The sequence below is a fragment of the Lathamus discolor genome, chromosome 6 (genome assembly GCF_037157495.1).
Source record: "Lathamus discolor isolate bLatDis1 chromosome 6, bLatDis1.hap1, whole genome shotgun sequence".
In the NCBI taxonomy this organism is placed as follows: Eukaryota; Metazoa; Chordata; class Aves; order Psittaciformes; family Psittacidae; genus Lathamus; species Lathamus discolor.
The window spans coordinates 38355989-38489448 of NC_088889.1; the positions used below are offsets into that span (position 1 = coordinate 38355989).

Consider the following 133460-nt stretch of genomic DNA (forward strand, 5'->3'; position numbering starts at 1 on the left):
CTTGTTTGTTTTTGGTTTTCATTTTATTTCATTGAATGCGTGAGAATCCCTCATCTCTGCTCTCCAGAGCATGAAACTTGACTGTAGGAGGGAGGTGTTACTGCATGAATGTGTTCATTTTTAGACATAATTTGTTATAACTTTTTTTGCAGTAAAACAAAACAGCTGTAGCTGAAGTTCACCCAGAATTCCTGATCAGTCTTTTCCAGCTACCCTTCTGCAGGGATGGCGTGCTGCAAAGTGTGTTGAGGCATGGGCAATTGCACACAGGGTTGGAAGCGGGGAGTGAGGCCGACAGCCAAGCCCCTCAGCCTGGGTATAAAGCTGCAGTGAATTCAGATGAAGGAAGCAGGGCTCTTGCACCATACGAGGGATGGAGAACTGGAATTGGCCTGAGGCTGCTCCAGAATGCTCTCTGAGGCACACGAAAGCCAGAGTGGGTTCAGATGGTTTTGGGGGGAGTGACTGCAGTGGCCAAAACCAAATCCATCTCCTAGAGGCAATTCTCCGTTAAGCTGTGAGAAGTGTGTTGGCCCATACGCACCCCTTCATTTTAGGATTTATGTTGACATAATTCTGAAGGCCTGTAAACTCATGCAGTTTTCTGAGTAATCTTTAGAAATCTCAGCTCTTAATAGAAGGAGCAGCTGCTTAGGGCTGTCTTGTGCTTCAGTAGCTGAAGTGTGAGGTTGCCTCAAGATGAGATAGTGCTGCTTACGGCAGGGGGTGAAGAAACACAAGGAAATACAGTTCTCTGCAGTCTTGTTGGAAGATAATGAAACCAGCTCTGGGGGTTTCACATTTGTCTGGAGAAGCAGTTTGCTGCGTAGAGGCTAGCTCAGATCTGCAGAGGCCTTTATTCCTGGTGTGGAACAGACTCAGGCTCCTACTGAGGGAAAACTGGCAGCCCTTTTCCTTGCTGTGACTAGAGCAGTCAGCAGCAGTATGCAGCCTTGCCTCTCCTAGGTCTTTTTATACAGGGAACAACACAAAATAGACTGGTAGTGATTGTAATCATTGCTGAAACTAAAAATTACAGTGCAAAAATGTCACCTAGGTATCTTCTAGTAAGACACTGAACTATTGTCTTTGAGCTGTGTGTCCTCACCCGTTAAGAGCATCTTGCCAACTGCAATCTCTTAGGCTGATCAGTGTTGCCTTGTTTCCCTCTGCTTGCTCCCTTCTTGTTCATCTTCTGTTCTTAATCTCATTCCCATCCCAAAGAGCAGACAGTCTCTCTGTGTCTGGATGTTGTATAGCTCCTTGCACGATGGGGCCCTGTTTCAAGATGGGGGGGCTCTTAGTGTTACACAGTATTGCTATTAAAATTGAGGGCCTAGTTGTTAATAGCCATAAGGCTGTCAAGTTGGAGGGACTCAGCAGATGCTGGCTGTTCTGGTAATCATGGATCATAGAATAGTTTGGGTTAGAAGGGACCTTAAAGGGACCTATCTAGTTCCAACCCCCTGCCACAAGCAGGGACACCTTCCAGCAGACCAGGTTGTTCCAAGCCCTGTCCAACCTGACCTTGAGCACTGCCAGGGATGGGGTATCCACAGCTTCTCAAGGCAACGTGTTCCACTGTTTAAAGCCATTCCCCCTTGTACTATCGCTACCTGCCCTTGTAAAAATCTTTCTTTGCAATGAATCTTTTCTTTTTTAGAAGACTTTCATGGCATCTGCCCTGGTGCCCAGGTCTGCCTTGCTCATAGACAGCTCCGTGCCTGAAGCCGTGCGGTCCTTCAGTCCTCGGAGCAGAGCCGTGCTGCCCGGGCTTAGGGATGCTCGGGGTGTAGGGGCAGGCAGCAGTGCAAGAGCTCCTGTTGTGCCGACCGACGGTGACTGCGGCTGGTTGGCCACGAGAGGGGGGCCTATAGTCGAGCTGCTCAGGTTTAAGAATGGCTCTCTGGGAACCCTGCAGTTTGGGCCACTGATGTCTGCGTCTTGCGGTTTCTTGTTTGCTTCGTTCAGCAGGCCCCTTAGTCTAGCAGACGAGTTGGCTGGCAGATTCCCTTCCTGTGCTTTTAATTCCCAAACCGGAGCATACGAGAAGTGAGCATCCAGGGATCATACCCTGGTTCTGCACAAGTCCCTGTTGCGCGGCTCCTGCTTGCCCTTTTGTTTTTCAACAGGCAACACATTTAAAATGCATGAGAGGAAGTTGGGTTTACCAATGTATGATTAACCTGCAGCACTCTTTCTCGGGAGACTGAGGACAAATAGCTTAGTAAGAATAATGTGCTTAATATGAACAAACAACAGCATTAACACTAACCAGATTAGATGTGTACCCTCAGGCTTTGAGCCACAGATTAGTCATCGGTCTGTGAGGGGAAAGGGAGTTTTAAAGCATGGACCAAGAAAGCAGAATTGAGCTGATGTGCAGAGGGAACTGATGTTCTATCTTTAATGCTTATTATAACAAAATGGACTCCTTTTATTAACTGCAGACACCACTGGCCTTTCCATAGGTCCTGGAGGGATAGAAATTGGCATGAGTTTGGATGAGTTGCAGTAGGTGACTGGAGCAGTGCAGTGGTTCCAGGGTCAGGAGGGCAAAAGGACTATGTTGCCACCCTTAGGGGGAAACTGTCCTGAAGTGGTCCCTGCACAGGTGGTGCCTGCCTTGGATGCTGTCTTTATCAGGTTGTTTTTGAGTAGAGGTGGCAGCTGGCAGTGTCAGTAGCCTATTGGAAGTGTCTTTGAAAGGTGCCCTGGGAATGTCTTTCTAGGAGCTGGTTTTACTGTCCCTCAGCCCCTCTGGTTCCTATTCCTGAGCCAGGGCAGAGCTGCGATTTAAGTGCAAAGTGGCAGTGTTTCAGAGGAGCCACATACCAAACACATTAGTGAGGTGTAATGCACTTGGTGCTGCTGAGCCAGCTCAGGCCTGAGACTCTGACCTTGACAGATCTGCTCCACAGCAGTGCAGGGAGCAGAGGGGAAGGCATCAGGTCAAACACCAACAGCAGAGGGGAGGAGGGTGGTAAAGAGTCATGGGGCTTGTGGTGGTGGACCCAAAAGGCATCTTGAGATTCTAGTGCAGAAATGCTCATGGATCAGAAGGCATTTCTCAGAAGGATTCCCACTCCTGAAGTGCTTGGTTCTGTGCTGGAGTTTCAGGGTTGTGTGACGAGGTCGCCTATGGAGACAGATAGAGGATCAGAGTCTGATAAGAGTTTGTGATGTTGAAGTAGAAGTTTATAAAAGGCTGAAGGGTGCTGAGGAAACACACAGCTCCTCCTGATCCCTTTGTCTTGTTGAACAAGGTCAAAGTGACAGGCAGCTGGGATTGAAAGGCAACAGGCACGTGGCTAATCAAAGCTGTCTGCTCTGCAGATGGACTGAGGAAAGCAAGAGCTTTTCTCCTTGTCCTCCTAAGGGTACATAAGAGTGTGACATGGATGTGAATAATGAAAACATCCATGGTTAAATAAGATTTAAAGCAAACAAACCTTCCTGCTTCAGGGCCAAATCCTGCCTCTGACAGACAGAGTGAGAAAGGAGCTTGCTTGCTGCTTCTCTTGAAGCTAGCCACTGTCCTGTGCAGGATGCTGACCTGGAGGAGTGTTTGGCAGCTGGTGGCCCTAGGCAGGAAGAGGAATGCTGAATCTGCTTTAAACCTGTCATAGATGTCATGCCAATTAGGGATGAGCTTATTTAATACTAGAATAGGAAGCAGACAGATCCTTCACCGAACTGGGTGTTAACAGCTTTTCTAGAAGCCCTCTCCCATTTAGGAGAGGGTCACCCTCAGCATCCTGCTGGGCCTGTAAGAGGTGCACAGAGAAGGGGCTCTCTCTTGTGCCCCGTGGTTCCAGTGCAGCACCTACCATGTTCCCCATGGGTGTACCACTGGGTATAGAGCCCTGCCAAATATGGGAGAAATCTTTCATGTGTTTCCAGAACTTCTAGGTGTCTGCTATTAGCCAAATTCTGGTAGTGTTGTTTTGTTCCCTGGGTAGCTTATTTTCTTTGTTCTCTGAGCTGTTGGATGGATGTGAGGTGATGACAAAGCCTGAGCCTGGAAGGGAGCTGTGTTGTAGTGCTGGGTCAGGGAGCCCCATATCTGTGTTCTTACATGTCCTACAGCCGGCAGGCTCATGGCAGGGAGTGTGTGCTGCTCTGCCCTGCCCTGCCCTGCCAACATCTGCCCCATGCCCTTTTCAAACATAAACCTTGCTTTTAGATACAAGAACACCTTTTTCCCCTCTGTGGCCTCAGCATAGCACAGGTTCAGAGGAGGAAGAGAAGGGTTGTATCCCGAAGCCCATCTTTGGTGAGCCCCATGGAGAGGTGGATGCAGCTGTGGTTTCTTTTCTGCCTTCTCACCTTCATCCCTCTCCCTGCATCTCATCCCCTGCCCTGTTCTCTTCCACTATCACTCAGTTTGTCCATGTGGCAGTGGAAAAGACAAAGTGCTCTGGTGCACTCTGGCCTGGCCTTCTCCCTTCATGAGAAACCTTCACAAGGAGAGCTCCCTCCTCAGTTTTCTCTGGCTGCCTTTTGCCTTTCTAATCAGTCACGGTAATTTACCCTGGCACTGTTTGGCAGGGGCCGTACCTTGGCATCATGAGCAGCCAGGGTCAGCTGTCAGCCTCCGAGCCATGAGCCTAATGCAAGAGAACAGATGTAGGTATTTTTTCCAAGTTTTCCCTGGGCAGCAGGATTAAAGTCTCTGTTCTCAGCTGGGGTCCCCGGTGTAGTCACTTCCCTCTGTGTTACACAACACCCTATTAAGAAGAACAGCACAAACATGTTCATTGGGATCCCTTCCCCCAACCCTGGAAGGCCAAGGAACAAAGGCAAGGGAGGTTTCCAAAACCTGAAGAGCTTATTTGGTCTTGGAGCTCTGGGATACTCCTGCCTGGGTTTTCCCCTGTGAAAGGACCCTGCTGTTCTCCATCCTTGTGGTGCCAGGGTTAAGAGGGAACAGGGAGGGGAGGTGGATAAAAGAGCAGTGGGGTCATGTTCATACATCCCTCTGGCTGTGTGCAAACCTGAGTGAGTACCAATGGGGGAAGAAACCATGTGTGCAAGCATACAAACGAAAGGGAGTGAGGAGACACCCCATGGGGTTTCTCGGTGCCGTGAAGGGAGGCAGATGTGGTTAGGGTGCAGTCCGTGGTTCAGACAAACTTTCTTGCTTGAATTCAAAGGAGTTATGCCCTGAGAAGACCCTGGTGTCTTGTGTTGGCCACAGAGGTACTGGGGGAGCTTGCTGGAAACGAGGAGGCAGCATTCTCTGTAGGCGATCCTGGAGCAGCTGGCTGCAGTGGGGGACTGAAGGGCTTCCCCAGTACACCAAAGGAGCAGTCAGGTCCATGTGAATACACATCAGGACCTGCTGCTTCTGTGCACCAGTTACTTGCTTTAGTGACAAGAGACCATAAATGAGCAAGGGAGTTAATTAGGTGTGCAGCAGTCTGGGTTGGAGGCCTGCAGGGCTGAGAAGTCTGGAGCTGGTTCAAAGGGGCAGGGGCAGGAAGAGGCCCCAGAGCTCTGTGTAGCAAAGGTGCTGCTGGTTCTCCCCCTCGGGGAGAGCTGTGAAAACCCTCTCTGACCAGAAAGATGGTCCCAGGAGCGGGAGAGACCAGCTCCTGGCAGCATCTGTTCGTTCAGGCGTCCGATGACGGACTTCAGCAGCTTGTTAATTCTCTCCTTTGCCCAGCTGCAGACCCTTGGTCATTGCATGCAAGCCTCCAGCGCGGCATGTGGAGTTGTGAGCCAGCTCCTGCGGCCCTGGTACTCTCTGTGTGCTGGATGATCCATGAGCCGTCAGCAGGGCTGAGGGGCATGTTGCAGCTGTCTGGCCATCTCTAGTAAAATGCTTGCAGCAGGTCCTTTCCATCTGCTCTGGCCCAAGAGTGACCCTTGCAGATCTCCTCTCCCTTGCAGTCGCCTCAGCAGATGGTGGGAAGGCACATGAGAAAATCTCCAAAGCTGTAGCAATAGAAACCCCATGGTACCCCTCACTGCAGCACCCAAACGTACTGGGTTCTTCCACTGCTACCCTAACCCTAAGCCTTGGCTTCCATGTCTCTGCTCCCACCGCTTGGAGAACCTCCTGCTCCCTTCTCTGGACCTTGGTGGACGCTCTGGATGGCAGCCAGTTGGAAGAGAGCCTGCCCAGCTCTGCAAGCAAAGTAGGAAGGGGCACCCATGTTGTGAGAGGAGCTCACAGCACAGCTCTAGATGTTGTGCTGTTGGGGTCTTGGGGCCTATGAGTTTGGGGGTGGGAGGGTGTCTGTTGTGGTGAATCACTGCAAACCACTTTTGGGCTCTCTGGACTCCACCTCCACTTGCACTGTGGGTGCATAAAGTCTGCTTTGGGAGGGGGGCAGAGGGTCCTTCACTCACCTGTAACTTTACCAGACTTCAGGAATTTGACACGCTTGGCCCACACTGGAGTAAGTTTCAGCTCAGCAAGGGTGGCTGGGATAGCTGAGCTGTGCATCGCCTGCAAGGCTGTACCAGCTGCTCTGGAGTCAGGACTCAAACCATGACCAGACTTGGTCCCTGTTCCAGACATTTCCTTCACCTCATTTGTTAGCAGCTTCGGATGCAGATTTGGTGGCCGGTATGCAGAGGCCTGGCTGGCTTGTAGGGCTCCTGTCCAGCTGCCCTCATTGGAGCCTCCTACCCAGCAGGCCCGCTTGGATGCAAGCACTGCAAAGGTCTCGGAGGGAATGGGTGAGGTATCCAGGTTATAGCACTGTCACCCTTCCCCTTCAGGTGACAGCAGTGGTTGATTTGGGCAAAGGACAGGCCCAAGCAAAACAGATGTGTCCAAGTACAGCACAGAGGTGCAAGGTTTGCCTTGCAGAGGTGGTTCACCCTGTCTTGCGTTAGGTATGGTGCAGATGGCTTATGAGAGATGACCTTTCCTCCTGCAAAACAGCAGTGTGGGCAAAGAGCAAGAAGCAGCCTGAAATGAAATAGGAGGATGGTGAAGAGAAGCTTGGAAAGGTCGCCAGGCCTGCAAATGCAAAGATGTCTAGGGGCCATGTAGAGGGGCTCCCCTGTAATGTTTGGTGCTATGCCCAGCCTGAAGCTCTAGCACTATTTAGTAGGCTGGACCAGCCTTGGCCTCAGTTGTGTTTGGCTAGATGGAAGCAGTTGTCATCGTGTCCCAACTACAGTATTATTGTCACTCTTTAATTCCTCCAATGAGGTGTTGTGAACAGATATACATGTGTTATAGCTGTACTTTGGATTCGGATTGCCTCGTGGGACAGGCAGCGATAAGTGTTAAGAGCTGTTTAGATCCCAAACTGTTGTGTTTCTGAACTGGTTTCTATCAAGAGCAGAAGACAGGAGGCTAGGGAAGAGGCTGCTTTCCCTGCCAGAAGCATCCCGCTGGCCTGGGGAGGGACCCTGAGCTGCTGATGCCCTCCCTGCAGCTGGGGTTAATGACCAGGCTAAGGTTATTGGGGGTGTTACCTTACAACTGCTAATTTGGTTTGCCCTTGTTCAGTGCCTGCCCCTGGGACTTCCCCTGGCAGCTGCAGGGGCAGGTCTGGGTCTGTGGAGGCAGGTCCCTCGTGGAAAGAGGCTGCTGTGATTAATGATCAGTGATGAATGAGAGGAAAAGGGATAGGAGGAACAAGCTGCCAAGGCTTTAACCCTGGTGGGTGCAGAGATGCAGTCTGGTTCAGATCTGCTGGCAGGTGGGGAAGTGTCCTTGGCCAGCCAGGGTGTTAACAAGCCAGAGGTGAGCATGGGTGACCAGGACAGCCACGGCTGTGTTGCATAAATCAGATTTAACACACCAGAAAAAGCCTCCAGGGAGACGAAATGTCTCAGAGTCATCAGCTCTGCAGAGATAATGAGAACCAGAAAAGCACTGGGAGGTAAAACAGCGCAGATCTGTGAAAACAGGCTTGTGGGTCCAGGATCCTCATGGATCCACGCTGACTGCGCAGTTTTGGGGGGCGGGGGGTGGCTATGGGGGAGCCTGGTGTTTATGGAGGGTCTGCAGGGTTAATCCTCCTCAATCTCAGAAGCAATAGACTCAGAGAAGAAAGCCTTCCTGCCAAATGATGCTCCCCACCTTCCCCCCATACTTCTTCAGTTGTCTTAAACAGAAAGCAAGAAATGGATGGAAATTGTGAAGGCTGGATCCACTACTGGTGTGTTTGCATGGTCAATGTGAGTGAGAGGGACACCCCACTTTTGTTCCAGGCTTAGCTTCTGGAACATGGCCCTGTAACATGGGGTTGAGAGCCTCCCCTTGGGGACTGGAGCCAGGGAGCACAGCCAAGAATGTTTTGCAGGTCCACAGTTGTCATGTCCCCAAGAGAGACAGCCCCACCTCCTCTGGTAGTGACCAAACACATTGCACCAAAGGTGGCTGTTGGCCACCTGTGCTAGAGGCACGATCAGCATGAATGATGATGGAGCAGGCTGCTCAGGGAGGCTGTGGAGCCTCCATCCTCAGAGGGGTTCAAACACCCAACCGGCAGCAGCATCAGGCATCCTGGCCTGAGCAGGGGTCTGGACGGGACCATCTCCAGAGGTCCCATCCCACCTCAGCCAGTCTGCGATGTGTGGGAGAGCACCAGCGGATGCTCTTCGCTGCCAGTGCCACCTGCTTGCTTCGTCGTAGCCAGGAGGCTCATGGCTCTCTGAGACAAGGACAATAGGAGCCTGCTTCCTCCTCACATCCAGCGCAAAACCAGAGTGATGGGGTCCTTCACTGTTCCCCTTCCCACACCACTCCTTGCAGGGCTGTGACTGAGCCCTGCAGAGTGCCTCCTGGGAACAGCAGAATGCTGTTGGAAGCCATCTGAGCTGCTGCCTCTGCACACTGTGGTGGTGAAGCTGGTTTGCTTCCACTGCACCCTAAAGGAGGCAGAGCTGTAAATGGAAGTTAGGCACCACCAGCCACTTGGCCGATTTTGGCATTAAGCCTGAACTAGAGCGGACAAGGCAGGGGTATTTCACAAAACAGGGATGAAGTATGTAGTGGGGGTTTGTTTTCCTAGCTGCCTCCTTGCTGGTGCCCCAAGGCTTGTGGCGAAGGGCACGAGTTTGGTCTTTCCCCTTGTACCTGTGCCCCAGGCGCGCTCCTCATCTGCCTGCAAAAGGCTGTGTTCCCAGCCTCGGGAGCAGCTCTGTGCCGGCTGTGAGATCTCAGCCTGGATTAAGTGGCAAAGGCAAATCCTCAGCTTTGAGAAGAGTACACTTGACCTTTGCCTCTGTGGAGTTACGTGCTCCCTCGGGAGGAAGTGTTGGCTCAGCCGCTGAACAAAGCACTGGCTGTCATGAGCAGGACCTGCCTGCCTCGGGGAGGGAAGGCCTGGGGTGGGGGTCAGATTTATGTGCCAGGGGGAGGAAGAGACAGCAGACCCGGTGACCTAGAAACTCAGAGGTGACCAGCTCAATTTACGGAGAAATGCAAAGCTACGTTGCCTCCTCTGTCAGTAAAAATACACCATCTGGGGTGGCCGGGGCAGATGGTCCCCTGGCACATCCAAATGCAAGAGGGGACTTTGCTTGATCCAAATGAAGTTGTGAATCTCCTTTCCTTACTTTCCAACCTGTTTTCCTTTGCCATGTCTTGCAGTGCCTCTCACCCTGAATTGCTGCTGACATCTTTGCAGGTTCTCCAGATCCCATAGAATAGGTATCCCGTAGCAAACTTGGCCCTGGCACTTCAGACAATATGTACGTGCTCAGTGATATTGGGTTCAGCTACACATGTTTGTTTTCCCTAAGCAGCAGCGTGTGTACAGCCCTCAGATCAATTCAGGTATTTTCTCCTACAGCACATTCTCTGTTCCATGCAATGTGGCTCACTCTAGTGCCAGAGGGCCCAGCAAGGGATATGGGCAAACACAGAGTGAGTGAGTGGAGAGGTCTCTTTTCCACTTTGTAATTGAAAGCTGAAGATAGATGGCTCATCTGAGATCACAGAAGCTTGTGCTAGGTCTGAACTGGGGTTCCAGCATCAGCACTGTGAAGCAATGCCCTGGTTCTGTTGCCCTGGGCTCTGTTTACAAGTTGTCAGGTGTCTCTGTGCTGATGCTCTTCCCTGTGTTCACCTAGGTCAGGTTGCTCTTCGAGGATGTTTTGGGGATCTCTGCAGCACCAGCACCACAGTTTTGAAACAGATACATAAGGGTGAAGAATCTGGCCAAGTGCAAAGTGCTATAGAAACGCATTTGCATCTCCATCACTGCAGGTACAGTGTTTGAAGGTTTGGTGTTACCCCAGGCCTCCATATCTTCCTCTCTCCCCAGCCTCCTCCACTGATATACTCTAAGCTTAGAACCACTTCGAATTAGTGTGAATTAGTGTCTCTAAAGAGGTAGCTCAGTATTCCTGAGAACACATGGATTAGATAGGGAAGAGATTGACCCAGGTGGAACTGATGAAAAATCCAGGTGTGCCCAAGCCTCCAAAGGGCTGTAAAATAAGTATAAATACTTTTATAGCTTACTGCATTGCAGAGAAATGAAGAGATTGATCCGTCTTGAGAGCAAATTGTCTCCTTTTGTGCCTCCTTTGCTGTAGATACGCGTGCAGTGCCCAGCCACTTGGTTAGAGTGGTTTCTCCTTCAGTGGTTTTGGCTGGGATAGAGTTGTTTTTCTTTCTAGTAGCTGGTACAGTGCTGTATTTTGTCTTTAGGGTGATGAGAGCATAGCATGGCAGTCAGTACTGCAGGACAGGAGCACTGCCTTCCCCTCTAGGTGGACGAGCAAAATGGGAGGAGTGAAAGGAGACTCTGCCAGCTGCCAGCCAGGCTGTTGCAGGGTAAGAATGAGAGGAGGAGCAGTTTAGAGAGCACATCTGTATTTAGCACTGCTTTGTCTGACTATCAGGAGGATTGTGAATCAGCTGCTCTGAATTTAGACCTAGACCATCTGAAGATCTTGTGGGAAGCAGCCACCTCCATGTTACCAAAGCTCTCCTGCACACTGGAGGCAAAGTTACCTCCTGCTCCATCAGCTTTATAGGTCTTCTGCATCTGTGCCAATCACACCCATAAGGATCAGCTGTGTTTCTGTTGGTGGGGGATGGCTGGGAAGAGACCAAAATCAGAGTATGTTACTGAAGGGTTACGTGGGAGGTCTGTTGTTAGCACGGGTGTGAGAGCTGCACATCTGAGAAACTAATACGATGAGAAGGGCTGCGCACGTGAAACAACTCAGGGCAGCAAGCCATGTTCCTCCTTTAGATCTGCTTGGTGCTGACAAATCCATTAGAGGCAGCTTGATGCTGCTGCTGATCAGGACTTTGCTGAGAGCGAAAGCCCTGGAGGCTGCTGGCGGCCGAGCTCTGCACAGGACCAAGCTGATGGAGTCAGTTATTCCCTCTCAGCACATATGGAGCAGATTCCCAACCGATTTTGTGAGCAGGCGGTGTTTCTGGAGATGTTTGGCTGAAGCGTAGGCTTGGTGCAGCTGTGTCAGCGGGTTCTGGGGTGGGAAGGGCACCGCATTTCATTTCCACATTTCCCTCCTAGAGCCTTGCTGACACAGCTTCCTGGACCACTAGTGTCAGGAAGAGGCAGTTCAGGTTCTGGGGTGTGCGCGTGTGTGTGGGGCTCAGCCCAGCCCGCACGGGGCGTGAGAAGGGCACCAAACTGGCCTTCCAGGCCAGCTGTTTCCTCCACTAAAGCATCGAGACAGAGCCTCTGCCGTACCCAGACTGCTTGGAAACATGTTGATAAACTTCCAAATGTCTATTTTACAATCCAGATGTGCTAGCCTTGGCCGTAAACCCTCATCTGAAGAACAGGTGTGCTGTAATGCTTCTAGCAGCAGCCCCAAAGCCAGCTGGAGGCTTGAGCTGAGCAGGGGCCAAGGGGCTGGTGCCATATAGGATATGGATACTGGGGCAGGGACAGGTGAGGCAGGGAGCTGTAGGTCAGCTGTAGTTCACTGCAACACAGAGTCAGACTGCAAGGGAGGAAAGGGGCAAGCCAGAACATCCCTCAGCCCCCAGCCTCTGCTTAGCAGCACTGGAGGCTGTCCTGGTTATATGGGGTGCTCATCAGCTTTGGTTGGATCTGTCCTGGTGAGGAAGCACAGGGCTAGAGCTGGCCACCAGCCTCTGCAGTGTTTCCTATAGCTGCCTTTGACCTTCCCAGCAGCTCTGTGGTCTGGGAGGCACTGTAGGTCAGAGCAACTCCCCACCGGCATTGCCAGGGGAACGGAAATGGGGCAGCTGCTTCCTTGAGCCAAACGCCTTTGGCGCAAGGAAGCAGCTGCACCCCCTGCCCCAGGCTGGGGAAGGTATCCTGCTGCTGGGCCTGCATCTGGCTCCCCAAGGCTGTGCTGGGGAGAAACGCAGGCCTGGTGGGAGGACTGGTGGCAGCTATGGGCTGCCAGAGAGGCAGGCACCAGCCCTCCAGTGCAGGGAGGACAGACAACCCTGGATGCAGGCTGGCAAGAAGCCTGGGGATGAGGCAGGACACAAGGTGCTGGTACCACACTGCCTTAGCAGTGCCTGCAGGATCAGAGTTGAGCTCCATGCTGGTGGTCTATCTTCCTATCCCCCTGAAACTTGATATCATATAGAATCTAAGCTCCAGTGGTACCACTGGATGATTTGTGCACCCTAAAAGCTTTGTTGGTGATGTTTATACCCTCCAGAACCCCCACAGAGCTGGACAAGCTTCGAGGAAAGCAGGGTCTGACTGAGAGCAACAAGATAGACAAGACATGCCATTGGGGCAGCTGCCTTTGCTGAAAGTGGGCAGCAACACAGGGGTAACTCAGGCCAGGGACAGCACAAAGGGTAGCCAAGGGCCCTAACGCTGCCATCCCCTCACAGGGAAGAAGACCAAAGCGATATTGAGAGGAGTCCCCAATCAGGGGCCACTTTCTCCTGCATCTGGGGTGGCCCTGGCCGTGTATTCAGCATCCCCTTGTCCCTTCTTGTGGGTGTAAGGCAAGCTGGTGCTGTTGCTTCATTTTCATGTGCTCCCAGATTGCACTCCTGGCTGTGCAAGTACCCTTCCTGGCACATACCCCGTCTGCCTGCCTTCCTCCTGCTCATCTGTGGCAGGAGCTGCCTGTAGACCAGCACAGCCTCAGAGCGGGTAGTTGTGGCCTAATGTTGCTGCTCCTGTGGGGATATTCCCCAGGGACAATGGGAGATCCCCACTTCCTTCAGCCCTGCCACCCTCCAGGACATGCTTCCCTTGGCTCAGGGATGCACAGGACCAGGCCCTGGGAAGGAGGGAGGAAGGAGAGGGTCTCCATGGTGCCAGCTGCCTTCTCAGCCACCGCCCCTGCTGTGAGGGCTCATCAGCCCCAGCAGAACACGTGCAGCCACTTGGGCTGTTGGCACTGCTGTGCAATTGGGCTGTGTGAGGCTGCCTTGCCTGCTCAGCCGGGCTGAGAGAGGGGAAGGGGAGAAGGAGAGAAGGCAGAGGCATGGCCTGAAAGCGCATGCCAGGGCTCAGCATGGAGGCAGAGGTAATCACTGCAAAGAGGGAAGGCTTACATCGTCCTTACTGCCGCTCTGAGCTCCAAACCTGGATCTGGGAGAGGGAGGAACATCATGAGTGCTATCTCTATAATCCTGTTCTGGATTCCTGTTCTGCACCTGGCATGGCCCCTGTCCAGGCAGGAAGTGTATGTTTCCCCATCCCAAGCTCCTTGCTCCTCTCAGAAGATGATGACCTGATGTGGTGAGGCAAGGAAAGGGGCTTTGCTCATCTCCTCTGCAGTTGCCTTGTGTTTATGTCCTCGTTAAGCTCTCATTTCTTGTTATTCTTGCTTCCTGTAAGAGTCCGAGCCCTCTCTTAAGGCTGTGTGCCACACCTATGTGTAGAGTGGGTGACAGCAGAGTCAATGTGGCAACTGCTGAGGGAGACTGCTGGAGCTGTGATGTCACTAGAGAGCTGCATTCCCAGCCTATGAAGTCATAGGTGGGAAATTGGGTACTCAGCCTGATCCCAATAATTACCCAATGGGACTGTAAAGTGTCGATGAACTAGTCTATTGCTTGATGACTACTTTAGCACTAATACACGCCACCTAGTAATAGCCACTTTTTTGCAGTTCCCTACGATTCACTTTTATTAATAAGCTATTAAACATCCACTTGAAATCACTGCATTGTAATGAGCTGAGGTCATTGCTCACACAGCCATTCCAGGGCCAAAAGTGGTATGAAAACACCTAAAATCCTGTGATGGGGAGTGGGCCTGCAATTTCAGGATGGCAGAATAACCAAACTAAAATACAGATGTAACATCAACCCCACCGATCACTCCCAGCCAGGATCTATGTGGCCATCATCAGTTTTCCTCTGACATGCAAAGCTGACTGATTGATAGGCTGAAGGACTTCCAGTTCAAATTCCCCATGCCCCAGGCAGCCAATGTGAGGGTCTTAAGGAAGCAACAGCAGCTTGAAGGAAATGACAGTTGTTGCTTTTTAGGAAGACTGCTTTGGAATCAGAAGTAGGAATTCAATTGCTTTAATCCCAAACACTCCGCAGAATTCAGAGTTTGATCCAGGGTTGTTTTTTCTGGTCTTTTTGTTGTTTAAGAAAAGGCAAAGGAAAGGGGGAGCTTTTGAGAAGTTCAGTGTGGGAGGGATTCCTCGGGAAAAGCTGCTTTGGCAGTCCTGGTTTCTTCTGTCCTTGCTGTTGGGTCATCGTGCCTAGATTTTTCTCTTCTGCAGGTTATGGGGTCCTTGGGAAGTGCTGCCTGTGAAGTGGTACCAGACACCAGGAGAGGAGACCTTCCACTGAGGAGAGCGCCTCCACTCCATCTGTATCCTCAGGCTCCTGCTTCCCTTCCAGGCTCTAACAAGCTGATGTTCAATGGCCACTTCGGGGAAAAGCCTCCTGGCGTCAAGATGCCAGTGGAAAAGGGAATAGAAGGTTATGGAAATTCACACTATCAGGGCCCTTTCTACACTCCTCTCAACAGTACCCCAACCACGTGGGGGAGTGTTCCCTCTTTGGGGGTCATTGCCCTTAAAAATGGCAAGAGGCTGTGCTTCCTTCTTTCCTTTCCTCCCCTAGCGAGGACAGCTGACTAATGAGTGCCTCAGTTGAAGCCCCCCCATCAAGTTTAGGCCCTGGGCAGGCTTGCTTCTACAGGGAATGTGTGATGGAATAGGTTTCCTGGTCAGGGCAGCTTTTGTGCTCCTCAGGGACGCTCGAGCTTTCCTGGTTTCCAGGCCCATCTCCCCGCCACGTGCAGTTCCAGCCGCAGGTATCAAAGCAGCAGCAAGGCCAGCCCAGCCTCCTGGGGAGAGGGGAGATTGCAGTCGGATCCGTGCAAACAGGACTTCATTAATTACAAATGGACAGGTTCCCCTGAGCTGCTGGAGCTCTGTATGAGCCACATTCTAGCTGAGGTTTTTTGTTCTGTTTTGTTTTCCTCCTGAAGAGTTGCTGAAGGGGCTTGAAATAATGTGATGGATAAATAAGGAACCAGCTGTGCTCTGCAGCCAGCCCCACCAGAGCCTCTCTGCAGCAGTAGCCCACAGCAGTCTCCTCTCTGCCTCACTCTGCACTCTCATCCCTTGGGTTCTGACATCTGGTCTTGTTCTCCAGGTTTCTTCTTCCTAGCGGCATGTTTTCGTCTCCTGTTGAAACCTCTTTTCCAGCGTGTGGTCTCAGCCCTTGGTGGTGCACGGACATATGCTTAGAGAACAGCACGACCAAGGAGTCCAACTGTGGGACACCCACTTGGATATTCTGTGCCTCCCTCCTCCATCTTAGAGATGGTCCTGGTTAAATGGAAGCAGAAGGAACAATAAAACCAGCAAACCTTGGCTTTGGACTAGGAGCTGCTGGACAGTTTCTGTTCTGTTTTCTGACAACAATTCGTCACTTTTCCATGGCTCTTGGCTGCCTGCTGCTGGCCTCCTCACAGGGAGGGCCAGGATGGACCCCAGGGCTCGGAGGGACACACCAAGAGTGGGTGGAGGTGGCTGGAGGGCCAGGCTCTGCGTCTGTCTGGAGCAGCTCATCTGTCCAGTGGGAACATCTGCTTCCCTGGGTGCTATGAGTGTGCCGAGCTGCGTGTATCTCATGGCAAAGGCTGGGGGTGGGAATGCTGTCCATGGGGGATTTGTTAGCTGTGTTAACAAATTCAGAAACTGCTTTTCCTTACAGAGGTCCTCTCCAGAGGTTTCTCTGCACTGTTCCTCCGAGTTGCTTCTCCATCCAGACCCCCAGGGCTGCTGTGTCCTCCCGCCTGGTGCAAGATGGCTGTTTTCTGGGAAGCTGTGGCTTGTACCTCTGAACGGCTGGTTCCACACCCTGATTCTGTAAGTCAGTGGGGCTGGCCAGCCTACTCTTGCCCTTCAGCCCCAAGCAGGGGGAGAGAGCTCCTTCTTCCTCTGCGGGAGCTGTAGGCAGCTTCTGAATCTATGGAATGTGTCCCATCTGCAGCGTGTTAGGGATCTGCTCACAGCAGAGGAAGAAGCACATGTGGGTTGTGAACCCTTCTGAAGAGGAAGAAAAGGGGCTAATTAATCTAAAGGATACAGTGCCAGCAGCCACATCTGCGGGCCAACTGGCCCTGGAAGTGTGGTTCCCAGGTGCTACCACCCCAAAGTGGTCTTATAGAGCTTGTGTGGACCCAACACATAGGAGAATGATGGCGTGAGAGGTCCTGGTGCAGAGGGACCTCCATCAGCGCAGTCCTGAAGAGCCCTTTCTCCCTGGCCTTTGAGAGGACTCAAAGAGAGATGACTTGTGATCATCCCTCCAGAGCAGAGCCCACCTTCAACCCTCTGTCTCTGGCCCCAGGGCTTCAGCCCTCAGCTGCCCAAGCACCCCTCCTTCTCTTCCGTAGTGGTGGCAGGTGAGAAGGACCACACCATCAGCACAGCCTACCCTTGCTCCTCTTCAGGGTCTGTCAAGTCCCTTGCTTTCTGTGCTGGCTCCCAAGCCTGCCTCACACACCTTGGTGCCCTGGCCCTGGCAAGCATGGACTGGGAGAGGTGCCGCAGCTGTGTCTGCCCTGTCTCTCCTCTGATACCATCGCTGCTGCCTGAAAGTTTGTGTGGTGAATTAAGGGGAAGTGAAGGCACCAAGGAGCACTTTGAGCTGCCCACCTGCAGTTCACTGCCTGGGAGGAGCCCTGTGCTCTCTGCTGATGGGGGCCAGGCTGTTGAACCCCACTTGCCAGCTTGCTGCCCCCTCCTCCCTCCACTGCTGATCCCTCTTTCCAGGTGCAGGTTTGCTCTTGGTGACAAGCAGCCTGACTGTGCTGTGCCTGTGTGAGATCCTGAGACTGAGATATTCCATGTTTTCCTGCTGAGCCCCACTGAGCAGCACGCTGAAACCCAACCTGTGCTATGACTCCCCATGCACCCCCTGCTTCTTTTCTGACAGGCCTGGTTTTGAGATGGGAGGCAGCGAGCCCTGGACCAAGAACCTGCGCATCACCCACCTGCACTGGGATGCAATCATTCCCGCAGCGGGATGCAGGCACTCTGCTCCCAGGTGCCTAACCCTGCAGCCCCTTGTGCCAGGCAGCCCTGAGGTGGCAAGGCTGGGGCTCCTACAGCCACTGCTCTTACATGGATCAAACGTTGCTGGCACCCCCCTGCAGACACAGAGGAGTGTTCGCATGTGTGAGCCTGGAAGGAGTTCGGTGTCCAGCTCCAGTGAACAAGTTGCAAAGCTGATTGGAGAGGAGATGCCAGCTCCCTGGGCCGGGCTCCAGAGCAGCCAGGGACGGCTGGAGAGGTACTGAAGGGCTGCCGATGGCGCTGTTGGGTTTGCACATCTCTCCCCAGCCCTGCGAGGGAGGCCCAGGCCCCTGCAGGCAGGCCCACAGCCGCTGGGGCTCGAGCACAGGCTGCTGTGGAGGTGCGGTCTCCTGGGGATGTCAAGATCATGCTTCTTCTCTGGGGTGACCCAGCACCTCAAGGGAAGAGGAATGCACTGTGCCCCAGGGTAGCCTGCTCTAGCTTTGAGCACTGCCCAGGCTCTCAGCTGCTTTGTTTATAGCTTTGTTTATGGCATTGCCAATTTTCTTGTGTCAGGTTTAGGCACAAGCGTTCTTTCCACTGCTGCATAAGAAAATAATTAGGTGAGGATGGAAAGGACATTCCTCTTTTTCAGAACAAAGGAATGAGCCATGGCTGTTATCGGGCACTGCTCACAGCATCCAGAGCCACGCTCCTGCCCAAGCAGTGGCTCTCCCTCAGTGAGGCAGGCAGGCAAGCTGGTGGTGTCGCAGGAAGTGCCAAAGCACCTGCTGGTGTTTCCTCTGACGCTGCTGCCCCATAAGCCAGCTGCCAGCGCCAAGGTCAAAGCCTGAAAGCACTCAGCCCCGGTGCTCCGGTAACACTTGCCCACCTGCCAGGTTACCTTCCCTCTCCCCTGCTTGCAGGACCCCAGCTGGAGGGGGTGTGCTGGGGTCCTGCTCCACTCCAGATCCAGTGTGCTTTAGGGAGATTAATTCCCTGTGCTTCTGCTGCTTTCCTGGCTTTTCTGCTCTCTGGAGGGTGAGTAGCAGGGCTTCCATCCCAAGGAGGGGGGAGCTGTGATCTGAGAGGCCTAAAAGTCAAGGGGCAGGAGCCACTGGTTTCAAATGGGAGAGACTTTAGGAGCGCAGAGACAAGGTACTGGGGGAGCTGGACTCCTCTGCCTCGAAGCTTTTGGGAGGCAGATGGTTTGCTGAGGGCCTGGGGACACAGCACCTGCAGTGGGAGAGGCTGCAGGAACAGGAACGTCAGTGGGACAGGGTGCTGCAAGGGCATAGGATGAGAGCTAGTGCTCTATGTAGGAGCCACCCCGTGCATCAAAAGGGACAAAGAAATTAGACAAATCCATGGGCTGATATGACAATTTGCCTTTTCAACCCAGCGGCTGAGCTGCAGCATCTGGCTGAAGGTGCCCCTACCCTGCGGGCTGCTGAAGACGTGAGGGCACACCCAAAGGGATCACTCTTTGTGCACACAGAGTTCCTCGTGTTCTCCCGCAGGCATCCAGGCACAGCACCCAGGGTTGGGATGTTGAGTGAGGTGCACCTTTCATCCGCCTGGGCTTGGCATGATGAAAACAGGTTGACAGATGTTACTGGCTGCAGGACCCACGGCAGGGACATATGCCAGTGAACATCTGCTTCCTGTGAGTACCTGCAGTGCTCTCCTCTGCGTCCTGGCCCGCAGAGGTGCAGTGAGAGGTCTTTAACCACTCACCAAGCTCATAGATGCTGGTGTAGGCCAGAAAGAACCCACCCCAGGTAGACCCTGTTTCTGGGCTGACGCAGAGCCTGCGCTCTTCTGGGAGGCTTTGCTCCCTGATGGAGATGGCCAAGGACAGCAGAGAGCAGATGTGGCAGAGCCAAGCTGATGTGTGTGGCTGAAATGGGATTTGTGCTCCCCACTCTCCCTTGCCCTATTCCTCCCTCAGAATTTCTCAGTGTGTATAGAGCAGTCATTCGAAGTCATCCCTCAACCTCCAGGTGCCCATGAAGAGACAGACAGGGGGAAGGATGAACATCCACTCTAAGCTGGTGGGATGTCTCATAAAAGATCTCTCTTAGCGGAAGGACCTGAAGCTTTTAGGTGGGTCCTTTTCTAGCCTGGACCCATACAAGGAAGAGTGTAAAGCCAGAGTTGGGTTTGAGAGCATCCGAGAGCTCTGTAGCCAGGATGGGATGGCAACTAAGGCTCTGCCCATTGCTGTGCCCTTCTCCTGTGAGATGCGAGCAAGAGCAGCGAGAGGGCTCAGCGGTGCTGACGGAGCTCCACAAGTCCCCAGATGCTGGGGGCGGCGGGGTACTGCTCCGGTATCCGCGTGTCCTCCTCCGTGCACCGCACACCCGGGGCTGCTCCACCTTCCCCGAGCGCTTCCAGCTGCGGCGGGAGCCGGCGGCAGGCCGGGCGGCAGGGAGGGCTCCGGGACCGCACGCCGGCAATTCGGGCAGGCGGCGGACGGGTCTCCCCGGCCAGGCAGGGGTTAAGGCTTCTCTGTTGTAGTTTGTTTCCCTTTGCCAAAGTGGGTGTTGCTGGAATGTCTCCTCTCCTAAGGAGGGGGGCCGAGCCGTGTCCTCTGGAGAGGGGGGATGTCAGCATCAAAAAGAAACAAAAGGGGGAGGTTTCCAAAAATAAAACCCTCCATCCCCTCCAGGCGCTGCCAGTGCCAGAGGCAGGCGCGAAGGTGCTCGGAGCTGCCTGCAGAGCGCGGGAGCTCTCTGGGAGCCCGGCAAGCGGGACCGGCTGCTTTCCTCTTCTTCCTCCTCCTCCGGTCCGCCCGGCAGCCCGCGCCCTTGCCTCGGCACCGCTGTCAGCGCCCCGGGCCCCGGTGGGCGGCAGCTCCCGGCTGAGCCCCGGCGCGGGATGGGGCGGTGAGCGGAGAGCCGGCGGTGCCCGCTGTCCCGCAGCCGCCGCACGATGCCGGTGGGGCGCTGAGCGCCCCGCGCAGCCCGTCTGCCCCCGCTCCCGGCTGACACCATGCGGGGCGCCGCCGCCAGCCTCCTCCCGCTCACCTTCGCCGTCCTCCTGGGCTTCGCCGAGTGCCGCCCGGACTCCGCGGCCGCGCTGGAGCCGGAGCGCGGGCGAGCGGCGCGGCCGCGGGGTCGCGGGGCTGCCGTAGGGACGGCGGGCGCGGCGCGCAGCCTGTCCCCGGCGCACGGAGCGCCCCCGCCGGCGCGGCCCCTCCCCGCCGCTCTCCACGTGGATCGCGGCTCCGCGGCCGCCGCGGGGAGCCCGAGCGGAGGTGACGGCCGGAGGCAGCGTCCCGACCGCTGGCTGCCCGCCTCCCTGGGCCGGGCGGGCGATGACGGGCTCGGTCCCGGCGCGGAGCAGAGGAACAGGCAGGACGCGTCCCGCCAGCGGCAGGGCGGGGGGCTGACAGCTCGGGTCGTGCCCCGCTCGAAGGAGCCGAGCGGCAGAGGGAGGATGCTGGGGTAAGTGCTGCGGGCGGGCCCTGCCAGGGGTGCGCGGCGTGAGCCGCGGCTCTCCCCGGCCGTCATCCCCCGTCCCATCCCCGCGGGCGCTGCGGGGCGGAGCGGAGCGGGACCCGCGCTCGTGCCGCGCGCCTGCCCCGCACGTGCGGCCGGCCGAGGGGGTGCGGGGCCGCAGGAGGTGGGAGAGGGCGGAGCGGCCTCGCCGGGCGCCGCGGGACGGAGCGCGGCCGCCTCCGCTCCGCTCCGCTCCGAGCAGGTACCTGGCCTCTGGGCGCTTTCCTCCCGTCGCGGGCCCCTCGTACGCGCTCCGTGCGGCCGCTTCCCGTGGCTGCAGCTGGCTCGGCCGGGGGAGGCTTCCTATGACTTGCCTGGCAGGACCGCTTCCAGCTCCAGCCTCTGTCTGTTGGAGGGGAGATCGTATGGCAAGGCCAGCTGCTGCGAGGGCAGCCTGCGAGAGGGATGTCTGGTGCAGTCTGACGCCCCATGTCCCCTCCTCTGGGGGTTAGTGCCCTCCCTGCTCTGCCCTGGGTGATGCCCCTTGTGATGAGCTCCTTTGACAGCTGGGAAGGGCCACCAAAGCCATGGTGCAGGCAGTTTGACCCACGCGTGTGTCAACGTGTGTCCACTCCCCCTGTGCACCCTGCCAGTGTGATAGCGAGGGTAGGCTCTGGGCTTGCTGCTCACTGATGCTGGCAGAAATGCCCTCTGCTAGCATTGGGTGGGGAGCTTCACTACGACACAAAATGCATCTCAGTTTCTCTCTTCCGTAATCACTTCATTGCAAAATTTCAAGATAAGAGATGTTCCCTGTGCCACTCTGTACTTCCTTCAACAAATCCACAGAAGCACCAAACTTGCTCTTCTTCCATTATGTTTGATACATGAAGTATTTATCATCAACAGATAACCAGTCGCAGGTAGCTCGTGAGCAGATTTGAGCTTACCCAGTCCATTCGCCTGGGTTTGTCAGCTGCCCAGAGCAAGAGTCTTGGGCTCAGAAGGGTTTTACCCTTTCTGCAGTCAGAGTGTTGTCAGCATTGCTTTGGGGTCACAAGGCGGTTCAGTTGGATTTGAGTTGTGTGTGATGTAGCCCGTTTCCTTCTATGACTACCCTGAATGGTCTCCACCAGGTTTTCAGGAGGCAGCTGCCTCCATTGTCAACAGCCACCCTGTACTGCTGTCAGAAGGGGCGGGCAGCCCCAAGGCTCACGCTATGTTCAGAAGAGCGTGAACCTCTTTGCAAGTAGCTTTCCTTCAGCCCTTAATCAAGGGTGTAATCAATGGCTGGTCTAGCTGTTGACCTGTTACCAAGATTCAGCTTCCTGGGGTATTGGAGGATGCTGTTGCCTCCAACCTTAGAGGCAGGAAGAGCTGTGCCTCAGTGCTGTGTTCCCCACACAGGCTGTGCTGCGCTCTGCCTCTGCTCTGCCCTGCCCTGCCCTAGAAGATGAGGGCTGGGGGGTATGGAGCTTGCTCCAGTCCCCATTAACTTGAACTCTGGAAAGTGCATATAATGGCTTGTCATCAGTGGCTTTCCATCTCTTCTGCAGTCCAAATCGGCACTTTTAAACTTTTCTGTGACCTACTGTCTTCGGAGTGTATGAGAAAACCTAGCTGCAATAATTGTCCGTGAGTAACCACATGGCGTTACTCCTCATGGAAAGCTAGCTGCTGCTGCCTCCTTCTATTCAGTGAGACTCCGTCCTTCCACCTCATCCATCTTCTTACGCCCCTTGCTGCACCGGACACATTTCCATCCAGGAAACTCAGGGCCCCTAAAATACTTCATTTCATGATGTTTCATTTTTCTGCCAGGTGGGATATTTTCTCTTCTGCTGTTTACGCTGAACTCCTACTACTCTCTAGGATGACAACCTTCATTTTCCCTTACTCAGGTAGCTTTGCAGGCTGCATTAAACCCTGCTGCTATTTATTTATACAGTAACTTTGGCTTAAAATCTCAACTCCTGTGTGGGTTGCCCTTCCTGATTCCCCAATCAGACCTCTCTGCTGGTACTTCCATGGGGCCTGCACCGTCCTGGGGATGAAAACCCCGTTTATCAGCACTACATCCTTTTCTGGATAAGTATTTTTTCTCTTTGTTTGATAGTGGCATACCCAAGACTGAGTTTCTTTCCTTGGGACTGTTTGAATGTGTCTGCCATCCTGCTCACATCTGACCTTGTTGCAGATGGGGCTTGCCTTGCACCTTTGCATATGTGCGTCCAGCCACAAGTCTTGTGAGAGATGGGTTTTAGTGTTTCCTCCTGGAGGCTCATTGTGAGGTGACTTCTGACACTATGCAAATACTGCAGAAAATTGCTGTCTTCTGAGTGAGGAAAACAATGCAGCCCCGGGAGCATCTCTGCTGTGTTCTGCTCTTCTTAACACACTTGTTTCTCAACACCTCACGACTAGAAAGGTTTCCTTCCATGTTTCCTGGGGTAGCGAGCTCCCATGCTCTAATGTGTGCCAGCTACTGTTGTAATTCTGTGCCAGATGCATCCCTAGTTCGGGCTGGCCAGTCCTGCTGGGAGAACACTGTACGCGTCTCCCTCCACCTCTGTGTTCCCTGGGATGTGACACCCTTGTTCCTCTGCCCTGTGGCTGGGAGCGTGGGTCCCGGTAGTGATCCTCAGGTGATGTACACAAAATCAGAGGAAGGTGGGTAACAGGGGAGCAATCTAGGGAAGCCTCTACTTCTGGTACCTGCCTGGGTAATTTTCAGGGGCATATGAGGCTGCCCAGGTAACACGATGGGAGTCGCACACTCTCTCTTTCTCCCTCCCACCTTCTTTTTGTGTATTCTGTCCCCCAGTTCTTGTTTAATTGCTGTTGTAGACACCATCTGTGGCTATTTAGTCCTGCTTTACCCAGGCGTTGTGGGATGTAGGTTCCTGCTGCAGTACGTGTACATTGCTGCTCAGGAGCAGAGGCAGTTAACGCTGTTGTGGACTTGGCAGAGGATTTTCAGTGGCTCATCAATGCCAGCAGCCTTTTGCTAATGTTCTTCATAGGGTCTGACTGCAAATGTTTTGTACACAGTTGGATAAAGTTCACTGTCCTGCAGTAGAAAGGCAGACCTGATGATCTAATGGTCCCCTGGCCTTCTGCTAGGATGCTGAAAATGACCTGAATGGAGCCAGCATATCTGGCAGCACAGAGTGCTGCATGAAGCTGGGAGATGCTGCATAGATTGCTGTTAAAATAAGTAGTGAAAGAAATAGTTCTACTGAATGGTTCAGAAACAGTATGTGATCATCTCTGAGGCTGCACACATGTTGAAACTATGTGAAGCCACAGTCTTACTACTGTTTTCTTGTTTTCCTTCCCCCTAGACTTGTTAAAGTTGTTTGGCTCTCGTTACAGATAACCCTGCAAGCTCCTGCAGGCTTTTCTCATCCTGGGTGCCACTTTGCATAGTGGGGGCCTGATCCTTATGGTATTGGCCTTTGGCCGCTGCAGCAAAGCCGGTGATGAAGGACTGGCTTGTTACAGCTCCTCTGCCCAAGCTGCAGGCTGTGCTAGGGCATGCAGTCAGGGCTGTGAATGGGACTTCTGGATGTAGGGAGAAGCTACATGGCTATAGCTGTGAGGGGTGTCAGGGAGATGTCTGTCCCAGAACAGGAGCAGGCAAGTGAGTAATGCCTGACACGCACCTCCTGTGCACCAAGCTCTCACAAGGTGCCAGGGACTATACCTGGGTGTGGATGGTACATCCTAGCAGCAGAGTGAGGAGCGCGCTTGGTCTGCAGTTGCTTACTGCTGCCTGTGCTGTTTGGAGACCTCAGGGTGTACCTGGCACTTGAGGCAGGGGCTGAAATGTGGATCCAGTGCCTCACCCTGCATTTTGCCAGAAAGGCAATACCAAAGACCCACGTCTCCACTAGTGAGCTGTACCTTAGGGCTTTCTCTGGCACAGTGGCTATTCAGCTGCCTGAGCTCTCCAAAAAGGGGAATCAGACTATTGGAAATGGTCTCTGTCTGCTCCAGTCTGAGCTGGGCTGGGAACTATTTTGGAAGGTGCTAAGTGGCCCTTGAGCCCTGTAGCGGCCCAGTGTTACAGGCAATCAAGCCCCAGTGCCTGGGAATGTCCCCAGCAACATTTTCTTTCCTAGGAAAGGCGTGAGCTAGCTGGCTTGGCCCTTAAGAAGGTAAATACAGTAATTAACCTATTCCACTGGTACAAGACAGGTAGGAAACACAGACAGTTTTCCCAAGGCTTGTTTTGGCACCAGCGGCAGGGCTGGGAATAAGGCATCCCTGCGGAGCGTGACCTAGTTGGATGTGTTCAGTGGTACTTCAGCTTAGGACACCTGTGTGAGGACATCTCTGCTCTTCTGCTCTGATATGGGGCTGTGTTGAGCTTCTTTCCACCTGGGAGAGTTGCTGACCCCTTTGTGTGCCCACCAATCCTCTCGTCATTCTGCATCCCAGGCAGCAGGGTGAGAGTCCTGCTCCTCTCACTGCTGCCGGGCTCCCAGTTTCACATGATGGGTAAGAAGGAGGCAGCCTGGGTGCTCAGCCTTGCACAGCTGCTGAGGGCTTCAGAGTTAGGAGCATGGCTTTGGCTCATGTCATTGTTAGGTCTGCCAGGGGCTTGGTGCATCATGGCGCCAGTGGGTCCCCTTGCTGGGCAGCTCCACCTGCTGCCTTGGAAGCCCCCATCCTCTGTGCAATGCAGAGTGATCAGGGGCTGCTGAGGGTGTACAGGTAGCTCCACAACAGCCACCCTTGGCACAGTGACACCAGACCTGGAGGGTCCCTGCCACTTGTTTTGCAATCCAGAAGCAGGGCTGGATGGAGGGACCCGGGGCTGGATGCACCCTGCATGTGGCTTACGCCTGATCCATGTCTTTACCCAAAGTGTTGGTGATGGCACGTGCAGCAAGACAAGCACATCTGGGGGCCATTACTCTCGAGCACCATCCTTCCACACTGTAAACACGCTGTGCTCCTTAAACCTCCCAGGATTCATTCTGAGTTCTTTGTAAGACAGTGAAAACCACATGGCTTTCAAGCCATGCAATTGTCAACTAAAAGCTTTAAATAGAACCAGACCTGCTCATGACTGGGTGCCATGGAGCAGAGGCCCCATAGCTATTTTCCTACTGCTGATGCTCTTGCTTTACCTGGGGCCCCATGCCCTGTGAGTTCCTGTGCACTGGGCTTTCATCGTGAAATAGTTGTGGTCCTTCTCTGCACTCCAGTACTACATGCTGCTCCTCCCAGGTGCTCACTTCCAGGCCTGGAGATCCTGCCTGCCTCTGTCTCTGATATCCTCTCATCCAGGAGGTTGTGGAAGGAAGGGACATTCCTGTCCAGGTACTCCCTCTGTCCCTGCCTCCGTGGGCATCCCTGCCTGGTTGCTCCCTTCTCCACATGCTGGGCTGTTCTCCCCCCAGGAGCATCACCCTGGTGCTTAGCATCTCCCTTCACCTCTGGTTGGCAATTCATGTCTGGAGTTGGCAGTAACACAGAGCAACTGCGTTAATGAGAGGTTTGTGCTGAGCCTAGCAGGGGTTTCATGCCATCAAGAGTGATCTTGTCTGCTCAAGCTTGGGCCCCTGTCTGTTTTAGTCGCATACCTTTCTTCCTACAACCTCTGGCGCACTGTTGGAGTTGATGAGCACCTAGCAGTATGCTCCCTCCAGCATACATGTGAGACATGCAGATAAAACTTGAACTTTAATCCCACAAAGGGATTAAAAGGGTGTGATTGAAGGCCAAAACAGCTTCTCTGGGGAAAGCAAAGATGTTTATGCTGCTGCTTGGAGTGGAGTCCCTCAGTAGACCTTAATTACCTAAAGATGAGCTCCAGCCCAGTACTTTTCTCTCTTTACTGATCTGGATGTCTTTAAAAAGTTTAAGGCCTTTCACTGGCTCTTACGCAGTAAGTAAAGGAAAGTTTGGTTTCCTTGGATACTTTCTGGGAATGCCTTAAAGACGAGACCCATGGATCTATTTGGGTTGATGGACAAAAAGCTGGAAATTGGTACTTTAGCCCAGCCAGAGCAGATGTGAGTGGATGCAGGAATTACTTTGGCTTATTCTGTTTGCAGGAAGTCACACCAAGGGAATCTAAGTGCTTTCTGCCTGTAAAAATGTACCCAGGTTGGTAAAACGTTGATCCGGAAGGGCTGGATAGCACTTTACAAGTGATGTGGCTTCTCAGACCACTTCCCCTTCCCCTTCTCTACAGGCAGCTTCGTTCATGAACACCAGAACAATCCTTGGCACACCTGCTACCCGCTGTCTTTGGCTCTCCTACAGCAGGAGCCCCACAGCTTGAGCTCTGGCACTTCTGGAGTCTCATCTCATGCCATGTGGTTGCAGCAGTCACAGGGATACCATTTCAGAGCAGGATCATCTTCTGACCCTGCTGTGTTCATGTTAAAGCCAATCCAGAAGACTAATGCACATGTTTCCGTGGTTTCTGTAAATTCTGTCAGCAGCCCTGACTGCCTTGTCCAGCATTAGAAATAAACCATACTCCTCACTTCGTTTCCAGAGGCTTTCCAGAGCTTTCAGCCTGCCTATTTCTAACTCTCTACCTTTTGATGACTATACTCTCCCATCTACCTAGGCATTGAAAAGCTACATATTCATAAAACCTTCCCTCAAAGGTGAGTAAATATGCTTGGAGACCACCCTGCAACTTGTTATTCCTTCTCATTATAGACATAAATACGAGGTGTGTCTAGAGGAAGCAAGATTAGCTGCCTGCTTGGGCATTGCAGAGCACCTCTTGGAGGCACAGCACTGCCTTTGATAGCTGTATGTTGGCAGTGATCACTACCTGAAAACACATAAGGGAAGAGGTGGGGAGGACATCATTTATGTAAAGGTAGTCAAAAAGTTGCTGCAGCAAAGTGCTGGAGTTAACAACCATGGGATGATCTGAGCATCCTGGAATTTGTGTAGCACTGTGCATGTCAGGTAGACACAAAGTTCATAGCACTGGAGAGTCCCCAGGCCCTGGGTCGTGGCACCAGAGGCAGATAACAAATGCAGGACTGGGGTGCAAGCAGGAAAGGGAGAGCAAGCCAGGAGTGGCTGGTGTGGCTGCTGGAGGGCTGTCCTTCTTGGGGTAATGAGCAATGAACAGCACCAGGCAGCAGCACTTAGGTGGAGAATGAAGCGTTGTCTTCGGCCAAAGCAGCTCCGGACATTTGCGGAGGCGAGATGCTATGACCAAAGTTGGAGTCAGGCCCAACTTACACCCCAGTGCCATGAAGTGCCATGAGATCTTTAATGATCCCAGGCTGCTGGCCTCCAATTGCTCTTGGGAGGAAAATGGTTCCTCTGAGCACTGTGCCAGAAGCCCAGCATAATGCCAGTTGGGCATTATACTCCTAGAGGGATCGCTCGTACTGCAGCATTCACATAGCCCTTGGGGGTTTCTTTTCCAGGCACTTAAACAACTCGGCCCTTGTCCCATTGGTTTTGATCTCAGCTGCTGGTCCATCTGGAAGGAAATATCACATGCTGCAGGAAATAATTTTACGGGTGACTCAGAGGTGCTGGCTGCAGAGAGACCTCAGCTTCCCCTTCTCCTAACCACGCTGCTTTGTCTCTCTGCTTAGGCCAAATGTCTGTGGCAGACAGTGTTGCCCAGGATGGACCACGGCTCTCGGAACAAACCGCTGCATCAAACGTGAGTATGACAGCCTCAGCTGGTGTGCATCTCCTGATGCACCCCTACCAAGCGCTCGGGTATGGCTGCAACCCTGAACATGCCTCCTGTGTTGTGCCAGGGCACGTGGATTGTGGGGTCCCTGCAGGCAGTGCTCCAGCCTCCCTATGGGGCTGCCAGGCTGTGGGTCAGCTCTCCCCACCTGCTGGCGAAGTCTGAGCATGCTGAGTAATTATAGCTTTACTTTATTATCATTATTAGTGTCCATCCCAAGCAGGGTCTTGTTGGGGCAGGGCATTGCAACGGCACGTTCATGGCTGACTTTCAGGCCTTGGGCTCTCATCTTCCTGTTTGGAGCAAAAGGCAGGTCTGTGAAAGTCCCAGCAGGTGGGAACCAGCAGTGTGGGGCTGTGCTCATGTGGGTGAGCAGTGCTGATGCTGAGGGGCAGATCAGGGCTGCAAATTACCTGGGTGCTATTAAGGAAAGCAGTTAATGGAGCTGGCACAAGGGATGGGCCGGGTAGGGCTGGAGGGTGGTGCAGCATGTGGATGTGTGAAATGGCAGGGAGTGCAGTGTGGGAACTGCCGGGGCAGGGCCCTCCTGCCTGCTCACAGAGGGGTTAATAAGGGCTCTGTTCCTCCGAGGACCCTGTCACAGCCCTGGGGCTGAGATCATTTTGGGCTGCCTGACACAGCACTGGAAGGGAAGGGGTTTGGGCAGGCACAAGTGCCGTGCATGCCAGGGGCAGCTGCACTGTCATCTCCATCCCCAATAGCTCTGCAACCGCAGCCCAGCCCCTGCTGGGATCCGTGTCCCTAACAATGGGCTTACACCATCCAGCGCACCCGTGGTCCTCCCCAGTGCACCTGCCGGACCCCAGGGAGGCGCGGGGCTGCATGCAGCGCCGGGGCAGCTCAGAGGACAGGCAGCACGCAGGCACGGGGCAGGCTTTCTAGATGGGAACGCCCTGCCCGGGATCCCGAAGAGCATCTGCGTTCACTCGGGTGGCAGCAGCTGCCCAGATGTTTAGCAGGGAAAGAAGCTCAGCTTTGTTTGCTGCGGGATCTCATGGAGCTTCGGCAGTGCTGGGATAATTGCATTAGCGATCGCTGCTCGGGAGCTAGGGGCCAAGGGCTGACTCACCTCCCTTCTCCCTCTCCCCCCTGCCGACAGAAGCCAAACGGTAGAGAGCGTGCTGTGCTGCCAGACAGCGTCTGTAAACAGAGCGCGGGGCCAGCAATGGCAGCATCTTTCTCTCATTAGGGATTTTCATAGGAGCGGTAGATCCGGGCTCACAGCCATGCAGGCTGTCTCGCAATCGCTCAGGTGCTGGGTCCTTGTCCCCAGGGATTCATTAAAAGGTCCCTGTCAACATGATTGGGCCTAACAGTGTCCCTCTGACAGGGGATGGTAAATCTCAGGCAGGATTTAGGGGGAGACTGGTGATGTGTAAACATCGTTTCATTCCCAGCTACCTCCCTCGCCAGGCTTTTCTGCTGGAGTTCAAGCTGCTGGAGGTGTTCGTCTGTTTTTAAAGCTGCCGGAGCATGCTGGACAGCCTGTCTCAGTTAGTTTCTGCACTGTGATGCTGTTTAGTGTCTGATCCCATGGTTTTTTATATGGGCATTTCAGGGAAGTTATCGGGGTAGAAATGCAGCCAGAGGGAACCTCTTAGTGTGATGGAGCAGGGAAGAAGTTGGCATTTGGGTCTTGGGCAGGACCTTGGTTTTCATAGATTTGAGCTTGGGTACAAGGAGATGATAGGCCAAAGTCTTATCTCCTTCCTATCATCTGCCAAGCATGGTGATTTCTTCCTTCTTCACCCATGCTTCTACAGGGACTTTCCTCTTGCCATATCTCTTGCATATGACTGAACTCAAGCCATGGGCAGGTGTGTCTAGCCTTTTGGCTTGTTCTAGCTTTGAGGACCAAAGTGCAGTGAGGACCTGGGGAGTTATCAGTGGCTGGGAGGATGAAAAAGAGAAATCTCTGTCTTTGGGACACCAGTATTTCTTGGGAAAGTGGAAGTGAGCTGAGAGGGTTTAGCAGGAAGGCCTCACCCGCTTGCAATGGACTTGCTTTCTACCCATGTGCTGCCAGCCCATCACATGAAACTGCATACAGGGCATCCCGCAGGAGGGGACATTAGGGATAATGAGCTACATTTGTATTTGGGTCCGAGGAGTTCATCCAACCTCCTGCCTGTTTAACTTAGAATCGTAGAATCAATTAGGTTGGAAAAGAGCTTTAAGATCATCAAATACAACTGTTACCCCAGGACTGCCAAGACCACCACTAATCCATGTCACTGAGGGCCTCATCTACACAGTTTCTGAACACTTAAATCCTGGGGTGAGACTCAGGCCTTTATGTCCTGGGTTTGGTGGAGAAGAAACCCGTACACACAAGCTGGCCAGAAGCCGCCTTGCACTGTTCATATTTCAGGGACTGCAGGGGCTGTGGTGTGCACTTGTCAATAACTTAGCTGCTGCCTATTAGCTCATCATCCTTCCCTTCTGCTTAAGAGCAAAGGAATCCTCTTGCTCAGCCTCCCGACGTTAGTTCATCAGCCTCTGCTTTCATCAACATTAGTCACTGAGGTTCTTTGTTACTTCTCAACACAGCAGCCTGGGCTGGTAATGTAGGGTGAGATATTTTCCTGACATGGATATTTTAAAGTTTAAAAGAAACAGTTTTAATCAGCATGTTGGGAAGGAATAAATCTATTAATGTGCTTGCTAATCTCATACAGATGGTCTTCTAGTTAAGATACTGGATGAAGGTGCAGAGACTCCAGAATGAGTCGCTAGCTCTACTGTGGTCTCGCAGTGTGTCTTCAGACAGTCACATTAGCATTTGGGGCTTTTACACATCTGCAGAATGAAGGTGACATTCACATGGTCTTTCCTGTTGGGTTTCTTCTGTACAGTGACTGTAAGGTCTTTTGAGCCCAGACTGGTTTTCACTGAAGTTCTGTTTTCCCTTTATTATTCCTTCATTGCTGTTGATATCTCTGCCTGTCAGCCGGCACAGATCTCACTTGTGTTAAATTATCCTCCCCTTCTGGGTGTGCTGACATGATCAGAGCTTTAAGTTAGACTGAGATTACATCTCACTCTGCATCAATAAGCAAGCTTTTCCATGAGAAAGCGGACTAAATCACCCCAGTGGTACAAGTCCTTCAGCATCTTCCCAGTTTTCCTGTGAATGCCTAGATGAATGGACAGGTTCCCCTGCATTTAAATGGGACTGAGCAGGAGCTGCTTACAGGGAAGATCTACACCACTCTCCTTGACCTAGAGCATGTGCAAAGCAACAGGGACACAGTAGTTTAATGTCACTTCGCAAAGTCATTGCTCAATCCTGGGCCAGGTGTGCCTGCAAGGTGACATAGACTGGACTTGGTGGCCTTCCTCTCTGAGGGTCCTGACTGCCTGGCCTAAGTGAGCCGTCAGAGACATGCCACAGTCATCCTTGCAGTGTGATCTTGCAGGGCTAGACAGCACCAGACTTGGTCTGTGAGGGCATTGCTAGATGCTCTTGAGCAAACTGGCATCGCTACTAATGCTAATTCAGCAGTGCTCCAAAACTTGCCCTTTTATTGAGAGTTTTGAGATGACTCTTTTTGCTTTCCCTAAAGCCACAGGTCCTGCAACAGGTGATTATGTGAGACTACAGTGAGAAGACATGAGTGGCTGTTATCTTAACAGAAACTGTTCATAGCCCCCACAGCTGGGGACTGACATCTCAGAGTAGCCCTTGGGCTCAGAAACCAGAAAGCAAAGAGAAAGATTCCAAACGAACTGTCTTGTTCCTTCTGTCATTGTTATGGTTTTGGGAATCTGACTCATGATTTTACACACTTGGCTTTGGCAGTACTTCCACTGAACAATCTGCTCTCCCTACATCGCAGAGCTGGACTGAGTGAAAACCAGTGACTTTTTAAAGCTCTTTCAAGTTCTGCCTGAGTCTGCAAAGGCAACTGGGAAGGGGATTAATCCTGGAGCTGGAATATTTCTCTTCTCTGTATCAGTTGCCTTAAGGGCTTTTTAGAGTGCCTGGTCACCTATCACCGCCATCCTGCTGAAGGGCATAGCCTAACACGACTATGAATGTTGTTAGTGGGAGAGGCTGTGAGAACTGCTGTGGTCCCAGGTCCTGGCATCGCGGCTCTGCAGTATTTCAGCACGTGAAGCAGTTGTTTTCAATGGCAGGTTTCCTGGGCTGGTGGCGTTTGTTAAAACAGGCATTTATTGCGAGATAATGGTGGGGACTGGCAGCCTATTTAAATCACAGCTGAGTTTTATATTATAAATTACATCAACTTTTGGAGTGCCAGACTTCCCAGAGACACGGTTAATTCCTGCCTGACTAGGACCCTGTCTCTGTTCCAGAGTCTGCAGTGGTGGCTGATTTATTTTACTGGGGGATTTCATCAAAACCTCTGGCTTTAACCTATACAGCTCTACGTGACTTGGGTTCTCCCTTGTCTTGAGATCTCTCTCTCTTCCTGAGTGTTAACAGGGTAATAACAGTCAAATGAAGTATTCCAGCCAACATATCCCTGATCTAGTTAGGAAAAGCTGATGGCTGTCCAGTTTTGGGGTGAGGGAAGGGTTGTGGTGGTGATACTGCTGTGAAAGGGCCTCAGAGTCTGCACAAGGACTTCCTTTGCTTGGTGACAGCAGGATGGCACATGAGGGTAGAGCTCTCTGTGTGTTTGTTGTCTAGAAGCAGTGTTTCTCACAGGTGTGCTTGGATCCCATGGGGATGGAGAGCGCAGCCAGAGAGGGAGGAATGTGCTAGGAAAGCCTAGCAGCCACATGCGAAGATGGTGGGATGTTGGATGCTCCTGCAGCCTCCTGGGGCTGTCCTGAGGAAGGGATCCTCAGCAGAAGCAGTGGATGCGTGTTTCAACCCATCCACAGGGCTCCCACGCAGCTGGAGTTTAATGTCCACCTTGTGTTCTCAGACAAGGTTTCATTACTCTTTGACCAGCCGGCCCTTTCCTTCTTTGAAGGATGACACTGTTTTACAGTGTTGCTCAGAGCAGCGAGCCTGGTCCTACCTGAGCAGGCTGTGGTCTCCTGGCTCTTGCCGTCTGGGCTATAAACAGGATTGGCATTTGTTGACTTGAGAAGTGTTAGGGTCCAGCACATAATTAATAGCACTTTCCTCCCGGGGTGCAAACTGAAGCTGATGTGCTGTAATTAGGAACACACACAGGCTCAGAGTGTGATTTGGGCAAGAAGTTAATGAACTGTAAGTCCCCATAGCTGTGGAGGAATTTGAGTGCAGTGACTCCAAAATCAGCTGTGGTGGGAGAGCAGGAAAGTTCTCAGAGGGGACAGGCCACGGAGGGGAGGAGGATCATGCAAATCAGATCCCGAAACAGAGGTAACCCCCAAAAAGGTAACACTCAATCCCTTACTTTGGGATTGATGTCCTGTCCTTGCCCAGAGTGTTATGGCCAGGGATAGGCCATACGTGCTCTACAGACCATGCTACTTATTCCTGAGCTTTCTGAAATGAGTATTGCTGGAGAAGAGCTCTGCAGAGGCCAGTGAAGAGAAGTGGGAGCAGAAGCAAGTCTCTGATGGAGGTGACCTTGTGTTAGGGACCCATGGCAGCAGTAAGACCGTGCCTTTGAAGGTCACCTGCCTTCAGAGAAGAGATGGAACCACCCTTGTGCTGCCCCAGATGGGTGCCACCACCATGGGGCTGAGCCCCATGACCACTAACTGCCTTTCTGTGTCTCCTCAGCTGTCTGTGACCCGCCGTGCCAGAACAAAGGCTCCTGCAGCCGGCCCCAGGTCTGTACCTGTCGCTCGGGCTTCCAGGGCTCCCGGTGTGAAGAAGTTGTTCCCGAGCAGGAGTACCACCCACCTGGTGCCGCTGCCGCCTTCCAGCCCCCCGTGAGCTCCCTGCGGAGGAGGACCAGCACGGCAGGGAGGGATACATCCCTGCAAGGGGCTCAGGCACCCGTCCCACGGCACGTCCCGACTGTGTAAGTTAAACCCAGTTCCTGGCAGGATGCTCCTCCAAGCCCACAGCAGATAGCGCCATGATCCGTCAGGCCACAGCCTCTGCTTTGTGAGACCAGGCACTTTGGCTCCTGGGGGAGGCTCCTTCCTAGCCTGTGGGAGCTGATGTAAGGGCATTGGGTCTTAATGTCCATCCAAGGGACTTGGTTTGTCCCCAGCACTGTGTTATGGTCCCCAGGCACATGCAGAAATGGGACAGGCTCATAATGGTCCCATGTGGAAAGAGTACTGTGAAGTTCAGCAACTTTCCCATGTCCAGTTGGTGAAGAGCCTCCGTTTGGTAGCAGCAGGGTGGATGAACGAGTGCGGGTTAAATCTCTTTCCCAAGAGGATGTGTTTAGAGTACCTGCAGAAGGGTACATAGATCTGAGGTGCTGTTAATCTGTGCTATAAGTACTGGTATGAACAAAGTGAAACTCAGAGATATCTCCTGGCAGACTCTAGCTGTTATTGAGCCATTCATTCCGTATTTCTGTGCCATATTTCAGTGCCACCTTGGCAGATGCCTGTTTATTGGGTACAAAAACAAAGATGCAGTTGATGGAGGTTGCAGAGGCCCATGCAGGAGGTCCGAGGTGTGTGTTAAGCTCAGGATGACAGTGGTGACATCGTCTGGTCATTTGGGTGAGGAAGAGCTTATGGTTTCAGCCCACCTGCCTCAGATCAGTGCTGAGGTGCTCTTGTACCCAAGCTGCAACTCCTCCATGCTTTGGGTTTTGTGGAGTCCTGCTGGAGCTGTGGGTGTTCTGCTGAGGAAGGCAGTAAAGGTGGGAAAGGTGCCTTTCCGTGCAAGCACTGCCAAGCACTGCTGCTTTGCTGACAGCTCAGTGGAGGTGGAGAGGTGGGAATGGTGCCTGCTGCTATACAACAACCCACACATGATGTTTGGTTTTGGCTTTGTTTCGGTTGGTTGGGTGGGTGGGGTTTTTTCTAAATCATCTCTGCTGTTCCGCTAGGGTCCATGGCTATGGGAGCAAAGTGTTAGGATGCACCACCGCTAAAGGCCCATGTCTTTCTTGCTGCTGCTTGCTCAGTTGCCGGGCCAGAATGACTGGTTTTGTTGGTAGCCACCACAGCAGAGAACTTACATGTGGCTTCCAGCAGAAATCCCTCAGCCATAGTCAAGAAAACATTACAGCAAATTCCAGGTGCCTAACCAGGAGGTAACCTCCGTTCTTCCTTCTCTGTTCTGAGCTGTTTTGACTTTCTCTGTCAGTGCCACTTAGAGCTGCCTGAGGAGAGAACATTTTGGCCTTTGTTTTCCTCTGTTCCTGAAGTTGATTTTAACATGCCTATTGCGCCTAAAGTAGCTGTTGCCCTTCTGTCTCTTCTGAAGCAGAGGCAATTCATGGGCTGGAGACATTTCTAGACACTTACTTTCAGCCATCTACAATTTTGGAGGGGCTCAAATGACTGATGGGGAATTGACTGACACGAGGTAGTTCAGTGAAACTGGCATATCTCAGTGCCCAAATGAAAGATAATCTGATGGGAACCAGATTCAGTCAAGGCAGAGGTGATGCTGGCGGGGAGAGATGGCCAGGCCCCTGTCATCACTGCCCTGAGAGGGGCTTGGTGCCCGAGCAAGCACGCAGCCCTAGCACATGCCTGCAATCCCGGCCATTGCTGACGAGTTTACCTACAGTGGTGACCTCCTCCTACCCCTGTGTGCCACGGTGTGTGGAGGGGCTGCAGGGGGCGGAGAGCAGTGCCCTTGGAGATAGAGCATCTGTTGAAGGCTTTCCCAGTAAGGAACATGACCTCAGGCTCTGCACAGAGGACAGCGGGCTGTGCACTGGCAGAACATTCCTGTCCGCACAGTCAGACGCAGTGTCTAGCAGTCACTGAGCTGGGATTGCTGAATGCCCAGCTGCCTGCGGTACCTTAAATCCTCTGGCGCTGTCCCAGGGAAATAGGACTCCATTAAGGACTGTGCCGTGCCTTTCCTCCTTCCCTCCCCATGGAAGCCGTAGAACATTGCCTTATCCCACACTTCAGCGAGGGCATTTGACGTCCACCCTTTGCGATGGCCTCAGGTAGGACCCTGGGACACGTCCACTGCTTGCTACTTTCTCGACCCATCCTCAAGGGTTTGTGGAGGCTGCTGTGCATGTCTCCAAGAGGGATTTCTCACTGCCCCTTTGGGTACTGTGCCTCAAGCTGCTGCCTTTCCTGCCTGGGCATTGTGTAGCAGCCTTGCTTTGCAGGCTGGTATGGGGCTACCTGTGCCCTGGCACTGATCAGCATTGAAATGCCTCGCTGCAGCCCCTGGGTATTTTTCCCATACAATTCAGTTGCTCTGGTTTTGTCTGTGGCCCATATAACATACTGCGTGCAACTAGCATGACCTAAAAGTCTTGCTGCTGTTAAATGGGCTCTTCTCAAATATTTCGAAGTGGTCCCTTCAGCCTGCCAACTTCTGGGTTAGCTGTGGAGCCTGTAAGAGTGAGCATCTGCAGCCAAAGTGCATTCTTGCTGTTAGTGCACCTAGCCATGCCCTCCCACTCCTTCCCGTGCACTGGCATTAGTCCTCATCTGGCCCTTGGGTGAGTTGTCTCAGTTCACACAGCAAAATTAAGGATAATTTTCTGCCACTCCATTGGGCTAAATTGGCTCACTGAAAAATCATGGGGACCAGGAGAATTTGGCAGAATTGCAAGGCCAGCAGTGGAGGGGAGGAGATGGGCAGACTGCCCTTCTGCAGGAAGCCACATATTAGATTGGTCATTTGTCTCATGAAAACATGCTCTTAGACTTGTCTGAACTTGGACCCTGCTTCTTGCAGTTACAACATGCAACCATAGGTAATAGAATAGTTTGGGTTGGAAAGGACATTAAGACCATCTAGTTCCAACCCCCTGCCATGAGCAGGGTTACCTCCCACTAGACCGTGTCATTCAAGGGCCTGTCCAGCCTGGCCTATCATCTGTCTAACATCATCTATTTCTGTGCCACCACTAAAGTACTTTCTATGCTTCTGCATCAGGCTTTCTCCAAACTGTTGAACTGTAGCAGCAAAAGCAAGAAGCATATTGGCCTTCCCAGAGCTAGGTAGATCTTACTCATACATGCTTGTATGAGGATAGATTCTTGGGCACTGCAAACTCAGGGTCACCTTCACTGGAGTGAAGTTCAGTGTCGAGTCTGAAGGGAACAGCTTCTGTTTTCCAGTCCTTGGTCTCCTGTATAAGGATGGGTTGTTCTGATGGGACACTGACTTTTTCTAGTCAGTTCAGCATGATCCCACAGCAGCTGGCTTGCTTCTATCATTTGTTGATAAGGAAGAGGCAAAAGAAGCTCTTGGGTGTCTTGGTGGATGGACGACACTGGTGGTTCCAAAAGACTGTGAGACCCAGGATGAGCAACCAGTCCCCAGCTTCCTTGCACGTTCACATTGCTGACAAGGAGTAATTGAACAAGAGTGGGAGCTTATAGACCTCTCAGCTTCATCTTGTTGCACCAAGGCAGGAGATGAATCCTCACATGGGTACCTTTGCTTTCTTGTTTTGCTTATTTATGTGTATATTGGCTTTATTTGTGTTTGTATGGAGCTAGCAATCAGAAGCTGTAATGCAGTAGAACAGCTGTATGAAAATGAAACAAAACCCATGAATCCTCCTCAGAGACCTGCTCTCTTAAGTAGAGATGGGGTTGGTTTTGGTTCAGTGTGTCCTGAAGTTTGTCTTCAGAAAGAGTCAGGAGAGCAGCCTCCTGGGTTATTCAGGAACTTCCTGGACCAAAATACTCCCCATTTGCCTGAGTGGTAGGTCTGCTTTAATATGTTTTCTCTTTCGCAGCTAGTACAACTTGCTGCTTATAATGACTCCCTCTTCACTATGGAGAGTAGCTTGATCTACAGGTAGGAAGTCTTTCGGTGTCTGGAGGAGCCTATAAAGCCTTGGTGAAAACCATGATTAAGCAGTGCCTGTCTCCATGGCCCTGTTTCTGCTACATACACTCAGGCTCTCCACAGCTCACTTATACCTGGAAGCAGAAGCCATGATACCTTCTGTGGCTTCTCTGCTGGGAGAGCCCAGGAAGTGTGACTGACAGCAGAAGATAAGTGACTGTCAGTCTTCTGCCCTCAGCCTTGGTGAGGAGTAGCAGCACTTTGACAGTAGGGTTGTACTTGTCATACACAACAGGTGTACCAGTTGAGATTGAGAGGTTTTTGAACCTGGCAGGTGTGGAGGTTAGAAAATGGGTATGTGGGCATCTGCAGTGTGGCTGTCATAGATCCATTTCTGGGCATGCTGGCAGTCCCTGGAGGATGTGGATGTGGGCATCAGCCAGAGCGTTGCCCAGCCAGAGCGTACAACAGCTGTGCTGAGCACAGGTGTCAGTGCTGCAGTGTTACACATAGCCATTAGTGCCTCTGGAGAGCTACTGGGGAAGAGTCGCTGCATCCTTGCCTTGCCCTTATGGTGCTCACTGTCTCTTCCTGAGACTGAAGAAGGCGGCATACCCAGCCTTACCTGAGGTCAGCATTGCCCAGGGCAAGACATGGCTTGGAGAAGGGTATCTCTGGGTTTACTTTGATGATAGCAGAGCTGATGATGCTCAGACTTATCCCTTGAAATACAGGCTAATGAGTACCACTTCCCAAGTTCCTTCAGCAGGCCATGGTTCAGCGGAGGTTTAGAGCTGGGTGTCTGAAGGAGCCTGTGGGGACTTGTTAGCTGCTGCAGAAGCCAAAGGCCCCTGCACTGTGCTGTTTGGGACAGGGAGTGCTCTGGAGAGTAAAATCCTGGGGGTGTTAGAGGCCCTTCCGGCATGGACTAGCTGCAAATCCTCCCTCCTCTTGATCTCAGCCTGAATCTCTGCCCGGAGAAGCAAAGCCCCGACGATGATTGTGCGGGTGGAGCTGCACCTCGGTCCAGAAGCCAAGCTAAATGGAAACAGCTTTGTTTTCCTAAGGCTGGAGTATCAGCAGAATTCCTGTTTATTTAGCAGGGAGTGGAAAAGGTTTGTGCCCCTGCTCCTCACCATCGGGACAGACAGCCACTGCCTCTGATTCCAGGCAGCGTGAGAGGAGGGTCCTGCCACTGCCACCGGACAAGAGCCACAAGAGCAGGAGTGCCACACATACATCTGTAACTGCCATGGAGACAAGGGAGCTGTGCTGCCCAGATGGGATTTGTGTCCTGGGAAGCAAGGCATCCTTCTTCTTCACAGAAAAGAAGCAGTGACTGGGACCTGCAAAGGATTTTCCTGGTAACCCAGGCAAGGGAAAAGGACATGGCTGTGGTATAAGGTGCTGAGACACTGCAGACAGCTTAATGCAGCTAAGCTCTTGAGGGCAGGCAGCTTCCTCTGAGAGGGCTGTTTAGGCAAGGCAGTTGCTGGGAGTTGCCTGGTGTTTTCAGGATGGAAGAGGAAGAGGCTGAGTTGCGACATGCCTGCCCCATTGACTCCTGATCTCAGAGACTCCTCTTCAGCGCCCTAGAAGAGACCTCCCTTCCTGATGAGAGGAAGGGCTATATACAGCCCTTGAGGAGTTGTGGCAAGAGCTCCTGGCCTGGAGACTCTAGGAACCACATGCCAGCAGGCAGGCTCTGCCAAAATGTCTATTCTCTCTCCTGGAAGTGAAGGATGAGAACAGCAGGGAGCAAGCAGAAGGTAGGATCTTGGGTGTGTGGCAGAGGTTGTTAGATGAAGAAAGTGTATTTCCCCCCTTTTGAATATGGTCTGAAGCCAGCGGCCGTTCTGGCGGCAGACAGATGGCTAGCACGGTCCTTTGCAGAGAAGAGTGGAGCCCATGAGTGAACCTAAAGGTCTCCACCCTGAGGTGGCCACCAAAAACATGACATTGAGCACTGTGTCTTGGCAGAATCACCTTGATCAGCTGGTCGCTGAGGACTAGTAGGTGAAATCAAAGTTCATTGCGAGATCACTTGATTTTTAAACATGCTGCTCCAAACAGATGGATTTGCCCTAATTGATAAAGCAGGATCTGGAGCCTCCTGTCTTGCCAGCTTTGAACTTTTCCGTATTCATGAGAGAAGGGGGAGATTTTTACTGCCTTACTTGGGTCACTGCTGAGTGTCCAGGACTATTTGTCCAGGGTGCGTATAGTACTAGGAGGGGGTCTATACTAGCCACATACCTACTGAACACACCTCCAGTTCTTCTGCTCACTTAAAACTGTTGCTCACTTTACTACCCAAATAGCCGAGGAAATAAAAGCTGAGCCTGGCTGAGAAGCACCCCCCAGCCTAAGTGCGTTCCCATGGCATAGACTGTGTCAGGTTTCCTACTGTGTTTGGGATAGAACCAGCACAGAAAATCCATAGCGTGTGATGTTAAATTCCTGGGGTAAACTGCTGGTGCCAGCCTTGCCTCTGCCACTGCAGGGTCTTTATGCTTGTTACCTGAATGACACATTTCCCCAGTGCAGATAAGCCCTAATTGCAGCATTCTAAGGTGCTTCCCTTTGGCAGTATAGTTTTCACAAGGTGGCCAAGCATTTGCATTCCTTGATCCAGAGCCAGCTTTCAGTAGATATGTGAGCCCTTGTTAAAAAGTTGAAACTAAAAATCTAGTGCCAGGCCATATGAGAATATGTGAGAAGAGATTCCACTCAGGGCAACGAGATCTCCATAAGCTCCAGATCCCAGCCCCTCTCCTGCTTTGACACAGTTGAAAGCCCTTGGCAAGCTGGCTGGGAAGCCTAAAGGAAAAACTCAAGCTACCCAAGAGGAGCGTAAATGTCATTTTTCTTATATAAAATACTTCTATTTTTAAATTACATGATAGACCTTCTCTAGCCTGGCACCGGATACAGTTGTTCTACTTTCTAGTGTTTTAAAGCTGTCAGCACCATTCTGGTTTATGTGTTTTATGTATTTACTTTCTAGGGGGTTGCGTACACTTCAGAGCAGCAAGAGGATAGCTGGCTTTTCAGGCTCCTTTTAAATTCCAAATATGGTCTTTACATTAGGCTTGGTTCTTCTGCACCTCCTTGGGAGCCATTCCTATAGCTCAATTCAGCCCCTAGTATCTGGGAGAAAACTTTCAAATGCACTATCCCTTCTAACTGAAAGAAAAATGCTACTGTTGGTGTAGTCTGATACTACCTGCAAGAGAGCAGGGTGCAGGGCGAATGCATTGTACATGTGGTAGGTTAGGTAGTACAGAAAATCCAGTTTATAGCCTATTTTATATACTATACATATATCATTTGAGACATTTATGACAATACAATTTATAAAGCAGTTGTGTAAAAAAGAATGATGTTAGAAGAGTGCTAAGGCCTCATGATCAAACGCTGGAGAGGTTTTCCCGCATGCCTGCATTAGGATTGTCATCCAGCCTGCTTTCAGCTCCCTTGTGCGTGTGGATAATGCTGTGGTTTCTCACACCTGACTGTGTGCTGCCTTATTTGGCTTAAGCTGGTACTAGAACAAAATCAAAGCTGTTCTCTTTGGTTTCGAGTGTTTCCCATAAATCACCAAGTGCTGGCAAGACAAAAGGGGTGAATTGAAGCTGATTTGAAGCGATTGAAATGGAGACGCAGAAGTCCCCATATAAGAGATGCTTTTTTTCCTCTCCTTTCTTCAGAAGCATCCTGAGAAATGCTGCCCTGAGTCCTTGGTGCTGGATGGGATTGGTACCCAGCTCTCCGCACCACCTCATTTTTGTCTCACTTGAGTGGAGACTCTCTTCAGGGACAAGCAGAAATTAAACATATAGGCAGGAATTAAGAAGAGGTTCAGGCTGGGAAAATATTATCTGTTACAGCTGAAGGGAAACAGTCCTCCATGGGAGGAAGAAATCTGGAAGAAGGAGAGGCTGAGATTTTGCAAAGTAGGAATGAACAACAAATTAGGCACCAGAGAGAAATGCGGCGCGGCTGCATTAGGACCTTCGAGGCAAAAGACCTCTGAGTCTCATGGGTTCTTTTTCCTCTGCACCCTAGGGTCCTGCACTGAGTCAAGGTATTCTTTATTGCCAGAAAAGATCTTGACAAATTGGAAGGAATTCTGAGAACTACAAAAAGAGGGAGGGAGGGAGCTGAGGGGAATGGTTAACAGACCCACATCTGCAAAACTGAGCCAAACGCTGGCCTTGAAGCATACTTGGAGGCTGAGGCTATCTGGAGGGGGCAGACAGGGTGTATTAGGTTGCCTGTAGCCTTGGCAGGGTGGCCATGCTAATTTTTCAGCTACGAGGCTTTCTACAACAGTGAAGTGCCAAACTCTTCCAGGGGTTTAATGACAGGTTGATAATGACACTGGAGCTCTGCCTTCTCCATTGCTTTGGAGCTGCACTGCTGAGGAGCTGGGGCCCAGGAGCTGCCAAGCCAGGCCCAGCCTTTCTGCCTGCTCCAGACCCCTTCCCATGGGGATGCCATGAAACCTGCTTCCTCCGTTGCTGATCCTCGGTGTGGATATTGGAGGTCACGTGGGAGAGGTGCGAGAGCAGATTCATGGTCATGGTACTCCTGGAGCACTGGCTTTGCTATCAAGCATCATGCATGTGTGGCCAGGAGCACTCCTGGTCCTTACCCAGGCTCTAGTCTTCTGGCTAGTGAGCAACTGGAGGGATGGAGGCAGTGCAGAACAGTAGAGCGTAGAAATCACAGGGATGCTCATTGATCCCCAGCAGGGCTGAGACTTCGAGAGTGGGAAGAAAAATGTCGCATCCCAACACAGCTCTCGTGGCTTGAGTGCTGGTGAGGGAATCCTGCATGTGGCTGGAGATGGAGAGATGTGACCTAGCTACATCAAGCCAATAGATCCAAAGGCCAAGTCCTGCTGGGTGTTCAACAATTCTTTTAGCTTAAGATATGTCTTAGATCCACAGTGTTCCCAGGGTGAGTGGGAGACCTCCCAGCACCTCCTGCTGTAGATGAAAGGCCTCCCCTTCTCCAGATGAGAGGACTACACACATCTCCTCTCCACCCTGTTGTTCTCCTGCCCTCTGTGTCTGCAGCCGCAAGCTCTTCACCTCATTCACACGCCCGGGATGAGAGGCTTGCCTGCCCTCTCTGTGTCCCATGTAAAGCGGGGGGCAGACAGCTGGCTCCCCTCACTCCCCAGGGTGCATGTGGGTGTGAGGATGAATAGGCTAAAGTGTTTTTTCAGGGCTTTGAAGCTGGCAGCCTGGTGGAGGGGGTGTTTCTAGTCAACAAGATGGGGATGAAACTCAAGAGTGCTTGTTTTCTCCCCGCTGTACAGGGCAGACGAGTGACCTCCCCACAGCTGGCAGGGAGGTTTTCACTGGCTGATGCCTCTGCAGCAGGTTTCATTAGACAGGGACCGGGTCCTCAGCTCACAGCTGTGTCTTGTGGAGACACAGGGCTCTTTGGGCTGGGGAGCTGGGTGTGCCTGTGGGCACAAGGGCAGGTTGATGTGCTGTCCTCATCTCTGCCTTTGCCCTAAATACAGGTCCTTCCCCTGCCAGGCAGGGTCCTGCTGCTCACTGTGCTGCGGAGCACAGGGAAGGGGAGAGGGGCAGCAGAGGCATTGCCATGCCTGGGGTTGGTGGCTGAAGACTCTGTGGGATGGTTACATTGCACAATGGACATCCCAGCTCTCCAGCTGTGCCAGCATCCTACACCTGGTTTTGTAACAGGGTAAAAACTGTGGCTGTGGGTTAAGATCTGCAGTAAGGTGGTGGCACTGATGGAGACCTTCGTGTGATGGCAGCTGTAAAGATACATCTGAATGGGTCTCTTCTCACCAAGGCATGAGCGCAGCTGTACGGCTGTGTCTGCCAGCAGTGCTGTGACTGCTGGTTGTGCTGCTGAACACCATCCCCTGCAAGCAGGCAGGGGAGCCAACCGGAGCAGCGTTCTCGCTGCTTCAGGCCGAAGGAGCATGCATCTGTGCTGGGGAGAGGAGGGCCACACAGCCACCCATCTCGCCTGCCACTCACTGCACACAACACGGACCAGCCTGGGTGGTTCTGCCAGGGGGTGGAAGCTCGCCTGGCCTCCCTCTAAATCCCTGTTTTAGCCCATGGAGTGTGCAGAGTTTGGCCCAGATGTGGCATTTGTAATTGAGTAGCCTGGCTTGGTTCCTCTGCTGGCTTCACTGGAATCTCAGAGGGGTTGTAGGCTACATTTTGATTTTCCTGGGAGGCACTGGCCTGCATTTGGGCTCTGGAGACAGGCGGATTGCAAACAGCTCTTCATCATGCTTGCCATTTGGAAATCACAGTTCTGGACAGTTTATGGGTCAGCACTAAGGTCTGATGGATCCAGCCAGGGGCATGATCTGCTGCTCCTGGGGACAGCCCGGTGTCATGGCCTTGCACAGGGCATGTTTCTGCAGCTTTGCTGGGCCAGGCAGGTGCTGTTCCCATGTTTGGAGAGCTGGACTTCTTCCAGGGAGTCAGTTGCTCACTCCCTAATACATGAAAGCAAAGAAGAGCACTCCCAGAGTGGCGGGTGGCATGAAGGGCATTTAATGTCAGCAAAGAGCTGTGTGGAGATGTGTGAGCACCACTTTGGCTAAGAAGCAAATTAGACCCCCAGAGAATGGTTGAAAAGAACCTGTTAGCTGTCTGTGTGCTTAGAGAGGGTCACTTATGCAGTGTCTGGCAACTCCTGAGTGGATAAAAATAGAGTTCACAGCCCATCTCCTTCTCCCTCTTTGTTCTGATGCGCTACATGGCAGGCTGGGAGCCAGCTCGGGTGTCCCTACAGCACCAGCACTGCGTTGGGGGCCAGCAGAAGAAAGATCGCAGGGTGGTGGTGGTGGTGGTGGTGGGACTGAGCTTGGTGGCATGGGGCAGACACTTGGTGACTTTACTGTGCCACAGACTTGCACTTCTGTTGCTGCGGCTTGTAGTGATAGATCCAGGGAAACCTTGGCCAGCCACTGGCATGTATGTCAGGTGGAGCAGGGAGAAGTTACCACTGCAAGATGGTATAGGAGAGAGCCCAAACCGAGAGCCGTGTGGGCTCTGTGACAAGCCGTGTGCTAGCTGTGGCAAGGAACAGTGGTGCTGGGCTGACATGGCTCCTGGGCACGTGCCAGCGGCACTGAGTGCACGTGTGGGGCAGGGAGCCAGACATGCTGTGTCCTGTCTGTGCAGCCCTGCTTTGGCTATGCTTTCTGTGCCCAAGGCAAGGGGTGTTGGCAGTGGCACCTCTGCCTGCAGGTGCTCCCCAGGTCTTGCAGTGAAGGAAGGATTTGCATGACTCCCTTCCTGCTTGCCCCATGACCTGACTGTGTGAGCTGTGCCTGTGGCACTGCGAGGTGAACGTGCAAAGGTACACCTTGGCAGATGAGCTCTGTTATGGTAAGCAGTAGGGTTGCCACTCGCCTTGACATCCCCGTGATGGTCCAGGTGTCTGGTGTCTCATTTGGCGTGAGATCTGGCTGCAGGTGAACTGGGCATGAAGGTACCCAATGGTCATTCCTGTGGCCTTTATGGTACACAGGTCCTGCTCGCCTCAGATGGGAAGGTCTCCTGCCTGGAAGAGGTAGGTGACCCCTTCTTCTGGGCAGGAGAGCTTCCCTTGCCTTCCACCAAACTCTGGAGAGCAGGGCTTTGGACTTTCTTGTGTCCCTGACATGCATGGAGGGTACCAGGGCTAAAGGCAGCCACAGGAGAGACAGTGAGAAGCCTGCAGCAGGCAGGTTTCAGACCTATGTCTGCTGCTCAAGGGGATGATAAACTGAGACAGGAATTATGGGCATATTGTGGGTGGGCTTCAGGTCAGGTGCCTTGTATGGTGCGGTTTCCCCCTTCCTTCCCGAGTCCTAACAGAGCTGTCATCCTTGTCAGCATGCTTGTGAGCTAATTGATAATAAACGTGAGTGCTGCCTAAGCTCTGCCTCTCTTGTGCTCCGGGGCCCGCAGGCTGAGCCATGAATCCTGTCTGCTTGCTGAGGAACCTGCGCAGCATCCAAGAAAGGGGAAGTTTCTGGTCTGCGGTCAATTTGCTGCTTCCAAGGCTGGCTGCTTCTCTCTCCCCCATAGACACAGACTCTGGTGTTGAGGCTGCCCATTCTTCTGTGATGCTTTAGTGGAAAATCAGCAACTGCCGAGCATTACAGAGGGGGAAGTGAATCACTGGTTTTGGTCCCAGTGGCCCCAAGTGGGGAGGGCTCCTAGCCAAAGGGACAGGCAGACGGACAAGACAGACACCGAGTGCATTGTTCGGTGTTTAAAAACCAGGGGAGAACCCGCCTGTTGTCCTGGCTGGTTATCAGGGCTGAGCATGACTCAGCCCCTGTCCTGGCTGAGCCCTCGCCTTGGAGCTGCGTGCGCAGGCGGAGGGCGGAGGAGCTGGGGTGGCCTTACCCGTGCTGCAGCAGCTCCCCTCCGTGGGACCCTGCTTCCAGCCCCGCTGCCTCTCCGGGTGGCTGGAAGCAGCACTTGCATCCCAGGCATCCCACTGGTTACGTTTGGAAAAATGGAGCTTGTCGAGCTCGGGCCTTGGGATGGAGGTGTCTGAACTCTGGGAAGATGGTTTCTTTTCTGAGGGCCGCTCATTTCAGCTTCCTTTTGGCCAGTGCTGTCTCACTCAGTTACTGACCTCATAGGAATTACTCCTTAGGTCTCTGTGGTCTCTCTCATCTCTTCCTCATGCTCAGCGGGGCACAGATTTGTTTCCAGCTGCAAAAGTTACTCTGCAATCCTCATCTGAGCAGCCCTTGCTTACCTAGGGTTAGCACCCCTCTCCGCTGACCACACTGTCCAGGACTCACTGCCTCCACAGTGCCTCGTGCCATCCACCCTGCTATGGTCAGTCAGGCTTTGGCTGGGGAGAGGGTGAGGCAGGCTGGATGAAAACCCAGAAATGCTCCTGTGGCACTTGGCTCTGCATTTCCTTCGCACAAACACAAAAAACGCCGTTTCCCAGCTCACTGGTGATCTGGCCAAAGTCAACAGTTGGATGAAGAGCGGTTCATAGAAGCTAAATCCAGGAAAGACTGAGGTGTTGCTGCTGAGGGAGTGAAGTGCTTTGAAGCGTTTGCCACCTTTGCCTCCAGCCACAAGGAGGGTACCTGGCCTTAGGTCACTAAGAGAAGCCACAGCTGTGTACCCACCTGGATTCCATGAGCTTTTGCTTACCCGGAGAGCTATAGATCATAGAAAGTGATCAGAAATTGAAAAAATGCTCTCTATATACAGTGGGTTAGAAAAACAGTACTGTTCTGTGTATCACATGTGACCTCTGTGATTTAGACTTGGTTACTGTCATTCTGTGTACCTAGTCCTGAAATTGCAGGCTTAAAAAAAACACGTGGTTGATTCAGAAAGCAGAGGTCCTCACGTTCGTCTGCGTGGTTGCTGGGAGCCTGCCAGCTTCGTCTGTTGCCTGCTGCCCTCAGCAGGGTAAGAGGTACCTCTCACCTCCTCTGGGCAAGGAACAGACACCTTGCAGGTTCAGCTGGGACTGGCCAGGAGAGCCGTCGTATCCAGGGAATACACCACCTTTGTACCTCCTCTGGCCTCCTGTCTCTAAAGTAAATATAGAGCAGAGTGCAACCTGTAACCAAACCAATTTAGAATAACGCGTTTGCACACACAGGCAGAGGTGCAGTGGCAGGTGTGGATATCCTTGCTAGATGTCATACAGGTGTCATTTGGATCCTGCAGGGGTGTATAGCACTAGAATGTAAGGGACCAGGTCTCCCTCGGTTCTCCTGGCATGTCTCCTTGGGGGCTTATGAGGAGTCCAGGTCCTTGACCCACACCTCAGAAGAGGGCAGCTACAGGTGCTTGTTGGGTAGACTGTTGGCTAGTAATCTACTGTTGCAGATGCGGGTCAGTCTGTCTGCACAGCTCCGTCTCACCTCGAATATCCGTTAATTCTGATTAGCAAGTCATATGTATCGGAGTGAAACTTTCCATGTGCTGGTGATGGAGGTCTCTCAGCCAGTGACCTTTCAGGCACCAGTCTGGTACAGATCCACAGGAGCACATACATCCATTCTCCTGGAAGGAGGATGCTGCTCCCTCCACCTGCTTGACCAGTGTTTTGTTTTTCCTGTGCCTGCTGCCGCTGTTAGCCTGACACCGCAGAGGTGAGTGCCCCAGCACAGCCCAGAAGCAGAGGTGTCCTAGGAGTCTGCATGCTGGTTTTGCCCCGCAGGCTGTGCTTGACATGGAGAAAGCTGTCAGCAGCTCTGACAGATGCCGAACAGAGAAACCAGCTGCTTGGCACGTGGTTGCTTTAGAGGAAGAGACCACTGGCTCTTTGCAGAGATCTGTGCTGCCATGTGCCTGGCTGAAAGAGTGGAAGTGAGTAATGCTGTGCTGAGGGACGCTAAGGCTGAGTGAATGTGAAGCCCTGGGACTTCAGCTCTCCTGGAATGTAGTGCTTGAGGTATCAACCTCCTCTGTCCCTTCAGTGCCTCTTTTTTGAGCAGTGGAGGTACAGAAAGTTCTCCAGTCTGCTCATTTGGAGCCACCACATCTATTTTCCATCCTCACTCTTACCCCTAGGACAACCACACCAGTGAGAGAGCTTGTGGCAAGGAAGATCCCTGGGAACTGGGCAAGCTCCAGCCAAACATATTAAGATCCACCAAATGGTTAGGGGTTCCTAGTGCCTTCTGGCCAGGTCCGTGCTGATGTGGTGAGCTCAGGTTCAACTTCTGAGACACCCCTAGCAAGCCAGTCCCCCTCTGCCCAGCGGAGACTAATGCTGAAGGCTTGGAAGGGAAAAGCTATGTTTTGTATTCCCTAACCGTGAGCCAGCTGCTTGGCGTGACTCGGGGATGGATTGGGGCTGGCAAACTGAGATGGAAAGATGCTTTTGCCATTGTGGCCTGGGGTAGGATGGTGTTACTCAACTCAGTCCACAAATCCCAGAGCTCATCTGCCTCAAATAGAACCAAATAAACAAATTAATTCAAAGCAAATCTGCCTCCCCCCACTGCGGCACACACTGGGATGCTTTGCCAACAGGATCCCAGTAGGATGGCTCTTCCTCAAGTGTTGCATGCCATGGAGTAATGTTCCTCCGCCGTTTTTCCTTTGTGAAGTTGGCACTGCCCCTCGCAGTAAGTGCATAGAATCCTTTCTAGGTATATATTTTTTTGGTAACTGAAATGCTAATTACTTTATTTAAAGTTCTTCATACATTGTTTTTTTCTGGTTTTTTTTTTTTTTTTTTACAAAATCTGATGATCCTGGGAATGACAGGAATTGTCCCTAAAGCCAAGTCATGGAATTCCTTCAGGCAGGCAATTGTTAGTGCCCAGCCAGGCCCTGTTACTTGCACGTAGCGTGTTCCCTTCCTCAAGGATAGATAGGATGTGGGTATTTTCAAGCACAGGAGCTGATATTTCTCTGTCTTATGCCACTGATCACCTTTACACGGCAACTCTTTGGAACTTGGGGCTGAAGTTGCCCTCAGGTGACCAGCACTAGGACAGTGAAAATTGCTGGACTAGGGAACTCTTAGTTCTTCTCCTTGGGGGCTTCTGTATATGCAGTAAAAGCTTTGAGCCCCAGCCACATTCACCCATAGGACTATGCTTGGGGTCTGTCGTCAGAGAACAAATGTGCCTGAGCTTCCAGGTCTCGGTAGCTCTTACCTAGCCTCCGTACAGCTCCATACAGCTTTTGCTTTGTCACTTACAAAACCAGGAGTAGCAAAACAGGTAAAAAAGCTGTAGGTAACAGGCACCAGAAGCCCCTTCGCTGGCAGCACGGCTGAGTTAGTAGCTCAGCAATGTGTGGGCAGGTCATGCCTGGCTCCTATGGCCATCAGGAGTAGGTGGTACTCTGCAGAATCTCAGGAGAGCTTCTGAAAGAGGCTGATAGGGACTAAGGTAGGGCTGATGTAAAATGCACTTCTCTGCAATCATTCTTTTTAGTTCTTGCTGGTCATTGAAAGACAAGGCTGTTTGCTCTCCTCATCCTAGTTTACATCTTGATTTTAACAAGACAACAAAGGTTTTTATCAGCAGGCAGTAATTTTGTGAACCATCTGTGTTCTTTGACCAATCCCACTTGCTGTGTCTGCATCCCTGAATGACCTGTAGCCAGGCTCCGGACAGCATATGAACCTTCAGCCTGCAAAGCTGGGTGTCTGTCTAGCAGCATGGGTTACCTGGGCAGCTTAGCTTCTTCTCAGGACTCTTGTTCATGCCTCCTCACAGCAGCTCAGCCCTCATTTTCAGGGTTTTCCTATGTTAGAAACAATTAGGTAATGAGTATCTGCACCAGGGACTTCTGTCTCTGCGATAAAACCGTTCGTTCTTGGGTTCATACAGACCAAAGCCAGAAACAATCAATAGATCAACAGATATCTAAAATCGCCTCCAGGACAGCACAGATTATGCATCTTTATTTAGTTACATTTGCACTATTGCAGTGATATCTCCCAGTGGCACATTTTCCTCTCCCGAAGCGATTGTATGGGGACTTGAGGAATGACTTTGGGTGACATTGCAGAAGGAAAACAGCTCTACTGCTGTGTGTGGGCACGATTTGTAGCAGGGAATCATGTGGCTTTGTTTTGCAGGTGTTGTTTCAGAGTTTGCTTTTCTTGGTTAGTTTACAAGGCTCTTTACACCTGGTATTTTGTTCCCGTGGAGAAACCTGTGCCCTGTAATCAGAGCACCTCTTCATCTTCTCTTCGCTAAATTGAAGAGATGGAGTACTTCAGGTTTCTTACAGAAAAGCATTTCACCACCCCTCCAATTATTTTGTCATGTTTTTTCCCATATCCTCTCTAGTTTTCAACATCCCTTAGAAGATGTGACATACTTCACATCAGAGCTAGATGGGATATTTTAGCATACATACACCCTGCTGGGATGAGGATGTGTAGGGAGGCAAAAATACCACCCTGCTCCTGGCCCTGATGTCAGGGCATTGAACTGACAGTTAATACTTGCTTGCTCATCATTACCCCAGAAATCTTCTCATAATTGCTGTTTTCCAGGATTGTCTCCTATCTGCAGCTGCCGCCTGCGTTCGTTCCTTCTTCATAGAAGTGTAATTCTGCATTTGGCTTCATTAAAACCTCATATTGCTTGGATGGATTTGCCCTCCACAGTGATCCAAGCTGCTCTGTGTGATTGCTCTGTTCTCATCACGATACACCACATTGCAGATCTGTGTGTCAGCAGCACACATTATCAATGTCGATCGTATGTTTATTTCGAAATAAAAATATTTATTTCCAGATGAAATCCTTGAATCCTGCCAGGCCTCGTACTGTTCATCCTGGAACCCATCTAATTCCCTCCCCAGTGACAACTGCGCCTTGTGTTCTGTCACACAGCCAGACTGTTATTCATTTCACATGTGCCTGATTGACATTGTACTGCCCTGTTTATTGTGTTTTATTGAGTAGCATGGGCTCTCAGGCTGTCAGTGTGCATGTAAGTAATTTCTATCAAGTTATGAAAATAGACTCCTTTGACAAGAGTGGTTCTGCATAAACCCCATTGATTTGACCTCACTCCTATACTCCTTTCCTTTAGTTCCCAAATTATTGACCTGTGCGTCATCTTTTCCGTTGTGTTGCTCAGGGCTGATTTCAGGCTCGCTGGCTGACAGTTACCTTGTGTATTGTGCTTGACCTGTTTGAATACCAGCACAGCACTAGCTCCCTTTCCATCTCCCCACATCTTATTGTTATTCCAAGCCAGGAATGTCAGTGAGCCAGAGCTGCTGTCAGCCAACTCTTGTTCGATCATCCAGACTTGTTGGGTTTAGAAATCTGTGTTCCCTGTAGACACAGTAACACCTCCCCTGTGCTGTCACAGGGAAGATGGTAAAAGCCATAAAATGGGATGGATGTCTCTGGTGGTTTGGACGTCCCTGATGGATGTTTGGTGAGGCAGAGCTAGCCTCTTTGCCCCAGCCATTTGGTCAGAGATGGAGGTGTTGGGTAGGGTATGCAGAAGACCTGGGACTTTCAAAGAAACTCAAGGGGCATATGGGCAGCCAACCTGTTTTGGCTCCTGGGGTACCAAGGCCTTTTTCTTTGCAGGTATTGCAGGTGAGAGTCAGGGAGGCATTTGCTGCTAAGCACAGAGCACCCTTTTGGAGGCTTAATGCTGCCATTTAGTAAAAGGGAATGGAAGCAAGGCCTTTAGAGCAAGATGTGCTATTTTCCTGGTTTAATGCAGAGAGCTCTGCCTAGCAGTCTACATAGTGTAAGAAGTGTGACCTGGATGGCTTCTCCATGCTTAGTCCCCAGGAAACACCAGAAGCCATAAATGCAGTTACTGCAGAAAGTTGTAACTGCACTTACGGGCTTGAGTTCTTGGTCAGTCTTTCTTGGTTATGACACTCACTGGCCAAGGTTTGTTTATTTGCTTGGTGTGACTTCTCTTCTGACTGCCTTGCTGGTTTTTCAGTGCTCCTTTTGGGACAGAGAAGGCAGACCCTGAGAAAGCTCCCACTATAAGAACAAGTGGATTTGGGGCTGCTTGTGTTTGCTGGGGGAGGGTTGTGGTGGGGCAAGGAGCAGCCCTTGGGCGTGATGGGCAGCCGAGGTCAGTGCAGTTACTCGTGAGGAGTACCGATTCACTTTTTCTCTTCCACAGGACTCAGAGCAGAATTGGCTCTCCTGTCTTCCCCCAGCATACAGGGCCATCACGGACTGTCCGGCGCTACCCAGCCAGCAGTGGCCAACTCACCTCTAATGCACTCCCCAATGGGAATGGACATGAGCAGGGCAGCTCTGGGCCACACGTGGTTTCCCAGGAGCACACTGTGTCTGCAAGGGGTAAGGCCTCCAGGGCTGTCACTGTTTCAGGGCTTCTTGTTGGGGTGTCATGGGGAAGGGCAATAGTGTGAGTGAGGAACCTCAAGAAACCATGGATTCCCCGGATTGTGCCATGGGGTGCGATGGAAAGGGAGTTGCTTCGATTGGTGAAGAGAGAGACCCTACCAAAGGACAGATCAGGGAAGCAAAATGCTGACAGCAGGGGAGAGGAGCCAGGGAGATGTGACAGATGCCTCCCAGGGGTGTTGAACATCTCCCTAGCATGCTGCCTCAGTCAGGGGGATTGCCTCAGCCTGCAGGAATGGTGTCTCCCAGATTAATCCTCAATCTGAGCAGCCCTCGAGGTCAGATTGTGCAACCAGCATCTAGTTCTTCCCTTTGGCTGCCCCCATGGTGCCTTCTGACATGAACAGGGATGAGGCCAGGCTGCTGCGACGTGCCGTTGCTGAGCCTCAGCACCTCCCCATCTAGGACAGATGCATGTTGTCTTCTGCAGCTTGGCTCCCCCTGAAGCTGTGATTCCCCAATGAGGCATCATGTGGCATCTTAGCCCTTCTGAGTCGGACAGTGAACCTAAATGAAGCTGTAATCTGGAAGTAGGAATTGGATGGGATGGCGGGGGTTGAACACAGCAAGGGGGGCACCCACAGAGATGGCTGTGTCGGTGGGCTGGGGTGGAGGGCTCTGGTGTTGAGCCAGCTGGTTCATGGTTAAACAATGATGCCTGTTTTCTGCAAGCCCCTGAGAGCTCTGAGTGTGATTTCCCTCCATATCTAATGATGTGAGGATCGTGAGGGTCCAGGAGGGGACCGCAGGTAACTGCAGGAAGCCAGGGGACACCTGCAGGGAGGCATTGGTTTTCTCAAGGCCTGTGCTCTACTCTATGGGTACCAGTGTGTCTGTTCATGTGGGAAATCTTCCAGTGGTTTAAGGGCAGCCAGTCTCCTGGCTACTGACATGGCTGTAGAAGGAATACTGCCTGAAGAGTAAAATACACTCTCCATGCTGGAGTTAGTCCATGTGTGTCCCTTCACAGGGAATTATGCCACTCCAGCTGGGCAGGCAGAGCATGCTATTTGCCATTTTTTGTGTATTCACAAACCCTTACTGACGCTGGAGCAGAGGGCAGGCTGGAGTGAGGAGGGGCATAGAGACACTGTCCTGCTGAGGAACACACACCCCTCCCTGCTCTGGGAATGCTTTGGAGCTCTAGCTGTGAATTACTGGTGCCATGGCCTCGAGATGCTCTTTCCACTTAGCACTGTCCTTTTCTTTCATAGGGGCCAACCTGACAGAGAAGATCAGGAAGATAAAAATTGTCTTCACACCCACCATCTGCAAACAGACGTGCCGGAGCGGGCGCTGCTACAACAGCTGTGAGAAAGGAGACACCACCACTCTCTATAGCCAAGGAGGGCATGACCACGATCCCAAGTCTGGCTTCCGCATCTGTGAGCACCCTGAGGCTCCAGCCCACCTTCTTTCCTGCTCCCCCACTCTCCCTCTTCTGCCTTTCCTGCCTTTACAGACAGAGGGCTTGGGCTGCTGTAGAGATGGGAAGAGATGGCCTCTCAGTGCCTTGGAAGATGTCTCCTGGGGTCCTTGGGGCTTACTCCATCTGTCTCCGGGGAAGGAAGACAGACCTTGCTTCACTGCTCTCTTTTCCTGGGCAAGCCACTTCTGTTTCCATGACACCCCAGGTAGAGGGGGTGCGTGTGTTTGAGTCAGGCCTGTGGCCAAGCCTCGCCACCCCCTCCTTCTCAGAGCCAGCTCGCTGCTTTTGTTGGCATCCAGTCTTGGGGCTGACTTTCATCACCTAATTTCCTCCTGTTCTCCCCTTTCACTCACGTGGCAGCCGGGAAAGCTGGCTGCAGGTTGCAAGCTGTTCTTATAAACAGGCTTGCTGAAACCTTTGCTCGCCTTTCAGGGCTGCTGGGATTGCTCATCAGGTCACTGGGATGCCCAGCTATGGGTTGGGCACATCCTCTTGGAGCCAGTTGGTGGGAGCAGCCTGCAGGCCCTGGTGGGACTTATATCATCTGAAAGCCTCTTTAACTCTCAAATTCATGTAACACTGAGAGAGTGTAAAGTCTGGCTGTTGTGGACACCAATTGATGTCAGAGGAATTTCTGCCTTCATCTGGGTCCAAAGATGTGTTTCCTCCCTGCAAAACTGGTTGCTGGGCTTGGGCAAATGAACTTAAGCAGGATGGGAGCTCATCCCCTGGGATGAACCTGACAAGCCATGCAGGGATGTGCAGCAGCAATGTTGCAGCTCATGCTGAAATGAGTCAGGATGATGTGTCAGGGAATCCCATGCCTTGCCTGAGTGTTACTCACACTGAGGGACGCTTTGGGTTGCTGCAGGCATCTGATGAGGCCAGAAAAGACATGACTTTGGTTTCATCTGTGGATGCGTTTCCTGAGGCTGTGCAGATGAATTGCTCCTGATTCTTTTGTCCCACTCCACAATTCTCCCACTTGAGCTGCTGGCAGGGCCAGGGCTGGCGGGGAGACAGGCTCTGAGGACGTGGCTCTCTGCCTGTTCTCTCCTTCTGCATCTCCCATCCCCGCTGAGCTCTCTTCTGGGCTGGGAGTACAAACCCTGCCAAGTGGGGAAGGGGCGATGCAGGAGAGAAGGAATTGTGCTGACTTGGCTTCGTGCAGCTGCCATAGCTCCTGCCCCACTCTGAGGAATCCTGCTGTGCCAGAAAGACGACCTTGGCTGCCCCGCAGGGTGCTGGTGACCCAGGCTGGCCGTGGTCCCGAAGCCCATCATCTTCAACCCATTACTCCATTCCTGAGCAGAGCTTGGGCAAGATGGTGGTATGCAGCAGGGACCCCAGGCTGCGTCCAGGCTGCAGTGCCAACCCCAGCCCGGTGCTGGACCTGCTCCTTGAGGACTGTGGGGCTAGTGCTGGCCTGGATGCAGCTGCCTGGCCTCCCTCAGCTGCCTCTTGGCTAGAGGCAATGTGTCAGTGTCTTGCTAAGCCGGCCTCTCTCCTCTCCTTACCTTGCAGACTTCTGCCAGATCCCCTGCCTGAATGGAGGGCGCTGTGTGGGCCGGGATGAGTGCTGGTGCCCCTCCAACTCCACCGGGAAGTTTTGCCATCTGCCCGTTCCCTCTCTGGAGAAGAAGCAAGGAGGGAGAGCCCCGAAGACCCTGGCTGGCAGCTCCATGAAGCACTCCACCTACACCCTGCCCTTGTCCAACCAGCTGGGTGAGCGTGGCTGGTGACTGCAGACCCTGCATTTGCCCTCTACTTTGGTGCTCCTCAGATCTTCATTCACAGGCGTGAGGAGGCCACTGTCTCCTATACTTGGCTTTTCAGGCCAGGTGGTCAGAAAAGTGGTTCCCCTGGTTTCCAAAGGGCTCGGGTTGCTGGGGGAAGTTTTTGGTAGGTTTGTCCAGGTTTTGGGCAGAGAAGTGTTTTCTCTTAGGTGCAGTCTTCCTTCACTAGAGTTCTCGTTGGGGTCATTCTACCTCTCCTCCCTTGTGACTGTTGATGACACGATGCTCTTTGGGTGCCAGATTGTCACAGCTGTCATATAAACTCATCTTCCAGCCTCCCTAAACCCTTCCCTGGTGAATGTCCACATCAACCACCCTCCAGAAGCCACCGTGCAGATTCACCAGGTGGCCAGGGTGCGGGGCGACGCAGAGGTGTCTGAGGAGAACAGCGTGGAGGCGGTCCTGGTGCCTCAGCTGGCTGCCGTGCCCTGGTACACCCATGCCCACGGGAACGGCAACAGCATTGCCACAGAGGGCATCCAGCAGCAGCAGAGAGCCCCAGGGCTGCTGGGGAGGTGCTTTCGGGAGGCTCTCCATGGGCAGGTAAGGGGTCACCCATCAAGCACTGGAGTCTGTGTAGATACGTTTCTTGTTTTGGGGTGTGGGTGCATTGGCTTATGGGGCAGGGAGGGTGGCCTTTCACTGTGTGAAGCATCAGCGTGGGCATCCCCCAGGTGCTGTGTGCACGGGCAGCAATGAGTTAGTACTTGGGAAGAAAATCCCTTGGTTTGGCCCAGCAGGGAGACCTCACTGCCATGCCCTGACCAGGCTGTGCCCTGGGGCAGCGCAGCCCAGACTTGATGGCTTTCACACACAGTCTCGTTTAAAAAGAGTGCCCTATTTATAGCAACATTTACAGCCACGCTCTGCGATTATTGTAGGAAACGTATAAAACATAGGAAAATTCCTTTCCCTCTCAGACGATAAATGAAAGTCTGATTTCCATGGAACGACGCCTTCCTGGGCAGCTCGGCTGGGGCTTGGGAAGCAAACGCACGTAAGGGGCTCTCTCACCCCTGTCCCTCAGTCATCGTAATTTCTTATTTTGTCTTGCCCCATATGTTTCTCTTGCGTCACTGGAAAAGCATTGGAGGTTTTTGGCACCCACAGGAACACCTGTGAGCTCCCCGGAGCAGCTCGTGCTCAGTGAGACCTCCCCGTGATGGGCAGCCTGGGACGCAGCCGCCTCCCTGCTTCACCCAGTCCTTTCTGGGGGGCTGCTCCCACTTCCCATCCTGTCCCTCAGCTGCTTCATCATCCCGCGGTTTCTAGCGGGATATCTTCTCAGCCATTCCCAACAGTAAATGAGATCAGCCCCTGGGGCAGAAAAACTCCTCTGTGGGGAGACAGCAGCTCTGTGCCCCTGGGAGCAGATGATGGTGCACAGAGATGCTCATGGATGTCCAGAGATGCTGCAGGAGATGCTCTGGGGGGAGCAAGGGGGTCGGCAGGGGGTACCCTTGCAGTGCTCACACCTCGCTCAGACGGGGTGATGCTGTGCCCGGGAGAGGGTGAGGAGCGCAGCGGGGAGTGCTTGCCTCTCCCCAGCTCTGCCGCAGCCGAGCCGATCGGTATGCGAGCACTGGGCAGGCGGCCACGCACGCCTGGACCGGGGCCAGCTCTGGCCTGTGGGCCACAGCAGCTCTACTCTAATGGGGAAGCCTGTAATCCAGAGGGCCTTGCCGGGGAGGGGGGTGTAAGGGAGGGGGGAAAGAGAGGGTTATTAAGCAGAGGAAAGTGCCTGACAGCAATCTCCCGCCGGGCTGGACTGGTGCACCCATTTTGCTGGCTAATCAGCCAGGCACGGGGCTGATCCCAGGGCTTTGCTGGGTGATATCATCTCTGGTTCATCTATTGCTCTGTTTGATGTCCCCTTCCCCTCTGAGGGGTGCATTTGAGGGAGTCTTGTGTTTTTCTGTCTGCACAACTGTTTACTGTCTTAATCCACATCCCCAGTCCTGCTGTGTCCCAGTGGGGAGCTGTGCAGAGAGGGCTGTGCCAGTCTCTGACCCCAAAGTGTCATTCCCCGTGCTGGCTCTGCTGCTGCCACACCAGCCGCCCGCAGCGGACGGGTGCACATCCCCTCCCTGTCCCACAAACCTCTGATCCTCTGCTCCTCTCTCCGCAGTGCACCAACCCCCTGCCAGGGCTGACCAAGCTGGAGGACTGCTGTGGCAGCGTAGGGCTCTTCTGGGGCACGGATCGGTGCCTTGCCTGTCCCCCCCGGCCAGGTGAGTACTGCCACAGCCCGGGACAGCGAGAGGGATGACCAGCACCACTGGCAAGCAAAAATGTCCCAGGCCGCCTAGTGTCAGCTGTGGGTCTCCTGCCTTGCGGCTGTCTGCTCTTGGGATGGGCAGTGTGTCCGAGGCAGTCTGCAGGGCCATGCTGGCTTCCATGCCAGCCCATGCACCCCAAAGCACCACTCTGGTTTGGGTGCTAGGGCCAGGATCAGTGCTATCTCTCTAAGCCACCCTTCCAGTGCAGTCAGCAGTTCCCACCATGCTAGCCCCACTCAGAGAGAGAAACAGGAAAAGAGCAGCCGTGGTTTTAGGAGGTGCAGTCCTAGATTGGTGGAGGAGGCTGCAGGCTCGGCCCTATAGAGTTACGGGCTTGCTCTGGGCCCGACACGGGCTTGGCAGGGGCTCTGGAAATAACACTACATCAAACAATTGGCAGGAGCGCACCCGTGGTCCGTTCCAGAGGCACGGGCGTCCAGCTCTGTTTCTGCTGTGCCTGGGAGCTGGACGGACTGATCACGCAGGAGATGGGGATTCCTCGTCTGCTTTGTTTGGGGCGCTCCGTGACAGGCACGGCCCCTCGAGCTGTGGCCCCATCCTGTGCTGTGGTAGAGAGGCTGTGTTGAAGGGCTCCTGGCTGGGGGGGAGGCAGCCCCATGGGCACAGTGGCTTCCACAGCCGGTGCTAACCAAGTCTAGTGCGGGACAGGGTGTGTGCATCCAGTGCAACACAGGCAGGGAGCTGCACACCTCTGTTGTGCCTGCTTGCCCCCTTTCATCACTGCCAGGCTGCTTGTTCACATGCCTTCACTGGATCAAAGGGCTAAAGCAGACAGACCCCATCGTCCGGGAGACCGAGAGTGGAGGTGTCCAAGGTGGCAGGTTTTGTGCAAGCAAGTATGGTGTTGCTGCCTTCTAGCTCTGCGCAGAGGCTGTCCCAACTGCTCACGCACACGCTTGCAAGAGCTGTTTGCATCTTCTTGTCCTCCCTCAGTGTGGTTCCTCCTCAGCCAGGGGTAGGGCTGTCTGGAGCCAAATTCCTCACAATCACAGACAAGGCTGTCAGCATCCTGGAACCCAGCGCAGATCTGAGGAACTCTGCTGTCGTCTTCAGGCTCTGCGTGGCTCTGCCATGGCCATGCTTCTGCTTGCCTGGCCTCGTGCATATGCCAACCCCAAGGGAGCTATGGGTACCTGTGGTATGGGGGTGAGCACAGGGTCTTCAGGTTCAGCACAAACAAGGAAATGCCCCAGATGGGCCTCAGCCTTCTCTTCTTTGTCCCTGACATTTGCATCCGCAGTCATGGCTTTCTCCTCCCCGTCCTGCACCAGTCTCCCCATTTCCTACCCTGTCTCTCTGTGATCCCCCCCATTAGGAAGCAGGAGGTGATGCTTAACACTTTGGTTAGTCTACAGATGGCTGCAAAATCTCTGCACCTCCTTTCCTTTTCTCCATGCCAGAATGCTAGGTATCGCTCAGCAGCCAGAGCTCCAGCAATAATTTGTTCTGCTGGACTTGGATCTTCAGGCTTCAAAATGTGTCTCTAATCAGAGGCTTCCAAGACATGAAAACAGGCACAAAATACCCCCATGTGCTCCATGTAGTCAGCCAGCCAGTAGAGAAGAAAAACCTCCTAGCTGCCAGCAGGTCCCGCTTTCACAGCTCAGCACATGCTCGTGTCCCAGCAGCAGCTGAAACTCAAGTGAGGTTGTCACTGATGACCTTCATTGAGTGGACAAATGCTTGTCTGGGTTTTTTTCCCAGATTAATTCCATGGGGATATTAAAAATGTATCCCATGGGTCTCCATCTTCCTGTGCCACAAGAAAATCCCATTCCCTGTCTCTCTGGCTTTGGGCAATAAAGTTCCTTCTTGGAGACCAAATAGCTCTTGTTGATTTTGGCAGGAATTCAGGCTAGCTGAAGAGGCTGGTTTCATCTATTTAATTGTGTGCAAGTATCTTCCTCCTTTGGCTACCTCTGATTGACTGCCCCGTAACCAGCCCCACATGCAGGAGGCCACACAGTGGAGTAAAGGGAGCCGTAAGGCAGACATTCGATGGAGGCAGCCTAAGGGAGACCGGCTGTGGAGTGAGAAGCCCAGATGGCTGGCATGCTTTCCTCTGGCACGCTGTGTTCACACAAGGTCTTGCCCCAGCATGGAGCAATGGAAACAGTCGTTTCTCCATGATCTATCTGCTCCAATGGAGCCATCGAGCACTGTGATCTCTCATTGCCCCTTACCTCCTCTGCCAGGGCTCCCAGATCCATGCCTGTCTAGTGTGAAGTCATCACTCCGCATCATTCCTGCCTGTAGACCACATCCCACAGTCACATTCCTTGTGTCTTCTAGTCTTGGTGGTTTGTGTTGTGCTCACTCAAAGTCACTGGGCTGTAGTTCAGTGACCTGGTGTCTCGTGCACAGAGATAACACATCCAGTGGATGTTTCCAGCTTTCTTCTTGGCACAGTGGTCTTCGGAGAGAACTTCTTGCACTCGTGTGTCCCGGGGAGGGGTGCACCAGATCAGACTTGACAGCGCTGGGAATTTAATTCCAGCAACCAGAGACAGAAATGGCAGAAGCTAGCTCAGTGTAAACACTCACAAATGTACAGAAGTGCAGCCAGGCAATAGCTAGACAAATGGAGAACTTGTTTGGATTGACTGTCTGCCCGAGACACTGATTGTTAGTAGAGGCTGGATACGTCCGGATGTCTCTGTCGACTGCTGCTTTCATGTTTGGTACGTGTTTGTGTGCGGAAAGACATCAGAGAAGGAGGAGAATCGGAGGCAGGCGTCTGTCCGAGCAAACCTGTCATGACCAGTCCCCACTATTTTGTGTGTTTTGTCCAGGATCAGGAAAGCCAAGGCACTTGAATGCTTTGTCTGCATCCTAAGGAGAATATGTTAAAAGCTGAGTTCAGAATTAAGGTAGGGGTGAGGTTGACCTGGGCAATACCCTCTCTGTAGTGGGTGTTACATTAGTCTCAGAGGTTTCCTTAGGCTCTGTTCAGGCCTTTGGCTGCCTGGTTTGCTGCTGGGAGAGTGTATATTGTTAGGCCACTTAAGACTGGTGGGCACAGAGGTGGTTATTCAGGCAGGCTATGGAAGTCACTGGGAGATTGCTTTTGTTCATGTAAGTGAGAACTGAAGATGGGACCCCCAAGATGCGTGAGAGACAGCCCTGGGAGAAGAGGGAGAGCTGAGAGCTTGCTCCGTGAGCTGTTGGGGCAAAAGCTGTCACCCAACCCATGAAAAAAAGAGATGAGCCAGAGGCAGAGCCAGAGGCAGAGCCATGGAGGGTGGCAGGACACCTGCGTGCTATCATGCGGCTGCAGTCCTTCAGCTCCAGCTGAAGATGGCTGGATGAAATGTGCTTGCACTGCAAGGTAGGATAAATCAGAGGGAGACATCCAATGACCCTCCTGGGTCTGTAGTACTCAGAGGAGGCAGAGAAGCACTGAAAAGCTAGAACAGAGAGGTAGAAACAGCTACCTGAAAGGTAAAACTTGGACAAGACTGATAGTAGCACAAGGGAATTGGAGGATGAGGAAGCAGCTGAAGTAGAGACACTTGGACATGGCTGGGAGGAATCTCAAGGACTGGCAGGGTGTTTGAGCAGTGCGGGTGAGAAAGCTGCACTGAAGCAATGTCCTGTCCCATGGCAAGCTCAGCATGTGAGGCTAGTAGCAGGCATACTGCTGGGAAGAGCTACTCCTGCTTCCCTGCCAGGCTATATGCTATTTCAGGGCATACAGTGATCTGTGGAGAAGAACATGCTGGTACAGGAGATGGTCCATGGGAGCTAAAACCAACAGGACCCAAGCTGCAGGTCGACACAGACCCCAGCGCAGGTGTGGGTTTGGACACCGATTCCCCTAAAGGCTTGGTCCTTCTCAGGCATGTGGGGATAAAGAAAACTGGTAGCAGAGAGTTCCCTCCCTGCTCTTCCACCTCCTCCCTGCCCCTCAGGCCACACACATCTGTGCCAGTGGTGCTCCAGGACAAGCCCATACTGGTGATGGGCACCATCTCTGGTGCTGCCCAGGAGCTACAAGTCTCACCTTTCTGTGTGGGTTTGGGGGACTTTCTGGGTGCAGCAGTAAACCTGCAGCTTCCAGGTCCTGTTTTTTCAGTGCCCCCTGACCCTTATTTCAGGCTGCAGTCAGCCGGAGCATGGGCTGGGCTGCGCACCCGCCGGCTGTGCTCACTGCAGATCTTCCTGGGCTGCTTTCTCTCCTCCTGCCTATGGGTTTTAACTGCATTAAGAAACAAGTCTTTGAAGGCTATTGTTTTGTTCTTATTCCCACTCCCCGTGTTTTTTCAAGGTTTTTTTTTGTCCTAGAGAAAAGTCTGAATTTCACTGGAAAGTTGGATCTTGTAATGTCTGGCTTGGCGTCCGCAGCTCTCCCCAAACAGACCTCCCACCGCGAGAGGGGTGGCAGCTCACCCATGGAGCCGTCATCATCAGAAACACTGAGCCGCTCCCCTGTGCTGTGCCTGCAGGCGCTGAAGCAGCCACAGGAAGCCCCTTGGAAATCAACTGCCTGGCCTGCTCTCGTGATCAGACTGGGGAGGATACAGGGAGAAAAGCCCTGGAAAGATGGGAAGGAGGCTACAGAGGGGGCTGGTGCTGCCACCGCTACACCACGTGCACTGGGAGTCTGTCTGGGGCAGTAAAGAAGGGCTGAAGCGGGGAAAGAAGCTGAAACCTCTGCAAGGTTGTGGCAAGACCACAGGGAGCAATGCTTAACTGGGGAAGCACAGCATTTTCAGGACTGCCTTGTTCTGCAGAGTGCTTGTTTTGCCCGTCATTCAAGTGTAGCATCATGGTCTCAGCACATAGCAGCAGTGTTGCAAAAGTGGGTTTTTTTTAGGTACAGGTAAGTGTTGTCCCAGATAAAAGCTACTGTGGGAGCAGGATGAGGTTCTCTCTGTTGAAACAACCCCAAACACAAGAGTCTTTTTCTTTGAAGCATCTTTTTCACCTTGAAGGTCGTTATTGACCATAAGTAGAGCAGAGGGCTTAGTTTTGTATTGCACATCGGCACTGGTGCATGCCCTCCCCACCCCTGCTACCACAGCATTTTTGGGGGCATCAGAGAAAGGCTTGCTGGAGCCTGCCTACCACAGACTACCTGGAGGAGAGCAGGCATAACAGATATGGACTGAAGGATTTGTGTCCTTTCCCTCTCGTCCATTCTGGCTCAGAACTCAGCTCATCCCCACAGCCACAGCCCTGCCTACTTCTTGGTTTGGTATCTCCAGTACTTCCTCTCTCAGGAGGCTGTTGTGGGGTCCAGGCTGCTCTGCTCTTCTGCCAGCGAGTTCAGCAGCTGAGATGCTCTCTGCAGCAGGGGCTGATCATCTCTGCTTCACACTAAACCAGTGTGAGGTTTGACTGGGCCCAGCACTCCACCCCTCCAGATGCCATGAGACCATGAACTCTGGCTCCTTTCGTCTCTGTAAAATCCAGGGCAAGAAGAGGCACCACAGCCACTCACTCTCCTGACTGTATGCTCTGTGCCCACTGCGGGCATGGGGAGATGCCTGGCATCCCTCCAGGGTGGTGTTTCTTCTATGGACCTGATGCAGGGTCTCCAGAAATGTCTGTGAATGTTGAAAGTGACAAAGGAATTCAGCAAGGCAGCGTTTCTCAGAGAGATAATGCCTTTTGTATGATAAATGGAAAGAGTTGAAAGAAACGGGCTAGCTTTCAGCAGCCAAGCATTTCCTCACTTTTCATCTGACCACAGGCTTGCCTCTTCCCCTTTTAACAGAGTGATTTTGGCTGGCCTAATGCAGTGTATTATCTCACCCTACAAACCTTGCCTCACTTGGGCCCTTGTGGCTACCACCACTAGAAGCGGTTTCTTTCCACTTTACCATCAGCCTGAGTGTTTTCATCCTGTCTTCAGTGTTTGGGGAATCATGGCCCTTAGGTAAAGCTTCTTCTCTTAGGAAGTGATGGAAAACTATCCTAGCTGCTTAAATCATCCTATTAGGCTGCAAAATCTCTCTGCCCAATTTCCATGCGTTCATTTCCCTTCTTATTCTGCTCTGCTCAAGTATTGCTCTAGCTGGGGACAGAGGTGCTGCTAGGAGTCCTGGGCTGTGGTTACTTCATGCTCACCTCCTTTCTGGGTCTGTGAGCTTACCACACGTGCATACTCCTTTGTGCTAGCTCTGCTCCTGCAGGGATGCCCAGTGCCTGTAGAGCTTGCAGAAAACAGCAGCAGAGAGTGGGATGAAGCAGGGCTGGAGGGAGCAATGAGGAGAGCCAAGGGTGAGTCCCACTGCACAGGTACCTGGTGAGCACATAGCTTTGGCCCAGTGCCTACAGGGCTAAAGTGCCCTCGAGGAGAGGCGCTGAAATCACACCCCTGGATCAAGAGCCAGAGCTCCCTTCCCTTGGCAAGCCTGAAATCCCTCTGCCCAACAGATGCAGCTCAGCTGCTCCATCCCCAGCCTCAGGCACTGGGACAACCCCTTCCTGAGGAGAGTGTAGACAGACAAACAGACACAGAAGGCTGGGACTTCTCTGGCTGTGGGTGCTGGCAGGTTTCTGCCCTCTCCGATAGGTTTTTTCCCTTTGCTGGGTTTCACAGGAATAGCCTCCAAAGCCATTCCCCCACTGCTAGCAGCTGCATGGGAGGGAGTGGATGCTGATCCCTTTGCAGGAAACTCGGAGGTCCTGGGCTGTTTTTTCAGAGGTTTTTGGCCATCTCCACTGTAGTTCGGCAACGTAAGAACTTGTGGAAGGAAATGGTCCTCTGCTCGAGTAACCAAGTACAAAGCTGTGAGTTAATAGCTTACATCCTCCTGCAGCCTCACACTGTCTTCCCTTGCGGCCAGGTCCTGGCAGAAAGAGAGCAGCCTCCATCCAGTACTTCAGAAACTGTCTTCGTTACCCTTGGTACAGAGAGGTCTGCTCACATTTCATTGCAGTTATTCTTTCCAGGGAACACAGGTTTCCTTGCAAAATTAAGGCATTTGTCCACAGCCTCACAAGCAATTTGCTGCAGTAAGAGGCTGCAGGTTTCTGCAGGCTGAGTGCTGAGGTGGCACAAGACCTGCACACTCACCCCCATCACTGGTATTTTTTGCCTTGCCCTCTCCCCAGCAGCATCTGGCAGAGGGATGGTGCAGGATCTGTTTCTCCACAAAGGCTTTTCAGAGAGGGAGTGGGGCTCTGACACATGTCATCGCTGTTTGATCTCTGGCATGCTTGGCTCCCCTTCGGAGGGCTCACACATAACGATGCTGCTTCATTTCAGCATCTGTTATCACATCGTGCTGAAGCTGACAGATGCTTCCAAGCACAGTTAATGCCTGTCAGCAGCCCTGAGCCCACAGGCTGTGGTGCGAGAGGACCTGGAATCCCACTGGGGCACTGAGCCTGGAGCCTGTGAGCCAGAGGTTGCTTTTCCCTTCCCAGGAGGTTGGAAATGTACCCAGCAATTTTCGGTATCACCAGCACACCCCTTGCCCCTAGCATCCAGATATCAGACTGGGGAGGAAACAGGAAAAAAGCCCTGGAAATACAGGAAGGAGGCTGCAGAAGGGGCTGATTCTGCCACTGCTACACCACGTGCGACTGGGAGTCTGTCTGGGGCAGTAAAGAAGGGCTGCCCGCAATTCATGACTGAGCTTTTGAAGGGTGTGAATAGACTTTTTTTGTCTCAGTCATTCACCCGGCTGCTAAGGATCTCTCTGCACCCAGAGGACTTTGTAGCTTCATTTAATATACCTGGGAAAAACAGGCTTTCTATTCTTCTAGGTATGGGCTGGTGAATGAGTTGTTTTCCTGTCTTTTATTTCCCAAACACATTTATCCTAGGAGTCTGGTCCCTAACTTTGCCTTTCAAGAAGTGTCCTAGAATGGCTCTAAGCTGTATTACAGGGTCAGAGGACCAGGACAAAGAGTCACAGATATGTGTGTTCTCTGCCCCCAGCATATTGTTTGTGTTTTTAACATTTGCAGCCTCTTTCTGACCATCTGCTGCTGCAAGGATGGTCTCAATTTGTCCCTGGTTCTCAAAAGCTGCAGTGTGTTAGGGTTCTGCCAGATCCTTACTATTGCTATTGCCATGGAGGGCTTTCCACGTATGACACTGGGGTGTGAGCTACTGATGCCAAACAGGAGGAATTGGAACGTTGGGAATAGAGCTGGACAGGAACTTAGCTGTTACACACACTTCTTGTTTCCAAATGTACAGTCCAGAAAATGAAAAAGAAACCCCACCCTGGGAAAATCCCATCTTTAGGCAAAGCATCTTTCTTCCTACCCCACCCTGCGCTTACTCACTTCCCAGCGCATCGCCTCCTGTGTTCCCTTTCCCTTGCTCCAGAGCACGGTGCCTAAATGTGACCTCCTTGGAATTTATGGGAAATATTTTACTTACCTTTAAAGAAGTGGGAGAGATTGAATTGTGAAGGTTATAGGCTACTTTGAAACCCACAAAACGATTTTAAGCAGAAACCTGAAATTGTCTCTTATGAGAATGATTGGAGCAGGAAATCACATGCAGTAAAAAACAGGGAAATGTAATAAACAGGCCCTGGGCTGTTACTTCAGCATCTTGTCGAGGACCCCTGTCATTGCTCTCACTCTGATGCCCTTTGCCGTATGCCACTTGGCTATCCAAGCTGGCCCAGGAGGAGCCAGGGTGACATAGTGATAGATATGGAAGACAGCATCTCTGGGTCGTGAGGCTGGCACTTGCCAACCAGCAGGAGACACTGCTTGGGAAATGTGTTTGCTCCCGTCTTTCCCCCTGCTGTGGGAGTCACAGAGGCCCATTCAAGGCAAACTACAACCCTTTCCCCTCTGCAAGGAGGGCAGGGAGAAGGTAGAATGCTGATGGCTGGCTCTACTGCTAACATCCCACACTGTCTGCTTTCTTTCCAGCGCACCCTGTGATAGAGAATGGGCAGGTGGAGTGTCCCCAGGGATACAAGAGGCTGAACCGGAGCCACTGCCAAGGTAAGGATGCTGTTTACGTGTCTCTCTGTCCTTCCCACATCCACTGTCAGAGTTGTAAGTATCTACACAAGTAGAACAGAATTATCTAGCTCCCTGATACAGATCTGCAAAGAACATGACTTAGAAAAACCTCTGTGCTTTCATCAAGGATGAAAGAAAAACAGGTAACACTGGGCTGTATGGCTCAGCTGTTAAGCATAGCGCATAGTGGGGCCAGCCCAAGAAAACTCACCTGTTAAATCCTACTAACCAGCTAAGGACATGCTGCTGCTCTGCTAAGTGTTGAGTGTAAAAACAGTTCTCCCACAGTCTGAAGCAACAGAAATTCGGTTGCCTAAAAACATTTAGGAAGGTTGTCAGCTTGTTCAGTTGTTCATTTACTAGTGGTAGAGTGCCATCAAAGCAATTCCTTCTGTTCTGACTGTGTCACTTGTCCATGCTGCCAGGCTGCCCTACCAGCTCCATGCTGATGGGGTCTGTCCATTTCTCACTCCCACGGTCCCTCAGTTCCACATAAGCTAGGTTCCATCTCTTCACTTTTCTCTCTGATTAGTGTGTTTGGGCATCTCTCGGACCTATAGTGCTGATGTTTTTTCTGGGCTCTGAAGTGGAACTTTATGGTTCTCTTCTTGTGATTCACGATAAGCTGAGAGGTGTCATCTTGAAGATACAGCAGGGAGCCTGGGCACCGGCCATGCACATCCAGGGCTGGCAATCCAATGACTCATCTCTTTTAGCTGGGACTTTCCACCATGCTTAATTAATTAATGATTCAGCCTCCCCACATCGTCCTGGGGGAGAACTTTCAACAACACAACAGCTTCTATTCTTGGTGCTTAGATCTCATCCCTTATGGGGCCACAGACAGTGCTATGGGTGTGAGCTACCCAGAGAACATCGAACAGGAGTCGGCAGAGCAGAGCAGCTGCAGGAACTCAGTGTCAGCAAGCAGAGACCTGCAGCATATGCTCTAGGTTTGTGTCCCCTCTGGAGCAGAGAGAAGCTCATAGGAGCAGAAGGATCTGGCAACATGGACTTGGCTAGGAAGGTGGTTTTGCACTGGAAAAAGCGTGAACCAGAGTTGTGCCTCTGTGTGCTCTTTCATAAGCTGGGCTAGTGAAGTACCATTCTGCAGATACTCTGCTGACTCAAGGTGATTTTCCCATCTCTGCTGTTGCAGCAGGATGTGTGTTAGGTAGCCCAGCACTGCACTTCAGGGTCCAGAGTGAGCACTTTGGCTGATAGACTATGGGAGAGGCTACATGGGGCCTTCTTTTGCCAGCCCAGGCAGGAGGAGAGCCAAGGGGCTGGACAAGGGCTGATGGTTCCTGAGACCATTGGCTGTAGGAGAGGAGCTGAGCTGGAAAGGAGCTGAGGTCTGGCTTTGCAGGCTGACATCAAAACACAGATGAATGACTGGAGAAGGGCCTTGGCAGAAGCCGACTTCGTTCTGTATGGACAGAAAGGGCTGCCTCTGGTGTCTTCCAGCAAAGAAACAAATGGCTCATTTCTGCCAGATCTCCTTTCCTTTCCTCGGCTGCATCCCATTGAGCAGTGAGTCTGAGTTGAGAGGAGTGCTTGGCAGACCCAGCCAGGGAACCTCCCAGTGCTGCTGGGACCAGCAAGAAGGATGGCACTGGAAGGGGTAATGTGCTTGCTAGATTTGAGGCAAAAACTGTCTTGGAGGCTCAGTGGTAGAGAGGTATGCAAGCAGTCACTGCACAGGACACACACCAGCACTGCAGTGTCTGTATATACTTGGTGTCTGCTGCTGACTGAGGTCCTTTCTGCTCACCGAGCACCAGGAACCAGCCTGCCCCTTTCCAGCACAGGCGCCTGTCCCAGCCTGGCTCTTTCTTTGGAGCACCAGCAGGCTTGCGTGGGGTGGAAAGAAGCAGCTGAGACAGAACATGGATCTTGGTTTGTGGGCCCTGAGGCCTCTTCTTGTGGGCTAGCCATCCCTGGCATGCTGCAGGAGGTAGGAGAGCATGGCCCTGAGCACACCTGCCTGCCCTGTGGGGATTTCCACTGCGTGAGTCCTCTGCTGCCAATGGAATAGATGAGTTGGACTGAGGCTGAGATGTACGTGGCCCAATTTTAAGTTAAGCTCACCAAGCCCAGCACTTGGTGCATGTTTGTTTTGTGCTCTCATTGCTCTAATGCCTTCAATCCCTTTGCTTATGTGGAGGCCAAACACTTGTCCAGTTGATGTGTTGGAATGAAACGGTGCCCTGACCATGGCAGGGAGTGACAGGGATGAGCCCTGAGGCTCCTCTGGAGAGACAAGCCTCTTCTCTGAGTGGGGTTCCCAGCACATTTGGGGTATGGCCATTGGTTGTTCTCTTGAGCTCTGTCCTGTGCTTGGTATGGAGCAGGAAGCCATTAAATTACTCAGCCAAATCCCACTGCTCCCTGGCTTGCTGTACATCCCTGTGGCGTTGGTAGTTCCAACTGGTTGAAAATCATGGCCTGGTCTTGATGGCCCCTATGTGTCTCTACCATTTGTGGGACAGCCAGTGGGGTGAACGGCAGGGTTTAAGAGCGCAGGACTGGGCAGGATCTCTCAGGTCACTGCATCTGAATTCCAGCTGTCATAGGTGGCTTTGTGACACCTTCACTTCCACCAAGCAGTAATGCTTCAGCTCTGAGGAATAAGGTAGTGCTGGGAAAGACATTCCTGAGCCTACATGCCCTCGGTCAGGCTCTTCCACTATCTCCATTCTTCTGAATGTTCCAGCAGCCCACCTCTGCACCCCTTTCTTACACCTTGAGACAGTCTCTATAACGCAGCTCGGTGCTTTCGGGACACCTGAGGTCTTACCAGTGCCTTGTGCACTGGCATTGGGACTGCCGTTGTCTTTGGAAAGTGCTTGGTGTGGTGCTGCATAACGTAACATTGACATTTCTTGGTCTTGGCAGCTCACAGGTGTCCTATGAGCACCAAGTGTGCCCACGTTCCTCTTGCTGCCTTCTTTCATCTCTTAGCTCATACCATATGTTCCTGTGATTTGTTCCAGGGTAGTGCTGAGGTTCATCCCACTCCTGCTGCTCCATGTTCCCATCCAGCTCTTCGTGCACTTCTTGTGCCTCCTGATAGAGAACCTTTTCAATAGCACACTGGCTTTTCTGGGCCAAGCTCTTTAGTGAGGATATAAAGCTACTTCAGTCCATGAGGAGGGCTTCCTCCTCACTCTCCATCACGAAAGCTGCCCTTAGCTCCCCGTTATGCATCTTTTGCCAATCCTTCTTGTCCATCTTAGCTCATGCATTCCTACATGGTGTTGTAGGAAAGGCTTTACTGCAAGCCTGATGGGTGAGCCTGATGGTGTTTCCCTGAGATAAGCCCAGCTCCCTACCCAAAGACTGGCTCTGATGCCTGCTGCATCAGGGGCAGTGCCAGAGCTTGAGGAAAGGCGATGTCCTGTTTGCTCAGCCTCTTCCTAGAAGAAGACACTACAGCACTGAGCCACAGCCTGGCCCACCACCCCTGTGTCTCTGGAGGGGATCAGTCACTGCCCTCCCTGTGTGCTGGCACTGAGTTTCTCAGTGAGGGTCCTCTCCAGATGATGGCTCCATGTGAGCAGGACCAGGGATCAGGTGGAAGGACAGCCGGGGTGGCTCACTATAGGGATCACAGCTGTGTTCCACAAGGACTGCAAAGCAGAGCAGTCATTCATGAGCTACCCCTGCAGCTGCAGCTAGCGAGCTCTCTGCTGCACATGTGGGACTGCTGTTGCCACGGAGGTCCCCACCATGCTGCTTGGTGCAGAGGCTGCCCCGGACACCAGCCTGGCTGAGACCCCTTCGGTCTATGGCACCTGAATAGGAGGCACAGGATACAGGGTGCAGTTCACCCCTAGCTTTCTCACATCTCACCACATCTCGCCATCTCTCCTCTGTCCACAGATATCAATGAGTGCTTGATGCAGGGCCTTTGCAAAGATGCCGAGTGTGTGAACACCCGTGGCAGCTTCCGCTGCACCTGCAAGCCTGGCACCATGCTGGACCCATCCCGTAGCCATTGCATCTGTAAGTGCTCCAGGGAAGCCCTTGGTTTGGGATGGGGCTTGAGCAGGAGCCCGTGGCTGAGTGGAGGCTGCAGCCTGCGTTCACGTCTCTTGCAAGTGCATCTCAGTTATACTGTCCTGCTTGTGTGCAAGATGGGTCCCCTTCATGCGTTGTTCTTCTCCATGGATATGGAAAAGAATGGCCCCTACGGAGCCTGGAGGGGACATGCCTGCAGTGTGGTGGCAGAAGACAGCCTCCTGGGTTGAGATTGCTCCCACAGTAGCTGGATTTGCTTGGGTCTGGCACTGGTGCGGCATGGCTCAAGTCTGGAAGAGGCTGGGACAGCCCCTGGGATGAGGCATCGCTCAGAACAGGCTGGGAGGCATGGGCAAAGAAGGGCATGAGGGGGAGAAACTGAGTGTCCCCCACTCTGTCTGGGGAGCACAGAGCTTGACCTTTGTCACTGGCCCTGCCATTGTGTTTCAGCGGACAAAGCTGTGTCCATGGAGCAAGGGCTGTGTTACCGCTCGGCATCTGGCGGCGTGTGCTCCTTCCCCCTGTCCCACCGCATCACCCAGCAGATCTGCTGCTGCAGCCGCGTTGGCAAGGGCTGGGGGAAGAACTGCGAGGAATGCCCTGTGCCTGGCTCAGGTGAGTGTTCCTACCTTGGCTTTGCCTCTTTGGTTAGAGTGGGGTTTGGGCTTGCCTGAACTTGCTGCCACTCAGATGGCTGCAGGGCCCAGAGCTGAGCGGTGCAAATGCTGGCCTGTGAGATGGGTACAACAGCCCAGGAAGCAGGCCTGGGTAATACTGGGAACATAGGGAAGCCCCTGATAGGAAACCACTCTCAACCATAGGAACAGCATAGCCACATCTGTGCCTGGCTTTACTTGACAACCATTTTGTCCCTTGTACATCTGCTGGGATGAAAGCCAAGTGAGGATGAGTTTGGCATATCTCAGCATGGTGTTGGGTAGGGGGGAAAGCACTGAAACCCTCAGGACTGGAAAAAATCTTCAGGTGGTTTGTGCAGAGCATCTTGAGTGATGTGCAAAGTGCTCAGTGCTGAAGTAGCAGGGACTCATTTTTATTTGCCCCCTTGCTCAGCTTAGACCTTTCTGTGGCATGATCCCTTCTAGCAACACTGACACAGGGAGGGATTTAGTTTTTGGTGTCTGGGAGTACCACCCAGTGCCTGCGGCAAACCCACCCTGCCCTATGAGCAGATTCATTCTGCAAAAAGCATCCACCCACTGCAGCCCAGATATGTTTCCATAAGGATTTAAACCTTAGAAATCTCCACAAAATAATAGGATGGGAGAAACTGGTACCTGCATTCACATACATGCCTGTCCATCTTCAGCTTCTTTCTTCCACTTGTCCCACCATCATGCCTGGGTGTGGTAAGCCAGGTGATCCCTGCAGCAGCCTCTTCCTAACCTCTGCCCTCTAAAGCTTTGATGTGATCATCCCTTACAGAAGCCTTCAAGGAGATTTGCCCAGCAGGACATGGCTACACCTACTCCAGCTCTGATATCCGTCTGTCGATGAGGAAGGCTGAGGCAGAAGAGCTGCCTCTCAGCTTGGAAGAGCAAGGGGAGAGCAGCAACTGGACATTGGACTGGGTGGCAAGGAGACAGCAACTGCAGGACAGCCTGCGTGGGAGCATCCTGGAGGCATTCCCCCACCCTGGCATCTCGGCAGGAGAGGGTAGTATGGGATCTACTCCTTAAAGCTGCTCCATATGGGCCCCTAGAAAGGGTGGGCAAATTCCCAGGTCCTGCATGCCCCCGTGGATGGACTTGTGGCTGTTAAAGGCCTACATCTGTATGAATATACAAGGTGTTCTTCAGCCCTACTAGAGTTCCTGGGGCATGAGACATCAATTCTTCAAGCCTTTGGAGAGGAGGTCAAGTGTTTCAGGCTCCTGCAACCGCATCTTTGCAGTTGGTGGTGGCTGTCCAGGCTACCCCTACTGGAAGCCCAGCTCTGTGTGGCAGCCCTGGCACTGCAGTCCTTGGGGTTCTGTCCTGAGGTCTGTGCAGTGCCCAGAGAGGGGTCTGGCTGTGTTGGCTTTGGGAACAAGCTCATTTGTTGTTGGAGGGGCGCTAGGGACTGAGCAGCGGTGCCTTAGAGGTGGGGTGAAGGGGGGGCAGCTGGGGTTTGGGGAGGGTGCCTGCTTGCCTTGTCTGTACTCACTGTGCACTGTTTCACTTTCCAGGTGAAGTTGCTGCTGCTGCACAGGTGAGAAAGGTTTGTCTGCTGCAACCATGGCAGCTAGATAGGCAGGAAGGGGGATATCGTACAAATAAGTGAGGTGTGAAATTTGGTAAGAGAAAGCACTAAAAAGAGCAAGTGGCTGCTGCCAGAGGCAACATCATATGAACTGCAAACCCTGTCACCCTGGCTGAGTTGTTGTGGCTGAAGGCCATGTGCGCGCTCAGCCCTTCCTAAGAGGCCACTAGCTCAAACAGCTGGAGCCGAGACCTCTGCTGCACTAGTTCATGGGGAACGTTGACTCCGGCTGGTGCTCGCTGGGCACAGGCAGCAGCCCTGGCTGAGGCTGGAGCTGGCTGAGGTGTGGGTGCTCCCTCCCTGCTGGCTGATGGGCAGCAGCAGGAGCAGCGGCTGTCCTCACCCCTCCAGAGCCGCCGGTGGCAGTGGCGGTATTTGCAGTGCCACCTTGCAGGGATGCCTGCCCGGTAGCAGTGCCTTGGGTCTCACCTTGCTGGTATGGCCCCTCTGTGGGTAGCCCCCTGGGCACAGCCAGGAGCTGTATTTTGCTCAGGCCAGCGTGCTCAGGGCAGAGTGGCTTTGGCAGCTTCTCCTCCCAGGACATTGTCTTGGGGAGTGAGAGGATCTAGGAGGTAGGCGGGAAAATGTCTCAGGGATGCTGCACCCCAGCTACAATCCTATGTTTTTGGCCCTCAGGGTGTTGCTGATGCCATTGCAGAGCCTGCCATGCGCAGAGGTGAGTGCCCAGCTGGCAGGAGGGCAGGGTGCTCGTGGGGAGGAGCACAGGGCAGTGAGGAGGGAGGAGAGCTGAGGCTGGGAGCTGCCTCTTCTGCACAATAGACCCCAGCACTGGGCAGGACAGGCTTCTGGCTGGGCTGGCTGCATGGGGGACCTCCATCGCACTGGGGTGGCTGATGTGTGGCTGTAGAGGTGTGTGGAGATGGTGGATCTCCAGCGATGTGAAGGAGGCTGTGTTAAATAACTAGATAATGAGGTTGCTGCAGCCACCCTGTGGCCCCTTCAAATGTGCTGTGTTGGGGCAGTGGTTGCAGGGACGCCCAGCACAGGTAGGCCTTGGGCAGGCATCTCTCTCTGGGATTGAAAGCTGGACCTCACCTCTCTACTTCTTCCTCAGCAGATGAAGACGAGTCCTGGCATGGTCCTCCCCAGCCTGGCCCCACCACCACCTGGGATGCTGCTGCTCCAACAGAGATGCCAGCACAGGGCTCAGGTGTGTATCCATTGCTCTCAGGGTCTTCCTTTCTCTCTCTGCCTGGGGGAATTATGCCCTAAGCTCTGCCCAGGGTTTCTCCCCTTTGCCCAGCCTGCTTCTCTTCCCATATGCCCCCCTTGACTTCCCAAAGAAAAGCTCCTGCCCTGACACCCTGAGGTGATGTCCCAGCCTGGTCGTGCCTGCTGCCAGCCAGGGAAAGCCTGCTGGCTGTGTGGAGGCACGAGTGCACTCCCGTACAGGAGCAAAGTGTTTGGTTTTCTGTGCCCTTCCCCGCCTGCAGCTCGTTTGTCCAGTGCAGCAGGGGCTGCGGAGCAAGGGGATCACGCGCTCGTTCCGGTGGCTTTGGCCCTGTTCCCCAGCAGTGCAAGCTGACTCATCGGGAAGGGGGAGCGCGAGGGGAGGCATGTGGCTCCCAGGGCGGCTTGTTTACTGTGCTGGAAACAAGGACTCTGTTGTTCCAGAGTTGCTTAAGTGTCTGGGAGTGCGGCCCCTGCCCTCCGCCGGGGGCTGGAGCACCTTGGGGAGCAGGCCTGGCGGAGGCACCTTGCTGAGGAATGCATCTTCCTCAGTAGCCTTTTGTTTGGGGTTGGGCTGTCCACACACATGCACACACCCCCCCGATCCAGCTCAGTGACAAGGGGTGTGTGGTGCCTCGCTGCCCGCCTTTGCCACCTGTGGGGCAGGGGTGGGGAGCCCTGCTGTCACCCCGAAACCAGCCCCCTACAGGCTCCGCTGCCAGCTCTCCTCCAAGGCATGCAGCTGGCAAGCTTCCTCACCACTTTCTTGTGGGTCCAGGGCACAAGTAAGCAATGCAGGGGACGTGGGCATCCCAGATTGGCTCAGCCCAAATGAGGTGGCAGGGTCTGTCATGTCCTCCCTGCAGCCCTTTCAGTGCAGGCTGCCTGAAGCTGTAGAGAGGAGCAGGCTCAGCATCACTCTCCAAGATGTTAAACAGCCTCCCCAGAGGCTGTCTGGGACAGAATGCAGACGCTAGAATCCATGCACCCTTCTCATGCTGCCACCAAGCCCATGCTCTCTCCTCCCAGAGACTGGCAGCTGTGCCTCTTCACCTCTGTCCTGTGGAGCCGGTGCTTGTGTGCTCACCCCAGAAGGATACAGATGCTTGTGCCACCCCGGCTACATGCTGGACCCCAGCCGCCACCACTGCACTGGTAGGTTGGCACCTCCTCTGCCTGCTGGGCCTTGATGGACTGTTCAGTCCTTCAGGCTCGCTTGGAAAGGTTTCCTTGCAGCCCTGCTGAGCCCCTGGCCACCTTCTGCACAGCAGAGCTGGCAGGGGGCTGGCAGGGGGCTGTGGGTGGTGAGTGTCTGTCTTCCATGCTTGCACATCCTTGGGTACAGATGAAGATGAATGCCTGAAAGATCCTTGTGCTGGAAAAGGTCACTGCATCAACAGCGTGGGATCCTATTTGTGCTTCTGCTACTCTGGGTACACCCGGGTTGTCTTGGAGGGCAAGCAGAGCTGTGAGGGTAAGTGGTGTCTGCTTGGCACAGGGCTGCCACCTCCCCAGGGTGTCCCCAGTCTTCTGCTGTTACCCTCTCTCATACATGTGCACACACACATGCACACACATGTGCACACCTGCACAACCTCCCTCCCTGCAGGCCTGCCCTCGGGCAGCCTGATCCATGGGGATCACTTTCTCATGCTCACTCAAGGACAGGACCTTGCCCATGATGATCTGGGCAGGAGCCTGTGATGCCAGCGCTGATCATTGCTTCAAGGGGATGCTAGGACCGATGGGGGATGGAGGAGAGCCCTGGCTTGGGTCCCCAGGGCAAAGCCTGCTGCAGGTGGAGCAGCACCTCTCCTGCATCCAGCCTTCCCAGCGCTGGAGTGGGAAGACTTCAGGACTGCCTCCCTGCCTGTTGCCAGATCGAGATGAATGTGAGCAGCCCTCTATCTGCCGAGGACAGCAGTGCATCAACACCCCCGGCTCCTACCGCTGCGAGTGCAAGGAGGGCTTTGCCATGGGACACAGAGGACAGTGTGAAGGTGAAGCTTGCTGCTACCTGTTCCCCTGCCCCTTCAACCCACCCTGTGCAGGGCTGAACACCTTCTTTCCACATAGGTCCTGTGTCTTATCCTGTGAGGGAGGAAGGATCCCCCATGTTTGTCAGCCCTGTGCCCTCCCTGAGGGCTGCCTTTCTTCTCCTCTGCCTTTAGAAGGGACAGGCTTTCTTGGGCACAGAGGGGTAGTTCTCCCAAGATTCTCTCCCATCTCCCCAGAGAGATCCCCCCACAACCAGCCCATGACAGCTTTCCATTCTGGGAGGAGATGCCCATCCATTTTCATGGCAACTTGACTCCGTGTCACCAGACCTTTTTGCTGGCAAGCAGACTGCAAGGAGAGCAGGCTGCCTCAGGCCACCTGGCCCCACAGAATCCCACTCAAATGGCATGACCTGAGCCTGATCATTCAACAGTGTGCCTGATCAAAGATTCCCCTTTCTCAGTAGCTCGTCTCCAACACACAGTGGGAGACTATTTTAGGAGGCAGTACGGGAAACAGGGCATGCACAGAATGGTGCTCCCCCTGCACGGCCTCCACAAAGCACTTGACTTAAGGACTTCCTGAACTGGAGGCTGCATCACAGTCATAGTTATGAAAGTCCCTGGTGAAACAGCCCTGCACAGATGTTCTCTGATCCCCCTCTCTGCCCGTGCACATTTCTGGTCTTGGCAACGTCCTGCAGCAGTGAGTTTTGCTCTGGATTATGTCAGCCCTTAGGTGTGGGGGTAGGATCCTGACTGATAAGTGGGACTACAAGAAATGTTACTCGAGCCCTGGGAAACTTGTCTCGCCTCCTCTTGAGCATCACTGTCCCCCAGAAGGAGACTGAGGACTCAGCTGGATGGAGCATCATGGGGAAGGCTGCACTGTTCGCCTTTGGGAGACTGAAAGGAGTGTATTTCTTGGCAGATGTCAACGAGTGCGTGGATCCCAGCCCTTGCCTCAGCGGGAAGTGTGTCAACACCCTGGGATCCTACAAGTGTGTCAGCTGTGGGGACGGCTACTGGGCCAGGAATGGGAGATGTATTGGTGAGGAGCTCGGGCTGTCTCTGGGCAGCACCCCATGGCAGTGCTCTCTGCAAGCCTCAGGAGGAGCAGGGGCACAGGCAGCACCCTTTCCCTGTGGGCAGCCAGCCTGCATGCCTGGGACACAGCACCCTTGTAGCTTGGGTAGTGGGGACAGCCCTGAGCACCCTCCCGTGCCATGTTGCCCTCTATTGTGTCACGCAGATGTGGACGAGTGCCTTGTGGAGGGGACTTGTGCTCACGGACGGTGTGTCAACCTGGATGGCTCCTTCCGCTGTTCCTGCTACCGGGGTTACGAGGTGGCACCTGACAAGAAGAGCTGCCAAGGTACTAGGGAGCCGTGGGTCCAGACTCTCTGAAGAGTCATGCACCCAGTCCACAGGTTTCCTTAGGCTCTTCCTGAGGGCTCTGCCAGGGTCCTAGCCACCATGTTGGCTGGTTCTCTCAACACATCTGCTACCAGACATGGTTACTCCACATGCTTCCCACTCATCCCGCTCTCCCTCATGTGCCTATGCAGACATCGATGAGTGCACATCCCAGGCTGCCTGTCCCTCTGGACTCTGCCTCAACACTGAGGGCTCCTACTCCTGCATGGCTTGTGACGCTGGCTACACCGTCTCCAGAGATGGCAGCACATGTGAAGGTATCCCTTTCCCAGGGATAGAGGAATGGGTGCTGGAGGAAAGAGACATTGCCATAGCTGGGTTGTGGTGGTGCTTGGGGACTTCTTTAGCCTCAGGATCCTCCTCCAGCTCTCTACCTCTCTGATCAGCAGAAAGCAGAGGGGGGGAGGGATGCAAGCAGAGGTTGCCTGGAGCAACAGGTAGGTGATCTTCCTCACACAGGAAAGGAAGGGGGCAGAAGGACCTACTGATGAGAACCCTGGACTAATGATGACCTAGGGAATGCTGACGCAGGCCAGAGCATGGGAGGCCTGGAAGCATGAGCAGAGCGGAGTTGTGTGTGGTTCAGTTCAGAACTGTGTGCCTGGGAGCACATGCCCCAAATGTAGGTCCTCAACAGAGGGGGAAACCTTGAGGCCACAGCCAGTGGATAGACTGCGGGCACCCAGGTTTCATCATCTTTTCCCAACTCCTAATGTAACTTGAACATGTTTAAAGAGGAAAGCTTAGCAAGGGCTCTGCTGTGCCAGGTATGTGTGGCAGGAAGTTAATGCCAGCATCGATCTGTGCTGCTTGCATTGCTGAGACATGAGAGCTCTCTGTCCCAGCCTTACAGCCTGACTGCCCTTCACAGGCAGGGAAACTCTCTCCCTGGTGGCTGCCCCCAGGGGACATCCTGGGCTTGAGATGGCTTGATGCAGACTCCCTGTTTGGTGCAAGGGAAGGGAGAGGGCAGAGCTGTCAAAGGTACTTGGTTAAAGATTGGGCATGTGCTGTGAATTTCTCTCTGCAGAGCTCTGCAGGCTGCACATAGCTGGCAAACAGAAGATACTACTCTTGGAAGATTCCCCTGCATAGGGGCCTCCAGTAGAGGAGGAGAGAGAGGCTTTCCTCTCTGTATTTTCCTCTGTTTTGGTGTCTAGGAATGTCAGTGTGAAATTAGTTTGTTTCCCATGTGATTTTTGTGTGCAATGGAAGGACCATTGTTTGATCCCTTCCATCTGCCCTCCCCCTTTCCCAAGACTCCACGTGAGCCCCTTCTCAGCCACCTTGCCCCAGCTGTGTCACAAGGACACCTTATCAGGGTTCGATACTGTCTGGGTCACACTGACCCAAACACTGATGGCAGGATGGCATGTTCTTTCCTGCCCTGGCTGGTGTCCTTGTCAGTGGATCTGGGTTTCATATTTGAAAAATGATAAGGGTTTCATGGTCGTTCTGTGATAAATAAACTAGGTTATGGTTCATCTCCAGAAGGATTCAAGAACATTGCTACTTGCGACCCTTTGAGATTGAAGAGCTCAGAACCCTTCCCTGAGGTGGTAGGGAGTCATGCTCGTTTATGGTTGTGGCATGATAAGTGCCCTGCAAAGAGGAAGAGAAGGCCCCTGCCCTGCCCACAGGACCTGCTAGTCTCAGGGCTTTAGCTCGTGGCAGGAGAGAAGAGGAGGGCAGGACCTGGCTGCCTGCACACCAGCCTATCCTTCTGGTTAGCAGCATCCTTCAGTGCCCCCAACCTCATGGGCCTGCAGGCAGTGGCAGACTGCTGGCATCTGGCAGCCTCTGTCAGAGGGAAGGTACGCCTCTGTCCTCGGCTGTGAGCTAAATCCTCAATAGTGCCAGCAGACTCTGGCCAAGGCCTGGAGGAGTTGGGTGGGAGAGGGCTTGTGTGGAGCTCTGCAGCTGGGTAAGAGCTGATGTAGGCCCCCATCCAGCTTTGCCAGGAGAAGGACATTGTTTGCAAGTCTGGCGGGTAGGAAAGCAGAGCTGCAGAAGGTACGGCTGGTGCTGGGTTACTTTCCTGGTGTTTGCTCTTGTGCAGTTGGCTGAAGAGAGGGTTTGTCAGCAACTGTGGCTCTGCACTGGCCTCTTGGTGGTTGTGGTACCCAGTGCAGAGCTCTGCTGGAAATGGACACAAGGGTTAACAGTATCCCTGTGCTTACAGAGTCACAGAATGGCTGAGGTTGAAAGGGACCTGCTCAAACAGGACCACCTAGAGCTGGTTGCCTAGGACCATGTCCAGATGGCTTTTGAATATCTCCAGGGAGGGAGACTCCATGACTACCTTGGGCAACCTGTGCGAGTACTCAGTAACCTTCACAGTAAAAATGTGTTCCCTCATGTTCAAGTGGGACACCCTGTGTTTCAGTTTGTGCCCATTTTCCATGTCCTGTCTCTGGGCACCACTGACTTGATGCTGGGATCCTGTTTATCCTGGTCCCTATAATGGAGGGAAGTGAAGGGTCTGGGCTGAATCCTCACATCCCTGTAGCAGGGAGTCTCTGCCATCATCTTGCTGTGACAGGATGATGTGGGAGAGCAGCTCAAACCCACCTTGCAGGCCAGCAGCTGGGTGATGGCTTCTCTGGGCAGGGGTATTCTCTAGTGGTGGCAAGAACTGGTGCCTCACTCTGTGTTGCGTCCTTTCTGGCAGATATGGATGAATGTGAGGACCCTGCTGTTCAGTGCCTGGGGGGAGAGTGCAGGAACACCCCAGGCTCCTACGTGTGCCACTGCCAGGCTGGTTTCGAGCTCATCAATGGCACCGTGTGCACAGGTACACACCCCATCCCTTCAGCCCTCTGAGCCTCCCTATGGGTCCTATTCTTGTCAGGGAGGATGCTAGGGGCAAGGCAGGTGATGCCAACATGTATGGCACATCTGTAAGGTTGTAACCAAATGCAGCATCACCATGGACAGGGAAGATCTCTGTCTCCATGGTGAGAAAACCAGAGTCCAGGTGCCCTGTGAGAGCTGCCTGTTAGAGGCTGGGGAGAGGGAATCCATGTGGCTTTGGTGAAGGATGTGTCCCTGTGCTGGGTGCATGCTCCTGACTCTGCTCCCTCTGCAGATGTGAACGAGTGCCTGAACAGTGAGATCTGTAGCCCCAATGGTGAATGTCTCAACAGTCATGGATCCTACTTCTGCATTTGCGCTCCTGGCTTCTCAAACGTGGCTGGCGGCGTCAGCTGCCAAGGTGAGCTGCAGGATGGCAGGGACATACCTCAGGCCCTGCCCTTTGCTCTCTTCCCTGCTGTGAGATCCAGGTTGACACTTCTGGCCTGGTTTTGCAGATGTGGATGAATGCGCAGACAAGTCCCGGTGCTCACAAGGCCAGTGCCTGAACACAGAAGGCTCCTACAGGTGTCTGTGTGAAAATGGGTTCAAACACTCCCAGGAGACTGATGACTGCGTGGGTGAGAGCTCATTTGGGGAGATCAGGCCCCTGGGATGAGGGCATGGTAGATGCAGGAAGTACATGGGGAGGGTGGCTCTGTTCCCAGCACCCAAAGTTGCTGGTATCTTGTAAGAGGGACCGAACTTGACCTGGGTGCTGCAGTGAGCAAGCGGAGTCTCCATGTGACAATCTTCATCCCCTTTCCTTCCTCCCTGCAGATGTGGATGAGTGTAAAGAATATGGGGATGCCATCTGTGGCACGTGGCGGTGCCAGAACAGCCTGGGCTCCTACCGCTGTATCATGGGCTGCCAGCCTGGCTTCCACTGGACCCCCTTGGGTGACTGCATTGGTGAGTACAGCCCCAAGTGTCCCTGTCCCTCCTCCTGGCAGGGACAGGGGGGCTGTGGGACATCTCTGCCAGGGGCACGGGGGAAAAGGAGGAGGAGGAAATGTGCGGCTGGTGGAGAGGCAGATAATGCTGAGTTTGTTTTCTTGGCTGAGCTGCCTGCTTGTGTCTAGACTTCTCTCTTCCTGGCATCTGGAACAGACACCGCATTGTGCTGCTTTCCGCTCTGGGAGAGTCTTGGGCAGGTTACAGCCATTCCAGGCTTGGGGCTGGACCACAGATCACTGTAAGCTGTGCTTGCTGGAGCTGCTGCCTGTGCCAGTCACCTGCTTGCAAGGCTGGGTGAGAGGAGAAGCTGCTGGTACCACTCTGTGCTAGGCTGGGTCTGGGTTTGGAGTTTAGGCTCCAGCAAAGAGGAAAGAGCAGTTTCCAAGGCTCCCATCCACATCTTGGGGAAGGATGCAGCAAGGAGGAGCTGCTGCCAGCCACTGGGCTCTGGCCTGAGCCAGGATTTAGCATGTGGAGCTGCTCCTGGCCTTAGGAGCAGCAGGCTGTGGGCATGCAGCTGCTCCAGCTGCTCCTGGGAAATCTCCCCCATGCAGCAGTAAGAGGGGAGCAGGATGCAGCCAGCAGGGCTGTAAACCCTGCAAAGGACCCAGTTATGATTGTCCAACTCCACCGGGCTGTAGCTAGGCAGAGATTACTCCCTGGCACTATAGCAGCTGGAGAAGGACCAGGTCAAGAACAGAGCATGACAGTATCATCCTAGATCTGCTGATCTGTCTGCACCTGCCCCACACACTTCAGTTGCACCCTTGTATCTCCTGCTGATGTGAACCTGTAGGCTCTGTGTCCCTTAACTCCTCTGCAGGAACCTGTGCTACCCTCCGTTGCCCCTGCCACCCACCTCCCACACTTGCTATCCGTTTCCCATTCCCACCCTGCTCCTGTCTCTCAATCCACGTGGACCCTTTGCAGCACTGGGTGTTGCAAGAAGCTTCTCTTGACACACACACAGCAGTGGAGTCCCTCACATCAAGGGAATGCCTGCCTCATCCGCAGGTCTTGGAATGAGAGAAAAGGGCCTTGGTGGGGGGAGTCCATTGGGAGAGGTGGGGTCTGGGGCAATCCCTGCTCTCTGCTCTGCTGCAGACATAGATGAGTGTGCCAATGAGACGCTGTGTGGGAGCCATGGCTTCTGTGAGAACTCAGATGGCTCCTTCCGCTGCCTCTGCGACCGTGGCTATGAGAGCTCGCCCTCCGGACACTACTGTGTTGGTGAGTCTCCAGTGATTACCCCGCCAGTCAGTGAGGAAAAGCCATCAGCAGAAGCCAGGCTGGTGGCCCTGCTGTGTGACACATGCTGCCAGAGGATGGATGGGGACTGCAACCGTGCATGGAGAATCCCAGCCATGGACTGGGCAGCTCATGGAGCAAACCCCAGGCAAAAATAGGTGCCCAAGGAGAATGGGCAGCATGTACTATAAACATTTTCACCATTAAGACAGGCAGGCAATGAAACAGATGCCCAAGATGGCTGCGCAGTCGCTATCCTTGGAGGTTTTAAACGCCCAAGAAGACAAAGCCCTGAGCAGCCTGGTGGCATCTCATAACTGACCCTTCTTTGAACAGGGTATTGAACTAGAGACCTGCAGTGATCCCTTCAAACCTGGATGATTCTGTGATCCAGTGGCTCGCCACAAGCTGTAGTTCAGGCTCCTTGAATCCACTGAAAGCAGGGCAGGAAGTTCTTGCCAGGCTTGTACTGAGCCATGGTGTGAGCACAGCTCTGAGCTTGTCCCTAGCAGCTTCCATCTCCCTGCTGAAGGGTGATCCCGTGCTGCAAAGGGGGTCCATGCAGAGGCAAGGCTTCCGCTGCTCACCACTACCCCTTCCTTTGCAGATGTGAATGAGTGCGAGCTGATGGTCGCTGTGTGCGGCACTGCACTTTGTGAGAACGTGGAGGGATCTTTCCTGTGCCTCTGTCCCAGTGACCACGAGGAATACGACACAGAGGCAGGGCAGTGCCAGCCCCGAGCAGCCTTGGGTGAGTAGGCAGCCTGAACAGAAGCATGAGTATCAGCTATAGCAGGAGTGTGGTAGTCCTGGCTGGGATTAGATAAAGCTGTACAAACCCATGCAGGGACAGGCAAGCTTTCATGTGGGGAGAACAGAGGAGCCTGAAAGAGAGCACCTGGGAAGGCCACACTGCTGGTGATGGGTGTGCTCTGGGACCTCCTAGGTGTGGGATGCTGCATTGGGGTGCCAAGGACCCCATCCCGTCTCTGCTCTGGTGTCTTCTAGAGGGCCCTGAGACACACACAGCCCACCTCTCTGATGGCACAGAGCGCAAGCAGTGCTACTACCACATCAGCGACGTTCGCCTGTGTGACAGTGTCCTGGCCAAGAACATCACCAAGGAGGAATGCTGCTGTACTGTGGGGGCAGCCTGGGGTGACAACTGTGAGACTTACCCCTGCCCCATCCCAGGCACAGGTAGGACTGTGGCCCCACCATGCCAGGCAAGATCAGTGCTCTGCCTTCCACTGCCACCTCGGTTGCACTAACAGGCTGTTTTCTTTACTTCCCATCTCCCCTTGGCATCCGCCTCGTGGCCAGTGGAATACCAAGAGATCTGCCCTCTCGGGAAGGGCTATATTCCCCAGGAAGATCCACTCTCAGGAAAAGTCTCTTTCACGGGTACTCTCATTTACTCTGGGGGAAAGAGGGAGGGAGGGGTGCAAAGCCCTGCCTGGAGATGCATCCACAGAAATATCTGTGGGTATTCTGGGGTTATGGGTGGGGGATGTGGTGGAGGGTGTTAACATGCTGCTGTTGCTTTCCTCCATCCAGAGAAATGCCAAATTGCCAGTATCACCAAGCTGGCAGTGCTCCTTCCTCCAGTCCTGCCTCACTGAAAGCAGTGGTTCTTTCTTGATGCAAATCTATGCCCATTTTGAGCCAGCGATGGGGCCCAGTAAGACACAACCCTTCCAGTTACTAATCAGATCTCCCAGTGGCCAGCTGGCTCACTCTTTTGCACATCACCTCCAGGGGATTGTGTTCTCAACCTTTCAGAAACATACATGAATTTTCCTACCTGTGAAAGTATCCTGTTCCCTGTCATCCCTCCTCCTGCTCTGCCTGTGGATGCTTCCCTCTCTGCTCCCAGGCATGGCGCCGGTGGGAGAGGTGGGGGCTCACTTGGGTCCCTGCCAGTGATCCAGGCGAAGGTGCTGTGCCAGCTTTCTGCAGATACAGCACCTGGCCCGCATTGCTCCCATGGCTCTGCTCATTGAGATGCTCTCTCTTACTCCCTCCATTCTTCTCTCAGACATGGACGAGTGTGAGATATTTGGCTCTGAGTTCTGCCGCAATGGACAGTGTTTGAATACAGTGCCGGGCTACAAGTGCTTCTGCCGAACAGGCTACTTCTATGACTCCAGCAAGCTTGAGTGTGTTGGTAAGACGGCCTCAAAGAGCAGCGGGCACCTCACTGCACATGGAGGGACAGCTGTGCTGCTGCACCCAGAGTTTTCCCTGCTGCCCATGCTACAGGGCCAGGTCTTGGGTGACAAGCTTCCTGGGAACCTGCTGGGGAACAGGGGAGGTGGCAAGAACCCCCTCTTTACCTGTTTGGGCAGGGAAAGGGCTGCATTGCCCGCATCTATCAGTCTGAAATGTTGCTCTGTCCTTGTATGTGGGCAGACCAGGACGAGTGTCAGAACGAAGTGTACTGTATCAACGGCGAGTGTCTGAACACGGATGGCTCCTACCACTGCTTCTGCAGCCTCCCTCTCGTGCTGGATGCGACCGGCAACCGGTGTGTGAACCTCTCCAGCAGGGCAGGTGAGCCCCAGCCCCTGCTACAGCATACCTCCACCCTGACATCCACACTGTGGGTCAGTCCTCAGGGAGAGAGCACAGGGTAGGACTTTGTGTCAGGCTGAGGTGTGCCAGCAGCCTCACATGTACAGCTGGGGCATGGGGGGCAGGAGCTGGGGCACATGGTTGTGCCTCTCAGGAAAGGTGAGGTGGCACTCTTCTGGATGATTTTCATAGCCTCCTTTGCTTGTGTCACTCGCAGATGTCTCGGAGGAATATGAAATCCACCTCGATGTCTGCTGGCAGACTGTTGCCGACTACATCTGTCAAGACCTGCTACATGGCGAGCAGACCACGTACACTGAGTGCTGCTGCCGGCTTGGTGAAGCCTGGGGCCAGAACTGCGCGCTCTGTCCGCACAGGTCCTCCGGTGAGTGGGGTGGCATAGGCAAGCATCCCCCAGCAGAGGTGGGAGAGGGCTGGGGTGCCACTGGTCATGTCCTGCAGGGTCCGCCACATATGGCTGCAGCGAGGGCTCCTTTTGTTACCTGCATTGCCAAAGCCAGTCCAAGGAGTGGGTGAACCCCCTGTTTCTCCATAGCTGTGTTGCACCCGTGGGTAGGATGTACCTGATATGGGTGCGATGAGTCCAAGGTGTTTGAGGGGAAAGTTGCTCTGTGCATCCCACTGCTCCTGCTTAGCTTACTAGAGGTGAGGTGGTGGCAGGCTGGGATGGGAGAATGCTGGGAACTGGGGGTTTTGCTGCTCAGGGCCTTGCTGGCTCCAGACAGGAACTGGTTTTCTTGAAGACGGGGTCTCATCAGCGACCTACAGAGCTGCAGCTTTGGAGGCCATTGAACAGCGGCCTGGCTCTGCTTGCCTGGTGTGGATGCACACTCTCTGGCCATACCAGACCTACCTCTCTTGAGCCAGGCTGCACTGACCCTTCCTTTTCTCTCACCACTTGCAGCTGATTTTGCTTTCCTGTGTAATGGGGCCAGTGAAGACAGTGAGAGAGGGGCCGAGCTCCGAGAAAGACCTAGGTACGAGTACGGACCAGGCTTGGAAGACCCCCACTACGGCCTTGCCAGCCCAGATATGGGCCCCTACTACAACTACCTGGAGTCTGAGTATGGAAACCCAGATGCTGGTTTCCCTCGGAGGGAGCCCAACAGCGAGTTTCGTGGCACCCCTCTCCATCATGGCCCAGGGCGGTCCCCACCCCACTACCTGCCCAGCCAAACTGGTGAGTACTGGGAGACACAGGGAGGTGGCTTCCCGCACAGCCTGTGTCCGTGGGCACTGCCTGGCAGCTCCCACCCCAGCCAGGGCTTGGGAGCTGCCAGCTCAGTGCTTCTGGCTGCTGTGTTAGTCCTGGCCTCGCCAGTATCACCTTACCACGTGCCTGATGTCCCTCCACACGTGGAGGGTCACCCTGCTCTAACACCCCCTTACCACCCTCCAGGCCTCTACGAGGGCTTCGAGGGGCTGCAGGCTGAGGAGTGCGGGATCCTCAACGGCTGCGAGAACGGGCGCTGCGTGCGCGTCCGGGAGGGCTACACCTGCGACTGCTTCGACGGCTTCCAGCTGGACATGGCCCGCATGGCCTGCATGGGTGAGCGGGGCCGGGCTGCCCAGCTGCATCCCTTGGCGGCTGCCGCTCTCTGGCGGTCCCGGCCGGGACAGCTGCCGGAGGAGTGCCCGCTCCCGGGTGCTTCCTTCCCGTGGCTGGGAGGACCTTCCTGGGGGTTCAGCCGGCCACGCTCTGCTGGCAGCTAGGTCAGGGCAGCTCTGTGCGCCGCGGGGAGCAGCGGAGTGACAACTTCTTGGCACAGCACCCTTCTGCATCACCAACCGCTGCTACTCTATCCCGGTTTAATTTCCTCGACATTCATCACTGCCCTGGGGAAATCCCTCACTTTCTACCCTGCCCTATGAGACTCAGTCTCTAAAGCATCTCTTAGCATTTCCTCTACATCCCTATGCCATGCCTCCATCCTTTTCACAGAGCAGCTCCCCAAGCCAGCTGAGGCCTCAGGCACTCAGCAGATGAAGACCCTCTTTTTCCTCAGGCACAGCCCTAACTCTAGCTCCCAGCTTCTTACTGTGTGACATGGTCATGCAGCTTCGTTGTACAAAACCCATGGTCTCTGCCTCCCCAAGTGCTGCTGGGCAGAATGGCTGCCTGAGCTGGTACTCCCCATTCTGCATTTGTGCCCTCTGTTTCACTTTCCTTGGCCACGGGACTTTTTTGCATTTGCCTTCAGTGAATGTTCTCTGGTTGATTTTGGATGGCTTCTCTGCTTGATCAGAATGGGTCTGAAGCCCGCAAAGTGCTTGCAGCCTGGTGTCACACACATACATTTTACAGGCAAGGGAATTCTTCCTTTGCCCACCTTAATGACAACATTTAGATGGAGCAGGGGTCAGGACAGACTCCTGCAGGCTATGCTTTAAATGTCTTTTATTGTAGCAGACAGGTATTGCTAATTACCTTTGGTGTGCAGCTTTGCAGCTCATTGTGCAATTGCTGCAGTTTCATCTGGACTGTATTTTCTCAGTCTGCTTGAGTGTGTCATGTGAGAGCGTGTTGAAATCTTCACCTTGGCCAAGGCACATCATATCCACCACTTCTCCCTTATCTGACAGACCAGTTATCAGGTCACTGAAAGGAACCAGATTGACTTAATGTAATCAGACCTTAACAGATCTGCACCAGCTATTTAATGACCCTGATATCCTTTGGAGGGTTATGACCTAATCACTCACAAACCTGGTCTGCTTACGGGAATAGGGGTGAGCAGTCTGTAATCCTGGATTCTCCCTTCTCTCTTTTTGAAGATAGTCACCAGATTTACCCTTCCTTGGGTCTCTGAGACCTCTTTTATCCTCCATCTCAGAGAGAACGTCCAGCTTTTCAGGGACTGCAGGAGCACTAAGATGTGAAGATGAGTTGCAACAAACCTTTAGCAATATGGATGTAACTGCTTTATCTATCTGATTGTTGGACCTCTCCATCACAGTATGGCCTTTCCCGTCCTGTGCTCTTTCACCTTATTCAAACACTTTAAATGTGGTCTGCACCCTGCCTGGTCACCATGAGCATTTTTGATGGCTGGAACAAAGCTGCTGCAGCCAGCTTGGCTGTCTTTTGTTTCCCCGCCGATAAGGACCAGACCGACATTCCCCAGTGTTTCCTGCTAATGTATTTATGGAGACTTTGCTTGTTGCCTTTTGTGTCTTAGACTAACTAGCACTTATTTTACACTGGAGCCTATCTTGGATTTTTCCTTTCAGTTCTGCTTGGTGCTTAGGCACCCCTGTGTTTTTACCTTGCTGACTTCAGGCATGTAAAATACTCCTACAGCTGCTGCAGTGCTTTCCCTCTCACCTCCCTGTGCGGATAGCTTGCCCTCACCCTGCAGGACGGGCTGCCTGCCTACCCCTGCCTGACGGGCAGGCTCCAGGGCTTGGTGCACACTGCTAGCACTAACTCTGCTGCTTCTGGCTTTCAGGTGACTGGGCTAAAGTAGCCTTGTTTTACTTCTTTGAATTCAGTGACCCACAGCCAAACCAGCCTGCCAGCTCTTCACCCTTTTACCTTTCCCTGGAGACCCCAGCAAGGCTGTCTGCTTCCCAGGCTGTGGAGCACATCTCCCTTGATGTGCTGCCTAACATCTCTTCCTTGGGCTTCTGAGCAAGCCCATCCATGGTGATGTTCTGATCCTGAGGTTTAGCCCAAGTTCTCAGTGCCCATTCTACCATTGCTTTGGCTGTATATGAAGGCCGTCTTGTTTCTCAAGCTCTCATCTCACCTTTCCCCTCTCCTTCTTCTCACATGACTGCTGTGCTTCCTTCCACCTTCCCTGAAGGAATTGCTTCCAGCCTCCTTCCCTGGGGTTGTGCTTCTCTTTCTTTGCCAGATACCCCCCTCCACCTGCGCTAGGGATAACCTGAGGTCCCAGGGTGGCAGAGCTTTCCAGCCCTCCTGGGGTCCATCAGTCACTGCCTGAGCCTTCACTCTTCCTTGCATGGCAGGCTAAATCCATCACTTGCTCCCCGCTCCTGCTTCCTGCTGATATGTGGGAGGCAAGGCTGGAGTTTGTGGTCAGAGGGTTTGGACCTGCCTTGGCAGGTGAGGATTTGGGCTCTCGTGGTCCTGTGAATGCAGACAAGGGCTTTGTGGTGCACAGGGATGCTCTGCCTAGCTGGTGGCCTCACCACAAGTTGGGGTAGCTCAGGCAGGGTGTCAGGGAGGTGCATTAAGCAGCAGGGCAGCTGCTGTAGGTTTGCATGCACACTCTAGCTCAGCCACAAGCCACCCGAGTGAGCCCTTTCACACAGTTTGTGGGTTAATAAAACAAGCCCTTGTTTGCACAGCACGAGGTCCCTCTTTGTTCTGGTCCTGGTGATGATGATCTGCCGCTCAGGGCCACCACCATCTGCCTCGTCAGCCTTGTGGATCAGGAAAGGGCATTTTCCAAGGTTGGGGGTGGTCTTTCTCCCAGATCCTGTGCTGCTTTCTAAGCACAACTTAGATGAAGCTGCTAACCCAGAGGCATCATGAACTGCAGGGCCCCTTATCTGTTGTGCATTGCTGGGGGTGGGGGGACTCCCTCCTCTGCTGGGGGATGCTAAACGCTGGGGATGTCACCCTTGGGTAGTAAGGGGGTCTGTGGGTGTGCTGAGGGGTGTGGGAGGCTGGAGGGGTCATGGCCATCCTGGAGGTGCAGAGGGTGGGCATGGGGCACCTGTGGGGTGGCAGGGACACAAGGAGGTGGCTGTGGCTGGGAATGCTCGCTGTGCCAATGGCTCACCCCTGTCCTTCTCCTTGCAGACATCAACGAGTGCGAGGAGGTGGGCGGCCCTGAGCCCCTCTGCCAGGGCGGCACCTGCGAGAACACGGAGGGCTCCTACCGCTGCCACTGCTTGCCAGGCTACATAGCCCTGGCCCAGCCCCACCACTGCGTGCCCCAGACAGCCCAGAGCCCAGCAGCAGCGTAGCTCTAGGGGCGCAGGGGTGAGGGTGTGCTCCTCCTGCACTGAGAAGGGCCCCCCGAGGCTGCGGGTGCTTCAAGGCGCTTTGCTCCTTCCCCTCCGAAGTGCACACCTTCTCCACCACCTTCTCTCTGCAGGTGAGGGCTGAGCTCCCAGCCTCTGCACCCCCGGCACCCTGCCAGCCCCTGCTCCTGCTGCAGCAGAGCCCACCCTGGCTCCCCGCATCCATCGCATCACCCCATGCCGTTGAAGCTCACGGGACACCTTCCCCTGCCACACAGCCCCAGCCTCCCCACTTCACCCTGCAAGAAAGGGGGTTCATCTCCCTTCTGCTGCTGCACTGACCTAGCGACACACCTCACCCACACTGTGGGTGCTGGCCCTGTTCCTCATGAAGCGTCCAGCCCTCTGGCCAGAGCTTTGAGAGAGGGTGACCCCAGCTTTCTAAAACTGCTGCCTAACCCTGGGGTGTGGGGAGAGGCTTCAGGGGCCCCAGGGCCAGCTCTCACTGCGGCCAGCCCAGGCACAGCCCTTAGCGGGGCACATCCCCCTGTGCCCCGCGCTGCTGGGCAGGGGGACAGGCGCAGCTTCCTTTGTGTAAAGTTGTTGGTGACTCTTTTTTTGTTGGTTTTTGTTGTTGTTGTTGTTGTTTTTTAACCGAGTCTGCTGGAATCTTCTCTCATGTTGTTAAATAAACATTTATTTTGGGCCCCTGTGGCTCAGGACACTGGGGCTGGTCAGAACTATGCTTGTGTTGCCTCTGCCAAGGGGGTACTGGATCCACATCTTCCCTGTGGGTCCAGGCCAGCAAGGCCACCACACTCTTGTAAGCCAACTCTTATCTCTCATGCTGGCACCCAGCCTCCTTCTGAGGCAGAGCAGACTCTTGCCAGGCCAAATTCTTGCTTATCTATCTCTCAAGCCCAGTGCCAGCAGCAAGAGCCAGCTCCATCCCCACAGGACAGCACAGCAGTTGTGGCTGCTCAGACCCTGCCTTGTTCACACACAAGGGGGCTGGCATTTAAGCACAAGAGTGTGTAGGTTTCTACAGTTGGCAGTTTTAGGAGCCTGCTGGTCCAGCCCCAGAGCCCTCACTAGAACAGCCTTTACCTATGGTGCAGCAAGCAAGGCCATGACCTCTACCACCACCTCCTCAGGGAGCCCTTACAATTTCAGGGTAGCACAGGACCAGCAAGACAGGAGCACAGCCAGGCATTGCCAGATGGACACTGGCAGCAAGCAACAGAGATTCCTGGCTGCTCACACACCACCCATGCTCAGGCCCCCATACCACCCTCTCCATCCACACCTTCAGCTGAAAAGCAAGACCAGCCCAACCCCAACTAGAAGATGCTCAGCCACTCTGCTCCTCTCCACTCACAGAAGACACAGAAGCAGATAATATCTAGCTTTTATTAAAAGGAAAGTTATAAAAAGAGGTTCAGGAGCTCCCAGCAGCTCCAAGTTAGTAGTAGTGCAAACCATTGATTAGAGAAAGAATCATCCCTGCAGAGACGCCAAAAGCCATTTGGCTTTGCATCCATAAAAAAAGTGTTCCAGCTGCAGTCCTGCTGGCACAAGTGGGCCCAGGACAGAGCAGGCTGCCAGCTCAGGGGAAGTCTCCTCTCCTTCAGCTGCATGAATGGCGAACACAGGTCCCAGGGGCATCCCAGTCGTGACGGAGCAGGAGAAGCACAGGAGGGTGGATGTAGCTGGCATTCTAGAAGAGGCACTGAAGGGTTACCAGGTAGCAGCTCAGATACTAGCCAGGCTCATCACAGAGAAATTCCTCTGAGAGGACACACAGCTCCATTTCAAACTAATGTGCCTCCACAGAGCAGCTGGAGAAAGAGGCTCAGTCACTCCTGCAGCAGGCACTGCTCCCCCTTGAGCTGCTGTGAGAACACTCAGGGGACTCTAAAGGGGGTAAGAGCCCTCTGCCCATGGCTGACCTTGCAGGAACGCGGTACTGGCTGCTCAGAGGCTGCAGAGCTCTGAAGGAAGCAGTAAGAAATGCTTATTATATAAAAGAATTTGGCCTGTGTTGTCTTCTGGTTTTCCCCTCCCCAAGCCCTGCTAAAGGGCTCCTCAGCTGGTGATCTGCACTGGTATCTTCCAGCAGAATAACATCTGGTCTTGGTCATCCACCAGCTCCCACTTCACAATCAGTTTAATCTGAAAGCGAGAGAAGAGCAGAGGGAAATGAGAGTGTTCAGGAAACCACAAGGCAAGGACATGGAGAAGAGAGTTATCACTTCTGTGGAGCAAAGAGGTCCTGGGAGCTCTGCACAGAGAGGACAGAGGTGGGGTATTGCCCCTGCTGCAGTAGGTGGGCCACATTCCTGCAGCAACTCCTGGGACATCTTACATGGATGAAGGGTTCAGCTGCATGACACAGATGTTCACACAACTGCACTCAGATCCTCACTCTCTGAGTGAGCAGAGTGGAGTGGAAACACCCTGCAGCCTCCCAGCTGAACTGCACCCTGGAGCCGAGCACCCCCAGTTTGGGAGGATTTGGCTGAATGCAGCAGGCTCTGAAGGGAGGCATAGTACAGGAGGATACTTGGGCAGCTGAAGCCACTTCTTAGCAAGCTGGAGGCAGGCTGCTTCCTCTACTGGGTCTGTCCCAAAGTGGAAACTTGAAACACAAGTCATGCTCATAGCAGAAGTTCAGACATAGTCTAAGGAGTCTTCTAACCCCTTCCCTACCACCACAGGACAAGGTGTCCTTACTTCAAGGCAGGGGGAGGGATTGCCCCAGGAAGCTAAGTATCTCTGAGGAGCAGGTCAGCTGCCTGCTTACTTACACTGGGGTACTCGCTCTTCACAGGGAGTTTATTCAGGTAGCTGTAGGAATGGCCCTTCTGAATGGGGCACTGGATCCCCGACTTGCATCCGTCAGGCTCAGGAATGGGAAAGGGGATGTCCACGTGCAGCATCTCACCGTACACCCTTGCTTTGCTGCCCTGGCTCTCAATCTCTGCAGAACACGGAGAAGTGTGAGCACAGCATCAGAGCAAGGAACACATTTCTACCTTACACCCTCCCCTCCACGTACCCCAGAGGCTGCAAGAGCACAACTAAGGGACGCTCTTCATCACCGGCCACTTCTTCCCACTCAGACCCCTTTCCAGCCACCCTTCCCTACTCCCCTCCACGCAGTGGGACCGAGGTGAGCTACCCCCGCGCAGCCCACCCGGCACCCCCGCTGGGGCGCCGATGCTCACTGCTGGCGAAGGTCACGTTGATGCTGTAGGACGTTCCCTTGTGGAGCAGGCACGGCTGCGTAGGGCACGGACTCACGTTCACCTCCTGGATGCTGCCGTCGATGGAACCTGCAAGGAACAGCCGGGCTTACGGGACCTTCTCCGCCTGCTGCCCCCTCCGCCACCCGCCGCTGCCCGCAGAAACTCACCACAGTCGACGAAGCGGAGGGGCTCGGCCAGGGCGGTGGCGGCGGCGCCCAGCGCCAGCAGCAGGACGAGCGGAGACGGTACCATGGCGGCGGAGACAGCAGCGCGACTGGAACGGCAGCGGCGGCGGCTCCGCGGCGGTGTCACATGAGCGCGGCGGCCCCTCCCAGCGGTCAGCTGGGGCGCGCCCCGCCCCGGTGCACGTCCGCCGGCCCGTGCCGCCGGGGGCGCCGGGGGGTGGGCTGGCAAGGGGCGGCGGGCCCGGGTGCTGCGCTCCGGCCGGCGGGGCCGGTGCTGGGGTAGGCAGCGCCCCAGGGCAGCAGCGGGAGGACGCGCTAGGTATAGCCCCGCGGTGGGCTGGGGGCTCCCTCGAGAGGAGCGGTCTTACTCGTTACCTACTCCGTACGTCACGATGTGTGTGTCGAAAGCGGAGGAACCCGAGTGCCAGGAGTGACGAGCTCAGTAACTGGTGCTGGTTGCTGCTCATACAAGTTAGTCCCTTTTCTCAAACTTGTGAAACGCCAGAGACCGCCAGCTTGGTGCTGTGGGTGCTGGGGCAAACCAGAGGACGATCAAGAAACTTGAGAAAGCTTTCGGCCCGAGGCAAAGTTTACAGCTTTTTCCCAGTTTCACATGTTAGCAGCGTTACTCGTAACAGGGTCATGCCAGGGACGCAACAGAGGAAGCACATGAGTGCTGATTTGGTAGGGACGCGGCAGAGCTGACACAGCTTCCCCGCTGCAGTTCTCTGTCCCAGCCCCGTGTGTGCACACTCAGCCTCAGCTGCGCTGCCAAGTGACTCAGGGACGAAACCCCCATGCTTTCCACCATGGGCGTCACATCAGAAACCCCAGAGGTGCTGGCAGGAGCGAGCGGGGCTTGCTCTGGTGCCTCTCTGCGGAGCAGGTTAGCTCTTCAGGAGGGATCCTTTCCTTCAGAAGGGGGAGTAGATTTTTGGAGTTCTTTCCTTTTTCTGAGTAAAGTTTTGGTTTGCAGAGACCTCAGGCAAGCAGACCAGAGTGCGTGCAGCAGCCCTATCAAACCAAAAATCAACCAAAGACCCTACTAAGACCAAGCCCTATATTTAAGCCTAGCCAGCACTCTGCATAACTGACCCAGATAAAGGCTTTTCCCTGCACATGGGAACTCATGCCCTTAGAACATCTTTCCTTCTCCCCATCCTTCAGGTCCTACAGCTGGTAAACAAAGCCGCCTATCCGACTGCTGGGAGCAGGATGGCAGTCAGCTCAGAGCAACACCATAAACTCCCGTCACACATTCACAGGATAAGCAGTGTCACACTCGGGAGCAAATTCCACAATGCATTAAATTGGGATGCCTCCCTGTGAAATGGCTCACCACGTATCTTTGCTTTGCAGACGCTTTTGCACAGTGGCAGTGGCTGCATAGATACAAGTCCACAAGAACTAAACATTGAAACTAGGATCAGAATTAACACATCTGTTCCTCCCAGACCTAGATTAATAAAAATAAACTAGTACATTTGTAAAACTACAGCCAAGGCCTTTACATAGAAAGAAGCAGAAACCTTCAGCCCAAGGTTTTTAGCTGGTATCACACATTAAGAGTTTTGCAATAACAGCACTAAAGCGTGGGTTCCCCAGGGCAGCATAAGCATCACAGACCAAACAGACCTTGCTTTTAGGCACATGCCCCTTCTGACATCTGGTACAAGATGCGGGCCTCCAGGTCACCTTGGAGCCCAACATTTCACCAAAATACTCAATACAGCTGCAGACAGGGCTCTTCCCAGATTAACAACTTCACAGCAAGCTTGCGCTGAAGTGTAGAAATACCAGGAGAAAAGGCTGAGCAAGCGAACAGATAAATTCTTTCCAGCAAGACTGATACCCGAGTTCTTCATTTTGGTAATCTAAACACCTCTATTACGTGAGGAAAATGTCTAAGGTTCCACTTCATGAGCTAGCTACACCCGTTGAATGCAAATCCCTCTGACAGCATTGCACTTGCAGCTTGGTAAACAGATGGGCTTGCAGGCACTACAGCAGCAGTGAATACAGAAGTCAGGTTCTCAAGAAAATCCACATACAGAGACTAATTAATTTTACTGTTCTCTCAGCCAGAACGTACTCCTTTTGCTGCAGGTCATCGGAATTCACATTGAAATGCATCACAAGCCGCTCTCGCATTCAACACCACACCAGAGGTTCTATTATCACCCGTTTCTGAAGCGCTGAAAGAAGCTCAGTTTTCCACCAAAACAGATACAAGATGATTTAAGCATACACGCTGCAGAGGAGAATAGCACAAGATATCTAGAGAATTCAACTCACAGCAAATCTCTTCAACACAGTGCGCTTGAGGAGAGTTGAAGGAACTCCCCAAACCCAGATACCACAGACCAGAATAAGAAGGGGGAAACAAAACACAGCCAAACCTAAAGACAGATTACACCAAGCTATCGGGAACAAGGTGACCAGCAAAATCACAGCCGAGGAAGGAAGAAAACCTGGAGTGCCACTCTGGGTGAGAGAAAAACAACCGTACCACAAAGCTGACAGGAGGAAAACAACAGTAAGTAATAAGAGGTGTAGAGGCATAGATCTTTCTCCTCCTAGCCACTCGGAAAATTAGCCCCACATCTGAGTCACTCCCCGGCATAGTGGATTATTAATCAGATTAAATTAACTGAGGCCAACTGGCCTCTTTCTCATTCTTTCAGTCTGTGGTAACCGTTTGAGCAATATCCTGAGTGCCTTGAAACCACCTGTCACACTTCTGACAGGTGACACTGGTAAAAATGAGGGTGTTTTAGCTGGTACCACACACTAGAAAGTAGGAGTATCTACTCTGGGGGGCTGTACCTATTCTCCAAAAGGTGCTTGGAGTGAATGGCGTCACAACATGGACAAATGCAGTGGGATTGGTCTAATACACTCTGCGGGAGAAAGAAGAAAAGCCAGTGTGATATGGAAAGCAGGAGCACTTTCCTGCTCTGTTTTTGGGATGCCACATTGACAGTAACCAGAGAAACACTTTCTTAAAACATGAAGTGTTCCAATATGCCTGATGAGGCTTCATCAGCCGTTGCAGGTACTTGCATTAATACCATCCCCCTTGGACCCTGCCAGTGATACATTCCTGGCTTTATACTAATGTCGTTGGAATTGAACCAAGAGCAGGCGAAAGTAAGCAGGTCAAACCAGGTCGTATTTACATGCTTAGGGTGGGACAAGTAAGCAAAAGCTTATGGTTGCTGGAGCATTGGCTTGCTTGAAGCAGGACGGTGAGAAAGCAAGCCATCACTGGGTCCCGAGGTCCCCCTCCTGCTGGGATGACTGGTTTTCCTCCACATCCCACGGCGTGACTCTCCCCAGGCCTGGCCCGGGTTGAAGAACAGGATTCCTCCCCCAGAACCACATGAGGAAGAAAGAGATAAAGACTCTTTTAACTGCGGGTGCACCTGTGAGGGACCAGCCAGGCCGCTGTCACATGGCAGATCATCCCACCCGGTAGCGGAGGGCACATGTCAGATCATCCCACCCCGTAAAGGAGGGCAAGGCAGGAGAGCCAGGATCGAGGGAAACCACTACAGCCCTTCTGCCCAGGCCCCGTGTGCGCTCCTCCGCTTGCCTAACTCTTCCACCTTGATGCCTCTCCGAGCCTCTGGGTTCTGCTTGGGATAAGCAGCCCTTACAGCTAATTCCAGGGCAAACACGCTCTATGTGGAGTGCTGCGTTATTCACTTTATTACTGTGTATTTTTGTACTGCTGCTTGTGCGAACAAACACCTCCAAGGACAAACGGCAGCCTCGTGCCTTAGTGCAGAGCTCCATGGGTTCTGGGGGCTTTGCCGAGCCAGCAGCCGACCTGTGCCAGCGGCGGCACGCTGCCGGCCCGGGGCGGGTCCGCACGGCGAGTTGGGCTCGGGGGGGCGGGCAGCGCGTTGCCTAGCAACCCCCGCCGGCTCAGCACTTCCGCTTCAGCGGGCGCCATTAGCACCTCGCCGGAAGCAGGGGCGGCTGCAGCCAATGGGAGGGCGGGGGCGGGGCGCCGGGGCGGGCGCAGCGGGCAGAATGGCGGCGCAGGGGGCTCTGAGGCGCTGGTGGATGTGGGCTCGGGGCGGCCGGACGAGGTACCGCTCCCGTACCGTCGGCGGACGCCCGGTGTCTCCGCTGCGCGGCAGGGTGGCGACTGTGGGCATGGGGACGGGGCCCACCCCCGTCCCTGGCGGTGTGGCAGGCACCCCTCTGAGGCTCCCGTTTCCTCTCTTCTCCCTGAGGCAGCTGGTGCCCCGCTCCCCTGTGCCGAGGACGAGCGCTGCCGGAGCCCCCGGTGGGCCCTGCCTGTGCAGTTGGCCAGCCCCTGCGGTGGGCAGCGTCCTTCTCCCAGCCAGGCCCGACAGAGAGTGAGCCCAGCGAGGGACAGATCTTTCTTAGTGAGAGCTGCGTGAAGGTAGGGACCATGGGAGGCAGCTTGGGTGCCTCTGGAAGGGGTTTCCGAACTGTCTGCTCTGTCAGAGGCACGTAGGGGAGGCACCTGAGTGTTCCCTAGTTTGTCAGCAGGTCTTCTAATTCTTGTCCTTTCCTTTGCAGAGGCTGGTGGAGATCACAGAAGGCTCAGAGTTTCTCAGGCTGCAGGTTGAAGGAGGTGGCTGTTCTGGATTTCAGTACAAGTTTTCCTTGGACACAGTTATCAATCCTGATGACAGGCAAGGGCAAAGGGGTGTAGTGGTGGGCAGGTGTGACTGTACTTCTTAAAGGTGACAAGAAGGGTGTGCATGACATGGATAGTATCTTGTGTGGAAGGGAAGAAAACTGTGAGATAAAGAAAGTGCTCAGGCTGTGCTTCTCTGTTGGATCTGCAGCACAGCTAATGGTTAAATATGCTGCTTTTCTGCAGGGTATTTGAACAAGGTGGTGCCCGTGTGGTTGTGGATGTGGACAGCCTGGCCTTTGTGAAAGGTTCCATGGTGGACTTCAGCCAGGAGCTGATTCGCAGCTCTTTCCAGGTGGTGAGCAACCCCCAGGCAGAGAAGGGTTGCTCATGTGGGACTTCCTTCTCTGTCAAACTCTGACCAGAGTTCCCATGGATGGACACAATCTGCAGACACTTCCTGGCAGTCTTCAGAGGCTTTTTGCTCATTCTTTTCCCAGCTGCTCCCTCTCATCTCCCTTACCCTGTAACACAGCTGTTATACGTGACTCCAGCTGCGTGTGTCTGCATTCAGCCCATCTCCAAGACTTGTTGGTCTTCAGAAACATGAAGTACCTCTGAGCATCCACATGGGAGCATTTTTAGCACCTTGTAAACCACCATCCAGGTGGTGCTGACTTGCCTACCCTGTCCTGAACATGGAACCACTGCACTGCTTTTCTCTGCAAGGGATGGCTTTATATATATATATATGTGTGTGTGTGTGTCTACTGAAAGTTCTTACTAAAGAAATTCTTTGAGATCGATGGGTATTGCTTGTACATTCGCATGTGTTGAGAATCTGGATTCTTTCAGAATACTCCTGCTTATCTGTTGTCTTCCAGCCAAATGGGTCTCAAGAGTTTCTCTCCTGTATACTGCCCAGTGTTGCCACCTCTCCAGTCCCCAACAGTGGGCTTTTCCAGATACTTTGTCTCTTACTCAGCAGGCTTCTCTCAGTCCCAGGAAGCTACAGTGTTTTTGCTGTCAGTCCCTGGAATGAAAGCTTTTACTTAGAGTAAGCAAAGCTAAAAAATGGAGGTAGAAAGAATTAACATCTTACTAATTTTATATAAAAAGAAAAACTTTTGTGCATTTATATATATATACATATATATAAAGTGTGTATATATAAAAAACACAAACCACACAGCCCTCCATCCCCCAATCCCCCACTGCTATTTTAGGCTGTTCCTAAACCTGACTTAGGAAGTCAGGTCACACAGAATCTCTGGTTTCAACACAAGATGTGTCTGGTGCCTTCACTTGTCAGCAGGAAGGTTCAGGTGACCCAGGCAGAGGAGGATCTGGAGTACCACTTAGTGGTCCTCAAGTCCTTTTGACTTAATTGTCTGGGAATCTTTGCTTCATTGTTTAATCTCTGTCTAACTTGTGCCTGGTTTGATAAAAGAATAAAATATCTCTTTTCTGAAACTGCCACGGAATGGGTAATCTAGAAGTTTCCAGGATAACATCCTTTTTATTGTTTTCTGTAGATTTTTATCTGCCACTAGATGTCTTTTAAATTGGAATGATTCACCTGCTTCTGGGTGAGAGATGGGAAAGCTATTTTTTTCACCTGTCTTGTGTTTTAGTTGATCATAACCAAATTGTCTAAAACTCGAGTCTCTCACATGAGTGTGGGAACACTGCATTACTTTGGTCTCAAGGAAACTGCTTATGGGAAATGGTGAGCTTTTTAAGACTCCATGCCATAGGCATTTTTGTTGTTAAGCTTCCAAAACACCTTTCTCAACTAATCAGCAGTGCATATGTACAGCACTGATTTGCCTAGTGATTTTTAGTGATCAGAGAGTTTAGTCAGCTAGTTTCAGTTTCATCCGTAGATGTTACGGAAGTTCATATATGATCTGCTCTGGCTTCATCCCATGAAGAATATGGATGGGATTTGGAACAGCAGCTCTTTTGATTTGGCCCTTTCCATTTCCTGCAGTCAACAAGATCTACCTAATGTTGCTGTCAGAGGGGGCTGGATGTAGACCTGTTCTATTTTGTAAAAGGATGTGATTAAAAATCTTCTCTAACCTCTTGCAGGATGTTTTGGCCAGAACTGCCTTCGGGAAGTGTAAGACCTAAAAGCTTGTGTGGGTAGAAGACATTAAATAAACTCAATTTCTTTCAACTGGGATAACTGAGCAATTAAATTTGGTAGGAGGAATTGCTTTCTGAAACAGGAAGTTTAGATCCATTCTTGATCCATTTCACCCAGTCTGACCTTAGGGAAGTGTATTTTGGGATCTTTTAACATAAAAGTGCATCAGTAACACTGAGGAAGTAGCAAACCAGCTATCAAGGCTTCTTTCACCTAAACTAAAGCTTGCCTTCAGCCCCTGTGAGCATGCAGCCTGCATCTTGGATTACTGTTCTTACCAAATGAAAATGTCATGTGTGTTCAACCTAGCTGTGTTCCACCTCCCTTCACTTACTCTACGCAGATGAGTAAATCAGGCAAGTTCTGTTCATGTCTTGTATGTGTGGCTTGCTCTGCCTGCGGTTCTGGCAGTACTGCTCTAACTGCGCTAGGTGGACCCCTCGCTCCTTGGGAGTTGCTGAACTGGGCATACACAAGCATTTCGACTTCTGTCCGGGGTGAGAATTTAACTGCTATATGCAGGACCTAGGCAAGAGTTTCTTTGCAGCTGCCTCTTTTGGAGACGGGAGCTGAGTTCATCTGGTCTCTAGATCAGAGAAACTGGGGAGGAGATGGAGAGGTTCTAGCTATACAACACGTTTCTCTTGGCCTCCTAGTGCTACTTTATGGGAGCAGCTGTAATGTACTGGCTAGAGCTATTAGTCTCCCAGTTCCCAGTAGTGAATGGGTGCAAAGGGCTGTCTGTCGCTTCCAGAGTCCTCCTGACACAGTCTGTCAGTACATGGAATACTGAAAACTTGTGTCCATGTTAGGAAGTCAGCAAAGAGTGTCCTGTTAGCAGAGGGGGGATGAAAGCGACCTTGGTGAATTTTTCCTGTGTATGCAGAAAATGCTAGATCTGGTTCTTGTGGAAGAAAAAAAACCCAACCTGTCTAGATTTGTACACTGAAGGATGCAGTGGTGGCACCACACTGTAGGCTGTGGGGCAAGACCAGTGGTTCCAAAAGAAGGGTGCAGAGTATTAGACAGGGGATTTAGCCCTGCCTGGGCTATGAGGGACTGCCAAGGCATGCCTGTAAGGGGTCCGTGGTGTGGGGATAGGTGGGAGCCCTTGTACGGAAAAAAACGCTAGGAGTATGGAGCTGGAGGTGCCGCCTTCTCTTCATGGCAGATGAGAAACTGCAGTGGAAAATCTTTCCGCTCCCGCATGAAGGAGGATTCTCTCAGTTCACCCACCTGACAAGGAATGAATGATCAGGAAATAGATATTTGTGGAAACCTATGTTAGGATGAAACTTCAAGGGAAAAGGGCAAAAATCATCGGTGGCACTGACAGACGGGTAGAAGAAGATGGAATAGAAATCCTCACTTTGGTGAGGGCTTGTTAGAGCTCTGCAAGGACTTGTCACTAGAGGACCAGCACGTCTTCAGCCTGTGACTCTGGATCTGTTCTTCAGGTCAGGTATCTACCATTGCCTGTCAGTCCCTCTTTTTAGGCTTCAAGCCAAGCAGTGGTAGAGAAATCACAGATTTTGTCGTGCCCCTTTTCCTGTGTAGGGATATGTATGAGAATGCTGTGCTTGGAGGGCTTCTGTGTGGTATTACTTGCTATGGCAAATTTTTAGGGCACTTATTTTAGGGCAAGTGGCTCCTATAAGACCAAGGGCCAGACTAAGGTGGATGTTAGGGGGACAAGTGTCCCTCTCACCACCACGTTTTCACCTGCAAAATTTCATTAAGCTCAGTCCTTTCCCTTGTGAAATCGCATCTGTACAGAGCTGTTGGGTGAGTCAGTACAGCAGCTGGGGTGAGGAACCAATACCCCCCAGATGACACCCACTGAGGCTTCTGCTTCCCCACGCAGTACGGCATTTCCTGCTGCTGTGGGGCTTGCCTGAATCTATCAGCTGGGGGAGGAATCACTGAGTGGTGGAGGAGGCAATAACAGTAAGGCAGAAGTGCATTAAAGGAAGCCTCTCTTGTCTGTGTCCCATGCTGTGAAGGCAAATGCTTTTGTATCAAAAACGTCTTCAGCCTTGTAAGCGTTTTGAACATCCACTGGCAGCTGGAAGTAAAAAACCAGAATTGTATAAACACCACTATTCACACCGTTAGGCGGGACTGGCCAGAGGAGTTAACTGAATTCATAGCAAGCATGGTGTATTTCCAGGATGAGCTGCTACAACATATGCTGGAGGACCAAGCTGCACAGTCCTCACTAACAAACACAATAGTCTGGCTCATTAGCAGAGTGGGATAGCATGTGCACCATTCTGATTCTTCATTCTCTTTGCCTGTTTTCATATACACCAGTAAAGCTCTCACCCAGCATTCACAATGCTTCCCTGGAATGGGCTGTAGCTGCTGGAGAGGCTGGCAGCAGGGAAAAGGATAACCTTGTGTGATGGTGTGTTTGATACAACTATCAGCCAGCCTGGAAATAGAACCCTGATTCAAGGAGATCAAGCATTGGCAAGAACAAGCTGCAGCCACCTGTATTGTATCAAACTCTTACATTTGGGTATTGCTTTTCTGTTTTTAAGGAAATGAGTCCTTGAACCAAACACTGTTAGGGGCTAGGTATAGTGCAGTTTGGATCTTGCTGGGTTCTGAGGAATATGTTTGCTCTGCATGGTTCCCAGGATTAGGCTGCAACTGGCTTTGATTTGTGCAGATACCTGTCCAGGAAACAGCTTGATAGATCATGGACTTGGGGTGGGTTTAGTATCCAGCTGTGGACAGAAATGCCATGGTGAGGCAGCTGAAGCTGTTCATGACAGCAAGATGGGCCATTACTCCAAGACTGTGATTCTCCGCCCTGTGGGGAGCAGTTTGTGCGCAGAGCTTCCTGCCTCTGGCCTTCCCAGCACTTGTATGGTCTTAATATTTCCTGCCTGAGCAGTAAGAGTTTATAGCCCTGGTCTTTGTGGTTGATTAGAGCCCAAGTTTGTGCCCCTGTTTTAATCAGTGCTCATTTACCTTTGGCATCCTTTAGAGGAGCAGAATGGTATGTCTTTCAGTTGCCATGGAAACAGTGAGACTAAATGCACATTTCCATGGCAACCTGCCATTATCTTCAGCTCTATCTGTGGGTCTCATTTTCTGACCATGGGGGTGGGGTGGTGAAAATGGAACTTCATCTCGTAAAAAAATTAAATAAGAAAAACAACCATGAAAAGAAAGATGCCACCACTGCCACAGCCATCACCACTCCTTCTCTTCCTCTGGCTTAGGCCTGGCACTCAGAGAGGCCTGTGACTACTGCCACCACCCCATGCGCCGGGCTTCCGAGGTATTGTCTTCAGCTTCTTCTCTCCTTCATCCTTCTAAAAATAGAGACGTTCAGAACAATTTGATGACAATGTTCCAGCCCTGCTCTGAGCTCTTTGTTTCCTCAACTAATGCTCCCAGAAAAGGTCCTTGAAGTTAATTGAACTTTCCAATGGGTTCCAAAGGTCGTTGTGTCTCAATTCCTTTTGGTCCAAAGGGCCAATGATTAATTATGGGGTCTAAGTCTCTAAGGAGAGGCCTTTGTCTGCTGGGACTGGAGGCACCAGGGCACATAAAGTTAACATCAGGAGCAAGGGACCTTCTTGCAAGGGTGGCAGTGTGGACAGCTTCAGGAGGTCATCAGAGAGTTAGGGATCAAAGGTGATGCTTCTCTGGTTTGTGCATGACTCGGGGGATGCAGGGCAGAGAAACCAGGTGTTTGCTGTATTGATGATGGGTCTGCAGCCCCCCAGCCAGAAGTGCTCTCAGCCACTGCTAACATTTGTGCCTCCCCCCAGCCACTGAGTCAAAAAAAAGGACAGAATCCGCAGTACTTTGAGCAATTCCACACAGCTGTTCCTTAAGCCTGTGTTCCTTTTCTTGTTCTAGCTGGCTTGACCTTTAGCTAATTCCTCTTATTCACAGTCTAATCTTGGTTACTGAGGGAAGAAAAACTTGTGTCTTGCACTGTTCTAGCCTAATGTAATAGTCATCCATGGAGAGGATGTGGTAGAGCTCTCCTTCCATATCTGTCCCACTATCCTTTCGTAGGTGCTGAAACAGAAGATTATAAAGTTCTATCCACTCAGCAGTTATCATGGAGGCAAATGTTGAACACGTCACAGGTGAGGCAGGTGCTGCTCAAGCACAACTCTTTTTCCTTGCTGTAGTCTACTGCGGTGCTGATCGCATGTGGTAGCTGTCACAGCCTAAGTTGATGTTGTCTCATCAAGGGGAGAATAAAGACCAAGGAGCCCTGCACATTGCTGAACTTGCAAGATTTAACCCTGGAAGAATTACAGACTGGTCACACTGCCAATGTTTGGTTGGGAGCTACTGCTTAGAAGACACTGAGAATGGCCTCTGAGATGTGGGAACTTCCCTCTTGAGCTGAGGTCCTGAGCACTGAGACAAACTCTGCATGGTTTGCATGGCCAGAAATTGGCTGGAGGATGTGCTGCTGGTTCTGGACCATGCTGGCTTGACTCATGAGGTGCAGAGCGTGTGGAGGAAGGTTTGCTGTACATGCTCCATGTGCAAAGTGATGGCAACCCTCCAGCTGCTGTGGTGAGCTGACCAGCTGCATGGCAGCCTGAGGCCAGCGACAGCCTGCAACAGACTGCTGAACAACAGACTGCTGTGGGCTGGCAGGCTTGTGCCGTGGGCTGGAATCGTAAGAAAGTTTGCCTGCGGGCTCAGTCGTATCCTGCTGCTGTGGCTTGCAGAGCTGCACAGCTGGGGTGGCTTTAGGCTCTTGCCCTCATGTCCATATCAGCAAGCAGGCATTGACTGAGGGAGTGAGACAGCCCCCTCACTCAGGTTCTCCTTGGCTGTGGAGTCAGTTCTCCTGGCCAGCATCCTGCGCTGTGTCTAGGCGAGGGTGGCCATGCTCTGGCCCAGGCTGCGTGGCAGGCTTCCCTTTGCTCCCTCCCTACCCATGTGTGCCTGACATGAGCTTCAGACCTGGAACATTCATGTTAAATATAGAAACTTTTCAAAGAAGATCTAGCAGCATTTGGAAAATGGAATTCATCAGCTGCCTTTGGTGATAAAGGCAGAAATAATGGGGCAATGCTATTGTTAGCAGAACTTTATCTAACAGCTCCTGCAAAAGCTTTGTGTGGAGCAGCAAGGCAGTGGGACTGCATAGCAGATTCCTTGGCCACTTAATAAAATGCTTCCCCCAGCTGTCACTGTCCTATGTTCCCAGATAACAGGCACAGGCCAGAAATAGGACTGCCATGGTGAAAGTAGTTGCTTAATCCTCTTCAAGCTAAGCAAAAATTTATCAGTGAAGAGCCAATTCACATGGCAGAGCTGAACTACATGGGAGAAAATTGTGTCTGCAAATCAAATAGAGCTCCAGCACTGTGAGAGGGTGAAGACAAAGCAGGCTGGTATGGGAGAAGGGGGAATAGCCCAAAGAGATGCTGAGGGGTGCAAGGCAACAGGAGGTATTTGCTGAGCCTCCCCCAGCTCTGCTGCAGAATCACACGTTTGTGGGCAGATGAGGTTGTCAGAAGGTGGGAGGGCACTCACAGCTCTCCAAGTATCATAAGAGGCAAAAGAAGCTGGTGAAACCTGGGAGCTTCTGAGAAGACAAGGACTGGAGAAGAGATGGGTTGTAGTTAATGTAAAAAAACCCCAAATGGGATGGAGTAACAGAGAGTAGGCAGCTAGACCGAGGGGTTGCAGGAACTGAGCAGAGTACATACCTGTGCCTGCTGGGCAGCTGTCCCCCTGAGATACAGCCATGGGGGTGCCAGATCCTTGGCACTGACCCACTCCGCTTTGCTCTGGCTGAAATTTGGATGGTGACAGCCTGTGGGGAGAGAGCCTCAGCAAACAGAAAGTGACGAAGTTTCAGAGATGAAAACCAGACTGGCCAAAGGACTGGAAAATTGCTTGCTTTTCAAGGACTGGGCCTCGCTGGCCTGCAGAAAAGGCAGCAGATCCGAAAAGCAAGGGTGCACAGAGAGCCTTGGTTAATGTGTTACGCGCTTAGGAGCATGGGCTACTTCTCCAAATGAGTAAAGGCTCCTGTTGTAAGGAATTGAGTAACAGACTTCTGCTGCTTGAGTATGCCCTCTTCTATAATATGCTGGGTGTTGCGGGTTGATTCAAGGATATGAAATTATCATATCCTTGCTGGATATGATAATTTTACAGGACAGATGAGACCGCCAGAATTGTCAGACTGGGAGGGCTTCCTAAAGACTAGGGCTTGGGAGAGATAGGGGGAGGTCCTTGGCCCCCTGAGTCTGGTCCAAAGACAAAGTAATTCAGCAGAAGGACAGCTTTTTGGGAGTTGTTTATCTCAAGTAAAAATTAGGGTATACCTTGGACAGTGTACACTACAGTGGGTACAAAGAGTCACTGAGCTCCTCACTTAATGCTCAGGTGTGAAGCACTTGCTACACATGACCCTGCAAGCTTCTTCTGGCCCAGGGGGACCTGATCACATCCTTTCCAGGGATGCTGATTTGTGTTGGTTTTGTATCTGTTCTCCCTTTGCCCTCTCCTCTCCTGCTCATGTTTTCCAGATGCATTTGATTCATATGTACTCATTCCCTTCCTCACAGGAATGAGTTTTGGTGCGTGTCGGTGTGACAGAGAAAAATTGATAGAGCAGGCTGCAGAGCAAAGCAGCTGGGATCTTTCTTGGGAGAGCAGCAGTCGTTAATTATAGGAGTCTAACTAAACGCAGGCTGAGGCAAGAAGCATTTTCTAGATTTCCCTCCCTTCTTTTGTACCTCCCTGTGCAGGTTGTCACATCAGAACCAGGATTCAGGAGCAAGTCGAAACAACACCCACCTTTCTGAGTAAAAAATGGGATGCCAAGTGCTGGGGAGCAGCTCCATTTCTGGCTTCCTCCTCTCCTAACCTGGTGCAAGAGGCATTGAGCCTCTCCCGAGTGGGGGCTGAAGATAACATTTGTCTGTCCCTTAAGCTTGCTCCTGCTTCTTCCTGGCCTCAGGCAGTGGTGAGTCAGCTGCTGCTTTACTAAAGCCTCTTAGGTCTGATCTGAGCACCAGCCTCCTCGCCCTGGCTCATCAGGTACCTCAGAATGGCAGGTTCTCCCGGGGTCCATTTTATTAGCAGAGTCACCACAGAACTGGGTATTTTGGTCCCAAGCAGCTTCATGGGTGCATCACTGGCAGAGCCAGCAGCACGAGAAAGGATTTTGTATGAGTTCATCCCAGGGGAAGGAGAGTGGAGGAAGAGGGAGGAAACAACTTGGACATCCTTAAAAGCGTAATACTCCCTATGTGTGTGCCTCTCTGATATGTGTCTGGCTGATGATCCCAGTACAGGCCGTGCTGTTACCCTGTTTCAGGTTGCCTACACAGATAACCTCATCTTAACATCACTGGCTTGCTCACAAACTTTGCTCATGTCACCTCATGAGCTGTAATACTGAGATAAGAGCGCTTGCCACAGCAGGAGACTGCCTGCATTAACAACAAAGAGATACTAAGAGGAAAGAGGGCTACAAGCATACCTAGGATAGATAATGCTGATTTGGTCTCTCTGTGGAAGAAAGTTGTTACATGTTTTTCTTAAGTTTCATGTGGCTGCCAGGAGATATGTGTGCCTAGCCAAGGGAGGTACTGTCATCAGAAGCTAATTTGGTGCCCCAGATGGATGCTCATGGCCTTTTGCTGGGGTTTGGGCAGGAGAAAAAAGGAAGGGGGGCACCGGCTTGCTAGTTAAGAGGCTTTCTCTTTGCTGCCTTTCTGCTGCTCGGAGGGGGAGGCAGAACCCACTCCTGATGAGAGCCTCTTGCCTGTGCTGGGACCTCTCTTAAAAGCTGTTAAACATTAAAAAAAAAAAAAATAGAAAGAAAAAAAAAATCTGTGAGCACTTTGATAGTCCTCACAAGAAAGTGAAGCAGAAAAGCCTTTGAGCTGCACGCGCAAGAAAAACCTCTGTACATCGCTGCGGGAAGAAAGGCTGCTGGAGCCAGAATCTGGCAACAGTCCCCAGCTGGTGAGGGATGTGCTTTTCTGCCATGATCTCCTGTCATGACTGATGCGGAGATAGAGAGAGGAAAAGTGCAGGATCCTCCATAGGGAATAACTGCACCTCAAACCCTCTAGGGTGTCAGTGGGATGGGGAGGGCGAGCCAGTACTTGTCCTCTGCCTCCATACAGGGCTTGGCTCTGGGCTTACCATAGCAGAGGCATCCAGCCTTGCCACACTGCATCTCCTCCTGTGGGACCCCTGTCAGCTGGGGGAGCCTCCCAGGCAGGCAGCATCCCCCTGCTCCTCATCCCCCAGGTTTCCATAGCAATAGGTGGTGACAGCTATGACAGGAAGCCATCGCAGGGAAATGAAGGTTTCTCCCTGTCTGGGGCCAGCAGTGTGCTGGCGGGAGAAAAGGAGTATTCTGATGCTTCTGATGAAGGCAGCAGCACCTGGCCTGCCCCAGTTCACCCCCAGCTGGGCCAGGGTGCGATGGGTGTGTGTAGCCTCCTGAGGCTCTGCAGGGCAGGTTTTAGGGGACTGCATGCGCCCAGAGCCAGCCCCACACAACCCCTGCCCTGCCAGGGGCTACCAGTAATGAATGGATGCCACCCCTGATTTTGTGTCCTCTAATCTCACAGCCTCTGTCCCTTCCCTAACCTGGCCTGCTCCCTTTTTTCCCACTTGGCACACTGCCAGCCAGTGAAGTCAGGAATTAATCTTTGGCTTTAACAGAAAGCATGTTGTGGGGGTCAGAGAGGCACAGGCAGCCTTGAAAGCAGCATTTTCATTCCCAGGATGGGGGAACAGGGCACAGAAGTAAAAGCCCAGGGAGAGAGAGGGGGGCTCAGAGAGTAGAGGGGAGTACGGGTATCCAAGGCAGAAGAAGGGTATCCAAGGCAGAAGAAGGGTATCCAAGGAGTACAGGTATCCAAGGCCCAGGAAGAAGAGAAGGAGGGCCCTGGGGGAGCTCCCTCAGCACTAGGGGGAGAGTGGATTTCATCTTCTGCTAACTATCCCCACCTCTCCCCACACAGACTGGAGGAAGGGGAAGACCTGCCCATTTGAACCAAATAGAAAACTTGTGGGGATTTTCAGAAAGTAAAATAATGCCAATCCAAACTCCAAACATTTCATGTTATTTAGCATTTGTTAAAAGAAATCTTGGAAGATAGGTCAGCTTTGAGCTGGAACTGTCATATTGAAAAAAACCCAAGCTACTTCATTTAGAAAATGTCTAAACAAAATGTTTTGACATTTTCAGGAAAAAATTATCCCATACATTTTCAGACACAACCAGCTAACAAATGTGACTGAAAAGTTTGGCGTCCTGAAAACCTCGTTTTGAGGCAAGCTTGACATGTGCCAAACATATTTCATACGCTTCTGGCTGCAGCCCAGGCATCCAAAGTGCAGTGGTGCACAGCAGAGCCTGGAGAGCTGCCCAGGTATACTCCATGCAAGCTGGGCAGGTCCTGGCCGTGCCCAGGGCAGCTCCATGTGGTTGCCTTAGGGTTTCACCTTGACCCAGCTCCTGCCAGGACCTCTCTGCCCACAGTGGGAAGGAGGCACAGGTAACACAGGTCTATGTGCCTGCCACTGCCTTTGGCTCAAGCCACAGCTCTGCTGCAGGGGTGAAAACTGGGGCCGGATCATTTTTGGCATATGATGGTGGGGAAAGGAGCTATAAATATGCCAGAGCCATTCCTCAATGTCTCATGCAGCATGGGGAAGAGGTTTCTGGCATAATCACATTCCCAAAAGGGTTTTCTTTGAGAGTCTGAGTGCATGGTTTCCTGATCTGGAAGAGAGGAGCAGGCACACGTGCAGAATACCGCATCTCTGCCTGGCCTATTGAGAAGTGTACGTGCTTTTCAGCAGCAAGATTAGATGTCAAGAGGAAATTGCCATTTGCAGTGCAGCGTACCATTGTACACCAAGACCTCCGGTCTCACACAGCACCTCTGTGCTGGGCACCAGCCGCACTATGGCTTTGGCTGCCTATACCTCTATCCACTTCCCACCCCAGGCCCCCAGCAGGTCAGAGAGCCCGACCTCTGAGCTGGGCATGTTGGGGGCGGGGGGGGGAGGCATTTGACAATTGTCCTTTCCAGGTTGGGCTGTCTGGCCTTGTTTCACTCTCAGTAAAGGAGACATGAACAAGGTATACCCTTAAGGTGGGAGGGTGGCTAACACCAGTGCCAGGCAGGAACCCCTGCGTCTTTTCATGGCTGAAATAGCTCAGCAGTTGCCCATCTCAACAACTTGTTCTGGCACACTGGGAGACCTGGGCGTCTCTGACCTATTTCTATGAATTCAGGATTATCCCATCTTTACTTCTGCTCCTGCAGCCTGGAGAAGGGAAGGAGGGACTTGGTGGAGGAAGTGTGAGGAAAATGCCTCTGCAAAGGTAGGAAAGAAAAAAGCAAGCAGCAGATGTGACTTGAGTGTCTGCAAATGCCCAGAGGGACTGGAGTGCTGCTGAAAGCATCTCCTCTGAAAGCTTGCTCTGCGGAATGCCTGATCCCACTGCAACAGGCTTGACACCAGTGGCTGTGGGAAGCCAGTGGGAGCACGGCGTGTGCCCTGAGCACCTCTCAGACCTGACAGCTGCCAATGATGTTTTCCTTATCTCAAAGCAGACGTCAGGATTAACATCCTTCTCTCTGCCGGGCTGAAATATCCCCCAGGCCTGGCTGTTCCAAACTAAGTCACATGTAGCAGCAAGAGACAGCAATAAAACTCCACCCCGGGACACAGGCTTTCTCTCTGTAGTTATTCCTGGTTTAATAGCAAATATCCCAAGAAATAAGGCTGGCTTCTGCCCGCAACCTGTGCCAAGGCTCCTTGCAGCAGCCAAGGACCATGCATCGGTATGAGGTGGTTGAGATGGCAGCTATGTAACCCGGAGGAGAGAGATGGAGAGTCAGAGAAGCTGCGCTCACTGCCTGCCTGGCTCCCAGCACTGCTGCCTACAAAGCCTTTCACAAGAAAATGCTGCTTGCTCTGACATTTAGAATAGGCTAAAAATCGTTACAGGCTCTTCTGGAACATCTTAGGAAGCAAAGCTATTGATTTAAAAACTCAACATCAGTTTTGTAAGAGAGGTGAGATCTCCCCAGCTTCCTCCTGCGAGGACCAGCACCTGGGCTTGGCTGACGGCAGGAGGACGTTTATCACTGCACCGCCCTCCATCCCCGCTTCATCTCTGCCTTACGCCTTGCGCAGGGCTGTGTGGGAGCACTCAGCTCCCCCAGAGCCTGTCAGTGTGCGGAGGGTGCTCAGGCTCTTTCATTTTGTTCTGTTAGAGACCGGTGGTGGTTTTAGGCATTTCATGTAAAAAAAGCCCTAGCACCGTGTGAACCTGCTGCTTTCCGACACCTACTGCAGGCGCCCCTGAATCCCAAGAACGTGCCACCTTAGTCAAACCTCAGCCCTTTCCTTGGTGCGGGATGCAGCAGTGCAATTGCCCCCCAGTTGCACAGGCCCAGCTTATGCTCCCAGCTTAAAGCTAATCGAAAGTATTTGTATTTTGAAGATACTGAAAAAACTCAGATGGCTTTTCCCTCAGCACAGCATGGCATCCTGCTCTGGCCCATCGTGCTGACGGCAACTCATAGTTTTACTGGTTTCAGTAAAAGCACAGGCAAAGGTCCTTCTCTTCATGCCTCCTCTTCATACCTGCATGCTCACCCGCTCTGATTCAGAGCCCTTTGCCTGCAGAGTTGAAGAGCTGCCCAAAATTTCCCCATTGGAGCTTTGCTGTCAGCTTTGCTGTCAGCTGCCAGGACAGCCAAGACCTCCTCTTTTCTTGCCAGCTGGCCTCTTTGGGAGATGAGGGACATTGATTCTACCTTTGTGAGTACATGGACTTACTGGGTACCTCTGACCACTGCTGAGGACAGAAATACTCAAATGCACGTGTCCCTGCCATGACATGGGTTTGTGTCCTGGCCTATCTGCAGGAGCTGGCTGTGCTGTGGTGCAGCATTTCTTATGGCCCTGTGGCAGCAAGGCAGCCAGACAGCAGAGGTGAGGACCCCAATCCCAAGGGATTTAGGCAATACCTCTAGTGAAGACATTCTGTCATGCCAAGATGAGGCACCAAAGACATCGCGGCAGTGCTACACCCAACACAGGGTGACAGCCAAGCTGTTGCCAGCTTAAACAGACCCATGTGCCATGATGGCTTCAGCTTGACTCTGATGTTCTTTTCCAGTGTGGGTGTTTTGCACTTGTGATGAAGGAACAGAGGCGGTGATGTGCCATGTACCACTGGCACAGGCAGTGAGGGTTCCGGACCTCCCTGTCCTCCAGCTGCTGGACAGGAGAATGAGCATCTCACACTACCGTGAGCGCCTATGTTGTGTTTACCGCCAGATGCCAGCCAGCTGTGCTTGGGCACTGCACAGGGCTCTCTGCATGCATCATGAGCTCCTTAGGGCACCCTTTGCCCACTGGGAGCAGGCAGGTCACCCCTGCGGTGACATTAATGCAGCAAACCACAGCAGTGCTCAGCCCCACAAACTTCTTCCCCTCTCAGCAGAAGTGAAATGAAATTGCCTCCACCGCCGGCTCTGGAGCAAGCTCCTATCTCTTGGCCCCTAATCAGGGCAGATATGAAATTTCTTATCTGTTCGGTGAAATGGTGCTACACTTCATCCAATTATTTTTTCTGATAAGTGTGAGGGAGGGAGCTGGCTGTGGGAACTCGTACAGTCAGCAGTGTGCCAGCAGCAGGGGGGCCTGCCTTGGTGGGCACCTCAAACCATACCCCGCATGGCACCAGCCAAAAACATGACAAAGCACAGGTTCTCCTTGCTGGCAAGACCCAGAAAGGGGCCTGGGCTGGGGTGCTGTGGGAGTCAGGATGGCAGGCAGGACTTTGACAGCTTGCTGCCCACCAGGGTCATGTCCAAGAATTCCTCCATGTGGCTGCATTGTGGTCACCTCTAGTGAGCACTCGGCTGAGACCAGGGGAGCCAGCCCAACAGGGACAGCAAAAGCCAATGGCAATGAATCACCTTTCCCATTCTGGGTCAGGATTGGGCCCTGTCCAACAGCATCTAATGCCTGAATCATCTAGCTCCAGCATTTCTTCATTCCCAGGGAGGCAGCTATCAACCTCTCCTCTTCCTTGCCCCTTGGAAGTCAGTGGTGGTATGGTTAAACATGAGGGAGGATCAGAAATGCTGACCTGGCCACATGTGGCATTGATGTGTGGTCATCTGGAAGCTCCAGACAGGGATGGGAACACAGAAGCAAGGAAGGTAGCAGAGGATTAGGAAGCAAAATGGGGCTAGAAGGTGGGAGAAGGGACAGAAGAGTCCTGCAGAAAGGAGAAAAGGGAGATGAGCCAGAGGAAGAGCTGGTGTGCCCTGCAGTGCCCAGCACATCCCAGGCAGTGGGTGAATGGTGCTTCTCCTCCCTGCAGTGTTCTGGATCCTTCCCAGCACCTTGCTGGACCCAAATGGTTAGAATGGGAAATAAAACCTCTCTGTTGAGGAGGGGGAGCAAGCACCAGCCTCAGCTTTTGATGGTAAACTCGGTGTTTCAGCAGGTGATGGTGGAGGCTGCAGCAGGCTGGAAACCAGGGACATCTGTGAAAGCAGCTCCTACAGTGATCATCTTTGCACACCGCCACAGCAGCAGCATAAAAAAGATGTTCAGATGGAGCAAGGGAAACAGCCCCTTCTCGCTCTGCTGCTCTTCCCAAACCGGCAGACTCTGGCACCTTCACTGGGTCCATGCAGTTGTCTGGGAAGGTGGGCAGCCAGAATACAGGGAATACAGAAGTCGAGCATCAGCTTCACAAGATGACAGCTGTTTTTTCCCCCAACCTTTTAATAATGAGAATAAAAAGTGCAAAATAATTCAATGCAATTCAGCAGTTAACATGCATACAGTCACCAGGTAATTGGCAAACCATTTTCAGGCAGGAATTTGCAAGCTTCTGTGTTAGCAGGGAAAGAAAGAGAAGCCTCTTCATTTAGGGCAGAAAAGGCTGATCTCTATCTAAATGATAGAAATAGCTATGGACTGTTTTCTGTCTAATCTTCTGGATTCCTGACTTTGAGTGAAACATGAAGTCTTTCCTTTCCGGCTGAGGTTGTGTCAACAGTTCTGGGGAAAAGCCCAGCACCTTTGCAGTCAGAAATAAGGCAGAAGGGTAGGAACTCTGCCCCAGGCCAGCAGCTCCAGCAGGATGCTCAGCACAGACCCTGAGCTGGCCCCTGCAGAGAAACCTGAATTTAACACCTGTTGTGCTCAGGGACCAGGGGAGCAAGCACCACCAGAGCACCCTGGAAAGGCAGCCTTGTTGCCAGGAAAAGCACAGGTGATGCAGACTGTCTCTGCAGTGATACTGGTTCCCCCCATTTTCTAAGAGGTTTTCTCTATTTAAATGTTGGCTGCAAAGGGGATTTGCTCTTGAATCCTGTGGCTGAGCAGTGGGGAAATTAATACAATAAAAATGTAGCTATGTAGAGCAGCTCTCCGCTGACCTCTCAGCCCTCCTCTGACGGTAGGCTTTGAGTCTGAACAGGATTAATTTGGTTTCCTTCCCCGTTAAAGAGGCCAGCTCCTGCTCACCCCCTCCCTGCCTATAGCAGAGCCGAGCTGAGCGTCGTGCCTAGGACTGCCTGGGTGGGAACAGCGGGCTGCAGGAAATCTAATTTTGGGGAATAGGCAGCTCCTGACTTTCTGTGATGAAATTTCAGCCAGGGGTGCTCATTCGGACCCAAGGTCATGCGTCATCCCTTGTCCTTTAATACCTCTGGGCCCTTCACCAAAGCACTTCACCGAGACAGAGGATTTCCTGGGAGGGTGAAATAAATAAGGTGCTGAAGCCTGTCTTTCATATCTGGCCATGGCTATCCCGGTTATGAGATGGACTGCAGCATATTTTTCCCCCCATCTTTATTTTTCATTACTTTGTGACACATTATTAGAGCAAAGCCACCCGTGAATGAAAGGGAGAGGTTCAACACCCTGAAGCCTCAGGCCAGGTGCCCTGGTAAAAGAACATTTTAAATTCTAAGGGAAATATCTCATATATTGGCTTAATTTCAGACAGAAATCCCATACACATTATCAAAAGTAACCAAACAGCTATAAACTGCCTCAGCCCATGGAAAACAGACACAAAGTGATGGAGACAGCCCGCTCCCCTGAGAGACCAGGCACTAAAAAGAGCTAAAACACACGCGCGGCTCCAAAATGTCTCAGTTTTTCCACACACGGTGCTAGCTGGTAAAGGTCCTCCTGACATGACATTTCAAACAATTACGTTTTAGACCAGCCCGGCTCAAGAGCACACAAGGGAGGTGTTGCTCTGGGCTCTGCTGTAAATAATGCATGTGGATTGCTTCACAAAATAACTGCGGATGACCTCTTGTTTGTCAGCCTGGCAGCATTGCTTGTGTGACGGCCCCTCCCTGCTGCTGGCAGGAGCATCCTCATCCGAAGCAATTGAGGACACAGTGTCAGAACATCCACATCACTGAAGAAAACGGCAAGCTGAGGACTGTGGTCCTAGATTGTGAAAAAGGAGTTTTAATGAGAAACAATTGGCTTTAATAAAAAGAAAAAAGGTTGCGACCTCTGGTAGTGCCCAGATTAGGGAGCCTATGGGCCTGATGCTCCGTGCCAAGTCCTCTCCTGTCATGCTCAGAGGTTATTCAAGGCTGTTAAGCGTTCCTCCAGAACACAGGGTGCAGATGCAGCGGGCAGCCACATCACACTCTCTGTGGCAAGGCACGCAGGGCTTCCTCCTGTCTGTGACCATGCACAGCAGCATCTCGGAACTGCTCATCTCCCAGCAGTGACGGGAGTGACAGTCCTGGACAGGGAGTGAGGGGGTGATCCCCCCAGACAGCCCATTTCGGTGAGCAGGAGCTGCACTCCTGCTGTTTACAGACAAACAGGGGGCTGGGGAAGTGCTAACCAACGGTCTGTCACTTTGACAGCAATGTTTTCTTGATGGCCTGTCAACTGCTGATAAAAGCAACGTCCTCACACTTAAGAGCACAAGTCCCAGAATAATAAACCCCACTCTCTTGTCTAAGGTTGCGTGGTGGAGAGAGATGAAATTGGGTCATTGCTGCTGCAGATTTGCCAGTGAAGCTGGGGGACAGATTCAGCAGAAAGCTGGTGGCTTGTGAAGGCCCTAATCCCACGCTTTGATGGGCCTCACTAGCGTATCATGGCATTGATGAGTTGCCAGGCTCGGGCAGTGGGGTATGCAAATCTCTAACTGCAAAAAGCAGAGAAGAAGCAACAAATATCAATGTCCTCTAACGGGAGCACAGAGGAGGGACTGCTTCTTTGGTTACCATGATGTCTGGCCAAGAAGCACCGGGTTTGGTGCGAACCATGCATTGGAAAGCAGACCCCAGTAGTGCTTCTGCTTATCCCAAGGAAGCAGTCTCAGGAAAGGATGGCTCCTGCACTGGGGATACCGGCAGGAGCCATCAAGAAAGCAGGTGAAGAAAGCACTCCACTGCCTCTTGCACCACAGAGCCAGCGAGGGAATCAGTGCAGCAAAGAGCAACCTGGTCATACCCATTTTCACAGCATCAGGAGCTTCCCTAGGATTCAGGGTAAGGCAAGGCTTTGATCAGAAATGGCTTTCAGAATATGTTGTATCCTACTGATGAATCCCTTTTTAAGGCTGTTTGACCAGTGTACAAGGGAAATAAGTGAGTGAAAACATGCCCATGGACACAGAAGCTAATTTTCTGAATGTAGCTGAGGGTGCATTTTCAGGGCTGAGAGACAATTAGTCCAACCAGCCCTTGAGCTCCATCACCAGCCTTAATCAAGTCATCTGTTACCAGTGCAGAAGTCAGATGTAAAAATCTCTGGGCTAATGTGTCTCACTTTAACCCAGTCCCAACTTCCGACACCCTTCTTTGTACTACAGCGTTCCACCCCAGAGTGGCAAGAGTTAAATAAGTGGGTTTGTATGACAGACATGTCTTTTTCCACTTGCCAAGGCATGTTTCGGAGGAAATCCAGAGGCTGCACAACCCCTGATGGCCTATATGGGCTTTGAGGCTTACGGGCTCTGATCTATAATAAGGGCTCTGAATCAGAGAGCTGTTCCAGCTGTGTATGTAGGCTGTTCTGCTCCTTATAGTCTTTTTCTGCACCCCATGATGTCCATCACTGAGTTCACATTAGAATTTGTTTTGATAATCGGAGGACAACTAGGAATAAATACAGCATCCCAGGAAGAAAAGTGAGGCTGAATTGATAGAGCTTTGGGTGTCCAGCCTTGAAGAAGAATGGGCTGGGTTATAGCTTCATACACTCTGCATGCTTGTACCGAAAAAACTGATATGGTGTAAGAGCTGTATTGGTTCTGGAGAGACTGTAAATACAGGAGAATAACCTCTTTTTTTGTGCATTGGCACTCTCTCAACTTCTCTGCAACTGGCCAGGATTTCAGCAGCACAGAGCTGTGCTAAGCCTAGGAACGAGAGCCCAGGGAGCCAGCAGCTCAGATCTGTGCTGTGGTGGTGTTGTCCTTGATGTATAAAGCTTGGAGCAAGAGTGTGGACAAGAGTAAATGTGTTAATAAACCACTAGAACCTGCCAGATATAAAACCAGGGTCCTGAGAGCCCCGATGCAACCAGACCCTGTGTGAAGAGCTGTAGCTTTTGGATTCACGACCACAAGTATACATTTATCAACTTTTTATAGAGAATTTCATCCATATAAATGAAGCCACTGAGCCTCCAAACTCCACTGTTTGCTGCCATTCCAGAAATGAGAGCCATTTTAGAATACACTTTTTTCACAGGGATTCCTGACGTACAAGAGTCTTGGAAATTTTCCTCTCTTTGATTCCTCCCTGTAAAGATCAGGACAAGGCTGACCGGGAATACACTGCATGGTAAAGCCAACCTGCTCTTTTGAGTTCACCCTCCTGAGTAGACACTGAACTGGTCACTCCATTACAGGAGATGGCTGGAGATGTTGGGTCTAGGTGTCTGTCCTTGATAGGGTCTCCACACCCTTGGGCCATTGCCATGAAGATGACCTGTCGTATGCATGTCACACGACACCCTCGCAGAGGAAACTGAACAGAGGACTGGCCTACGTGCTCCCCAGAGCCAATATGACAGCAGCCACTGGCTTTGTGGGTCTTGCATGTGGTGGCCAGATGCCCAGTGATGTTGTGGGAGGAGCAGGGGGGAGGCATTGCAACAAGGAGTGTGTGGTGGCCTCCTGGACCAGCTCAAGAAGTTTCTTTTCCATCCACTGAAGGCACTTGCTAGGAGGTGTGTCTGACAGCCAAAACAGCCCATGGAGGACGGCAGGCCTCAGTTTGTAACTTGGAAACTGTTATGAAGATGAATGGTGCGCGTCACATCAAATCAGCACCTTAGCAGCTAGCAGCAGCTTAGCAGAAAGATTTGTTCATCAATGAAGCGAGCCCTTGTGTTCTTTAGAAGGAAGAGCATCTGTTCATGAACGCTTGACTAATTTCTCATTATCTTATTGAAACAGCTTACACCACTGGAAAAGCATCTCCAGCACGGCTAATGTTCAGCCAACAGTTGGCTACCTGCTTTGATTTACGGAGATCATCAAGAACGACACGCGCAATGTAGGAGCAGGCACACGTATTTCAAGAGAAGAGACAGGTGAAAACACGTGAAGATGAGAGACGAGTGAAAACCACACTGTTAAAGCGAGGACAAACAGAATGAGCACGAGCAGAGCTGGTGGCTCTGTGGGGCCCGATCTGTAGCCATGGCCACAAGATGCTGGGCTGGGTTTGTGCAGGGGCTGCTTGGATCAGCTTCCAATAAATATACCTGCTCCCTGGGGTCTGGGTAAGGGAGTTTCTGTATGGGGCTATGTGGGCTATGCCCGTCTTCCATGGCATTTGCCATGCCATGGTCATATCCATTGTTGTGTTTGTCTGCTCTGTTGGCTTCCTCACTAAGAGCTGCTCCCCTCAGACTTCCCCGGCATGCTGTGTGCTGTGACCAAGGTCCAGTCTGCATGCACTCACTACAAGTCAGTCCCCTGCCCCCTCAACAGCAGGCTGGAGGCTGAAGAGTGCCAAACTCTGGGCTGGAAAGGTTTGTTACTGCTCCCACCATGAGAGCTCGGGCTCAACTGGGGTTGGTCCCTGAGGCCAGCCCCCTTCAGTGATATTTCTCCTTCGAAGAGCAAAGGGGAAGCGCTCTGCTCATGTCCCTCTCACTCACTACAGAGCCTGGTGATTTGTTTCAGCTTCTCCATCTGTGTCACAAAGATAAAGCGATTTGCCTATCGCTGCAGAGCACTTGGTGATGGAGAGCACTTGAGAGCCAGCCCTCACCTTGCTCCAGCGGTAACATCACAGCGCCCCGAAGGAGCTTAGCTAGCAGAGCTGTCCCTTTCTGCCATCCTTCATCACTTTGGCATCTGCTGGCACGACACGGATACTCCCTGGGCAGGCTGGAGCTCCACTGCTCCGGCTGCAGGAGAGCTGGGAAAATGAAATATGCCTGGGGTGTGAGGGGAGGAGGGAAGGGACAGGGGGAGAACCAGCGCCTTCTATTTCCACATTGCAGGTCATTCATCATCATTACGGTTGTAGATGACAGTATGCAATTTGCCAAGAGATGGAAGTAAGGAGGAAACAGAGCGGAGAGGTGGGAAGAAGAAAGAAAGAAGAGGTAGAGAGCAAGAAGTAAGTGAAAAATGGATGCAGTTTAGGTAAATAAAACAACAAGCACAAGGAAGAACAGTGCCAGACTTTGGAAACAACAGAGGGACAAGGGAGGGATGGAGAGAAACAGGATCTGTCAGGGCAACATGGGAGGCAGGAGAACATTTCTCTGAGGATTAGCTGGAAGGAATGGGCTACTTCCCTGGTGCTCAGGAGTACTGATGGATTATTGATCAGGGAAACCTAACCTGTTCTATGCAGCAATATTTCATGGCAGGGAAAGGCAGCTGATGTCTGGGAGAAGAGGAAGCAGGGGCTATTGGCAGCCTGCCTTCTTGCTTCAGGTGCCGGTGGCACTTATAGGGGTAAATCTGGGTTGCAGAACGCAGAAAGAGAGGACAGGGATTTAGGAGTCATCCACCCTGATGGGACAGCTTTTGGAAATAAAATAAAGGAAATAACAGATGCAGAGAAACGCCAGGGACAGAGAATCATTGTTTGTCTAACCTGTGGCGGAGCAGGGCTTCTCACAGAGGATGAGCGACCACCTAAAGAGGCAGCCTGTGGAAAACGCATTGGTGCTGATTTGCTGAAGGAACATCTTCTATTTATATAAGCCTCATGAAATCACACATAAAATCACAGCGTCCGCAAACAGGCAGAGAATCTAAGATACCTCCACTGAAATTAAAGTGACCTAAAGGACAGACCCAAGGCACTTGGGTTCACATTCAAGGGTCAGGAAACACTAAGGTATCTGGGATGCAGCTCCCCAACTGAGGCGATTCATTAACTTTTTGTCCAAGTGCCTCTAATCCCATGACTCGATCCCAGCCCTCGGCCTGGAGAAGCAGCCAGCTCTCCTGCTGCAGCATGGCGTGCTCCTCACAGAGTTCATTTGGTCAGCCGCCTCCATTTCATTTCTCTCCCTTCCAGTCCCCAGCAACCCGCAGGTTTCTTTATCCCAGCCACTAACACCAGGGCTGCGAGCACTGGCTCTCCCTGCCACCTGCCAGAAGGGGCTGCATCGCCAGGCAGGGAACTATGAACCCTTGGGCAAGTTCTCTGGGTGTCCTCTCAATGGCTTGGTGAGTGTGGGTTTGGAAGACCAAAGAGCCAGTGGTCAGCCACAAGCAGCCTGTGGGGCCTTGCACAAGGGTGCAGTGAAACGCAGGATGAGCAGGGATGGAGGGTCTCATTGGGTGAAGTGCAGAACTGGGCCTTCTTTTCTTCAGGCATATGGTAGCCTCTGCGTGACTTGAGGCATCTTTGGGTGCCCTCCTGCCATGCAAGCAGAGGCCAAAGCACTGTGAAGGGGAAGGAGTTGCATATGCCTCTTAGCACACTGTCTGAGGTCTGCCAGCAGCCTGTGAGCTGGATCCAGCCCCTGGAATGCCTCCAGCTGGAGGGGTCTCAGGAAGCCTAGCACTAGCCCAGCTCCCCAGGTAGCTGCTGCAGTTTCTTGGTGGCAGGGATGCAGCTGAGGTTCTTAGGAGGGACACCTGTAACAGTCCCATGGCTGGTAAGGAGCTGGGGTAGCTCACCTACATGCATGGAGTGTTTGCTCCTTTGCACCCTGAGACTCCAAAGGCAGGGAATGGTGGATGATCACCACTGCACCCCCCGCTGAGAGGAGCCGTTGGCTTCTCCCCCCATGCTGGTAGTGGCTGCTCCCCACTGATGGCTGTGCTCCTCCGAGGCTTTTCTGGGAAGAGGCTTCAGGGGATGGCAGGACATAAGACGGGCTGGGACAGCAAGGACAAACCCTGCAGGGTCCTGGGGACCAGAGTGCCCTGTGACCGCAGCATGGCTGTGGAGCTGAGCTGCTGAGGATGGCAGGCAGGGGAAGCACCCACAGACAGGAGCAGGTCTGTGTCTGGGTGGGCATGTGAAGGAGGATGAAGGAAGGAGAGAAAGTCCAGAGAAGAATAATCTAAGACGAATAACCTCCCCAGAGAAGTGATTGGTTCCCAAATGCTGGATACTTTTAAGATTCATCTAAACAGGGTGCTGGGACATCTAGTCTAGGTCACACTTTGCCAAGAAAGGTTGGGCCAGATGATCCTTGAGGTCTCTTCCAATCTGATATTCTCTGCATGAAGCAAGGGCATTAGCTGGGCACTTTGCAGCAGCTGCAACTCCATGCTGCCTCCTTCACCTGCCCTCCTCTGCCTCAGGACCAGAACCCCTAGAAAAGGCAAAGAGAGAAGCCTTAGGGAGCTGGAGGAGGCCCTGTCAGCTCCACAGCCCCTCATACCCTGTGAACTCATGTTCCCAGTGGGCTCCATCACTAGGTTGTCCCCTCCTTGGACCTTGCCAATTGGTGGCATTTCTCAGCCTCTGCAATGAGGAGCTTCTCCTGACTGTGGTCCTTCATGCTGGCTTTTTATACGACTCTTAATGGATTTCAGGGTTTGCCCCTTGTAGAGCTTGGATTAAGCAGAATTTTAATGCACATTAAGAGTAATACCTTTAATTGAAAGATAGCCTCCGTCTGAGGTGAAATCTTGGCTCTGCAGGAGCCAGTGAGAAGCTTGCCAATAACTCACTTGAGCCAGGATTGTATCCATTAGTGTTCAGGACGATTTCAGGCTCTAGCTTTTTCACAGGTTTAAAGACAAAATGCCACAATCTGCTGTAATAGCCCAGCTCCCTTTAATGAGCAAATTTAAGGAAGTTGGTGCAGAGCAGGAGGGGAAAATGGGATGGTGAAGAGAAAGCTAAAAGCCTACTGTACCAGCAGGGTGAATTCTTCCTGTGGTGCTCCTCTCCCTGCAAACCAAGCTTGAAGTTCTGAAGCCAGCGTGGGCACCTTCATGCGGCTTCTATCCCTGGCCCTGCACACCCAGCCCATGTTCAAGACTTACCAAGCTGTTGTGCCTGGCTTCCCTATGGTCTGGCTTGCTCCAAAGCATGGACAACCCCGGCTCTAGCCCAGGTGCTGATCAAAGTCATGTCTTAGCCTGCAGCCCCCGACCGTGCTCCTTTATCTCTGCCTTCTTCAGCTCATGCTCAATGGCACCTGCTTCTGTCACCATAACGTGGCGTTGATGGCTTTCTCTCTGTTGTCTTCTTCTTGAATCATGTTTAATCTTCTCATCCTTACCTCTGTAACTTTATTCCTCCTCTCTTTTCTGTTTAGCTTCTGATTGCCCTTCCTGATCTGCTGACCATTTTATCTCCTAACTAACTCTCTTGAAGGCACTTCTGTATCTGGCTTTGTGCTGTTGGGCTCAGCACCCCAGATGCTCACCCCACATTTCCCTCTTTTGGGTCCATGCAATACCTGCTGCCAGCATATTGCCTATCAATGCCAGCTCCACGTGTTAGAAAATGGTATTTACCAAAGCACACATTGCAGCCAGGTGAGAAACAAGAGTAATACTAATGGCGCAACATCTTCCAAGCCCAGACCCTCTTGCTCAATATCAGCACTGCTGAAGGAACAGGGTAGGCTAAGGTGAGAACAGAGGTTTGACAAGAAGATTTGGCAGGCAATTCCTGTGCAGATGGAGAACAGGACTTTAGGATATCCACAATAAACATTGGTGAAGGCTTTAAGGACTAGTGAGGCCAAGTTTGTCAATGCACTGCTCTAAAGGCAGCAAAAGTGACAATCAATGCAGCTTTAGCCAGCAAGCCAACGTGCTGCTGCTTCCAGAGCAACCTACAAGGCACAATGGAGAAGCCCTGTGGAGAGGGCATTACAATAATTGAACCAAATGGCCATGTGGGTGTTTACTGCTCTCACAAGGTAATCAGGGGGTGCAGTAAATTAGGGTAAGGCCTGTGCAAATCACACAGCTGGGGCAAAGCAAACAGAATGCTCTTTGGTAGCCCACCTCCCCAGTTCCCAGGGCCAGCAGAGCTGCAGCAGGACCCCCACACTTCAAAAGCAGACTTGTGTGGCATGCAGTGCAAGGGAGCATTACCCGGCTGTGAAGAACGTAGAGCATCTTTGCAAGGCTGGCACATCGGTCTGGAGCAGAAGCTTGGTTTTAGAACACAGGACCAAGCTTTGGACAGCTGAGAGATGCTGCAGTTGGGAACGATGTGCAGCCGGCATGCCCTGGATGTGCTGCTAGGAGCCAGCCCTGGCTGGGACACCTCAATCCAGAAGCTCATTTTGTTCTTCAGTACTTACCCGCTCAGCCTCAGCGCTATGGCCCTGGGCCCACAGGGCTGCGTGTGTGGGTCCTTCCCAGCCAGTGCAAGGAGGTGGAGGAAAAGGGCAGACAGCCCCTTCAGGACAGCTGAGATGCTGTTTGTGCTGATGGGTTTGACACGGTGTGTTAGAAACGCATCAGCGGCTTTTGGAGAGCCAGAGGGGCTTGTAAAACATTTTTATTTTCTACTCACCTTTTAGAAATGTACTTTGGAGTCTGCATCTCTAACTCACACATAACAGTATCTTAAGGCAATTGATTATGGCACTGACCCTCCATACTGTTACTGTTTGTGTCATAGCCTGGCACACTCAACACTTGAAATACTTTCCTGTTAATAAAGTATCCTTGAGGTTGAGGCTGTTACTGGTACAGCTAAATTTATAACCCTGAGAAGGTGCCCAAATGAAAACCAAGCAGCCGCACACACGTCTTTCACGCTTGGCTCTTGCAGCCAGGCATCCACAAGAAAACAAATATATTGGCTACTTCTTAGATAAAGCTCCCCACCATGGCCTGCCTGTTTGTGAATGTACCTCGGAGCTAGTCTGAGTCAGTGTGATACCAAAGTGGCTGCAGATGCTGCTCTTGTCACAGGTCCAGCTCGCGGATTGTCCTGGGGTTAGAGAGGCAAAGCTGAATGAGCAATTTATACAACCACTGTTTCATTCTGAACCTCGCTGGTGTTGTATTCTGGTCTCTATCTCCAGGCAATCTCGCCCCCCAAGGTTTGTAAGACTCTTTCCCCTGTTAATCTAGCTCCTACAAGGTATATCAGGGGCTGATGTGAATGATTATTTCCTTGCTATGGATTTCAGATGGTGCATCAGTGCCACCCACGATAGCATTTGCTCTTCAGCAGGGAGAGCACTGTCCTTGTCCTGATTGAGAGGGATCTTCATTTCTAAGCACTTTTTTCTGGTAGTTCATAATTTTCCACACAAATGCTACCCTTTGAGATGCATTTTGTCGTGCTTCCTTCAGCCCATAGGTGGCTTATTTCATAAAGTTTGATGAAAATCTGTTTGACTGGTCTGTATTATTCTGATAGGAGGGGGCTAAAGTGGATTTAGCACCATGGATATCTTCCAGACAGCATTTTTTTTCTCTTCCTGCAGTCTGATCAGTCACACCAGCATATCCCTCAGCTACTCTGCTCACACACAGGCTCAGTGCTGTCATTATGGTGGAGGACAACTTCTTTGGTTATAAAGAGGAGTTTCAAGTGGATGGCACAAGCTTTAGCAGGGTCCCAATCCTGGAGGAGCCATCACCCTGAGAACATGAGACTCCACAGATGCCCATAGAAAGTTCACCTATGCTATGATCACCTTTGCCACTGCTCTGCCCCCCACCTCGTGCACCAAGCTCTCCAGAGCCCCACCACGATGCAGGTCCGAGCAGGAGGGGTGTTTCCCAGCCATGCAGACGTGTTTGCACAGCCTCCTGTGTGTGTGCAGTGCCTCTACTAGCACCAAAACAAGGCAGCCGTGGCCAACAAGCGGCATTGATTGCGCACAGAGCCCATGCTGGGCCTCTGGGAAGTGGAGTTACGCTACCACCAAGCCATAGCTGTGGTGTAGGAGCCTGAAACTGTCCCCCTGACAGCTCAGCACATCCTTGGCTTGTATCCCAGAGCTGCGTTTCTTCCATTTTTCTTCATGACAGATTGCTCCTGGGGGTCCCCTTGCCTTCACTTCCTATTTCCTGGCAATTTCCTTCTGCCACTCATCAATTTTTGTTATAATCTGAGCATTTGACCGTCTGAGCAGAGGCAATAGTGCATGAGCACTGCCTTGAGCAGGCTCACCGCGCTCCAGCCCCACTCAGCAGACTGAAGGCAGGCCCCAGCATAGCCTGACCACGCTCACAGGGCAGCAGCAAGCCTTAGATGCTGGAGAAGGCTGGCCTGGTCAGGGAGGTGGCGTCATCCCAGAGCCTTGCCACCTCTCCTAGCTAGGTGCAATGGTCTGAGCCCACAGACGTTGAGCTACTGCCCTCAGAAAGCTGAAGCTGTCCTCAGTTAGTTGCCAGTAACTCATTCTCCCGCTCCCCTGCGTTTCTCGCTCCCTGACTCATCCATCCTTGTACTGTATCTCTTGCCTGCTATTACCCCTCCACCTCTGTCACCCCAAGCTCCTCCAGACTCCTGTTTCACAAGGTGTAGGGTCCGGTCCATGGCGAGTATGGGCAAATCAAGAGGCTTGGTGGTGAGACACGAGCTGCTCTGGGCGATGCTGATCAGTGGCTCCAGCTTTAGGAGCTGATGTCCATGCCTTGCTAGAGGGCATTTACAGAGATCAAATGTTTTGTTGGGAGGATATTGAGGGGGCCATAGGGTTATTGAAAAGCAGTTTGAGGGCTCTGTGTGGAGAGACACAAATGGAAATGCTGACCTTGTCTGGAGATCAGAAATGGGCTGCAGAGCTTGGTTTGGCATTAATGAGCTGAGAGCAAAGGAAGGGCCTCTCTGTGGAGGTGCCTGCCCTCAATTTATGCATTTTCTCCCTATTAAAACCATGTCAGTCCCTGGGCACAGCAGCTCCAAATCCCATCTCATTTTGTCATTTGAATGAAGTGTTTGATCTGAGAATTATTATTATTATTGTTTAATGTTTGACTGCTGATAATGCCTTTGGCACTCAGCAGGAGCATATGGGCAAGACAAATCCCTGGCCCAAGGCTTTAGGACCACAATTCCAGCTTCCAGTTAGTCACAAGCCACCAGAATACTGTTCTTAATGAAAAACGATGTGACGCATATGTGGTATGAGTCATTATAATGTTAACTACTGTTACTTCAAGCCTAGACATCACCAGGATCACTTTCCTCCCCAGTGATTCATGTGCCTTATGCATAAGAGTTCAGTCTTCTTTTTTTTTTTTTTTTTGCTTATTAAACCGAAATTCAATATTTTTTTGAGTGTTTAGGGGGCAAAGCCCTTCTGTTCCTGTTTGTCAGGCTGAATTTCCTTAAAATTTCCTCAATTTCCCAGAGGCTTGATACCACGAAGGACGAAAAAAGGAGAAACCCCAAGATCTATGCAAGGAGGTTGCAACAGGAGGCTCCCTTGGTGCAAGGTCCAGTCCTCACCATGGCTGGACCTGGCACAAGGTCCAGCCATGAAGTGGAGGTTGGCCCGTGCACCGCTGGGGCTGAGGGCAGGGGAATGCTGGAGAGTCTCAAGGAGGCTGTAGGATCCTGCACATAGGGATGCATTCCGCTGTGCAAGGACCAAGCGCCGATGGGGAAAGTCCCTGTGGTGCTCACACAGCTGCGCCCTGGTATCTTCTCCCTGTCACTGCCGCCTGCCTTTCATCTGGGGCTTTGGCAATCTTGTAAAGCTTCATTTCCAGCGGCTTTGCCTCCTGCCAATAGCTAAGTCAGGAGGTCCCCAGGGCTCAGACTCTGACGATGCTCCGTCCAGCAGTCAGCCAATTGGAGACCTCCTGTCAAGCAGGTGACTGCCACTGCAGGTAGTCGCTGTCTTTGCTGGTGCTGGACTTAAACCTTCTGCAGCCACATTGTGGCACGGAGGCAGCCTGAGAGCCCCCAGCTGCCTCCATGTCCCCACATGCACGGGCTGGGACACGTCCTCACTCAACATGGGCAGAGCAGGGCAACTCTGAAAACTGAGAAGGAACAGAAAAGAAAGAAGTTAGTGAACCTTTGAGGGAGTGAAGAATTGCAGATCAGGCCCTTAGGGAATTACAGGATTGAACCCTGTTGGCTCAAAGCCGACTGTGGGATACAAGGAGTTCACTCTCTGTCATCTCAAAACATGGCTCGATCCTGCTGTTTTATTCTTGTCCTCCAAGGCCCATGGGACTGGTGGCTGCAGCCTGTAGCAGCAGCAGAAACAGACCTGGTAGCAGGAAGGCTGAATCATGTCCGTCAGCCATTGACCTCACTTCCATCCTGATCAAAGCTGGGCAAGGTTTTCCAGGCAAGCACATGTCACGGGATTCTATTCTTGGGAAGAATTATGTCAAAATGATAGCCTCGGTTTGCGCCCTAAATTCAACATAATAGGATGCAGAAGTGCACAGACAGGTCTGAAACGCTCTGCCTTGGCGCAAACACAGCTACGATTTTTTTACAGCAGAAGCTGGCTGAGCCTTGTTGGTACAGGCTACATGGGAGTGCAGGTTTGGGGTTGTGTGGCTTTTCCCCCTCGATTTTCCTCATAATCTGGAGTCTCTCCTTCAACAGCAATCACAGCTCTGCCATTCAGCGGCACCATCCGAACGCTACATGGTTGCAGAAGCACAGTGCATCAGGGTGGGAGGACTGTACCGGGGTCATCCATGGCAGACACATAGTCCCACCAGCTCTGCTTCGGTGTTTAAGACTGTTATCTTTCATGGCCAGATTTACCACAAGGTTCTGGCTGCAGGCAAAAGCAGCCAAAGCATATGGACCAGCTATTCTGGGTTTAGAGCTGCACTGTTTTGCAAGAGCGATGCAAAGGAGCTAGACAGCACACAGGGTTCCCTTCCCTATCCTGCTCATTCTCCAGATGTCTGCTATTCCCTGAACACATCCCCAGCGTGACATGCATGCAACCATACACACCACCTCCTTCTCCCTCCTTGCTCCCCTTCACATCCTTGTACCTCCCTCACTGTGCCCCTGCTCTCCCAGCCTACACCTTGGCTGGATCCTGTCCAGGAGCATAAGCACTGAAAGGAACATTTGGTATCCAAGAAGATCTCTTTGCCTCATGAATACTTGCCCTTTTCCATGATGATCTCCACATCCCGATGTCCCAAGTGGAACAGGCATCCTAGTGACTGTCCTGGGGGATGGGAGTTTCCTGTACTGTGAGGAGCTGGAGATGCTGCCGCACAATTTAGGCACCCAGCAAGGCTCTCTGTCTGAACCAAGGAAAAGGTCCCACTGAACGGCTATTCACAGCATGTCAACTGAGATCTTAATTACCGCAGAATTCAGGTGCTCTGGACTGCTTTCCAAAGGCACCTGCCTTCCCCATCCATCATCTGCTGAAGAAAAAAGCAGGCAGCCTGAACGCTGCTCCAGCACTGCTGACAAGGGGCAGGAAGAAGAGAGCCCTGCTTTGACATGGCTGCACAAGGCACTCTCAGGGCCATGAGGGCCCGGGGGAAGGTAAGAAGGGACTTCCCCGTGGATCTTTCTGCACTGAAGCGCTTTAGTGCTCAGCCTCCTGAGAAGCCAATGTTTACTGAGAGCGAGGAAAATGGCACTGATCTCATAAGGATGCCATTCACACATATTGCAGACACGGGCTTCTCGGGACCTTTAACTACATGGGAAGTTGGAGACTTTTGTGTTATCAGGTGCTAACAGTATTAGAGACATGACAAAATCTGGTGCTGGGTGCTCTGTCCTGTAAGGGACCTGCAGCTTGCTCCTTGCTTACTGCTGCCTCTTAAACAGCCAGATTTCCTCATGAACACTGAAGAACTTCATTCTGGCTGCAGGGCTTGGCGCTTCACGCTTACAGAAGTCTTTAATTATTTCTTTTACTGTATTTCTCACAATAAATGTTCTGAATCTGTCTCCTAAGTGAAAACCCTCAACTTGTCCATACCAGCTGAGTCACTGCCAGCACGGCACTGTAATATTTTTGTTATTCTCTGTATCCCTCCATGAAAGCAGTCTGACAGCACGTTGGGGGTTTTTTCCTCACCACTGTGCATTAACCAGATGGTTTTCACTCTATTGTCCACAGATACACCCACATCTTCTTTTCCCCCCCTTCATGCTCCTAGTTAATTTAGAAACCACTACTGATTATGAAGCGTTGAAGTTATTCCTTCCAATATGCTTTACCTTCTCCTTGTCCACGCTTAATTTCTTCTCCCATCACACTGTCCAATTAATTAGTTTTGGCTGATCCCTCTGAAGCTTCTCTCTCACCTCTACATTCCACTGATCTGATCATTTTTAACGGCTGCAAAATTTAACCTTAATCTGTTCAGTGCTTCCCCCAATCACCATAAATCGGTACTTCAAATCCCCCCACTTATTTTGCCAGCACAAGGGGCACCAAGTGCCTGATGTCCTCTGGTCCCCCTGATGCAGCCACCTGAGCAGCAATGTCCAGCTATCCCAAGCATGGTTTGTTTCCCTTTAATCGTGTCTCTGCTCTGTGTTTCTGCTTCTTTGAGGATGCTCTGCAGTGGGCTCCTCACCTTTGCAGGGACCTTCCAGTTACAGGGGCTTTAGTAGTTTCTGTCCCCTTCTGGCACAAAATCTTTCCCCTCAGCTCTCCGCTTGCAACTGTTTGGCAGGAGTTCAGGCTTTCGGTCTTGAGCGATCTGGGTTTTTTGGCCGTCAATGAAGTAATGTTACCAAATTTGTCGTTGTGTATTTATCTGTTGCTATGTCTGTAGTTAAATGAAGCATGTGAAGCTCAGGACATATTGGCAAGGACGTTTTAATGTTTAAGAGAACATAATCAAAAAGAAAACCCCACCTTCCTGTGTGAGGCAGCCCTGAAACACAAGCACAGTTTTTTTCTTGTGTATCTTATGTCTATGGCAACATTTTTCCTACTTACATTTTGAAGAGGGGCATCATTGACCTGATATAGAAAGTCCAGCATGATAGTGCACCAGCTAACATTTAATTTAGTTTTCTTCTGCTGGATGGGCTCTTGCCAGAGATATCCCTTTGCAGCTAGGAGCAAAGGAACTTTTCCTTACCCATTTTCTTTTTGTTCATGCCAGTGGATGCATAAATACGACAGGAAGGTTCAGTGTAGTGGGAGGCTCCCTGCATTTTGCCGCACTCCCCTCAGAGTCAGTCCTGTTCCTTCTCCGGGCAGCAAAGTTTCCAGCTGACAGCTATCCGCAGTACCCTGGGGCTGCTTCATCTCTGACTGACTCTTCTAGGTCACGCCACCCTTCTGCCCCATGTCACCTCCCAGGGGCACTGCCCTCTCTAATATGGACTGCATGGCTGCAGTTATAAAAGCAAAGCCCCAGACCACATCCCTTTGTCTGTTTTTTGCCATACCTCTGTAAGCACTGGCATGAATGTATAGTATCTGTGCATGCATACATTTCTCTCAGAGCCACCTGAAGCTGGAGAGACTTTGATTTGGGATGCTAATGTTGCCTTATCATCGTTACAGCAGCAGAAATAGTGCTGTGGCTCTGCTGTTAAGCAGTGTGCCTGTAAAAGGTGGTGAGGGCTAATCCCTGCCCTGCTGATCAGCTGCAGAGCCTGCCTGTTAACTCAGCGTTATGTGCGGGCCCGGTAAAGGATGGAGCAGCTGCCCCAGGCTGATGAACACAGCTGGTGGGGATGGTGCAAGGGGAGGGGTGGTACAGGTGACCATGCACACTGCGCTTACCATGGCACACCTCCATCCACCATCCTCCCTGCTTGCCCACTTGCCTTCTGTCAAGTGCCATGACATAAATCCAAGGTGGCTCTCCAGGCCTCTGCAAGCCACGGATGAAGCTGTTTCATCTGGAGACCAAGCTTTTCTTTCAGACTCCCCGATGGCATAGGGAGAAGGGTTTTCAAGCCCACGTCTTGCTTCCCTTCACCTCCACAGCCCCTTCAGGCTTGCCAAAAGGCTGCCCATGCACGATAAGGCCCTCTTTGTCTCTAACTGGTGCATGCAGGAGGGGCCACTGTAAGTCATCTGCTCCATCTCTCTATCCCAAGGCAGTGTCACTTGCCAAGGATATTTCCAAAGGATGCCTCTAGCCTGGACTGACAGATCTCAGATGATGGAGATGCCAAACCTCCTCTGCTATGTCCCAAGCCCTTTCCTGTCTGTCCCACTGCCTAGGGACATGGGGACTATTCTCTTCTTAGACCCTCTCAAGCTGTGTTGGCTGGGTTTGGCCAAGAGGGACACCTTTTCCCTTGGGATCGCTCTTTCCATAGCAGCAGCTCTGCCCTCTGGCTGCCATTCTGGAAAACAGCCTTCTGGCTGAGGCCTCCAGCCTGTGGGTGGCATTTTGGGATCACATTCTTCCCAGACGTGCTGGGAGATGCCAGCAGCAGGACATGTGGATCACCCATATGGAGGGAAAGCTGGTTCTTTGGGGAATGCAGACACTTTGATCCCGTCCTTAGCCCACATGAGCCAGCCTCTGGTTTTGTGAAAGGATCTTGCTGCTGCTACTGGAAAGATGCACACCTCTTTGGGAGCTGGAGCAGAGGGGAGGCTGCCCCAATGTCTCATCCCCTAGCAAGAGCCACAGGCCCTCTGGGAATGGGATCTTGGGGCCAGCCTGCCCTG

At 52.5% G+C, this 133460-nt stretch overlaps 3 protein-coding genes across 3 annotated transcripts; 2 read left to right on the top strand and 1 right to left on the bottom strand.

Annotated features, from left to right (window-relative positions):
- The first annotated feature begins 20065 nt into the window (after nt 1–20065).
- LTBP2 (latent transforming growth factor beta binding protein 2) lies at nt 20066–91957 on the top strand. Its single transcript, XM_065686138.1, has 35 exons — nt 20066–20846; nt 28433–28503; nt 34247–34490; nt 53004–53185; nt 54466–54636; nt 56205–56405; nt 56751–57019; nt 58605–58707; nt 67627–67701; nt 71608–71730; nt 72196–72360; nt 73189–73419; nt 73931–73953; nt 74641–74680; nt 75083–75175; nt 76225–76350; nt 76541–76669; nt 77076–77195; nt 78124–78243; nt 78445–78567; nt 78761–78886; nt 81301–81423; nt 81718–81843; nt 81941–82063; nt 82263–82394; nt 83544–83669; nt 84295–84438; nt 84696–84887; nt 85011–85091; nt 85726–85854; nt 86100–86240; nt 86479–86646; nt 87187–87462; nt 87682–87831; nt 91054–91957. The coding sequence occupies exons 1-35, from the start codon at nt 20392–20394 to the stop codon at nt 91218–91220; spliced, it is 5268 nt and encodes a 1755-aa protein (XP_065542210.1). The 5' UTR covers nt 20066–20391; the 3' UTR covers nt 91221–91957.
- Nucleotides 91958–92613: 656 nt separating this feature from the next.
- NPC2 (NPC intracellular cholesterol transporter 2) lies at nt 92614–94791 on the bottom strand. The gene is made up of 4 exons (XM_065686137.1): nt 94633–94791; nt 94445–94552; nt 94025–94197; nt 92614–93389 (listed from the first exon to the last, which is right to left on the bottom strand). The coding sequence occupies exons 1-4, from the start codon at nt 94715–94717 to the stop codon at nt 93303–93305; spliced, it is 453 nt and encodes a 150-aa protein (XP_065542209.1). The 5' UTR covers nt 94718–94791; the 3' UTR covers nt 92614–93302.
- Nucleotides 94792–98657: 3866 nt separating this feature from the next.
- Nucleotides 98658–99816, top strand: ISCA2 (iron-sulfur cluster assembly 2). The gene is made up of 4 exons (XM_065685164.1): nt 98658–98747; nt 98899–99067; nt 99208–99323; nt 99515–99816. Exons 1-4 carry the CDS (start codon nt 98689–98691, stop codon nt 99687–99689), a joined length of 519 nt encoding a protein of 172 aa, XP_065541236.1. The 5' UTR covers nt 98658–98688; the 3' UTR covers nt 99690–99816.
- The last annotated feature ends 33644 nt before the right edge of the window (nt 99817–133460 follow it).

Bases quoted from the DNA above. Each gene is read 5' to 3' on its own strand.
- LTBP2 (XM_065686138.1), top strand. From the start codon at position 20,392: ATGCGGGGCGCCGCCGCCAGCCTCCTCCCGCTCACCTTCGCCGTCCTC. The intron at 74,681-75,082 runs GTGAGTGCCCAG...CTTCCTCAGCAG, and splicing joins AGAGCCTGCCATGCGCAGAG to ATGAAGACGAGTCCTGGCAT. The intron at 77,196-78,123 runs GTGAAGCTTGCT...ATTTCTTGGCAG, and splicing joins ACACAGAGGACAGTGTGAAG to ATGTCAACGAGTGCGTGGAT.
- NPC2 (XM_065686137.1), bottom strand. From the start codon at position 94,717: ATGGTACCGTCTCCGCTCGTCCTGCTGCTGGCGCTGGGCGCCGCCGCC. The intron at 94,198-94,444 runs GTGAGCATCGGC...CGTGTTCTGCAG, and splicing joins CAACGTGACCTTCGCCAGCA to AGATTGAGAGCCAGGGCAGC. The intron at 93,390-94,024 runs GTAAGTAAGCAG...TCTCGCTTTCAG, and splicing joins TGAAGAGCGAGTACCCCAGT to ATTAAACTGATTGTGAAGTG.
- ISCA2 (XM_065685164.1), top strand. From the start codon at position 98,689: ATGGCGGCGCAGGGGGCTCTGAGGCGCTGGTGGATGTGGGCTCGGGGC. The intron at 99,068-99,207 runs GTAGGGACCATG...TTTCCTTTGCAG, and splicing joins TTAGTGAGAGCTGCGTGAAG to AGGCTGGTGGAGATCACAGA. The intron at 99,324-99,514 runs GCAAGGGCAAAG...GCTTTTCTGCAG, and splicing joins GTTATCAATCCTGATGACAG to GGTATTTGAACAAGGTGGTG.